Genomic DNA, 135,018 nt, shown 5'->3' on the forward strand with positions numbered 1-135,018 from the left:
TCTCTGGTTCCAAAATCTATCTGCTTCATTCTTCAATCTGTTTAAGTGGACATTGGAGGATCCTGGGCAACTTTTTGTTTCCCTCAAAGCTTTGAATCTCGTTTGTTAAATCTAGTATATTATCCAACTTGAGTGTCTCATCCATGTGTTGCAGAGAAACTTACTAAGAAAAGTTATATTTATTGATTTCTCGCATGCCAGTAATGACTGGTCTAATTTTACAGATAAAATATTCATATTAGATCTGCCTGCCTCTGCTCCTGAGTGCCGAGATTAAAGGTGTACACTACCACCACCTGGCTGTTTACATATTTGAGACAAGATCTTGCCACATGGCCCAAGATGGCCTCAAATGTACAAAGTCCCTGTCTTGTACCTGACAAAGAAAACACTTGGTAATAAAAGAGGCCTCCAGACTCAAAACATCCTTTTTGGGAAATGTAGACGATGCTCTGAGCCTCCATTAACCCTTCAAGGGCCTGGCTACTGTGAGAGGACATGACAGGAAGCAGAGGGGAAATATTGTGTTCTTACTGGTCTTAAGTTGCTGTGTCAGAAGCATCATGAACTGGAGATCCAACAGCTACTCAAGCTGGCTCTGTAGTAACCTCCCACATGGAACATCTTTATGTCCTAGAGCAGGTCGGTTTGTGAAGCCACGATCCTGGAAAGACTGGCCGGAGTTGTCTGTGCTACTGAGGGACGTACAGTCACACAGACACAGTCGAGCAGAACCAAATGTGACCGGTGAGTAAAACACCTGAGAATAGGACCTTAGCTCAAGGCTAGGTCCAAATGTGACCAGTGAGTAAAACACCTGAGAATAGGACCTTAGCCCAAGGCTAGGTCCAAATGTGACCAGTGAGTAAAACACCTGAGAATAGGACCTTAGCCCAAGGCTAGGTCCCGCCCTTCCTCCTACAGAAGAGGCAGCTTCATACTCTTGCTCTCTTCCTCATTGCAAGAAGGAGTCAGAGAAGAATGGACAGACCCTTCCATGCTGCCTTCAGGAGGTAAGTCAAAAGAATGCTCATCCTACTGCCCTAAATAATAAATAAATAAATACATACATACATACATACATAAATAAATAAATAAATAAATAAATAAATAAATAAATCCTGGCTCCATGCATCACCTACACCATCTGCTATTAGGTGAAAATAACAGAGAAAATGGCAACCACCCAACAGGCCGAGCATCCTGAAATCACGAGACTCTCTGTAGATGAAGAAGGTGGTTTGAACTGCTGACCATTAATGCGCCCACTAATTTAACCCAACAACATAATCTGCCATCACTTCCTCTGGCTGAAGTCATGACAGTTTGCTGTATTCATAAAGGGAGTTTGATCTAGATGAAACGTGGTTGGTTAGTGGGGTTTTTTTTTTTTTCCATTATGAACCTTCTGAAGGAGAAGAAGCCCCCTTCCTTCCTGTAATGTGCTCATAAGCAGGCCTGTCATCAGGGCTGAAATATGTTAATTTCCCCCATCTTGTCTCCTCCCCCTCTTTCTAAAACCTAGTCACAGGAAGCAAAAATGGCTTGTAATCTCCCCAGATGCAGCACGCAGCTTACGGGTTTGTTTTTTAAAGCCATCTTACTTAATTTCTAGAAAAGCCTAAATTCGGGGAAACAACTGAACAACTGCATTCATATTTAAGAAGAGAAAATAACGTTGGGTCTTTTGGCTATGTGAAACAATAGGCCTTGTTTGTTTGTTTGTAAGACAGGAAAGCTCAGGGCGGGAGGAAGGCTGGCGCGGCAGTTAGAAGTGCATGCTGCTTTCACAGAGGACTACAGTTCTGTTCCCAGCTCCCACTGCCAAGGACTCACAGCCATCTGTAACTCTGGCTCCAGGAGGAATCTATTGCCTCTTTCCTCCTGGGGACCTGTAGTCACAAACAACACACACACACACACACACACACACACACAGAGAGAGAGACAGAGACAGACTCTCACACTCTGATTACCGTGCAAACACAAGGGCAAACCATAACCATCCTTTTCCCAGCAGGCTTCTTGCTGGCTCGCCTGATGGTGGTCAGGATGACTGTTTCCCCAAAGACCCCTCGACAGAGCCTTTCCATCCTCTCAGAGTTCAGCACGCTTCAGTAGCAGCACCTGATTCCCGTTCTGCTCCTCCCAGAGCCAGCTCTGTTAGTCCTTCCTCATCCCCCTCAGAGGCCTGGGTCCCTGTTCCAAGCAGCCCTGCTCCTGGCTTCTCAAGGACAATGATTTCAGGTTCATCCCTGCCCTCCCCCCCAGCCATAAAGGCCAGAGCTGCTTCTCACAGTCACTGAACCCATGAGAAGGGTGTCCCCTTCTCAACTCTCCATAGTATATCTTCATATTAAATTATCTCCATTAGGACAACAGACATCGCTTTGACCTCCTGGTATGGCCTGTCATTTGTACTTCCTAGTTACACCAAAGCATAAGCAGGATAGCTGTTACAGGGGAAGGAGGCGGGACAAGCTCAGGGGTTCTGTGTTAAGAGGGCGGTGGCCTCTTCCAGTAGCTGCCGGATCACAGCTTGTGACTCCCACAAGGACCCTGATTTGCAGAAAGCCAGAAGGAACTTTCTCCAGATAATCATGAAGCCACGGAGGGACATGAAGAACCACAGCAGTGACCTGTGCTGACCAGTGGCTGAGAAGGTGGGCAGGTGTGAATGCTTCTCACTTGATTCCTCGGAATATCACACCCCAGAAGCTGCATTGGAGAACGAATATTTCAGCGTGGGTTTCCTCTGCATGTTTGAAGTTCTTGTAATGATACATTGTGCAAAGGAGTGGGCAGAATAAGAGAAATACTTCAGATAGCTCAGTTTTTATTTTGTCAATGGACAGGGTCTTACTGCGCATCTATAGAAAAGGTCTCTGCTGTCAAAACAGAAGAGGAAAACTGGCTATAATAAGAACCAGTTTGAAAGGTGGTAACATTAGGTATGGGGTTGTTTTCCAATTCCCTGTCTTCTGAGTGAAGCAACCGTCTTGCTATTTGGAAGGTAGTTAGTTATTTAGATCTACTTACATCTTTAATGTGAAGATAATTTCCAGCATGTCCTTTCTTTGTCTTTGAAAATATGTTTTTTGACAGTGAGGCATCCTATACACTATAAATGTTTGTCTTAAAGAAGTATTTAAAAGGAGCATCAACCACTAAAGTCAATAAATACCGCGTCAAAATAACTCTTCCCCACACCTTCTGGAGCTGATCAGAGTCTTTTTTTTTTTTTTTTTTTTTAAGGTTTGGCTTTGCTGTGTGTATGCCTACACACCCAGGAGCATTTTAGTAAACTTGTCTTTAATTCTTACGTTCCCACATTCTCCAGCTTGGATGCCATATAAGATACTCTCCTCTTTCCTCGTAGCTGTGACAAAATGCCCAACAGCAAGAAGAGACAATCATTTCATTTCAGCTGAAGGTTTCAGTCCATCAAGGTGGAAGCAAGTCTAAGGGGCCAGTGTTGGCACAAGCTCTTTATATCCTGGATCTCTGGAAGGAGAACTCAGCAACAGGCTCTAACTCTCAAAGGCCAGGCCCAGAGGCCTACCTGCAAACTAGACCCCCCCAACCACACCAAAACCAACACCAGGTTGGGAGCCAGGTGTTCAAATCCAAGAGCCCAAATGGGGACATTTCAGATTTACGCTGTCAAGATGAATAAAAGCACACGCTTCCTTCCTTCGGGTAAATGCCTAAAGATGAGGTTGCTGGGACCTAAGGCGTGCCCCCAATGCTGCCAGTTCACACTCCTGAGAGTCCTTCATCTATAGGTCTTTTATACTTGGCCCTTCTCTGCTCGCTGTTCCTTCTGGTGTTTTGGCTTTTTCAGCCTAGATCTCACGGTATAGATCCTCCGGCCACTCCCTCTGAGTGCTGAGACACCTAGGTGGCATCACCAACACATGGCCAACACATGGCCAACTTTTCGCCCTAAGATGCCTGTATGGTGAGTGTGCTCGCCTGCGTGGCTTTAATTTTCCCCTCTTCTGATTATTAATGAATAAAGTCCCTTTCCAATAAAGGGCAAATGCTTATTGGCCACTTGTTTTCTTCCCTCCGGCCTCTCCCTTTCTCTTCTTGCCTCCCTTCCATTCACTAACTGGCTCCTTTCTCCTTGGGGGTGTAGGTTTTCGCCAACCACCCCCCTCGCGCAGCATCACCGAGGCAGGGATCTCTCCCTGCTTTTCCTCCTCCACGGAATTGGGGTGGCTAGACCTGAGCATCCCGAGCCTGGGGTCCCCCGCGCCGCCGACCTGCAGGAGCGCTGGGCCCGCGGCCCGGAGCGAGCTAGCGAGCGAGCGGTGTTGGCCCGCGGTCTCCAGGCAGCGGCGGGCGGGCGGGGCGGGAGCCGCCGCGGGAGCCAGGGCGGAGGAGGTTGCTGGGCCAGGGGCGCGGCTGCCCAGCAGCGCCGGCAGGTGACGGGCGGTTCCCGGCGGGTGGGAAGGGGCCGCGCGGGAGGGCTGGACCGAGAACTCCGGGGTGGGCGCGAGGGAGCGGGCACAGTCTGTGGTCTGGGAGGAAGGACCGCGCCCAGGCAGGGCTGCGTCCCCCAGGCCGGGCAGCCCTGTCCCCAGCCCCTTGTCCGGGTCTCTGACCTGCCGCCTCTGGACCTTCAAACGCCCCCCTGCAGCCTGTCCTGACCCTTAGAAAGAGACAACAGTGAAAACCCTGAGATTCCCCATGGGGCGGCACCCGCCAGTTCCAAACAGGGCAGCTTCAGATCCACTGTTCATCCTAAGTGTTCCCTGCCCTAGCGGATTTGACCCCAAGGAGTGGCAGAAACAGAAAATCTTAGCAGGATCCAGGCGAATTGGTGGTTTCTCAGTCCCTAGAGGACGTGCCCCATGCCTTCCTTGTTTACTCTGAAGTGGATTGGTCAGGAATCGCTGAGGTCCAACCGTTTTCTTTTCTCGTTGGCTTTTTGTTTGTTTGTTTGTTGATACGGAGCATCACTAGAGAGTTACTCGTGAAATACAGCCCACTTACTAAGTTTGTTCGAATGATCAGCTCTTTTTCTATAATTCTCCTTCTTCCCCTAACACCCTTAAGATCAGGCCTCCATAGAAAACCCAATTTGGGGAATATTTCCCTCTGTTCTTTCACAGTTTTCCCAGATTCCACTATATATAGCCACTTTGTATATATACAAAGAAATCCTGGGTTCTCATTTAAGAAAAGATGGAATGAAGGATTTTAATTATTGTATGGGAAACAGTTCTGAAATGAACAGAGATTTCCCCCCTTGCTGAAGTTGTAGATCAAACCCCATTCATCACGCATGCCTAGCAGTGAGCTACATCCCCTACCCTGTTTTTCAGGTTGTTTTTTTTTTCCAGCTTGTTTTTCAAGACTCCAAGTACAGTGAGCTTTTAAATAACAAAGCCGGTGTTTATAGAGACTTAGATTTAAAATGTTTTCATGCTTGCTGCTTTCTGAAAAGCATCCTGCAAAAGGAAGTGGCAAAATCAAAGAATATAGAAAATAAAAATATTAAAAAAACAAAGATTATAGAAAATAAAAAATTTTTTTTAAAAGTGGCAGAATGCAATACTAAACCAGATTCTGACTGTAGGCAAACTAATCTAAAATTCGGCAATGCTATATAGGTCTACCAAGGGAGCTTGGGATTCAGTAGAGAACTGCTCCGTGTTTGTTTAAGTATGAGCACTACCTTTTGTCTGCCGTTGTTTGTAAAGGTGCTTTCATCCAAGGAGCAGACCGTGTCCTTGGAAACCCTGGCAACAAGGTCAATATAATAATAATTCAAGGAGCAGGAATCGGGTCAAGGTATTTTTAATTAAAAACTGGATTTGCCAAAAGAACATGAGCAGATCAGTCAAAACAAATTTGAGCATAGCCTCCAATGGTAAGCACTCTCCCTCTCCTCTGCCTCTCTCTCTCCCTTTCCCTTTCCCTCTCCCTCCCCTCCCCCCCCCTCTCTCTCTCTCTCACACACACACACACACACACACACACAGCACAGCACAGCACAGCACAAAGGCAGTGAGAGAGAAAACAAACCAAAAGAGAAACCCAGAATCCTGTACTGACTCAGACCTGGTCTGTCAACCATCTCTTGGGTCACTAGAGGAGCCCTTGGAGACCGTGAGGGTTCCCTTGGAATCACACTCAGGCATACATTACAAGGGACTCCATGACTCCTTAGCTGTAATGCAGGCCAGCCTCCCCTACTCGGGAGCAGCACCTATTCCAGGTAGGTGACATCTAGCCTCTGCTTCAAGTCACTCTGAGACAGGATTCACGGACCTTTTGTTAAACAGTTTGGGATTTTTTTTTTCCTTGTTAGATAGGGTCTCATGCAGCCTCCCTCCAGTGCCTGCTCTTCCTCCTTCCCCCTCTGAAGTGCTTAGCTTACCAACATTCACCAATTGGACATTTGGTGAATATTGGACATTTTAAAGCGTTATTATTACATTGTTGTTGTTTAACGCTGAGCTCAAGTCGATCTCCATATAATGGCCACCCAATCCTGCAGCCCTCTCTAGCAGCATCCTGGATAGCAAAAGCCTTTTCTAAATGCTGGAGCCTGCTTACACTGGTCTAGGGAAGACACAGTCTGTGTATTACACTTCCCCTTGGGGAAGCCATGCTTTTCTCTCCTTTACTTTGTAAACGGTAAGCCACGAACCTGTCTGAGTGCATCTGAGGTTGTTACTGAACAAGATGTGTACACACACACACACACACACACACACACACACACACTCTTGCCCTGAGCATTTGAAATAAAGCCACCAAAAAGCACTGCTCACAATTAACCATTTGGCTTTGTTCCCGCTTGTTTGTAAGAAGCCCTTGGAAGCTGGAAACAGAATCCGCTTTCAAGCGGCCATTTGATTTCCTCAATAAAACCTCATTCGATTGCTCGGGCTGCTTACGAGCCCTAAATCAGATGTGTTTCTGCAGAGAGAAAAACAATCATCTTCCCAATAGGCCTCCCTTGCTCATACACTCAAAAGGGTGCATTCAAAAGCCTGCAGATAATATAACAAGGTTCTCTTGCTCATTGACATTTTTGACAAACCTCGCCATTATGATTTCTGTAGCCGCAGAGTAACATAAATTTTTCTAAGCAATGCTTTTGAGAGCCACAAGTATAAATATCAGCTAACTGCTTCTGTTAACAAGAGCGTTCCTGTTCCTGTTTCTATTTTTCAGGATGAATAAATATAAACCAGTTCCCAAGCTCTCTAGCCAGTCTCCCGTCCATCACGCCAACCCGAGGACCTTCCCTTCAGGCAGACCCTTTAAGAAAGGAGACTTAAACCTGATTTCAAAAGACTCCTTAGAATCGGATTCAGAAAGCCTCCCTCAAGAGGCTAAGTCCTGGTCTCACATTAAGGACCAAATCCAGAGGAAAGACATGGAGCCTGACAGCTTGGAGGAGGACAGCCAAAGTGAGACAGAAGAGGTGGTGAACAGAAAAGCAGCCCACAGCACTAACAGGGACAACCTGGGAGCTCAGAGTACGGGTGCGCATCCCAGGTAAGGAACTGGCTTGTGAAAGGCAGTAATGTTGACTGCTTCCTGCCTAGGTGAGGAAGGATGGACTGTCCCAATGAGCACTGTGCAAAAGCAGGTCTCCCGGCAACCAAGGGCAGTGTGGCTACCTGACTCACCACACTGTCCTCTCTTCTTCCTCCCCCTCCCCCTCCTCTTCCTCCTCCTCTTTTCTAATGTACCAATGCAGTCATTATTGGCTGGGTATAGGAGTGTCATGAACATGCCTTAAGAATCAGGAAACACGTTGGTAGGTCATCAGGTATAAGCACCTGTCTTAGTCTTCTTGTCGCTGTGACGAGACAGAGGTAGGGGCGGTGTAGTTATTCCCATGGTTCAGAGGGCACAGTCTTCCTCAGTGCAGAAGTCTTGGAAGCTTCCACTTCCTGCACAGCACAAACAGGAAGCGGAGTCCAACGGACCCTGAAGTGGTCCAGCTTGCAAAGGCCCGCTTCTCCTCACTAGACCACATTTGCAAAGGCTCCCAAAAGAGAACTACAAGCCTACAGGGGGCACATTTCACATATTATAGAACTTGTCCAGAGAGTCATGGTGAAGCCTCTAAGAGTTGAGATTAGCACCCCGTCTGAGGTCTCTTCCTTCTTCCTCTCCTCCATTTCACTGGAGATATCCAGGTAAATGAAACTTGTCTTCACACTGAGGAGTCTCAAAAATTCAGTAAAAATGATAAATTGTTTTCATTGTCGTTGGAAGGCTGAAGGCAGAGGAGAGTTTAGGATGGCTTTAGGTAAACAGACTGGGTAAGTCAACTGGAGATGGGCAGAGGGGACAGCGTGACAAAGCAATGTTTCTGGAATCTGGTGCCCTTAAGTTAGAGACTGAATATTACCAACTATGGATAAAGAAACCACTGGCCAGCAATGATTACTGCAACACTATCAATACTGTGGACATTTTTAAAGGCCCCTTTCTTTTTTCTTTTTTCTTTTTCTAAGTTCTTCATTGTAATTCTACAGGGAACACATTGTGGTTCCTACATTAAAGTTGGTGGAAATGAGGCTAACATAGAAGGAATCATTTGTCGCAGGTCATAGTGGCTTGAAGGCTTGTTTTCCTTTTGTTATTAATGTCATGTTTCATTGTTTTTACTTGTTTTCTGGTACTGTGGATCAAACAGAGAGCCTTGGGCACACCAGGCAAGCACTCTGCCATGGAGCTAGATGTACGCCTATATGCTTTTTAACTTTGAAAAAATGTCTATCTTATAAAAAAAATAGAAGAAAATAATGACACAAATCATATTTATATTGGGTTATTTTAAAGTCAAAGTCATAAATACCATTTAACCATTTCTTTGTTGGGCTAGAGGGATGGCTCAAGAGTCAGTACTGCTTACTCCTTCAGAGGACTCAAATTTGGTTCCCAGCAGTCACAACCGACAGCTCCCAGCTGCCTATAACTCTAGCTCCAGGACATCTGACACCTCTGGCCTCTGCAGGCACCTGCCCTCAACTGCACGCACCTATACAGAGACACACAGATATACACATAATTAAAAAGAAAAAAAACTAGCTTCCTTGTACCCTTTTCTTATCATTTCTCTGTGTTCCTCCTCAGAAATGATGGAAACATAGCACTATGGGCACACACCCTTTTTTACCATGCGTTTACTGGTTCATGGGTGTGTATAATCACTGATGATATACACACATACATATACAACATCTCTATTTTGTTCAGTCAACGTTAAGTTTTTGACATTTTCCTGTTATGTCTTGGCTTGTCTTACAAATAGGTTACATTGTGTGGAAGGGCAGCTTAACCACTTCCTACTGTAACCGACTTCTCTCAGTGCTGGGATCAAACACTGGACAAGACATACTCTAAGGAAGGAAGGGTGTGCCCTTCTGGTTCATGGTCCCAAAGACACAGTCCATCATAGCAGGACGGTCATGGTAGCAGGAGCTTCGGCCGCTGGTCTCAGAGCCTCGTGGTCAGGTAGGGTTGAGACTACCCTCAGCTTGCTCTCATTTGTCCAGTGGATAGGGTGGGTCTTCTCACGTCAGTCTTGGGTACGCCCAGAGGCATGTCTCCTGCTTGATCCTAGTTCCTATCAAACTGACAAGCGGCATTAGCCATCCTGTCTACTGAGGAATACATTTAGGCTGCCCCAGTCTTGTTTCCCGCTAAGTGTCTGTGTGCGTCCTTTTGTGGCTCCTCGGAGATGTGAGTTCCATCAGGGTATATGTGTGCAGAAGTACAGAATCTTAGGAGGAACCTGTGTCCAGTGCCTGCAGCTTTGCAGACCTCACGATTGCCAAGACCCTTTAAACTTCTGAGAAAAATTCTACTTTTGGTAAATTTTAATTGCCCCCTGTGACTTGTATGTTTTTAGCCAAAAGAGATCAATTTAGACATACTCTTCAATGAATGAATAACTTCATTTAAAAAATATATTTTTGTACTTGTGATTATGGCCTTGCCTCCTGCCATGCAGTATCTCAGTGCCTAGAAGTGATATTGTATGGTTATCTAACACCCTGGGTAGACACTAGTGTCCTGGCTGACTTTTTTTTCAATATTTTAACTGAAATATATGTGTGTGTGTGTGTGTGTGTGTGTGTGTGTGTGTGTGTATTCTTTCATTTACATATATACATACATATATATGTATATGAAATAATTGACAGGGCTTGGTGACAGATTAGCTACAGAGGTTGAAGAACAAAAGAAGTTACTAATGATGGGTAATAACAGTTACGATGTATAGAACTTCTCTTGTGAGTCCATAATTATGCTACCTACTCTATATGTGCTACCATGTTTAGTCCAATGGTAGTCCTGGGAGGTAGATACTATAGTCAGCCCATCCCAAAGGTTGCCAGGGCGGGCTTCATGAAGTTACCTCAATACCCACTTGTATCTAGTGAGTACCAGAGCAGACTGTCCATGCAGTCTGTCTTGATGCTCTGTGTTTTTTTTTATCCTGGCTCTGATGTGGGAGATCTGTTCTCTTCAAGAACAGGAAATGGTAATAGTTTCACTTATAGAAATAAAGGCATCATTGCTGGGCAGTGGTGGCACATGCCTTTAATCCCAACACTTGAGAGGTAGAGGCAGGTGGATTTCTGAGTTCGAGGCCAGCCTGGTCTATAGAGTGAGTTCCAGGACAGCCAGGGCTATACAGAGAGACCCTGTATTAAAAAAAAGAAAGAAAGAAAGAAAGAGAGAGAGAAAGAAAGAAAGGAAGGAAGGAAGGAAGGAAGGAAGGAAGGAAGGAAGGAAGAGAGAGAAAGAAGAGAAGAGAAATAAGGGCATCATAAAGGGAGTCTTTGTTGTTGTTGTTGTTGTTGTTGTTTTCATTTTTTATGTGTATGTTTTGCCTGCATGTGTGCAGTGCCCACAGAGGCCAGAAGATGATGTCAAATCGCTTGAAACTAGACTTAGAGATGGTTGTGAACTACCATGTGACTGCAGGGACTCTAACATGGGTTCTGTGGAAGAGCAGCCAGTGCTCTTACCCACTGAGTCATCTCTCCAGCCCCGAAAAGTCTTCTGTATTGTGCAAAGTTTTCTTGTCTGACTATTAAGATGAAAACAACAAAGACAAGACTCTCCTGATTTCCCTAGTTGTTTGCTGTTTCTTCCTTTGCTACCATGCTTAGCAGTCACCAGGCTTTAACCTTGTTCAAACTGTCAAGGGATCATTCAATGATGACATAGTAAATCTCAAAATAAAGGATTGTACTTCCAGAAGTCAAAGTTATCGACAGGTTCTTCACCTTCTGGCACAGAAGCCCTTAAATAATTCTATTTCTCTCTGATTGTCCTGCTGTGGTAATTTTTAATGATAGGTTGTAAACAGCAGGACAGGATTAGAATGGACTGCATCCTTAGTACTTATTAGAACATAGTGCTCCTTTCACTGGGTGTAAAAGGACCAGTTTCTCACTACAAAGAAAAACCAAACTGAAGAGCTCTTCCAAATAATGTCTCAAAAATGTGATTCGAGTATGGTTGGATATTGATCCTTTCTCTGCCTTGCGTTAGTTACTTTCCTAGGTGTTCTGTCCCTTGAATCTAAGTAGCTATGAGCCATGATACAAATAAATTGATCTCAGGCTCTCAACATAAAATTGAAGCAGGCTTTCATTTCCCGAAGGTAAACGGCATTCTGGGGATTGTAGTTCAAAAAAAAAAAATTAGTTCAAGCCTTGCTCTTCAACCAAGACAAACCTTTCTTCTCACTTTTTTAAGCAATCGTTTTAAAAGCTGCCTGACAAATCACTTAGCCCCACAGCTGTGTTTTGATGTTACTAGAACCTCCAGAAGTCAAAGCCACAGTTCAGTGTCTATGGATTAGAGAAAACCCTTTACTTGATGGAAATGGGGGCAGCGTTGACAGTGCTGAATGAATCATGAGTGGAGACAGTATCACCGTGTGATAACCCTTAAGCCCCACTCCAGAACGAGCCTTGTGACACTCAGCACTCACGAAGAAGCAGATCAATGTAATGCCCAGGGCGTCAGAAATAACGTCTTCAGTCCTGGAGCCTTCTGAAGTCTTGCGCATTAAAAAAAAAAAAAAAAAAAAAAAAAGATCAGAAAGCAGCCATCCAGTACCTAGCATGTGTGCTTAATAAGGTCTTGTTTACAAGAATACTTACACACTTCTTTCCATTTGCAGAACTACTAGCTTCATATGTTATTTCCTTTATCTTAGTTGAAGCCCTTGGGTAAGCATAATTTAATTTAAAAAATTAGTTTTTATTACAGTTCTAGGGAGTGAACTCAGGACTTCACACACATGAGCCTCACATGTGAGCCTCTGCCTTGAAGCACTTCGGTTATTTGACAGATAAGGAATTGTGCCTCTAGGGCATGTGCAGAGACCATAAGTGGCTCCCTGACTCCCTCCAAGGCTCTCACTGTGAATATCTAAGTATGTAATCATGGGTCTATACCATCAAGTACTTACCACCAAGCTTGATGACCTGGGTTTGATCCCCAAGACCCGTCTAGGAGAAGGAAAGACCTGACTCTCACAAGTGGTCCTCTGACCTCCCCGTGTGCACTGGGGTGTGCACCCACACACACATAAAATAAAGGAATGAAGTAAAATGAAATAGTAAAATGAAATAGTCAATTGTGGAATGATCTGAGAAAGGATAGCATTTTACTGAGCAGTAGAAAATTAAAGAGGGGAAAAAAAAGAAAAGAAAAGCTGTTGAGCCGGCTTAGCAGGTGGAAGCACCTGCTACCAAGCCTGAGGGTCTGAGTTTGATTCCTCTGGAGCCACATGGTGGAAACAGAGAACCAACCAACTCCTCCAAGTTGTCCTCTGACCTCCAAACCGGCACCGACTGACATGTGCGCACTCATACACAGGGACGCGCGAGTGCAGAACATAAACATAAACATAAAGACTGATGTAGAACACTCTTGGGGTGAGCTAAACTGAAGCCAGAGTAAATGTACATTCAGAATTATACATTTTTGTAGTAACCCATTTGTCTAAAGGACGCTGAGTCTTCAGAGTACGTGTATTATTGTATTTCTCTTTGGGTGGTAAGGTCAAAGGTCACAATAGCCTTTATTCTTGACCACGTCCCTTAGGACACAGCCATGTTTCTTCCAGAGTGTTCTGGCAGTTCCTCTCGTATCTCCTGGAAACCCCAGTACTAGTATCCAAAGCAGGGGTTGGATCCTATCTAAGGATGCCCTGGGAACTATTAATGGGAAGCAGATTGCCTGGTCAGGCACTAATAGATCAGTTAACTAGTTGTTAGTAAACTGACACTCCAGAACTGTTGGAAATGGATGGATGAATGACTTGTAATAATCATCTATTTACTGCATTATAGGATACAGTCTCTCCCCCTCCCCCCACACATGGTACTTTAAAACATGTTGCTTCTGGTAATTATACAAGAATCAGGAAAAGTATTGAATGATGGATTCTAGCACTTGAAGAGGGGCATTGAAGAGTCTAAACAAACACAGAGTGGGGGTGGGGGTAAAAAAAAGCCTTAGTGATGATCATATGTCTGGAGTTTCCTTTTCCCCCAAATTTCTCCCGCTGTTTTCCTTTCATTTTCTCTTCCAGTTGCCTTCTAGAATACTTGAAAAATATTTAAGCTGAGACTAGACTATTGTCCATTATAATGGTTGTGGATGTTATTTTCAGCAGTTGGGAAAATAAGAAAGATATTCAAGACTGGTTCTAAAGTTCTAGGACTATACAGACCATTCCAGAAGGTTCTAAGAATTTACTTTCATTCTTGTTCATTTCTAATGTTACTCATATATGTTGATTTCTACTGACTGCTAATAATGGCCGACTTCTTTAAATACATACTGTGTACCATGGGCTTTAGGACTCCTAAACAATTTGGGGAGGGGAGGATAGTAGCTAAAATCTTCTTGGGGAAAATGGTTATATCAAAGTGGTGCTTTTTGTTGTAGGTACTGGTTGTTGTAGGTTCTGGCTGTTGTATACTGTCTGTTGTAGGTACTGGTTGTTATAGGTATTTGCTGTTGTAGGTACTGGCTGTTATAGGTACTGTCTGTTGTAGATACTAACTGTTGTAGGTACTAGCTGTTGTAGGTATTTGCTGTTATAGATACTAGCTGTTGTAGGTACTGGCTGTTGTAGGTACTGGTTGTTGTAGGTACTAGCTGTTGTAGGTACTGGTTGTTGTAGGTACTGGTTGTTGTAGGTACTAGCTGTTGTAGGTACTGGCTGTTGTAGGTATTTGCTATTGTAGGTACTAGCTGTTGTAGGTACTGGCTGTTGTAGGTATTTGCTATTGTAGGTACTAGCTGTTGTAGGTACTGTCTGTTGTAGGTATTTGCTATTGTAGGTACTGGCTGCTGTAGGTATTGGCTGTTGTAGACACTGGCTGTTGTAGGTATTGGCTGTTGTAGGTATTGGCTGTTGTAGACACTGGCTGTTGTAAGTACTGGCTGTTGTAGGTACTGGCTGTTGTAGGTAATAGCTATTGTAGGTATTTGCTATTGTAGGTACTGGCTGTTGTAGGTATTGGCTGTTGTAGACACTGGCTGTTGTAGGTACTGGCTGCTGTAGATACTGGCTGTTGTAGGTACTGGCTGTTGTAGGTATTGGCTGTTGTAGATACTGGCTGTTGTAGGTACTGGCTGTTATAGGTACTAGCTGTTTCTGCTTTATATTTATTTATTTGCTCACTATGTCTTAGTTAAACTCTGATGCTCTCCTCGTAGCAGGATTGGGACCACCATGGCAGGTAGACTATCATAGAAAAGTATGTGGGAACATGGACTGTGTCTATGAAAGGCCAAGCTCCTGCCAGAAATGCTAAAGCCATGAAGGCTCATGGGGGCTCTCTACTGTTGCCCTAGAGATAAATGCTAGTTCATTCCTCATTTATTTCAAAACTTGGGTGTGTTTTTGTGTAAGTAACAGCCAGTTTAAAAAAACACTTAGAAAGTACAATTTATTACGCACAATCCGTGAGTTTATCAAGAAGATGATAACAAGTACAAACTTATTAGTTCTGTTTGTGGCCTGTGCCTCATCTCTTTCCACTTTCTAGCAAGTTGGAAAATATAGAAAACTTTGATAACTATATTTTTTCAACTTCCTTTCTTCGAAGAAAATTAATGTGTATAGGGGAGCACAGATGTTATGGTGTAGTCATGGAAATCAAAGGACAACTTTGGGGGATTGGTTCGCTCCTTCTACCACATGGGTCAGGAGGACAGAGCACCCTTATCTGAGGCACCATCTGGCCATTTGAGACAGGGTCTCACTGTGTAACTTAGTCTGGCTTTGAACTCACGGAGTCCTTCGTAAGTGCATTCCCACTGTGATCCATCAAGCCCAGTTCAATGCAGTTTTAGTTTGACTATTACAATCTGATTTGCATAATTTTTAGTGTATTTGTGTTGTGAATTTAAATGAAGTGATTTTTTTTCCCCAATATGTACTAACATTGAGAAGTTTTACACAGTAAACCCACCCTAACTCAAACAGTGACAGATTCTTAGAACCTTCAGAGTCTAGCAGGTCAGCCAGTTTCCTGTCATATGTAAGGGGAGCCACAACCTGGGAAAATGAAGAGACTTGCTCAAGCTCACACCACGGATCAGGAGCAGGACCTAGTGTCTGAGTTACTTTTATGTTGCTATGAGGAGACACTGTGATCAAGGGAACTTATAAAAGAAGTAATTTAATTGGGGATTTCCTTACAGTTTCAGAGGTTGAGTCCATGATCATCAGAGTGGGACCTGTGCTGTCATAGAGGAGCAGTACATCTCCTGATGAGAAGCCTGCATCTCACAACTTTATAACAGAGGGGGGAGGGGAGGGGGAGAGAGAGGTAGAGAGAGGGAAGGAGGGAGGGAGAGAGAGAGAGAGAGACTGGGGCCTGACATGAGATTTTGAAACCTCAAAGCCCACCCCAGCAGCATACTTCCCCCAACAAGGCTATGTACTTCCTAATCCTTCCCCAACTAGGAAGCAAGCATCCAAATACATGAGCCTGTTGTGGTCACGCTATTCAAACCACCACACAGACATATAAGGCAGGTCCATTGTTTTTTTCCAATGATATCAAATATAAATTTCAATACCATTAATCTCATATTTAAAATCTAACATGTACACTTGTAAAGAAGGTATAGGAAACAGAATATCTTAAAAGTTGAGGTCTTAGGCCAGGACTTCGGCTCCATTGATAGAATGCTTGCTCGGCATGCACAAAGCCCTGGGTTCAATCTCAGCGCTGCGTAAACAGGGCGTGGTGGTGTATACCTGTCATCCCAGCATTAAGGAGTAGGAGTAAGGATTTTTCAAAGTTCATCTTTAGCTACATAAGAAGTTCAAGGCTAATGAGCCCCATCTCAAAACAAAAACTCTCTCCTCATCACCACTGTTGCAGTATATAAGGAGAACACCCGAAACTTGCATGGACAGTGTCTGCAAGTCATGTCTTCAACTCTTACAGAGAGAGAAAAACTGTGGCTCCAAGTGCTGTGTCCTAATTCCTGGAAATCTGGGGGAGCCACATCTTACTAACCAATATGGAGAGAGGGCCTGGAGAGATAGCTCAGTGATTAAGAGCACTTACTGTTGTTGCAGAGGACCTGAGGTTTGGTTCATAGAGGACGTGGTACCTCACTGATCCTCTGTAACTCCAGCTCCAAGGGATCCAATGTCCCCTTCTGACCTCCAAAGGCCCCGCATGGAAGTCTCACGTGTACATTTATACAGGCAGAAAACACCCATACACGGGAAATAAAAATGCATAAACAAAACTAATAAGAGAAAAAGACTGCACCTTTTTGAGTTAGACATAGAGGTTCAGGGAGCAGCTATCGGGCAAAGGGAGGGAACTTCAGAGAGAAGGAGGGAAGCCCAAAGTGCCAGAGAAAAAGTACTTGTCCTCTGGCCAACATGTGAAAAAAAATGGGAAAAAAATCAACAAAACAAAAAACAAAAAACAGAAGGGATAGGAATTATACCTTTCTGAGTCAGGGCTCAGAAATGCAAACAGACTTAACAGAGTGGCCTGGCAGACCTGTAGCTATTGCACTGATGTGGAGATTTCTGGGAAGGAAAGGTATATTATCTCAATAAGGCAATAATTGTTCTAAGGGACCCCACCTCCCTGAGGGGTGGTTCCTTAGCTAGATGGTTGACTGACCTAATTGGATTGACTCTTGCGGTTTGAGTAACCTTTGTCCTGCATAACTGCCACCTCAATAGAACGGAGAAACTACACTGTCACCATGTGATCTGTAGTGTGAGTACTTTAGATAGTTTACTTCCCTTTACTCCCAGATTATCCTTGAAGTGGGGTCTAAACAACAACTTGGGACAAATACCTGGTTATAACAGACACAGATGTGTTGAAGTCCAGTGCACACCTTTAATCCCAGCACCCAGGAGGCAGAAGCAGGCGGATCTCTGTTAGCTCGAGGCCACCTTGGTCTACAGAGTGAGTGCTTGGATGACAGCTAGGGCTATGTGGAGAGTCCCTGTCTCCACAAAACAACAACAACAACAACAACAACAACAAGCTTCAAATCTATTGTTGAAAGAAAGGAAGGGATTTGAGTCAGAATTATCCAAGTGATGTAATTGCTATAAACAAAGTTCACTACATAACAATTAACCCCCTTCATTTCAGTGTGTTTCTATAGACAGGTTTTACCTTCAGTTCATTAAGCTATTGTTTTTCTATTAAAACCTTTAATTATTTAAGTAAACTAAATGCCTCCATTAAATGAAAATTTATGGGCTACCAGTAATCGCCACAAAGTGTGTCTATGGAAACATTTTACTTCATACCTGCAAAAGTGAATTTCTAATCTTTTGGACTTGTTGCATTTTATTTCCTTAAAAGCCATTGATCAGAAGAACAAGATGCAATAGGATGCAGGAACCCTCAGAAACAATTGTCAGTGCTGAGGCCCCTTTAGAGAGCGTCACAAACTCTACACTTAAGCAGAAATTGAATTTGCTGCTCGTGTGCATAAAAGATTTAATGGCATATAAATTGGGAATAATTATTCTGTTTCAAAGGATTAAATGAAACCTAAATCAGTAATAATATGTGTGGTTTCAATCTAACTGCCTGGTTAACATAAAGAGGCAAATAAATAACAGCTAACGGGCGGTGGGCTTGCTTTTATTCCCCTCCTCAACAGGCAAAATGGCCAGTTATTGAATATTTTATTGTGAGTGCAGAGGATGTTAATTGAACTAGAAACATGCTCTAATTTTAGTAATTTTTTGATTGAATACAAACTGAGTATGAGGCTCTTCATTAAATGGAGATTTGATTTTATTTTGTTTGAAGTTATCACAGCACGGACTCAAACATGGTCCATTAAAGGCAGCAAATACCCCACTGAACGCATTCGAGACGCGCGCGCCCCCCTCTCCCACTCCCTCTCCTCTCCGCATCCATTTCTAACCCGGGGCCTCTGAAGAGGAGCCCCGACATCTGTTGTCTGAAGGGTAACAAAGGAGTTGTGTTCTCATTGTCCGCGTGACCTTCCTGTCGGATGATGGGGAGAAGAGGTGTGTGTTTTGTGTGCAGAAGATCGCCTGTGAAAGAGCACTTCACACTCATTTTGTCCCCGTGTGTTGACCCAGACTGCAAAACACAATTGGGCTCCTTAGCGCACGAGCTCGGTACAATAGAGCCCTTTAGTATCATGTTCTGTTTCAACAACTCGATTTATTTCTGGGAAGCATTACAATTTTCCATGCACATGATTTTGAAAGGGAAAGAAAAAGCCCCTCATTAGTTTCATCATGTCTTCCATTTGGAGTTGGTGAAGGGGACATTTGGAGGCAGCCGTTGCCAGCGTAGATGGCCTCGCGTTCTTCATGCTCTTGCGGGGACCGTGATTGTCTCGGTTTTACTTTCGGATAATGCTCCTTCTCTGGTGTTCCTCTCCGACCACCGTCTCAGAAACGTTCCTCGGCAGCTTGTCTCTTCTCATTTGTTCCCAGCCCCTTTCGTTTGGTATGGTGTCTGCTTAGAACAGCGTTATAATCTTTTAAGCGGCCATTTCTTAAAGAAAGGGAATCCACTAGGGCCTTGACTTTATGGGTTTTCTGGAAGGCACAAAATAATTTGTTAATGCTCTTACTTGTATCTCCCTTATCACAGTTTAGTGGTGGCTAAAATATTTTATCATAGCCAGCAGTGGTGTCACACACCTTTAATCCCAGCACTTGGGAGGCAGAGGCAGATGGATTTCTAAGTTTGAGGCCAGCCTGGTCTACTGAGTGAGTTCCAGGATAGCCAGGGCTACACAGAGAAACCCTGTCTCGAAAAACAGACCAACAACAAAAAATATTTTATCACGTGAATTAACTGATATTTCTTAATCCCATTTCCTAAATTATGATTTCAGTCATTTTTCACGGAACCCAACTCATGATTAAAAACTGGATTTTTTTTTTTAATGGTTGTTATATCTTTCAGGCCACTAGGGTACCACTTAGAGCCTGATGCTCTTGAAATACCTTAAGGCCTGCAGGGAGAAGAATCCCTTGAGCTTCATCAGCAGGAAGCATAGTTCACAACAACTGTGTTATATCCTAGAGACTGAGTGCTATAGGCAGTGAGCAAAACCTGATTAACCTGATTATAGGGCTCACTGACACTCTCTTCTAGCTAGTGTTTACACCATTCTTTTCTTTTCTTTTTAGCCTTCTGTCTTTAGAAGTCTTGATGATTTTATTGTTTAAAAAATTATTATTATTATTATTATTATTATTATTGAAAAAGTAAAGAATAGAGTGGGAAACCCAAGCAAAGGCTTCACATTATGGGAGGTCCAGCTGTCAGGAGGTCACCACCACCTGTACCCTCTGCCATCCTGTCTGAGATGTGATGAGACTGTGGTTCCCAAAGGATGACCTAGTTTAAAGACACCCAAGACGTTCAGCACTGGAGTCTAAGCAGCACATGTGACCTGGCCCATTCAGGTTTCAGGTTCAAACGCATCAGGCCAGTCCTGTGGGTTAGAAGCTAACATGTCTGTCAAGAGCTGTTTGACCCCCTCAGACATGGAAGTCCTATGTTTCTAGGGGTGCAACTCCATCTTTGGGTTTTCTAGCACCGCCTCACCAACAGGGACCATCTCAGTCCCTTGTTTAATGTAGGTCCCTGGTGGGGAGCTCCTGCTTGGTTTCAGAGTCAATAAAAGTTAATTCTAAGCCGGGCGGTGGTGGCTCACACCTTTAATCCCAGCCCTTGGGAGGCAGAGGCAAGCGGATTTCTGAGTTCAAGGCCAGCCTGGTCTAGAGAGTGAGTTCCAGAACAGCCAGGGCTACACAGAGAAACCCTGTCCGGAAAAACCAAAAAATAAAAAAAAAAAAAGTTACTTCTATCATTGCCTAGATGACAATGGCCAGAGCAGAGCAAAGATGTCAGCCTTGGATGTTTACGCTATTCTTCCTCTGTGCCAGGCACAGACATAAAATAATCTGCCCCTTTTGCACAAAGTATTCAGTGGCACCAGAAAGTATGCAGAGAAACAACACGTCTTGAATGGATAGCTGTCAGCCATCACTATTTGAAGCTAGTTAAATGCAGTGTGACCTGTCATGTGCTCCAGTGTTTCTAATGTAATCGCAGGGATAAGAACAGGTGCATACTCCTTCAAATATCAGAGGTCCCTGTGCTCTCTTTCCAAGACTGTGATGAGATGCTTGAGATAAACACCTTAAAAGGAATAAGAATCTCTCTGGACTCACACTTCCAGGGACACTTGACCCTGTTTCCTTTAGGCCTGTGGCAATATGGAGGCAAGAGCATCTGTGAGAGGAGGCCTGTTCACCCCATGAAGGCCAAGAAACACATTGCGAGCAAAGCTCCGCTGGCCCAAAGGGCATGGCTTTGAAGGACGCTAAGTCACTTAGCTTCCTTCCATAGGCCCCATGTTCTAAAGCTTCTACCTCCTCTCAGTATTGTCACAAGCTGGGGGCCAAATCTTCAACACATGGGCCTCTACCTAGGGTTTTTTGTTTGGTTGGTTTTCTTTAATTCCTTTTTTTTGGGGGGGGCGGGGCTTTTTCAAGACAGGGTTTCTCTGTATAGCCCTGGCTGTCCTGAAACTCACTCTGTAGACCAGGCTGGCCTCGAACTCAGAAATTCACCTGCCTCTGCCTCCCAAGTGCTGGGATTAAAAGTGTGTGCCACCACCGCCCGGCTTTTTTTTTTTTTTTTAAATTCCTGATGTTACTTAGTTACACTAGGAACTGAGTTATCTTAGGCTAACAAGATGACAGGGTTGGGGTGGTGGATGGATTTTGAGATATTGTGGAACAATTAAACATGGATCCCCTGGAACTGGAGTTTCGGGCAGTTATGAGCAACCATGCAGCTCCTGGGAACCCAACTCCAGGTCCTCTGTAAGAGCAGCGAGTGCTCTTCATGACTGAGTCATCCCTCCAGCCCAGTGGTGCTCAGTTTGGTCACCAAGAAGATTCTTCTAAATGTCTTCAAAAGAACATGTGTGTGTGTGTGTGTGTGTGTGTGTGTGTGTGTGAGAGAGAGAGAGAGAGAGAGAGAGAGTGAGTGTGCGTATGTGAGTGTGTGTGTGAGTGTGTGTGTGAGTGTGTGTGTGAGTGTGTGTGTGTTTGTTTATGTGTGTGTGTGTGTGTGTGTGTGTGTGTGTGTGTGTGTACAAGGCTACCCTGAGGCTCATCCCTTTGGCTATCCTTAATTAGTGACCAGTCTTCTCTCTGAAATTAAGTACTCATATAACGTAGCTAAGCCCAAACTCTTCCGGAGTTTAATGAGGCCCTTGCATATCTGAGCTCTGGTTAATTTTGAGCTCTGGGCCTCAGCTTTCTTTGTCCCAGCCTCCATTATCTGCAGAGCATTTGCTCTTGGGAGGCGAGGCCGCTCTGTCCCTTTAACGCACCTTTCCTGCTGGTCTCTCCTCCTGGACCTGTTTCCTCCGCCTTGGGTCATGGCCACGACTTCCCTCCTGAGACACACTCGAGGTCCCCTGCGGTCCCCACCAGCACAGGCATCACTCCAAGGTGTTAACTGTGGGTTTTCTTTGTCTCCCCACCAGTTTGTGAAGGCAGCACGGTGCTGAGTAAGTGCTCAGCAAACACTTCTCAAAACAACCGTGAACTACTGAATAAAAGGATAAAGTTAAATTCAGTTTTTCCTTCCAGTAAACTATGGACATGGGAAGACAGCCTTTGTTTGTTTGTTTGTTTGTTTGTTTGTTTTAAAGTCATATTTGCTTAAAGATAATAACTGAACTTCCTTCTCCACATCAACAACTGCATTTAAACCTTAGGTCACTTAGTATAACAAGATAAACCCTAAAATCAGTCACTAATTTATCCCGGTGCAAAAAAACATCTTCATGCATCTTCCTGATAAGATTCTGATTATGTAGCTACTTCTTAAAATAAATATCAACTGCTGTATTTGCATTGGAGTATTTATGGAGATCCAGTTATTTATTCTAGAAGCAGCTAACTTGTCTGCCCATAGAGCACTGCAGCGTACTAAGGTAGAAATTAGGGAAGGAAGGCACACTGCAGCCCCGGCAGCCCGTGACCTTAGTTAAGTGAGAACACAATCCTAGTAAAAAGCTAATGAGTGCACGTGCAGAGCGCTGTAAGATAACACGGCTTCTTGTCAGCCGTGAGAAATGGGCCAAGTACAAAATCCCCATCTGAGACAAACAGCCTCAAAAATAAAAGGTGAAAGGTGAAAGGTACACACTGAAGTGTGTAAGACAGATAACCCACAGGAAGCACTTGCCCGTCGAGGCCCTGAAGATAGGCCATCTTGTGGTATCTGTGTGGGAGGCACCGTGATGTCCCATTTCCTGACAGTTTTGCTGGGGACATCCCATCCAGGAAAGGGAAGAGCCTCCTCCATCTGAAGGTTCGCAACCCTCCTCAGAGAGCTGAAAAACTCACAATGACAACTTAGAACAGCAGATGAGGTTTTTGTTTTGTTTTGTTTTGTTTTTCTGTTTTCTTTCCTCGCTTGCTTTATATTGAATCAAAGAAATCCAGGTCCACGTTAAGAAGGGTAAATTGGCATCACAGGGACCATTAGTTTGTTTACCCAGCATAAAATTATGCCCTCTGTAAGCGGGAATATCAAATAGCATAAAAAGCTGGGTGATTTACATTTTCTTTTTGATTAGAGGATTGCGTCCACTGTCCTCAACAAGGAAAAATCTCTCCCATTTAGCTTTTGAAGATCAAAGAGGCCATTAAATATGCCATATTACCAGCTTTTTCCCCCCAGTTAAGACTGCAGCTACTTTATGAATTGAGACCTTCATGGCAGACGGGAGGACTTTATTTGGGGTCCAGTTTACTTCCTTTGGACGACGTGCTTAACGGTAATTCAGAGAGACTGTCCTAGAACTTGAGGCCCACGATGACCTGTCTACTGAGCCTCACATGCATGACTCTGACAGCCAAGCCACTCGGAGCCACAGTCCGCTCTAAGCCTCATGCATCCCCCTGTAACGTGTTTGATAAACATCTATAGAGAGAGGACTGGAACCCAAAATTCCTGGAAAGACAGAAGAGTTTATGTATGTAGGTATTCAGCTGGGATAAAAATGGCTCTTCTCCCAAGAGGAGAAATTCAAAGTGACAACTATATACTTCCCTTCCTAGAAATAAATATTCAAAAATGCATTTAGCCAGCTAAGGGAACCAGCTAAAGTATCCCTTTTCCCTTTTTTTTTTTTCATATTGTCATCCAGGCCGACAGTCAACGCATCTTGTAGTCAAGGATAACCTTGAACTTCTGAACCCGCCACCTCCACCTCCCTAGTGCTGGGACCACAAGGGTGCACCACCACCCCTAATGCTGGTGATAAAATACAGGGCTTCATGTGTGCCAGGCAAGCCACTCTGACAACTGAGCTACAAGCCTGCTGCCCAGTGTGAATCATAACTTTTAAATCCCAGATCGCCATCTTTACTTGGAAGCAATAGGAATCTCTCTCGGAACCACGAGGACAGGCCGCTTTCACATCGCAGACATTTCGTCTTTGTTTTCTTGCTTTTAGAAGTTAGTTGGCAAACATTTTGGCTACAGATGTCAGTGAACTTGGGTAATTAGATCTTTTCTGTGGTTCTAATTTGAGACTTAGATGCACCCACACCATCTAGATAGTGAAGGGAAATTAGAGGAAGGGCTCTGAGATTGAATTTAAATAAAACAGTGAAGTGAATGGAATGAGGGAGTTTAGTGTGTGTGTGTGTGTGTGTGTGTGAACTTTGTATTGGGTCTGTCACAGCTGGGGGCTATCATTTGAAGGCAGCAACCTCCCCAGGAATTTATGCTAATTAAGGACTTCTCTTTCTTTTTTTCTTTTTTTTCCTTTCTTTCTTTCTTTCTTTCTTTCTTTCTTTCTTTCTTTCTTTCTTTCTTTTTTTTTTTTTTTTTTTTTTTGCTTCGGACAGCCAACATCAGGTAGAAGACAAGTATTCAGACCTCCGATATGATCCCAATTGGAAGAAAAAAAGAGAGGAGGGTCAGCCATTGGCCGGGGAAGCATTGCCAGGGTCTGCAGATAGCTCTTCAGAAAACCTGCCCTTGGCTCCGCTCTACCCTTCCAGGGAGCCGTCCATGGGACTCACAGCGGGGAAAGGCAAAGAGAAGAGGAGTCCTCAGAGCGAAGCCTCCTTACTTGGAAGCGAATTTCTAAGCCCAAAGTACGAGTGTGGCGCCCGTCAAAATGAGTTCTTCTCAGAACTAAGCGACAGTGACCAGGAGGAGAAATCCAGCGACCTGTCTCAGTACCTGAAGAGTTCAAGCTCGCACAACGAGGTCTTCCTGCCAGGATCACGTGGCCTGCGCAGAAGGAAGTACAAACAATATTTTGTGGAAAAAAACAAGCTGACTTTGGGATTACCTGCACCTAAAACGGACTCTTATCTTCAACTTCACAATAAAAAGAGAGGAGAGACTCGCCTCGAACAGGTGCGTAGCCGCTGCTTAAACAAGCTCTTCTGAAGCCGCCCTGGGATTCCTGGGTGTTTGAATGCCGATGTCTCTTCCTTCCGGTTGATGAAGCCATAGTACACTAGCCCGGGTAGAGCAAATGCTTCCATAGTGTCGCATGCTGTCCCCTGGCTGCTGCCACCTTTCTCTTTCCTCTTCCTCTTCCTTCCTCCTGTTCTTCTTCTTCTTCTTTCATTTTATTTAGTCTGTGGGGGTAGAGCAGGATGAGAGTAGAGCATGGTGGGGGCATGCGTGTGTGTGTGTGTGTGTGTGTGTGTGTGTGTGTGTGTGTGTGTGTGTATGTGTGTATGTGTGTATGTGTGCATTTGTGTGTGTGCATTTGTGTGTGAGATAAGCTTCTTGGAGGAGTTGTTTCTTTTCTTCTATCTTGTGTTTCCTGAGGATCTACCTTGGGTCACCAGGCTTGGTGGTATCTATCATCTTGCTAGACCAGATGCTTCTTTTAAAACGAAGGTGATAATGCTGCGGTTAAGTCCTTAAGCGCAAAATCACAATGCCGTAACTGCTACAGTTCAACCACTATATCTAAAGTGTCTCCATTCAAAGACCTATAGAATTTTTAAAATGTTTACTTCATATGCATGAGTGTTTTGCCTGCGTGTGTGTCTGCACACCAAGTGTGTGCCCTGGAATTTATTTATGCTGTGTGTTCCAGCAGATGAAATGCATGATTCTTTGTTCTCACCTTACCATTGGTTACAACCTTACTAAGCACCTCAGTCCATTGGAGATAGTGTGACACATTCACCCCCAAGAACCACAGCTTGCATAGGAAGTGACTCTATATCCAGATTCTGTATAGGTGCTGGGTGCTGGGTACTGGATGCTGGGTGCTGGGTGCTGAGCTGGGGGTAAACATGGCGTAGTGTTATGAAGCAGAGCCCAGCATGAAAGATTTTTCTTTTTAATTCTTCAAATGGCTCTATCTTACCAATTCCCATTGCTAATCATTGCACTGTCCCTCATCGTCCTGCATAAGCAATATGAAATGATTATAGCGTAGACACTCCATTATGTAAAATCAGAAAACTAATAAATGCCCTCTTTTCCTCATCCGATCATTCTGAGAATAAGTTATTACCCAGATGATGGGCCTGTTGGACACTGGGCACAGCCGTGCCCACTTGTAATCTCTTCACTTGAGGAGTTGAGACTGGAGGATGGCAAATGTGACACTAATCTGGACTGTGTAGCAAACCCTTGTCAGAAGCAGGAACACACAAACAGATTCACACACCACACACACACAGTCACACACATTCACACACATATACACATTCGCACACACATACACATACAATTCACACACATTCACATTCACACACACATACACATTCACATACAAATACACATTCACACACATATCACACACATACACTATACTATATACACTACACTATATATACACTATATACACATACACACTCAAATACACATCACATACATACACACAATTCACACACGCGTGCATACACACATTTACATACACAATAACAAGAAAAAATGCTATTACAACACGTAAATATAGCTTTATTTCATGAACACAAATAAGGATGTCCCTGTCAGCTCACCTCCTAGTGAATATGTCATATATACTATGGGCAGCAAGGAAGGAGCTTGGCTGACCTGCAGTTCCACAGCCTGCTGGAGAACACCTGTGAAGGTGGAGTCCCATTCAAGGATTAGCAATAGGTGACATCTTTGCCTTTGTAGCTAACAATAAAAGACAGGAATGGGTACAGAATATTTAACTAAATTCTCAAGATGGCTGTCTTAGTTAGGGTTTCACTGCTGTGAACAGACACCATGACCAATTCAAGTTTTATAAAAGACAACATTTAATTGGGGCTGGCTTACAGGCTCAGAGGTTCAGTCCATTGTCGTCAAGGCAGAAACATGGCAGCATCCAGGCAGACATGGTGCATAAGGAGCTGAGAGTTCTACATCTTCATCTGAAGACTACTAGTAGAAGACTGACTTCCAGACAACTAGGGTGAGGGTCTTAAGCCCACACCCACAGTGACACACCTACTCCAACAAGGCCACACCTCCTAATAGGGTCACTCCCTGGGCCAATCACAAACAAACCACCACAACGGCTAAACATCATTAGTTCTCAACATTATTTTTTACTGTTTTGAATGTAAACATATTTTGTTGTTGTTTCATAAAACTTTTGTCAAATGTCAGCCAGGCAGTGGTGGCACATGCCTTTAATGCCAGCACTCAGGTAGCAGAGGGAGGCAAATCCTTGAGTTAAGGCCAGACTGGTCTACTGAGTGAGTTCCAGGATAACCAGGACTACACAAAGAAACTCTATCTCAAAACAATCAAACAAACAAACAAAAATGTGAAATTTGAAATTTCACTTGATTGCTTACTTAAGATATAAATGAATTCAAGAGTGACAATATCTATTGATGGTCATCTCCCCCAGCTTAGGCTAACACTGTTCATTACCGTTTTGTTTCCCGTTTTGAGTCGGTGTCTTGCTTGGTAGCTCAGGCTACCCCAGACTAGCCTCACATTCTCAGCAATCCTCCTGCTTCAGCCTCTTGGGTGATGAGATGACTTCCTGCTCTTGTCACTACTTATGAAAGTTTTCCTAAACAAACTGCTCATAAAGGAAGGGCAATAGTGAGTCAGAAATAAGGAATTATCTTTTCAGTATGGGGGGGGGGACTTACCACGAACTCTGTGGCTAACCCCTGAATTGCTAATTTTCGTAGTAGTTACACAGGGTGTTTTGGTTGTCGGTGTTCTCATAGATTGTTTTTTTCTTGTGTTTTCTCCCAGAGGAAACTTTAAATCCGCGTTAGATTTCCTGCCTTTAAGCTCTTGACTTTCTGTGTGAATGAGATATTGACATTGCTCCCCCATGTTCTGGGTTCAAATGTCTTAATTCTCACTGCTTATACCATTGGGAACCATTTCTTCACCATTCTCCAAGTTGGATGTTTTCTTATCCTTCTTATTCTTTTTTAAAGCATGGGAATACGTTTGACCTAGCAATACCATAATGCTATGTTATCATTTGTTTTATTGAATACAGTCAGTAATACAAAACTGTGTGTTCTTTCTGAATTGTTATATATAAACATGTATTGTCTTCCCCCATTGATGTGTGGCTGGGTTTTTGCTTGCTTGTTTGTCTTGTGTCGGGTTTTGAGATGCAAATTTGGTGTCCTGAGCTCTCATTGTAACTGAGGATGGCCTTGAACTTCTGATCTTGGTTGGTTGGTCGTATTTTTAATCAAAGCTAAAAGGTTGATTATTAAGTTCATAATAAGCAGGCATAACAAAGCAAGCTATGGAAGCTGAGAGGATGACTGAGCCTGGGGAGAGGCAAATGGCTCAGTGGGTACAAGCACTGCTTTGTGAGCTTGAAGACCTGAGTTCAAATCCCTAGGACCTACATAAAAAGCCCAGCATAGCTGTGTGCTCCTGTGACCCAGCATGTGAAGCAGTAAGGACAGACAGACCCCAGGAGCTCCCGGTAGGCCAACCAGCCTAGTCAAGACAGCAAGCTCTGTGTTCAACAAGAGACCCTGCCTCAAGGCAGTAAGGATGGAAATAACATAGAAAAACACTCTAAGTCACGTTCTGACAACTGCACGGACACACACTGGTACGGACACACAGCCACATACGACACAATGAATGGTGAGGCCCTACTGGATGTTATGTTACAGGGCTTCAACTCATAGGGTAATATTTAATACATATTCAGACCAGAAAATTGGAACACAATAGAGTGGGAAGTCTATAAAGGGAATCTAATTGCACATGTGGCACAATAAGAAACACTGCCCTTCTCAAAACAGCAGCCTGGGCAACCCAAGGAAAACAGCAACCTGGAGTCATGCTCATCATAAAATAAATTCCAAATGGGTCTGATGTTTAATTATTAAACTTCAACCATCAGAGCACTAGAAGAAAAAACATAGGAAGATACTCTTCAGAGCCTTAATTATTTTAAAAAAATCGTGAATCCCTAGGAGATTAATAATTTGGTCATATAAATCTACCAGAGAAAAGTATAAACAATATAAAATATAAGAAACAAACTAGGAAATTTTTTTCTAATTTATACCACAAGTGGAACTCTGTCTCTAATACATAAAGATATCCTTCTCCAGGTCAGTTAAGAGGGAGACTGGAGTCACCATAGAAACATACATAAAAGCTCAGATGGAGAGTCACACAGACGCTAAAACGTGGCTACCGAGCACGTGCAAACATACTCAGCATATGTCACTATAAGAGAAGAACAAGTTAATACTGCATCGAGAGTCTTTTCCACCTAAAATTAATAAGCAGAGGATCTCTTGATCAAATTGCACAACAATGCCAGGAAGAGAAGAAATCAGCAGAGCCAGAATAAAGGATGATTTATGTCTACGTAAAATACAATTACATTCCCAGGGAAAGTAGAACATGATGGCTAAAAACAGCCACGTTGCTTGCCTCTACCCTGTGCTAGTTCTGTGACCTTGTGCAGGCTATTAAACCTCTTTGTGCCACAGCATTCTCATCTATAAAGGAGATAATAACAGTCTTTTCCTCATAGGGTGGTTAAGAATATGAAATAAGTAGGCTGGCATACAGAGAGGGCTTTCCTTAGTGCCTGACTCACAGCAAGGACTCCATATGATTTTGTAATCAGTATTGTTATTTGGCCCAACATATTCCAGTCCTAGGTATTTGTCCTGGATAGATGTGTGCAGTCTTGAAAAAAAAAAAACACCTATACAAGATGATTCAGTTCAGCTTTGTTCGTGATATAAAAAAGATCAGAAGCCACCCAAATAGCCATCCTTTTGGAGGGAGTAGTTACGGAAGTTACAGTAGATCTGCACAATAGAGCAATCAGTGGCTGTTTAAGAAATGAAAACTCGCTCTGAAATGCTTTGGTCAATTTAACAGGATTTTATCAGGAAGAGAAATTCAAGGGGCAAAACAGGTAGATATAAAGAAAAACACAAAACAAAACAGAAGGAATAAAGATGCATGTCAAGTTGATGTGTCACACACACCTGTAACCTCTGCACTGGGGATGCTGATGCAGGAAGATTGTAAGTCTTAGGTCTAGACTGTAAGGTGAGACACTGTGGACCACGGCATAGATGATGAAGAGAAAGGGGTGGGGGATGGGCTTGCAGAGCTTTTCGCCTTCTGCCTCTTTATGCTGGTGGGTCTTTTCTTATCCTTTCTCTTGCTGTTCCTTTATTTTGAGGTAAGGTCTCACAACATGGCCCCAGCTGTCCTGGAACTCACAGAGATCTGCTTGCCTCTGCCTCTGGAGTACTGGAATTAAAATCATGGACCGCCATGCCTGGCTGTGCCTATTAGTTTTAATCCCTACCTATGTACTATAAACATCATTTAAAAAGGAAACAAAATAGAAAATTACCAACAAATGAGAGCTGTGGATCAGCTGATCAAGAGCTAGCCTGGCATGCACAAATCCCTGGGTTTTATCCCTGGCACCATACTGACCAGGCATGATGGCACATATTGTTATCCTAGTATTTGGACAGTGGAGACAGGAATACCAGAAGTTCAAGGTCTTTGTTAGTCACATAGCAACTGGAGGTCAACATGGGATACATGTGATCTATTCTCAAAAAAAAAAAAATGGTGGTGGTGGTGGTGGTGGTGGTATATGTGTGTGTGTGTGTGTGTGTGTGTGTGCGCGCGCGCGCGTGCGCGCGCGCGCGTGTGTGTAAAGTAAGGGTCATTTATAATATCAACTTTGAAACAGCCCACATTAAGTTCTCACCCCGTAGCTGCATGTAGTCACCTAAGTTGTTTTTTGTTGTTTTTCTGCCTGCACATGATTCAGAATGGAGCCACAAGCCTTAACTTCAGTTTTCCCACGGTCTTTCCCACTGTTCTTTTCATAGAACTGTTGGTATGCATTCCCACTGTCTTAGGGTTGTACTGCTGGGAACAGACACCATGACCAAGGCAAGTCTTATAAGGACAACATTTACTTGGGGCTGGCTTACAGGTTCAGAGGTTGAGTCCATTATCATCAAGGTGGGAACATGGCAGTATCCAGGCAGGCATGGTGAAGGAGGAGCTGAGAGTTCTACATCTTCAACTGAAGACTGCTAGTGGAAGACTGACTTCCAGGCAGCTAGGATGAGGGTCTTAAAGCCCACACCCATAGTGACACACCTACTCCAACAAGACCACACCTCCAAATAGTGCCACTCCCCTGTGCCGGGAGCCATCCTCAGGACTCAATGCCAAGAACTCTCCATACCAGGAGCCATCCCCACCTGGCTCTCAATGCCAGGAGACCTCGATACCAGGAGTCATTCTCACTTAGATCTCCATGCCAGGAGCTATTCCTACGTAAATCTTAAAACCCCCTCCTTTTGAAGTTCATCTGTAGACACGTTACTATAGCAACCCCTTTCCATTTCACCGCCTCATGACCCCTCTTTTATCATGCCAACATTCCAACAGCAATAACTAGCTTTACCAGAAATTATGAGAAACTGTTTCTTAGAAATGATGCCCACCCCCTGAGATTGTTCCCCCCTTTACCCCTCCCAAACCTTGTATGCTTCCCTTTATATTGACTTGTCTGAAAATTAAAGTTTGACAGCTTGATCAGAACTAGACAGGCTGTCCGGCCTCTCTCTCTTGTGTCTTGTCGCCCCATCGCCTTTCCTCTAGGTGGCTTAAAGGAACCCTGTTGACTGTCCTGCGGGTCGGGACACCCCTGGGCCTGGGCCAGGCATATACAAACCATCATACCCACATACTTTTTTCCTCCCTTATTTCTTTTTTGAGACAGGGTTTTCCTATTGTTATATACCCTTGACTGTCCTAGAACTTGATCTATAGAGCAGGCTGGCCTTGAACTGAGAGATCCCCCTGCCTCTGCCTCCTGAGTGCTTGCATTAAAGGCGTGCACACACCTTTCCATGTGGATTTAGGCACGTGGTGTGCAGTGCCAGGAACTGATGTGAGAAGCAGCACACACTAGAGGGCACCTGAGCATCACCACCCGGCCACTGCTCTGTGGTACCCACCGCACTTATTCAGGAGCCTGGAGTATTTGAAACTCATTAGCATCTGAGTCGAATTTATGACCCACCATTAGCAGGAATTGTGTCCAGAAACGGTCCTTCTATCTTGATTTCAATAGACTTTGAAGATGAAGGTGAGGTTTAGACTGAGTTCAGAAGAGCTCTAAGTGCCTTATCCATGTGATTTGGTCCTTTCCTACTAACATCATGAAAAGAAATTACAGGTAATTTACAATTGTAAATACAGAAGGGTTATCAATTGTCTGAGGTCCTCAGGACCATGCAAAACCTTAAACTGAAGCCACTGTCCAGATTTTCGGACCAACAGCAGGCCAATCATTCTGAGAGTATTACTGGGCACCAACTGTGCCCTAGATTTTCTTTCCTTTATTAAGGATGCAGCAGAAAATAAGGCATTCAGAGGTCCCCATCTATCTAGGAGCCTGCTTTCCAGCCATGTGACCCAGACCAGAAACAGGTGGCATCTCACAGAAAACCAAACAAGCTGTATGTGCGAAAGCAGCGTCGAGTAGAGGCATCATTTGAGCTGAGCCTGAAGGGATGGATCCAAAAGACAAACACATCGGAGATCCTCCAAGAGTGTTGACGACTTGCCCCACCTTGTAACAGCACCCTTGCAGGAGGAACAAGATGGTTTGGGGTGGGGGTCAAATAGAATCATAAAACTGACTATTGGGGAAGTCAGAGAATTGTGGGCTACACCCTGGATCTCAGCATAAGTCCTTGCCAGATGTAACCTTATCTTGCTTATGGGGTCAAACACTTCTACATTGGAAGACTCCTTGATCACTTTCTACAAAGCTCCTGACTTATGGTGGACCAGCAGTAAAGGAAAGATATTAAAGCTGGGGGGAGGGGAGAGGCCAGGGAGATGACTCAACCAGCAAGTACAAGGACCAAGTTTGATCCCCAGAACCCCTGTTGTGGGTGGGGAGGACTGGTGATGGTAGTGTGGGCTGAGAAAGAGAAGATAGGGTCACTGAAGCTCATTGGCCTGTCAGCTTAGGCTAACTGGTGACCGACCTTCCAGACCAATGAGAGATCCTGTTTGAGGAAGGAAGGAAGGAAGGAAGGAAGGAAGGAAGGAAGGAAGGAAGGAAGGAAGGAAGGAAGGAAGGAAGGAGGGAGGGAGGGAGGGAGGGAGGGAGGGAGGGAGGGAGGGAGAGAGGGAGGGAGGGAGGGAGGGAGGGGGGAGGGAGGGAGGGAGGGAGGGAGGGAGGGAGGGAGGGAGGAAGGAAGGAAGGGAGGGAGGGAGGGAGGAAGGAAGGAAAACAAAAGAGCTGGGTGGTGGTGGCATATGCTTTTAATCCCAGCACTTTGGGGGGCAGAGGCAGGTGTATCTCTTAGAGTTCGAGGTCAACCTGGTCTTTTGAGAAAGTTCCAGGCCTATACAGAGAAACCCTGTCTCAAAACAAAAACAGTCAAAGGGCAGAGCTGAGAAAGGACACATCCAAGGCTACCCTCTGGCCTTCAGCATATACATGTGCACAAATGTGTGTGCATGTGTGTACATGTGTTCACAGTCTTTTCGATATTGGAAAGGAAACTACTTACGGCATAGGCTCTCCTAAAGGGTCTTTTCTTCTCTCCAGTAACAATACCCAAAAATCAAAATAGAATCTCAGGTGGAAGAAGGACACAATACGACATACCTAGTGTGTTTGGGTATGACATGAGGTCTATTGTGTATAATTTAACATCTGTGGTGTTGCTACTTAAAGACTATCCATAAAGGCATTTTTGCTGTTGGTGGTGGTAGGTCAAGATATCCAAGAGAAAAATAGCTTGAAGGAGGAGAGGCTTCTATGAAACCAGTTTCTGTCTGTTTTGTTGGAGAGGATGTGGCAGATCAGAGAAGCTCATTTTATGATGGCCAGGAAGAGGGGGAAAGGATATAACTCAGCCCCCCCCCCATTTTATTTCCCCCAGACAACCAGCCTATGGGATCAAGACATTCATATTCCAGGCCAGTCTGTCTGTCACTCTTAGTTGATCTTCTTGGAAAATGCTGTCTCCTAATTATCCCTAGTCAATCATACTCTGCCCATGCATTGCAGAACCCTACCATTTTATTGTGTTTGTCATTGATTGATTGATTGATTGATTGATTGATTGATTTGGCACATGCTTGCCACTGCATCATATGGAAGTCAGAGGACAATTTGTGGAATTTGATTCTCTCCTTCCACCATGTGGGTCCCAGGAATCAAACTCAAGTTGTCAGGCTTGGCCACAAGCACCCTTACCACCAAACCATCTCACTGGCCTTTGAAACTTTACAATGATATATCCACCTAGTTGGAACATTTCTTTAATATTTGAGCTTTAAATTTAAGATTAGAAACTTATGAATAACTTTGGGTCATATGCACAGTATTTAATGCTTTCTTTGTGTCATAATCCTTTCAACATTTCCCCTCCTCAAATCTGATCTCTCAAAAGTTCTGCTTGGTTACAATTCCGATTATTTCTCTATTATCTTTTTGTTAATTTGAGGTCTCACTGTATTACCCTGACTGGTCTTGAATTTACAGAGATCCACCTACTTCTGTATAAACCCAGTATGGTGGTACACACTTGTTAACCCAACACTTGGGAGGTAGAAACAGTCAAGAGTTCAAGGCCATTCTCAGATACCCTGAGCTCTCACGTCCAACCTGGGCTACATGAGACGACGTCTCAAAAAAGCAAAAACAGAAAAAACCCACAAATGTTGGCCTTCTGCAGCAGATTAAGGGTTGGCATGTTCAAATGACATTCCATGTGTGGAAGTTTTTAATGTCACATAGGCCCTGTGTACTGGCTGGTTTTGCATGTCAACTTGACACAGGATGGAGTTACCACAGAGAAAGGAGCTTCAGTTGGGGAAGTGCCTCCATGAGATCCAGTTGTGGGGCATTTTCTCAATTGGTGATAAGGCTGTGAGGGCCCATGGTGAGTGGTGCCATCCCTGGGCTGGTCAAGTCCTAGATTCTAGAAGTAAGCAAGTCAGGGGAAGCAAACCTGTAAGAAACATCCCTCCATGGCCTCTACATTACCTGCTTGAGTTCTAGTCCTGACTTCCTTTGGTGATGAACAGCAATGTGGAAGTGAAACCTTAAAAACCCTTTTGCTTCTTGGTCATGATGTTTGTGCATGAATAGAAACCCTGACTAAGACACCCTACAAGATGTATTTGTTACTGAAAGATGAACTTACAGTTTCCTTTTGAGAAGGAATTCCTTTTGATGAATGGATGAACCTACAGTTTCCTTTTGAGAAGACCACTATTCACGTACTAAATTGCTCTTCTTTGCATGGCTGCTAATTAAGAGAAGCTTTGCATTGTCTGTAAGCTGTAGCTTTCTCTTATTTAAGTTATGATCATCTGTTTATAACTATACTTGCTTGGAAGCACGGACTCTGCTCTTACAGAATGGTTCGGTTTAGCGCACTGCTTTTGAGATCCGGCTCCACGGCACTTGCAGAAGTTATTCTTCCACCCAGCAGGGACTTCAGGGCTGTTCATTGATTGATAGATTTTCTTATTTTGCTCTATACCAACACAAGAGCACTTACTTATGACTGTGTAATTCCAATTGAACTTTATGGTTTTTTCAATATGAGACATTTCTGAGGCATCCTTCTGTTGGGCCCTACTCAGCACTCTAGAGCGACACTTCATTAAATCCACGGGACTGAAGACAGGTCCATGCAGAAGGAGGGAAACTTCCCATGTAGCTCAGGCATGCCCGTTTGAAAACTGGAAATTGCACACAATTTATCATTTTTAAGGATTAGTCACTTCTAAGCTTTCAAAAATGTACCCAACACTTTGGGTAATTCTGTGATATCTTACATCACGTGTATTCGAATCAAAGTCAGAAGCAATGCACATGACATTTTTGTCATTTGTATTAAATGATCCAGGCTGCTGTGAGTCTGTGGACATGTCACGCTACTGTGTGCGTGCCTCCTCCTGAGATCTTATGGAAGAGCGGGAGTGAGATATGTAAAGAACCTGAACTTCCTAAAACTGCTTTACAGACGGAGAGTCACTAATCCCAGACACCAAATCTGAACCGCTCCCAAATGCAAAAACGTTTGAGCTGCCAGAAAATTCTACACCTAATCTCTTATGGTGATAAGAGGAGAAAAGATAAAAGAGGGGACAGAGGGAAGGAGACAGAGACTGTGTATGTAGAAGGGGTGGACAATAGACACAACACATCAGCAGTCAGGGAGAAATGAGGCAGAAAAGATATGGAAAAGCTTTGAGAAAACATGCCATGAATATTTGGGGAAGATGATACATGGGAAGGGATAACCATGAGGGGCTGAGGGGCTTGGGGACCTAGGGACCCAGGGCCCAGTGAGCAAGAGTGGGAGGGAAGACAGAGGCCTACTCTCCACCCCATTTTATTGGCAGTTCACTGCCTAGGTTTGGTACAAACCACAAACCTGCCAGGACAGTTAAAGTTACTTTTAACTGTCCCTCGATATCCATGGAGGACCTTTGTCAGACACTAAAATCTGATGAGTTTAAGTCCCTCTATTAAATGGTGTGGCATTTATGTGAGCTCCATGCACGTCCCCGTGTGAACTGTCAGACAGCTCTAGCTTATGCTTCACACCTCACAACAGCTATTACGCCATATCACCTGGGGCTGATGGGGTTCGGGCTTGAGCCTGGACATGCTCAGTGCTGGTGTACTTTTTTTTACTTTTAACAGAAACAAAAAACATGATCAGTTGAATATACTTGTTTGGTTTTGTTTGTTGTTGGGTTTTCTTTTTTTTTTTTTCTTTGAGGTACTGGGGATTAATCTCATGTTAGGAAGTGCTGAGCCAAGCCCCAGTCCATGATTAAAGCCATGGATATGGAATCGGTGTGAACAGCTAACTATATCCATTCCAATGAAGCCGGGAGAGCTCAGGGAACAGCATGGGTCGAGTTTGTCACTGGTTCTGTTTGTTGTTGGCCATCTCCATGCCAGGTGCACTCAGAGCCACTAGGAAGTACAAATGCACAGTGCCCTGGTCTGTACACCAGGGCAGCTCTGCCGTAGCCCCTCTGCACTGCCACCTCATGGGACTTCAGTAAAGAAGGGTGTGGTGATTAGTTTTATATCAACTTGACACAAGCTAGGGTCATTTGAAAGGAGGGGATCCCAATTGAGAAAATGCCTCCATAAGATCCAGCTGTAAGGTATTTTCTCATTTAGTGATTGATGGAGGAGGGCCCAGCCCACAGTGGGTGGTGCCATCCCCTAGGCTTGTGGTCCTGGATTCTGTAAGAAAGTAGGCTGAGCAAGCCAGGGGAAGCAAGCCAGTAAGCAGCCCCCCTCCATGACCTTTGCATCAGCTCTTGCCTCCAGGTTCGCGCCCTGTTTGAATCCCTGTCCTAACTTCCTTCAGTGATGAACATCCGTGGAAGTGTGTGTGTGTGTGTGTGTGTGTGTGTGTGTGTGTACATATCCATCCACAGGATTCAACATCAAATTCATATTGAGCACACATGTTCCTGGGTGTTCGATAGGAATGGAGACAGGCTGGCAACAGAGTCCAAATATTTCATGTGTGTTGTCTCTAAGAGGCTGAAAAACACAAAACCCTTTGATAATTTAAGCAGCCATGCTGGGTGTCAGCAAAGTCACCTCATAGCAGTAGAATCTGAATCAGTCTCTCTCTTTTTTTTCTGGCCATGGAAACAAGAACAGGTGTAAAACAACACAGGGCAAACGTATCAGGAATATGAGAGGAGTAAGTGCTTCCAAGCACTCATCAGCCAAGCAAAAAATGAAACCCTCACTAGATCCAGGAATTATGCCCAAAGTGGAAGTGTAAGTGACTGATATACCAGAGCATTTAAAAAAGTAATTAAAAACAGAACAAAACAAAACACCCTGACTCTGGGTTGGCAAGATGGTTCAGCAGGTCAAGAGGCCTGCAGCCAGGCCTGACAACCTGAGTTTGATACTCAGGGGCTATGTGGTGAACGGAAAGAATGAAATCCTCAAGTTGTTCTCTACCCTTGGCATGTGCACTGTAGTATACATATCGCACATGTATGCATGCACACACATCGCACATGTATGCATGCACACACACATGCGTGCACACACGTTTACATACAATAATATAATATTTCTTTAGTCTGACACCTTGGCTGATTTAATTTGGGTGTGTGGTTAATTGTCAGTACCTTAGTACTAGAAACATGCTTAGCAAAGCCTTCTCAACTAAATGTGAGGCTCCCCATGGAGGATAACACACAGACAGTAGGAAGGCAGGACGTAAGGAGAGAAAGGGCAGAGCCCGCAGTGGTAACTTTCTAATATTCATGTGTTTGTGAAGCATGTGTTGATGGCATTATGCAGATCTGCTGTGTCACCCGGCTCTGGGCCAAGCCTTGGCTCTGCTCTCTGCGGTGCCATCTGATTCTCTAAGAACCCGGTGTGTTTCTTTGAGAGAGAAACTGCAGCCCAGTCTAGCTCAGCTGTCCTCAATCCGAGTTGCTTTCCTCCCTACAAACCTTCACTTCAAAGCAAGGAACATAATGTACAATTTTTTAATGGCTCTAGACCCAAGCACTCAGACTCTCTGCTCTTCGCCTTACCTCAGTGTAAACACCTAATCAAGATTGCCTGCGCTCCAACAATAGCAGCCAAATGCAATTTGAGAACCACAAGCCTTTGAAGTCCTCCCTGCAAAGGCCGGTTTTCTAGTCTGGGATAATGACATGCCATGATTGCTGTCTTTGTTGTATCTTTTCAGTACAGAAGCAATTATAGGCCCCAATTTAACAGAATAGACATTACACAGCTTACGATGCTCAAAATGCAATTTCATTTGATCATTTTCTCGATTTGATTGGTATTAATAGAATGGTTCACAAAAAAAAAAAAAGGAAAGAAAGAAAGAGAAAAAATAGATGGCAGAGGTTGTGTCCCACTCCACTTTCAAAGAGCTAATGTAGAAGTATGTTTTACCTGCCCAGCAAGCTCAGTGGGGTGATTCAGCCAAGCTTCACCAAAATATTGTGCACAGAAACAGTGTGCTTCCTTCACTCCCTGGCAAAGGGAGCAGCTGATGCTTGATTATCAATGTGTGAAGTTTTTGACAGAACTATGCAAGCATGGTCGTTGTCTTACTGCTGTGAACAGACACCATGACCAAGGCATCTCTTATAAGGACAACATTTAATTGGGGCTGGCTTACAGGTTCAGAGGTTCAGTCTAGTATCAGCAAGGCAGGAGCATGGCAGCATCCAGGCAGGCATGATGCAGGAGGAGCTGAGAGTTCTACAGCTTCATCTAAGGCTGCCAGCAGAATACTGACTTCCAGGCAGCTAGGACTAGAGTATTAAAGCCCACACCCACAGTGACACACCTACTCCAACAGGGCCACACCTCCTGATTGTGCCACTCCCTGGCCCAAGCATACACAAACAGTCACAGTTGTCAATAGAAAATTAATGTCACTGATGATAAACCCCATTACCTAAAACACATCTTATGTTTCTCTTTGCCTTTGCAAAAGCTGGAGAATCTACATCCCATTGTCATCTCTCCTGTTCCCTCCAGAAGACATGTTAAGCCTCTTCAGGATTAAGAGCATCCTTGCAAAAGGCGCCCTCTATGCCAGCGGTTCTCAACCTGTGTGAGAAGACCCCTTGACCAAGCCTCCATCTCCAAAACTATTTTATCATTATTAATAACTAGCAAAATTACAGTTATGAAGTAGCAATGACAACCATTTTATGGCTGGGGAGGTCACCACAACATGAGGAACTATATTAAAGGGTCACAGCATTAGGAAGGTTGAGAGTCACTGCATCTAAGCCATCTCGCCAGCCCCAGGTCAACATTCAGGTATCTAAGCTTCCATATTGTCTATCTTCCTTTACTGCTGAGTGTGTGTGTGTGTGTGTGTGTGTCTGTGTCTATGTGTGTGTATGCCTGTGTGTGTCTGTGTCTGTGTCTATGTGTGTGTGTATATGTGTCTATGTCTGTGTCTGTATCTGTATCTCTGTGTGTGTGTGTCTGTGTGTGTCTGTGTGTGTGTCTGTGTGTGTGTGTCTGTGTCTATGTGTGTGTATACCTGTGTGTGTCTGTGTGTCTATGTGTGTGTGTGTGTCTGTGTTTGTGTCTATGTGTGTGTCTGTGTCTGTGTGTGTGTGTGTGTGGTAATTCTGATACTATTTCATGGACTTACTAGAGACAGATGAAGAGGTGAACCAGTATTTACCTTTCTTGAACTAAATGTCATCCTAAATGGAAAGGGATGAGACTGTCTTCATTGTCCAATGATTACTTAGCACATAAGAGTCAACAAACACATTTCCCTCTTGGTATCCAGTGAACATTAGACCCCACTGGTAAACATAAGCCTGTCAGATCCGGTCCCTCCCGTCCCGCATTCTTGCACGTGGCCACCCCTCCCAGCCCACTACAGGAAATGTAACAAGATAAGGAAGTGCAAAGCCTTAAAGCTACATTCAAAAGCTGAATTGCATCCATTCAGAAGGGAAGAGACCAGAACCTAACTGAATCAGCATGTCACAGTTGGAATGGATAAGGAGTCTTGTGATAGAAACATTAGGAAGAATGTATGAGAGAGACTTCTGAGTCAGTGGGACACTGCCAGCCAGGAGATGCAGACAGACTGGATGAATGTCTGTTAGAGCAGGTGTGGATGTCCTGGGGCTCGAAATGTCTTCTCTCCAGGTTCTCTTCCTACACTGATACAGATGCCAGAGCTCTAAGTCTGATTCTGCTGGATGTTCTAACAGGTTCTGTATAGCTCAGACACGTTTTTTTATTTTATCTTCTATTCTTTATATACATTATATCCCAACCATAGTTTTCCCCTACCTCCACGCCTACCAGTCCCCCACCTACTTCCCCTGTCTCATAGATACACTTCTCTATTTTCCTTTTTAAAAAAAAGGGAAGAGGCCTTCCAGCAAACTGAACATAGCATAACATATTACAATAAGACTAGGCACAAACCCTATTTTATCAAGGCTGGATGAGGCAATCCAGTAGAAGGGAAAAGGTCCCACCCATAGGTAAAAGAGTCAGAGACACCCGACTCACACTAACTGTTAGGAGTCCTACAAAAATGCCAAGCTAAATAGCCATACCATACATGCAGAGGACCTAGGTCAGGCCCATGCAGGTCCCGTGATTGCCACTTCAGTCTCTGTGAGCCCCTAGAGCCCTGTTTAATGGATCTGTGGGCTGTGTTCTCCTGGTGTCCTTGGCCCCTTGGGCTCCTAGACTCCTTCTTTGGTGTTTCCCTGGCTTCATCTAGTATTTAGCTGTGGGTCATCTGCCCCTATCAGTTGCAGGACGATGTCCCTCCAGTGACAACTGGGCTGGTACCCATCTGTGAGTATAGCAGAGCACCATTAGGGATCATTTTGGTGACATTTCTTTTAGCCAGTCATATTTGGTTCTATCTTGAGTCTCTGGGCTGACCAGCTTCTGGTTCTTGTTCATCTACACAATGTCAGGGGTGGGCTCCCCTCTCTTGGTGTGGGCCTCAAGTTGGACCAGTCATTGGTTGGCCACTCCCACAAGTTCTGCTCCACTGTTAGCCCAGCACAGCTTGCAGGCAGGACATGTTGTAGGTGGAAGGGTTTATGGCTGGGTTGTTGTCCTAGGTCCCACTGCTGGGAGCCTTACCTGATTATAAAAGATGACTGGTTCTTGATATGAAACAAAGACCTGAAGTACTTGAGAAAACAGATAGAAAAGGAAAGATCTGTTTTGCTTTATGGTTTCGTAGGTTCATTATATAATATTTGGGTTAATTTGGTTCCACTGATGCTGGGCTGGGGTTCCATTGATGGCCCAGGATATCATGGTTTCTGCACACAGAGAAAAATGCTATTTGCACTGGGTAATCAGGAAACAGACCCAGAGTGGCCTTCAAAGGCAAACTCCCAGTGGCTTGAGTTCTCCAACTAGGACCCCACCTCCTAAAGTCTCCACCACCTCCCACCATCTCTCCAATCCCCTGCTTCAGCTTCCCAAGCAGGGAATGACAGGTGTGCACCACTGCACTTGCTCAGCTGTGTGGGCACAATTAAGGTAAGCTAAGCTAAGCTGTGGTGTTTGGTTGACTAGGCCTGTGTCTTGGTTAGGATGTACGCCACTGTGATAGAAACACCATGACCAGCTTAGGAGGGAAAGAGGTAAGCATATCTTACAACTCTCGGGTCACACTCTGTTAGTGAAGGAAGTCAGGACAGGAACTCAAGACAGGAAGCTGAAGGCAGGACTGAAGCACAGGCCACAGCATAATCCTGCTTACCGGTGTGCTCAGTCAATTTGTTTTCCTTTACAACCCAAGACTCTCAGCACAAAGGTGGCACTACACACAGTGAGCTGGACCCTCCCACATCAATCATCAAGCAAGAAAATGCCCCACAGGCCAATCTGGTGGAAACATTTTCTCAATTGAGGTTCCCTCTTTCCAAAAGGCTCTAGCTTGTATGTAAAGTTGATAAAAACTAGTCAGCATGGGTATTAAATACATTTTTAAAATTTATGATGGGTTTATCAAGACATAGTCCCCACTGAAGGTAAAGGGTAGTCAACATGTGTAAAGGGTAGTCAATATCATGTGTCTGTTGATGGGGTCAATTGTTACTTGCAGTATTCTGTTCTAATCTACCCTAAGGTTGTTTACTGACAAAGTATGCGACATTTCAACAAGGAGTATTTGGACCTCAAAACACCCTTTCTCTCTGCATGTCTTCAAGAGAAAACACTTTATTTCCATTTTCCCTGAGAGAAACCCAGTTTCTTCTAATGACTTTTATCTCAAGTGGCCCTCAAAATCTCAGATATTGAAGGCTTGGCCCCCATGTGATGGTGGTACTGGGAGATGGTAAAAATTTTAGGAGCTAGGGATCAGCTGGAGGAGGTAAGTCATAGGTTGTACCCTTGAAGAGTACACTAAGATATCAGCCCCTTCCCCTGTATCTCCTGCTTCCTGGCTGCCATATGCTAGACCACTCCCCACCATGATATTCTGCCTTACACCGGGCCCCAAAACAACAGAGCTAAGTGACCATGGGCTGAACCCTCTGCAATCATCCATTCAATACACAAGATATTCTCTCTATAACCATGCCCAAAAATAAGTGCTTCCACCTTTGAAACTGTTTATCTTGTGATTTGTTTTTTTTTTTTTATCACAGAGATGAAAAGTTGACTGACATAAGTGCCTGAGAACTGAAATTGACCCTTGCAATAAACCAAACATAAAGCCCGTCTCCGCGGGGCCTCTCCCAAGAGTACAGAGACTGGGGCCCGTGGACTGCAAGACTGAAATGAACCCACTTAGGATGCAGTATATGCCACTTACTGTTCCTGTGTGTTTTATCCTCTCAGATTTCCTACCCCATCAGAGATGCTGGCAAGATGACTGTCCAGAACGACAAAGAACTCGAAAACACTTTCATGGATCCTGAGGACAAATGGCATGAGAGAGCCAAACAGCTCAAGGTCACCCGCTAGATTGTGTGTTAAGTGTGCTTCAAGTGATACTGCTGGATATGAGTAATGTTTGCCACTGAGTTCTTGTCATTTAAGGGTTATTTTAAGCCTAGAATGCCTACCTGTCCATGCCGCAGACTGACTTCTGTCATGTCTGCTTGCTCTGCCAGCAACCCCAACTGCTTTTGAAAGATTCCCCCGTCCCAGAACACCGTCAGACAAAAACCTCTCACAGAAGGAAGGGATGGGGATGTGCAGAAGAAAAATAATATGTTTCCTTTGGGCATTAATAGCTACCCAGTAGACTCAGGAGACAATGTCCCTGAAGCTGGATGGGACCCCTCAGAACCCTACCAAGCCTTGCTTCCAGAATGTGCAAGCTAGCTTACCAACTGGTATCTTAGTAAGATGGCATCCTTCTTGTCCATGGACACTCATAAGTGTAGTTGGGGCGTGGGTAATTGTCCCACTATCCCTAGAAGAAATAGAAAGGTCATCTGTAGCTGATCGTTTCCCGGGTCAGTGCATGGAATTAGGTGGAGTCATTCTTAACAAGGATGAGCATGGTGGCGCATCTCTAATTCCAATGTTCCAGCACTCAAAGGCAGGCACATGGCTGTTAGTCAGAAGTCAACCTGGTCTACACTTCAAGTTCCAGGCCTGCCAATGCTACACGGCGAGACCTTGTCTCAAGGGGTGGGGTAGTGAGCCTTTCAAAATCCCCAAGATTAAGGAACATGTTGGCATCACCAATTAAAGCCATACATGAAGCAACTGTAAAGTTCAAAGCATTAAAGTTCCTCCAAGCATCGGAGAAGTTAGAAAAGGCAGACATCTTAAACCCTCTCTTGTTTTCACCGGGTCTCCAGGCTGCTGATAGAATTGAAATAAGTAAATCAATCAAGTCACTTACTCAGAGTTTCCTGAAAACTGATGTGGGGGTGGAGGGGGCACATCAAAACGTTAAAAAGATGAGGACATAAGTGCCTCCTGGCAATGGGGTGTGGAGGACAGGAACCACTAGTCGATCTGATAGAGAGCCTTGGGTCATCATAATTTTCATGTCAGATCCCTGTGCCCACATAATATCTTTGCATCCTGCTTAGGACTTCCTCATGGACCTTTCCTGGGGCTGTATCATCCTGCAACACTCTGTGCTCTCCTGTGGGTCTCCACGGGTATCAGAGGTTCCATTTCATTTGTGTGTCCAAACTGAACACATCAGGTCCTCAGAGGCCATGCCGAGATATGTCCTTAGCCAGAAGACCCTTCCAGGTGTCCTAAGCGTGAAGGATCTTCCCAGACCCAGAACAAAAGCAGCAGTGGTAGCATCATGAAATAGCACGGAGTCCTTCACTAATCACCATCAAGTCCCTGTGACTAGCCCTTTCCCCTGTCTTTCTAAAGAGTCATGCCTTTGGTCTGGTCAACACAGGCTTCTGTTTATCCGAAGTTCTTCCTTGCTGACAGTGAGGAACTTAGCTAATAATTCATGCTGGGTGTTTCTTTTTTTAAGAATTATATATTTATTTCATGTACATGAGTATACTGTAGCTGTCATCAGACACACCAGAAGAGGTCCTCAGATCCCATCATTCCCCTGGATGTTTCTTAATAATATTAGATAGGGACTGGAGAGATGGCTCAGTGGTTAAGAGCCATGGCTGCTCTTCTAGAGGACCTGGGTTCAATTCCCAGCACCCACAAGGCAGCTCACGACTATCTCTAATTCCAGTCCCAGGGGATCTGACATCCTCTTCTGGCCTCCACAGACAGCACACATACACACACACACACACACACATGCACACGCATGCACACACACACATGGTTCACAGACATATATACAGACAAAATTTACATATACATAAAATAATATTAGATGAAATTTGTAACCTATGGTCACATTTTTTAAAAACATATTTACTTTATTCATATGAGTACACTGTCGCTGTCTTCAGACACACCAGAAGAGGACATCGGATCCCATTACAGATGGTTGTGAGCCACTATGTCTTTGCTGGGAATTGAACTCAGGACCTCTGAAAGAGCAGTCAATGTTCTTAAGCGCTGAGCCATCTCTCCAGCCCTCGCATTTTATTTTTAACAAACAGAAGATAAACCGAGTACAACAAAGCTTTCTGAGCCAGAGGTGATCCTGGAGCCTGGGTAGAACTCTCAGGATCCCAGGGCCCAGCTAGGGCAGCTGAGAGCAACAGCGGTCTTTCTGTTAGAGGAGATGGGGGTAAGCATTCTGCTTTCTGCTTTCTGCTTATGACACCTGAGCAGGAGAGCCATCAGACAGAAGGGGGCGGGCAGTGCCTTTCACAGGGCTGGAGTGGTGACCGCACACTGGGTGGACACCGGTGACTAAGGATGAGTCTCACCGTACCACTCTCATCTCAGCTCTGGGCATTGAGAGTCCCCAACACCGTCACTCCACATGTGATATGAAATCCCACTGCCATTAAGCCGTTAGTCTGAGTGCATGGAGGGTATACCGATTGCCAGCGTGGGTAACAAAAGAATCCTAGTGAGAACAGAATGGAATCGCGGATTTCCACGCTGATGGGGATTAAATAGCCTGAGAATGGCTTTGTATATTAACTTCAGGGGCCTCAGGTCTCACCACCTAAAGAGTGACACCTGATGCCTCAATTGTAGGGTAATAAATCTCCAGCCAGCGGCAGAACTCAAGGAGGCTACTTGGAAGGCGAGAGAAATCCTATCAAGTCGGGAAATGTCTTGCTTTCTGAGGACTGAAATGACATCTCCCGGGCACTTATGTCTATGTGAATAGAGGATTTAACACTCGAGACAATTCAGGTTTGGTAAAATGATGAGTCTTTGGCCTTGGTTGACAAAGCACCCTAGGAAGAGGGCTGCTGTGCTCTGAATCCTCCGCAACAAAAGAGACAACCTGGCGAGAGTCAAGCAATAGCCACGACTTTCCAGAAGAGGAATTTCTCCTGGGGTTGTTTGTTTGTTTGTTTTTGTTGGAATAAAAGGAGAAAACAGAGGGCTGGAGAGATGGCTCAGTGGTTAAGAGCACTGACTGCTCTTCCGAAGGTCCTGAGTTCAAATCCCAGGAACCACATGGTGGCTCACAACCATCTGTAATGGGATCCGATGCCCTCTTCTGTGTGTCTGAAGACAGCTACAGTGTACTTATAAGAATAAATAAATAAATCTTAAGAAAATAAAATAAAATAAAATGTACAGCCAGGATGGCTTGGCTTTAAAAAAAAAAAGAAGAAAGAAAGAGAAAGCAGGGAAATGTAAGCCAGGTGATGACAGAAAGCATGCCTAGCTACTCCATTATTGCTCCACTATTCAGCAAAAGGCTGAACACACGCTGCAAAGAATGCCATGATTGGTCAGTCTGGGTTAAAGTTTCCAATCGTAGCCAAGAGAGCCTGTTCCCCCTTTACTGACATGCTGACAGCATGAAGAGAGCCACTGTGTTTTAGATAGCGATTTCTGGAGCAGCAAGATGGCTCAGCAAGCAAAGGCGCTTGCAACCAAGCCTGAGAATGTGAGTTCTATCCCCGGGGCCCGCTCGGTGGAAGGGGAGAACTGATACCTGCACACACGCACAAACAAGTAAATGGAATAAAAATAAAATCCAGGTAACACATTTGGGGCCACGTCTTGAGCAAGTCTTTCTACCCATGTTCTGCCCCATGCAGCTTGATAAACCAAGAAAACCTTTTTCTTAACTGGATGCCCAGGAGAGGGTTTTGTTTATTTATTTATTTTTGTCAGTTTTTTAAGGAGGAGAGCTCTGCAGGTGAACCCTTTAAAAGAGCCAGTGAGAGCCTGGTCAGCTCTCAAATGGCTCACATCCCAAAGAAAACATGTTATATTTCAAATAGAAGTCATTCTTTACAAACACTGATATTACAAGCAATACCATATATTACTGTTGTAAATGTAACAGTCTTGTGTAGCCGCCAGCAGCTACATGTAAACCGGGTTACCTGTTGAGAGAATTTTGGGGTCATAGGGAAGAGCGGCGAAAAGAAAGTACGGCTAAGTCAATGTTCACTGATCAAAGCCGTAAACTTTAATGGCGCCAGACCTTATAACAGTTCGGGCAAACCCTTCCCCCCAGACTCCAGGCTGAGTTCCGGTGGAAGTTGTCTAGCTTCTCTTGGAGGTCTTCGTCTTGACTGCTCCGGCAGCTGGGTGGGTCACCTGTTTAATTCAGGACTCCCTATACCTGGAGGAACAATGAACTTGACCTTTACTACGTGCACTCCACCCTAGGTGGAGCAGGATCCTGGCTAACTGGGAGAAGTTAACCTTGACCAAAGTCAAACTCTGACCAAGTGCAAGACTGCCCCAATATGGCTCTGTACATGTCCTCCCTTTTTTTATTAATTTGAACAGGAGGAGGTAGAAAACAAGTGGATAAATATCCTTCATAAGAAGGCGGGCCTTAACCAGGAGGGGAAGCATTGACCGTAATTCCTCTTAAATATTGTATAACGTCTTTTTCAGAGGAGGGGTAATAGGCTCCCTTATTATTTTAAGGACAGCCTCTCGACGTTAACCCCTATGCAATTAGGTGTACTTCCTGGGGACTCAGAAGCAGAAATTCACCTCCCCATGCAGTGCTTTGCCTCGCACGTCTCGCTGGTACCCATGTTTGTTCATAAACAAACACACATAGATCTGAGTTCTATGTGGCTCCCTCTTTGGAGATCCACTTGTGTAAGTTTTGAAGCCAGGGGGGTCTGCAAGTGTCTTTAACAGACATGTAATCTCTCCATCCAGGTGAGCCTGGGTGGAGACAGCCAGTCTGCTTAACAGACAAGGTCAAGAGTTAAAGGTGGAATAGGATTAACTTGTCCCAGAAGTATCCAATTCAGTTGTAAATTAACAACTTTAAGGATCCAAAGCTTGGCCTCTGAGGTGGGAGAGGTAGCCTTGTGAATCAAGAATTAAGCTGTTACTTCTCAGGAAAAGTGGAGACTATATGTTAAATTAACACAGCTGGCTGAAGATTGTTAGCCATCTTCAAAATTGGAATCTTCAATATTGGAATTATTTCTAGACCAGTCTATGGTTGAGTCAGCTGAGCACAATAAGGAGAAGAGTCATTTTAACTCTTCTAATTAATTTTTCCTAAGCTAGCTTAACAGTCTCCATGTTCTGTCCCACAAAGTCTAAAAGCTTGAAGCTAGGCAATTTATCTAACCTGGGACATTTAACAATTGAGGTAAGTCAAGAACATATACCCAATATAGCTCTTATGTTACCATGGTCTGGGCATTCAGCAAGCACAATCAGCATATCTTCTGCAGCATTCTGTGGAAAAAACAGAGGACATGCCTTCTCCCCCAATATTAAATCAGGATCATGGCATATGTTAATAAGTGAATTTCTTCATTTCACCTAGACATCAATATGTCTAATTACAAGATGTCATATACATTTAGCAAGGAGTTTCTTGGCATCCAATTTTAAAATTTTAAAATTTTCTTAAAAACATGTAAGCATAATTTAAATTATATGTACAGGGACACGATTTCCCCTCTCTTCTTTCTTCCAAGAAGATATTGTTTTATTAATTTAAGTTGGAACACAAAGTATAAACCATAACATAGGCAATAACTATGTAATTATATAAAATATAGTTGCTTTTTCTGTTAGAGCAGTTGCAACTAGACAGCCTAAAAATGAATCATTAGTCACATGTACATATTTTTTAATCTTTTAAATTAGAAATATGAATATCATTTATCTGTAATAACTAAGTCCTCTAGGATTAACACCATTACGTGGTAGAGGTAGAAATTGAGGACATCAAGAACAAATCTTTATAATTTGATGTGCACAAAATATAAAATTATTTCAAATACCTAAAGGACAGTCATTTAGAGAATATATCCTTTATTCTTAGAAATTTGAATCACATTTGTATAAACTGTAGAAATTAAGAATTAGCAGTATTAAAAATGGACCAATTTTAAGCAATTATAAACCATGAGCTATGTATATCTACTATTATTAAAAGCTTGACCTTTAACACCTTAAAAATAGCTGCTATAGCACCCAATTCAGGTATCTGTGTTGAAGCAGGGAGAAACTTAAAGGAATAAACATGTGATCTGATAGTACAAATTATCTTTTGGATAACAGTTATTAATTTTGCCTAAAAATGCTTGCCATGTAATAGATCAACCATTAATAATAAATTTGATTGTTGCTTAAAGCAAGGAACAAACGTTTCCTACCTTGAAAACAGAGGTTTAAGACCTTCTGTGGCAAGCTTAAAATGAGGTAAATATAAGATAAAGCCAATTAATATATCCTAACAACCTTTGAAAGCCATTTACCTAAAAATTCTAAAAGTCTATAGGAGCAAGGGCCTGTAACAAACATTCTATGAACATTATACACTGAAAATTTTAAGATCTTAACTTCTAGTATTGAAACAGAGACAAAACACTTTTTCTCACAAGACATAAGGCTGTTAGCCATTCCTTGAGGCAAAACTTTCTAATGAAATTGTTTTGTTGTCTCTTTAAAATTAGAAGCAAATGCTTTTATAATTATCAGAATGTAAAGCAAAAAACCAACCCTTTAAATTTACAATAATTTTATAGGGAGTAGACAGGCCAAATGTTAATGCTTTTATAGCCTCCTTGACCTTTCATAGATTTGAACTGCATTTTAACCCACACCTGGATAAGTCAAAAACTTTTTTTTTTTTTTTTTTTTTTTTTTAAAACCAAACACTCCCTAGGTGGGGCCTGTAAGGCAGAAACAATTTCTCAAAACTTCCTCACTAGCTTCCCCTGAGGCAGCTCTAAGCTTTGCATTAACTCAAATGTAAATTTTTTTATCTGCCCTAGGATCCACCTTGAGTCCTTGGCAAGGACATTGTATGAGATTCCTCAAATGTAAATATCTTCTAATCTGAGCCTTTTAACTAAGACAGGATTAAACAAAAGAAACCTGTAATTTCATGGTCAAAGGAACCTACTTGATATCAAATACATTTCTACAGAGATCTCCTTTTTAATCTTGGAGGGTTAAATTTTGCTCCTACCATTGTAGCCTATAAACTTGTGGAAAAGAGGCAATGGGCCTCTAAAACCCATAGCTGCATCACTCTCAAAATTTATCTTAATTACAAAATGTTAACAATTACGAGCCTGCAAACTGAAAACTGTAGCCAATGACACACTGATTTTTATTGTAACTCAATGTTTTCTTGCAATATTAGAGCACAATTGTAATTTTGGAAGCAAATCTCAATTTTAAACAATCTATTTTCTTTAAAATTAATGGCAAACACATATTTACAGCACAAGGTTTGTATGCCAGTTCTTATGTTCAAGTGTATAACAGTGTAACTTATTAAAGAGACAATATTTTAGATCTTAATCTTCATTAAGTCTAATCTCCAGGCCAAGATTCACATGAAACACCATGCCAATTTAGGAGCGTCCCAAAGGCCTGTATTTCCTGGATTGCGTCATGCCACGTGGTGTTCAAAATGGCGACTACCCTAAACTACCAGCCTTAATCGTCATGCCACGTGTTCAAAATGGCGACTACCCTAAACTACCAGCCTTAACCTAACTTTTGTTAATAACATTATACCTTTTAAATCATGTGCAGTGACTTAAGCCAATACTCTATAGTCAAGACATGTAAAATATACCTTTAAATCCAATTATAAACAAGAACAAAGCATGAGTGGCGTTAGGCCACGTGTAGTTAGTTAAGATAGCTCTAACACTGAATCACCAGTTTTAAACTAACCTTTTCTTAATAACACTATACCTTTTACATAATAACCAATTAATTTATAACTCTTTAGTCAAGAAATGTAAAGCCTTATATCATTAAAACCAATTAGAAACAAGTATAAAGCGACTAGATGAATTTCACAAGCCAAACCAAGGTCTTCCCAAATCTTGAGGTTTCTGGGCTTTTAAGAGCGGCTTTTTCCCCAGCCATGTTTCTGTCTTGGGTGAGTGAGCTACGCTGCTGCAGCGTGGCTTTGAATCAATCCCCACACAAACTGTGGCTAGCTCAAAAGGTTACCAGCAGATGTAATCTTTACCAATTTTTTCTTTTTAACATGAAACAGTCATTCACACAAAGACACAGAGAGGACATAAACATACACATAGACAGTCGGTGCACCGGGACAAACACGGAAAGATACACAGAAAGTTAAGCGTGCTTGTTAAGCAATTGCATCCATTTTCCTCTTTAAACAGCTCTTAGAAGCTGTGGACATATGCCTATTTTTAAAAACCCCTTTCTTTTCGCCGAAATCAGCTCTTACGAGCTTTGGGCAAATGCCTACCAAATTCCTTCCCCATATTTCCCTATCTTATCAACCCAAGCAGTCCTGCGCTGGGTCCACGCAGTATGCTTGAAAAACTGTATCCATTCCTGCACTCACAACCATAGACACGAATTCACTAGCGCTAGTTTTGCCCTCTATGTTGCTTACCGTGCGGACACCATTAATTTTCACCTTTTTCTGCGAAGCTTCGCTGGATAGGGCTACCTCAAGAAATTCTCTCGTGCCAGGTCTTCCCACGTTCAGGCGCCACTATGTAGCCGCCAGCAGCTACATGTAAACCGGGTTACCTGTTGAGAGAATTTTGGGGTCATAGGGAAGAGCGGCGAAAAGAAAGTACGGCTAAGTCAATGTTCACTGATCAAAGCCGTAAACTTTAATGGCGCCAGACCTTATAACAGTTCGGGCAAACCCTTCCCCCCAGACTCCAGGCTGAGTTCCGGTGGAAGTTGTCTAGCTTCTCTTGGAGGTCTTCGTCTTGACTGCTCCGGCAGCTGGGTGGGTCACCTGTTTAATTCAGGACTCCCTATACCTGGAGGAACAATGAACTTGACCTTTACTACGTGCACTCCACCCTAGGTGGAGCAGGATCCTGGCTAACTGGGAGAAGTTAACCTTGACCAAAGTCAAACTCTGACCAAGTGCAAGACTGCCCCAATATGGCTCTGTACAGTCTTGTCCTTAGCATTTTAATATGATTTTATTAGAAACGGGGAGTGTGGCTATCACTTGGGAACATGCAGAGGCTCATGCTGTCAGCCTTGCAGATTGTATCGGGGAAGCGAAAGAAAACCTAAATCTGCATCCTCATGATACGATCTTTCTTCCCCACCAACTAAAACAAATCTGAACAGGAAAAAGCATGCTTTGCCCAGTCTGACTGGCCTCCAACAAGCTACCTAATGGCTGCCTTTTCCAATTATCCCTGCACAGATGTGAGTCGTGAAGGGTTCTTTTTTACATGTGAGCCCTGGAAGGGAAAAAAAAAAGACGTTGCAGTTACATAACACATCGGCGCACATGGTCATCTTACTGTCTCAATAAGCAGTTAATCATTCGTTCCAAAGGCCTCTTTACCCCGCTCATTTCCCACAAAGTAATGAGTGTGCCGTTCCTCGGGAAATAACTCTTAAATGGCTGCACAGCACAATTTAGTTACACAGTGTATCTATTGTTCTGGGAGTACATTTTGTTGTTACCAGACTTCGAAAAGACTAGAGACTGCTCTGAGATTGACGTCCCCTCCCCAGATGTTCCATTGCCTAAGCGCAGGCTATATTAGGCAACAGAAAGCAAAAACAACTCTTGTGGTTTCACGGATGCCCCCACCACAGCTCTGACTCTCTCATGATCCTCTGAACGAGATCCAATTTGTTTCATCTGGTGAGGAAGTCACTTCTAGCTGCTGGCCCGCGTGCTGACCTGACGCCGAGCTGACTGTGTGAACCGTGTGTTAGGTGGCGCTTGTACTTGGTTGGCACAGGCAAACCTCTGGTGTCTTGTGGGTAGAATTCTGGAAATACTCATTTAGTTGGCATAAGCCTGCACCTGTTGGCACGGATCTCTATCCTTCCTCTGTGTATCTCTTTGAGGTGAAGTTTCTCTCCATCCAATTCCCCATTTGGTGATCCCTCCCTATATAGCTTGTCAGTCAGAGACCTAATAGAGAGCTGTTTCAAGCTCTGTCTGAGCTCACAGGCTAACATTTCCTTGGCCACTCACCCTCCAATCACCCCATACTCTCTCCTCTTCCATCCATGGTCACGGTCCTAGACGTTTTGACCCCATTTTAAAAAAATTAATTGAAAATTTATGAAGAGTACTCATCTTCTGATTTTGCCTTAACTATAATATCTTTTTTAGAATTACCAAGAACATCTGTCTCAGTATGAAGACACAAAATCAGGCAACGTCCCAAGAGGTCAGTCCTCCGATGCAGCCAATGGCCAGCAACCTCCGGGAAGAACAGCCAAGGTCAGGGGTCGGAAACAGAGGAGACACCAGAATAGGCTGAAATCTCTGGAGACAAAAGAGCTTGTTGTCCATCAAAATAATCAGAATAACCCTCTCCAACAACCACAAAGCCAAAGACAGCCTATGGATGACGCCTCGGCGAAGCATGAGCCAGCCGCACAAATGAACACTTCTGATCCCAATTTACAGGACTCCAGAACGCTCGCCCACAATCCCAAAGCCACCTCCGACCCCTTCATTCCACCCAAGCAGGTTTTTGACAGAGTATTATATAAAAACTCTGTCTCGGGACTGAACACTAATAAAAGACAAGGACACAGACGTGAGGAAGAGAAGAGAATTTTGTATCAGCCGCAGCCCATCTACATGTTTTCTGACATCGATCTGCAGGACTTTAATGAACTTTCTCATAGACATGAGTCCCTGAGCCAGCGAGCCCCTCAGTCCGATTATCACGTGAACACACACAGGTCAACGAAGACAAAGAAGCCAGCCAAAACACCGCCGGCAGAGACCAAATACAAGAACATAGAGATGCTCTGGTGAGAAGTCTCTTGAAAATTTTCAAACTTTTATATGTATTTTTATTAATGGACATAGGTTTGTGTGTGTGTGTGTGTGTGTGCATAATGTGAGCACATGTATGCATGTGAATGGCGCACACACACATGAGAGGGAGAGAAAGAGAGGAGGGAAGGAGAGAGAGAGAGAGAGAGAGAGAGAGAGAGAGAGAGAGAGAGAGAGAGAGAGAATGCATGATGCATTATGGAGTATGTGTAGAGGTCAGAGATAATGTCCGTATCTGGGGATTAACTCAGGGACATTAGGGCTTACATAAGTGATTTTACACAGAGCCATTACAACTGCCTGGAATTTCCTTATGTTGAGTGGTTTTCTAGAGGAGAAATAAGAGGCTTGTAGAAAAAGAGAAGAGAAGAAGAAGAGGACAGTGGTGTCCCTGGGCAGGTGAGGTCATAAGAAAAAGTCAACTAAACCCTCCCCTGCCTCAGATTCCTACCTGACTTCTGGCCTTCTTCCTTCTCTTCCCAATCTCCTCTACTGTTTCCATGGTAATGAAACTAGAAGTTGGAGCAAGGGAAGGGCCCAGGGACCCAGGCAGAGTAAATTAACAAGCGTAGAAAGACTTGAATAATAATGGCTGGAGAAACGGTTATCTCCAGCCTGGAGTGGCACAGCCTAGAAAGGAGTGTGTAGGCACAGAAATGCCATCTCTTACAGAAATTACCTAAAAATCCAACAGGAGGGAAAGGTTTAGGGAAATTGTGCTATTTAGTCCCCTGTGACCACTTAACAAATATGCCTCTGAGGAAATGCTCTTGTAAGAAGGAAATGAGGTGCAGGGTTACACCCAAGGACCATGAACTCCACTGTCCTAGTATGCACACGGAAAGAAAGTCCACCCAATGGTGAGTGATGGCTATTTCTGGCTCAACAGTCCTCTTCCAGAGGACCTGGGCTTGATTTCCAACACCCACATAGTGGCTCACAACTATCTGTAACTCCAGTTCCAGAGAATCTGATGCCATCTTCTGGTCTCTGAAGGCACCAAGCATCCATGTGGTACAAGACAGACATGTAACCAAATCATCCAGACACATAAAAGTTGCTAGATATGATGGTGCACAACTTTAATTCCAACACTCGGGAGGCAGAGGCAGGTACATCTTTATGAGTTCAAGGCCAGTCTGCTCTACATAACGGACTCCAAGCCAGCCAAGGCTATACAGTAAGACCCTGTCATAAATGAATAAATGGATAAGTAAATAAATAAGACCTAAATTAAAAAAAATCTTGAAAAGAAATAGTGGTTATCTCCAGCAAGAGAAATCAAGGTTATTTTTCATTCTTTCTTTAGAGTTAAAATTGTTCGAGTTCCCTATGGTGTGGATCCGTTACTTCTATAAACAAGAAAAAAATCGATTTTTAAAAGTAATTTCAGGACACCATCCCTGACGCTCCTTAACCAAATGCATTTTCTGGACACTTGACATGCAATGGCTTTGACATTAAAGTACACGGAAGACACACGCAGTCTGATACCACGGGGCACCTTCAAGGGACTTGTTTTCAAAAGTAGAATGGAGCACAACTTTACACATAAATTAGAAGGGAGACAAGTTCTATACCAGACAGTCTGGGATATACATTTAGTAAGGCTCAGAGTCTGCTTCCTGGAGAGACAGCGATGGTTGGCAAGCACTTTCATCGTCTTCTCTCTGACTTCTGACCTTTTTATCATTACAAATAATAAGTTGGGTGTGGTTGTGTGCACCCCTGTCATCTTACCTCTCCAGAGGCCTAGGAATGAGGACACTGAGTTCAAGGACAGCCTAGGCTGTGTAGTGTTAACCTGACAGCAAACAACAGGTACATCTGTAGGCCTGATGCCTCGAGTTCAAGCCCCAACCTTTACCCTCTGACCTCCACATACACACTGGAACACGTGTGAATGTCATCAATCACACAACATTCATTCACACAACATGAACACACGTGTGCATGCATGCACACACACTACACCCACATACACAAAATAAAAATAAAGAATTTTTAGTTTTTATTAGGTAGGTATAGAAAATTCCTTCCTGTTACTATTTCCCTTAGCAAAGCACTTTTGTTATGAATAAGCTTATAACTTAATCAAATATGTAATGAAATACATTCCCAGGCTTTTACTGTGGTGCTGTCCTTTTGTCCCTAAGATTAGCCCACCTCCTCATATTGGTCTTCTGTTTTTTCCTGGTGCCGTTGATGGAACTCAGAGCCTTGTACATTTTAGGCAGGGACTCTTACCACATGCTATATCCCCCAGCCCAACATGCTGGATTAGATTGCTCAGTTCATTTACCTAGGATTTAATGACCTTCATATACATGAAGAAAGACAGGCTTACATCTCTCCTGCTTCCCACCAGGCTTGTCTAGATGTGTTATCCACGTGCTATCAAACCAGGTCGGGTGGCACAGGCCTGCAGTCCCAGCACTGGGAAATAGAGGCCAAAGAATTAGGAGTTCAAGGTCATGTCAAGGTGAGGAGTTCAGTCACAGTTTGAGTTCCTGGTCAGACTCGTCTATATGAGGAGGCGTGACCTGAACATGAGGCGCGTCTATGAATACACTGAAGACTGAGCTCTCTTTCACTCTTTTATAGGCTGTATGCACATGTTACATAAAAGTACACTAGATTTTTCCTTGGATCAGAGTTGTTTTTGTCTAGTTTCTCTTTGCTCCTGGTTTCTATTGGTGCTGGTAGGTTGTGTTTGGTTGGTTGGTTGGTTGGTTGGTTGGTTGGTTGGTTGGTTGGTTTTTTTCTCTCTCTCCACCTGTTTTGCATCTGCGTTAGGACTGATCTCACTTGTCTTGCAATCTGAACATCTTAGAGAAAGCTGAGAGAAGCCCTCCTGACATTGGAGTTCTGTGGGATGGTCAGTAGACCGCCTGAAGGCTCCTCCTGCCAGTTCTGAGTCCTTTTATTAGGCAGCCCAATTAATTTCTGTCCCTGATACTTCATAGGTATAAGAACATTTTTCTGTCTTCAGAAATGCAAATCTCAAAGGCGTGCAGCTTCAGAAAGGACAGCTGCCTCCCAGCGTGGAGAAGAAAATCCCAAGATTTGCTTGCTGGCCTGCCCACCAAGTGAGCCACGTTCCCAGACTGCTAGTATTAACTCTTAAAACTTGAATTTTCTACCCAAAGGTCCCTCACAAAAGCCATGCCTTTAGCTGATCCAGAACCTGCTTTGACTTTAATTCCATTTTTTTCCACCCCTGGAGATTCCCAGTTTCTCTAGCACATTCAACTATGTATTTAAAGAATGCTTATTCAATTTAATACATCATATCTAGCTGCTGTGTAATGGTAAGCTCTTTGGTTTTCAAAATGATGTGTCAGGTTTTGTTGCAGTGGTTTGGACTGGTTTGGTTGGTTGCTTGCTTGCTTGCTTGCCTGCTTGTTTTCCTATGCTTCCTGCATTAGCTGAAAGTCCTCAACAAGACTTTCCCATTAGTGGCTGGAGAGATGGTTTGGCGGGTTAGAGCAGAATAGAATTTTAGAGGCCCTGAGTTCAGTTCCTAGCACTCACTCACGACACCTATAACTCCAGGTGTAGGGATCTGACATCCTTTTCTAGACTCTAAGGGCACCTGCACATACATGTACACATAGAGAGAAACACTTAAATAAATGAAATAAATGTTTTTAAAAAGGAATTAGAATGTCCCAAAGAAAAAGAGGAGGATTTGAAGACAAGAAATCAATGTATTGCCAAGCAGTGGTGGCACATGCCTTTAATCCCAGCACCTGGGAGGCAGAGGCAAGCGGATTTCTGAGTTCGAGGCCAGCCTGGTCTACAGAGTGAGTTTCAGGACAGCCAGGGCTACACAGAGAAACCCTGTCTCAAAAAAAAAACAAAAACAAAAAAAACAAACAAACAAACAAACAAAAACGAAAAAAAAGAAATCAATGTATTCCTGAAAAGATTAATGGTTCCTAAAGAAAGCGGTGTTATGGATTCAAGTTTTATTTAAAAACAAAAACAAAAACGTGTGTTTTCTCCAAAGGAAATTCCACTCTTCCTTAGACGCGGAGCCGGCTAGTGCCTCTCCAGACTCCCGGCTGGCCCAGATCATGGAGCAGCACCAGCAAGCCTTGATGCAGCTGGCAGAGGTGCAGCCCAGCGAGGGCTCCTTGTCCAGCATCGTACTCCCGCCGATCCTGTCCAGGGTGGAAAGCGAATCGCAGCTCAGTTCAGAGAGAAGCCACAGACAGCAGCTGAAGATGGCCCGCAGTAACTCGGAAGGCTACCTGCTTCAGCTGGAGAGAGGGAAGAGGCACAGGAAGCGAAGCGGCACGAAGGTGAGGAGAGCATGCTCGCTCGAAGGGAGGAGAGCATGCTCGCTCGAAGGGAGGAGAGCATGCTCGCTCTTGAAATTCGATGACGCAGAGCGCAGAGTGGCCTGGAATAAAGCTGGTCGTTACTTAGCTTCTCATACAGCAAGGCAGTCCAAGGAACGAGAACCCTCCCTCCCCTTCCGGGCTGAACTACTCCCTGAGTTTCCCTCCCTGCCTTTCCAGAAGTTTCCTTTGCCAAGAATATCTACTCCCACTTCCTTTTCAGGTCCTCTCTTGCAAGAGTCTACATTGCAGGTAGGCAACAATAATCCTGCCTTTATCCTCAGTTCAACCGTCACTTTCCCTCACCTCACCCCTCTCCTAAACTGAGTCTTTATATCTAGAGAGATAGTAGGGCTGAGTGAGTGTAAATCACATTGCCGGAGGTCCCCTGCCCTCCGCCACGGGTTCCTTGGCATCAAACAGGCCTCTTGGTGCAGGGTCAACTTAGCTTCAATGGCAAAACATCCAGGCCACTCGCTTTTCACTGAATTCTTATCTAGAGTTTGGGTCAAAAAGTACTGAGTACTTTCGCATGGTTCAGTCTCTTCCTATCTTGTTAAAAGCTATCTTTTTTAATTCCCAGGAAGACCGATTGCTTCCAGGGCGGAATAATGTATTTTTGGTTTTTGCTACTATAATAAAATACCCAAGGCAGGTTCTTTTATGAACAAGTTTATTTAGCTCATGATTCTGGGGCATGGAAAGAGCTCCTATTAGCCTTGGCACCGGAAGACCTCACTTCCAGTGTAGACATGGAGACCCGAGTTCTGGGACTCACGGGTCACTTCTTTTCCCAGAGAAGCATCCTTGCATGGCTGTTGGGTTCTACAGTACTGCTTGTACCACTTTCAAGTGTTTCTCAGATAAACCAAGACTTATAGACCAGATGGGGAAGCAGGCGTCATTTGCATCATCTCCATGGAGACATGCAATCAGCCTCTGCAACCCATCCTTCCGTCAGCATAGCGATTGCCTGATCACTCCAGAGCTTAGAGATCACCAGGGCCTAAGATGCACAGCCTCTCAGAGGAGAACGTTCCTGTGGTTGAAAACAGCAGTTTTTGAACTGAATTTCCAGCTGCAATCCTTAGTCTAACCCCGTCTCATAGCAACTTGAGAGGGTGCGGCTCACTGGCTCGCTTCTCAATGATTACTCAGCCTGCTTTCTTACAGAGCCCAAGACCACCAGCCTAGGGGACAGCACCACCCACAATGGGCTGAGCCCTTCCCTCATCAATCACTAAGAAAATGCCTTGCCTACAGCTCCATCTCATGGAGGGATTTTCTCAGTTAAAGAGTTACTGACTTAGCACAGTCCCTGATTCCTCATAGGATCAAAATTACTCTTACTTTTTTTTAGGTGTGGTGTAAGGGTAATATCACCTCGACTTATTCCCTAGCAAAGGTTACATATCAATTAAATGCCGTTTCCCTTTCCTGCCTCTTCACAAATTGAATCTGTGTTGTGCTGAGAAAGAATAGAGGAAAATGCCCTGGTAGAAGTGTTTAATACCAGGATGCTACGGCCATGGAAAGATGAGGAGGCAGGGGTAATTTCCTGCTCCTGACCACCCCTCCCCTGACCATTCTGCTAGGATGCCTTCAATCCATACACATCCATTTTCCCAGCCCAGTACCTCGGAGTCTACATGTCTCACACATACACACACACACACACACACACACACACAGGAGTGCTCTTTGTCTTTTAAGCCCTTCCAGAAGCTGAAGTGACTTAGAACCGGGTGATTTGTATAGGACAGCGGGTAGTCTGGGCACCAGACAGAGGGAGTCATTATCCACATCAGGCCCATTTGCTGACCACATCAAATCTCTTGGTTTCCAAGGGAATTGCCCCGAATCACAGTAAAAATTTTGAGGATTTGTAAAGATAATAGGCCTGAGGCCCCCTTCTTCTCCTGGCAGTGCAGTTTGAGAGTGATTTCAGAATGCAAGGCATCACCCACGTCATCAAATCCAGGCTTAAGACTAAGAAATTAACACAGCACAGGGGACGCCAAACTATCACAATATACTTCTGCTGTCTCTGACCACCACTAAATAAGGGCTGGGTAAAGAGTTCCCTAGCAGATGAGGGCTGAGTCTCTGTAATTAACTGGTGTTCCTTGTCACAGACAATCCGGAGCTTGCTGCTCGGCTGCACCTGAGAAGAGGTTTATTTGGATTAACTTTAGTGACTGCAGAGCGCATATCCTCTGCGGGCTGCTCTCTGGCATCCAAGGCGTTGTTTTTTATCTTGTTTTCAGTAACTTTCAGTCTTCCGAATCCGAGGAATTTTCTAGAGAACAGATCTGCAGTCATTTTCCCCACCCCCCAGCAGGCTTCAACATTTCTGAACTGAAACAAACACTTCCAGGCCTGCCAGTGTCCCTTCAATTCAGCCATACTCATTGGAGTACACAGCAACAGTCGTAAGAAAATCATGAATGGTCAGTAGGGACCTCTCCCCCAGGAATGTCCCATGGAGCCTCATTTGAGGGGGCAACACCAGTAGATGTCATCTAGAGTATGGCTTTACTCTAGAGTTTGTTTTCATTGGGTTTTGGTGGTGGTGGTGGTTTTGGGGTTTTGGTTTGGGACATTTTTTAAGACAGGGTGTCACTCACCCTCTAGCCCCAGTTGACCTGACTCTTGGTGGTCCTCCTGCCTCAACCTTCCATGTGTTAGTATTACAGGTGAAAGCTACCAAGCCTGAGTTCCTGTGAGCTTTATGCAGAAATAAATGAAGACTGTTCTTAGGCATTCACCTAGAACATGTCTCTATGTTCATTTGTCTGATCCCTGTAGTCAGAGACTCAGTAGGACTGTCAGTGTTGATTTCTTAGAATTGTCAGTGTCACCGACATCATCACCAATGTCATCAGCGCCTTTGATTTGGCTTCATGCTGCTTTTTAGTCTTTCGAAAATCAAGAAGTAAATAAAAAATAACGTCTGAGGATTGCTTGGCTGTAAAAAAAAAAAAATATTGAAGGAGCTTGAAGTAGCTTATCTGCCTAGGGCTGGACACGTAGGGACTGGGCAAGGCAAGTGAGGGTTTCTGGGTCGTGGAGGATTTTTGTTTTATTTCTTTCAGCATGACGAAAATGTTGTACAATTAGATTGGGTGATGCTTACACAATTCGGTGACTAACCTAAAAAAAAAAAAAAAAGCCATTGAGTTGAACAGCTTTAAACAAGTGAATTTTGTGGTATGAGAATTACATCTCAACAGTGCTGTTAAGGCTTTAGACAGAGAGAGATCAAACAGAATCACAGCGCTGAGCTCTTCCTGATTACTTGCGCCAAACTTAAGCAGATCCAAGATTCTCACAGCCAGTCACCCGGAACAAACTCCCCTAGGAGCCACCCGCTTCCCCTGAGAACTGTCGCAGTGCTGCGGGCAGCTCATCCTGTAAAGGGATCAGCAGCCATGGGGATGGCCCACTTGGGCCACATGCTCTCCCTTTGAGTCTGTATGGAATGCTAGACCCTTGGCTCTGTGGCTCTTCCCCCCCACACACTAACCTCGATGCTCACTGAAGTCGCTAGCGAGGAGCACGGCTGAAGATCGACACGCAATTATTCATGCTTCCTGGCACAGCCTTTGTGAGTTGGTAGCTTGATTAAAAGTTAAGCTGCACCAGGCTAAGGATGAGGTTTCTGCCCACTGATCATTTCTCTCTCATCATCTCTGAGCAAATTGGATTTATGGCTTGGGTATGAGTGGTGGTTTATTTGTTGTTGGTATTTTTTTAACCTATTTTTGTTTTTGTTTTTGTTTTTTTTACTTTGGCAAATAGATCCTAATTTAGTGATTCCAAGACAGTGACACAGAGGGCACGTGTGAGAAGACTGGACTTGTAGTCATAAGCATAGGTTGTCTGAGTTCAGCCAACTATTTAAAACAACTGAAGTTTTTAAGGAGTGTTAATGCCCAACTTTGTAACCAAGGTTTGGAAAAAAGAACCATCTTACCACTCCTGTGGTGGCAGAAATGCTGACTGGAGACCGTAACTGTTCATTAGATCTTAATAGCCATACTTCAATCAATTTATTTGAAAGAATTAAAGTAACATATAGTGTTTACCTCAGAATATCTTCAACGGTCAGCATTTAAAGAAACACCTGCATTATTTAATGATACTAAATGATAAAATACTTGCCTAAAATTCACATTTTTGAAATCCACTTGGTGTCAGGTAAGTAAAGTATAATACCAAAATGGTTTAGTAAAATTATTAAAATAATTGCAGTATATGAATGCTTTTATAAATATAAGAACACAAGCACTGATAAATAAATGTTTTAAACTAAAAATTCTTTCGTATTAAAAACAAGAGTATGGAGAAGCCAAACACAGTGGCATGTGATTGTAACCCCAACACTTGGGCTGAAGAACTGCAGCCAAGGTCACAATGCCAGTCCAACCCTCCCAAAAGAAAGACGCACACAAACATACAGTGGACAGGAAGCAGATATGAAGAGATCTGGTGCTTTTTTTGGTCAAGACTGTTTTCCTAAAGATTTACACCTTTGGAATGTCCTTCGATGAACAATGGTTCCCTTGCCTATTTTAATGTTAGTTTTAACGATTTCAGACCAAAGGCTTCCTTAAAACAAAGTCGTGCCTTCTCTCATTCTTTAGACTTTGATGCACTGAGAGAGTGTTGAGCATAAAGGTATAACATATGACAGGGCCAGCTCTGCTTACAGAGCCTTTAATCCTTGAAGTGCAGAGGTGTTGCACCTGAGTAGTACATTATTTCGCTCCTTCTGAATAGTGACACTGAATAGTGACACTGAATATAGTGACATCCCCTGGTGTGCTGGGGATATTGCCTTCCACAGTGGTGTCAGGCTGCCCAGCAATTTCAAGATGGTGGGTTCATTCTTCTTTCATACAGTTAACTCAGAGGTGTGCAGTTACTAGCACTAGAATGTCTACAGCTCAAAACATCAGAACCAAGAACTCTGCGATTCTTCTGTTTCTCCCCCTTCCTGAAGAAAAGCTGTTTCAGCTCCAGGAATCCCATCCACTTTAGGGGTGGAGATAAAAAAAAAATAAAAATGAGAAGGGAGGGGCCGTGCCAGCCTGAAGGGAAGTTTCCAAAATCCTGAGTGCTCCCCACAAACTCAAGTATAGTTCACAGGGCCAGAGCTCTGTGCTTTCCCTGAGATTTCAGGGAAAGATTGGCCCATATCCAGTGCACCTTTAATGAATGTAACTGACTTTTCCATGTCATTATAACATCAGAACAACTCTCCAAGTGGTGCTCACATCATGCCAGGTATTAGTAATCCAGAGAGGAAGCACACACATGGGGGATGTGCACAGGTTAAAGACTGACACTGCTCATTGTATAAGGACTTGGGCATCTTAGGGTGCCGTATCCACAGCATGCCCTGGAAACCAAGTACCCACAGGTGATAAAGACAACTAAGTGTAGTGGATTTCCCAGCTTCTGCAGTGGCCAGGGGCCAGGGAGAAGCCAGTGTAGCTCTAAGTAAAAACCACCCAGGGACCGCGGGTCTGATACAATGTATGCCTCGTTCATTCTTAGGATCATGGAGTTACATGAGGTAATTCTAACTGACCTGATACAAATGTTTTCATTCACCTGATAATCATTGCCAAACTGTGTCTCAGAAAAGGCTCACCAGATATACAACCCATCAGGATGGCACGATGGCTTCTTGGTGAAGGGCACTTGCTGTTCTTGCAGAGGACCCAGGTTTAGTTCCCAGCACCCATAGGGTGGCTCACAACCGTCTATAACTCCAGCTCTGGGAGATCCAACATGCTCTTCTGACTTCTGGGTGCCCATCACATTTTCCAAGGTCACACTAACTAACAGAACAAAATGAATTTCTCCGTGGGTCTTACCAAGACTCAACTGCTCTCGTTTGAGTCTTGTCAATGAATGGCAGTTGACTTTCGTCCTCAGAATTATCTATTCTACCAATGAACTGTAGTTTCATTGTCTTCTGAGGTGTCTCTGGAAGGCAGGATTCACTTCAGTGGGCAGGGACTTTCTGAATCAGTGTACTGGCTGCCTGTGGTTGGTGAGGGCTCTTTTCATTTTGCAAACTGCTCATAGTAACAGCTGCATGGAGAGAATTTTATTATATATGCTTCAGCTAAAAATGTTAACCAAAGAGTGAATTATTTCCTTGAAATTACTTAGTATTTCAGAATTCCAATTTCTTTTATCTCAGAAGTGAAAAGCTCAGAACACATTAGCTAACCAGCTACAAATGCCCAAATAGACTACGATCAGTAACGGCCATGACATAGCACCATTGCCAAGAAATGTGCTCATTCTCCTGGCTCCCACCAGAGCTTCTCCTGGTCTTCACTGTACTTCCTTCCTATGCCCCGATGACTTCTTTAAGGGACACCAATTCTTGGAAAGAACCATTTCTGTGGTTGTATTTTCAGAGTTCCAAACTGAAAGCTTATCAGAAAAGAGACATGAAGCTCGGCGGCCTGGGACCTGACTTTGCATCCATCAGAGACAAAGTAAGCAGCGTGCACAATTTCAGCCTCAAGAGTCTCTACCTGTCCTTGGCAATGTGGTTAAAAACGCACCCCAGCATCAAACGCCAGTACAAACCTCTGGCCCTGAGTAGACACCCCTCAGAAACAGCCATGCAGACATAATAGGGTCCTAGATTCTCCTGCTGAAAAAAAAAAAGTCTTAGCCTGTGTTATTGTATGCACTGCCTTTCCGTTAGATTTGAAAGCCTCCCAGAAGAGCGGGGCGTGTGAGTGTGGAAAGGGATGCGTGTGCTGTGCGACTGTTGGTCTCCCTGATAGAGTTGTCTTGATAACTTTGAAGTGGCTACAGAGAAGACACTTAGGATCCGAGTTCCCCAACCCCTAGGAAGTGCATCCACTTTATTCTCTTTCCTCTGGTGAAAGGAGATCTTCATTTAATGTGTTTGAACTACAGTTGCACTCAGGCATAAAAAGAGTCTAGTTCAAAGTTGGAAGCAAAAATGAAAATAAATTGGGTAAATGCAACAAAGAAGAGGCTGAATAGGATTCAGCCTCTGTTAAGAGAACACCGGGGGTGCGGCTGCACTCAGCAGATTCTCCAGGGAAACGTTAACCAGTTCACTGCTGCCACTGTACACGGGTCACCCTCCTGAGCCGCCCACCCCCATAAAACCAATGTCACTGAGAGAATTAGCAGAGATTCGCTCACTCTCCTCCATTTCCCCCCGCCCTGAGCAGATGCAAACGTTAATGCTGCAAAAAGAATATGCAAAGCAAGTCAAGGAATACAACATGAAGACACTGTCCGTTCTGTCCAAACCACAGACATCAAAAACTGAGAGTAAATCCGCGATTTCTCGGAAGAAGGTGAGAAGCTCGCCTGGGGCATTTATTGCTTCAGTCAGAATTAAAGGCACACTCTGGTCACCTCTTCACCTCAAAAGATGAGCTTGGATGTTCAGAAACGGCCATTCTTACACATACAGGTTATCCACAAATACTGATGTAAACACACACACACACACACACACACACCGTGCAGGTCACTATATTGTCTTAATTTTGTCACACGTAGAAATAACAAAGTGATTTCTCGGCATGAGCCTGCAGTCAAATTAATTATCAGTTTCATTCTCTATCATTAAGTAACTTTCAAGGGAATAGAGCTCTCTTGCTCTTCATATCAGACAAACAAACAAACAGAGCCTTGGTTGTTTAAGTTCATTCCTCTGTGCTTGTCCAGAGGGATTGTATAGGTTCCTCCGGTGGTGGTAGGGAATTATTTTAATAAGTAAAGAGCATCCGTCCTCTGTAATGCCACCTAACAGAGTTGGGAGGTGAGTGAAATGTGTACTGTGGTGACACACTGCAACCCCCCTGCCTCCGTAGATTTACTCCTCGAAAGAGGAACCTGCGTTCCTTTGCTACCCTTAGGGACGTGGGCGTGTTCTCCATTGCCCATTGTCTTATCAGTTCATCCTCAGACCTTGCCGACCTCGCCTTCTTCACCAAATGTCCAGGGCACTGTTTCTTTCTTTCTCCAACCATTTACAGTTCCATAAAGATGTTCACAGTGACAAAACTATGGGAATTCCCGTAGCTGTCTCATTCACAGTGCAGAAGGTGAACTTTTTATGATATGAGGGCTTTTTTCCCCTTTCTGATACTTGAAACTACTGTCCATTCCCATATTAGCTTTCAATAAATTCTTCTTAAAATACAAAGTTTAAGCAGGTAGTGGTGGTGAATGCCTTTAATTCCAGCAGTCTGGAGGCAGAGGCAGGCAGATCTCTCTAAAGTCAAGGCCAGCCTGGCCAACAGAGGGAGTTCTGGGACAGCCAAGGATACACAGAGAAAGTCTGTCTCAAACAAAATAAAACAAAACAAACAAAGCTCAGGGCTTTAAAACACCCACTGATTTCCAGAGGTCCCAGATTTCATTTCCAGGCACCCATATAATGGCTTGCAACCATCCGTAACTTCAGTTCCAGAGGATCTAAGGTAGTGAACAAAGTTCAGTTTTCATCAACTACAAGTGATATCTTCACTCTGCAGCTACAAGTCTTTGATGGGTAGAAAGGCTTAATTGAAGAAGGTTTAATTCTATTAGAAGTTTGGTGTGTTAGCAAGACTTTCAGAAAGTTGGCAGATTAAACACTTGAGAAATCAGTTTGCCATCACTTAGAAGAATCTTTCACTATAAAAACATCCGAATGACACAGCAGCTGTCCCCATCCCTCTCCAGCTCCGTTTCGCTCCACGACACGCCGCCAGTGACTGACTTATTTTGTTCAGCCTATGCGTTATAATACGTCATCTGCATTTTCTAGCTGATCACTGTTTCTCCCGTATTACAGCAACTATCTCCATCTAGATCATGAACCTCTCCTAAGACTAACTTCCCACTTTAAATGAAGTTTTTTCTTCTTGTTTGGCCCCCCACCCCAGGCTTTGGACTATGCTAAGACCATCCCCAAACCCAAACCACCAAGTCTGCCTGATCAAACCGCAAAGAAAACCAAGAACTCAAGGCACAGCGAGAAAGAAGGAAGCTTACCAGAAATTTCCCTACTGGAGATCTTGCAAAGCAGACACGAGCGGGAAAAGCAGGCCGTGGCTGCTTTCAAAGTCCTTCACATCGTCTAGACGGCGTTCAGTGGGGCTCAAAGGTGCTGTGCAGGGCACATGAAGCAAAGAAAGCAAACGTTCCACACCAAGGGGTGAGCTCGCACTGCCGCCTGCCCACCACCCCTGCCTGCTCTGTGCAGAAGTTAGTGGTGGCATGTTTAACCTTCTGGGAAGAAAAATACATGTAATTATTTATTTTCAAATCTGTTAAAATTTGGGCCAGTAGGTGGCTAGACAATAAAGCCTTTGGTTTTATACTGGATCTTCTGATTTGTTAAACTAACTCTGCCCTTCTTCATAACATAACATAACATAACATAACCTGTGTACATACTTAAGTTTTTCCTAAAATGAGTTTGGCTGACCTAATCACCAAGGTAATATGTCCAAAAGTAATACTTCCACTTTCAAGTCTCAAAAAAAGTCTTATATATAAAGTTGACAATTTGAAGATACATCTAGATATGCATATTGAATTAGGAAAAAAAATCCTAATTCAATTCTAACACAGCACTAAGACATTAATCATAAATCCCACAAGTGTAGGGAAATCCACCTCTGAACACCTCTGAACACTATGGTCAAAGCCACTGAGTCCACATATAAATTCGTGGGGTATCTTGTTATCATTGTGGTTATCTTCAAATATTATCAAATGCGTGCACTTCAGAGTTTATTATGAATGTAAATATTCATATTCATTTTATTTTTCTCTTTTGAAGCATTATGAAGATTTGTAGTCTTAGAATTACTGAAGAGTCAGGAGTGTCAGTATATGTTTTCACTCTCAGCACATGGAAAGTTGAGGAAGTGGGTGTGGAGGGCTGGGGTTTCAAGGTGGAGGATATATAGTAACAAATAGTGATAGTCTGTCTCAAAACAATAAGAACTTTACTAAAAGATTTACTTCTTACCTTCTTGCTGAACCTTGCATCCTTTGATGAGTATGTCCAGAAATGGGTCATTTTAACAACCTAAGGTAAATCTCTGCGTGTGGTGTAAGGATTAGCTTTAGAAATTCACTCTAAATGTGCCAGGCAGTGGTGGCACACGCCTTTAATCCCAGCACTCAGGAGGCAGAGATAGGCCGGTCTCTTCAGTCTTAGACAGCCACGGCTACGGAGAGAAACCCTGTCTCAGAAAACAAAACAAGCAAGGAAAAGAAAAAAAAACCAACAACAGCAACAACAACAAAAGAAATTCACTTTGGAGTTGTATTCTTGCTATGTGTGTCTGATAGGTACGAATGCTGCCCGTGTGAAGACTCTGCTTACAACAGCAAGCAGAGCTGACGGCCAAGAAGTTCATTTACTTGTGGCCAAAAGATGTTTTGAATTTCACTTCCTCCCACTGCCCCCACACTCACCTTCAAGAGCCAATGCTTAGCTGAAGGAGGCAGACTGCAAACACTGTTACATAGGATGTTCCCCCCAGAACAGTGGTTCTCAACCCCCAGGGTCGTTTATCAGATATCGTACATATCAGACACTTACATTACAATTCATAACAGTAGCAAAATTACAGTTATGAAGTAGCAACAAAATAATTTTATGGTTGAGGGTCACCACAACATGAGGAACTGCATTAGGGGGTTGAAGCAATAGGAAGGCTGAGAACTAGTGCCCAAGGACACCGAAATCCTTTACTCAGAGCCAAATGGTGTTTAAAATACTTCATTCAGCTAAAGAAATACAAGAGTTGCTTAAAGTTTGGGGTTGAAGCCAAAGAACTAACCCAGTGGGACTTCCTGTACCCTCACTATACTCTCATAACGTTACGGTTCAGTGGAATGTCACTAAGCTACCGTCATCCAGACACAGACAGGAGTCAGAACAGGGAAGGATGAATGCTTTGTCTCTCTTTCTTTACATTGCTTAATATTGATTTCAAAAGCCTAAGTGATTAATTTTATAGAATTTGTTTCAGAAACTAAAAATAAAAAAGAACCCACCTATTGGAAGGCAGCCATGTACACCCCCACATCGATCAACACGGCATCAGAATCTTCTATTAAAACACATGGAGGGGCCGGGCGGTGGTGGCACACACCTGTAATCCCAGCACTCTGGGAGGCAGAGGCAGGCGGATTTCTGAGTTCGAGGCCAGCCTGGTATACAGAGTGAGCTCCAGGACAGCCAGGGCTATACAGAGAAACCCTGTCTCGAAAAAACCAAATCCAAAAAAAAAAAAAAAAAAAAAAACCACACATGGAGGGCTATCGAGAGGTCAGCAGGTAACACGCCTGGCAACCTGGGTTCAACCCCTGGGGCCCATAGTGGAAGGAGAGGACTGATTCCTACATGTTGTCCTCTGACCACATGAGTATGTGTGTGTGTGTATGTGTGTGTGTGAACACACACACACTAGATAGATAGATAGATAGATAGATAGATAGATAGATAGATAGATAGATGGATGGATGGAAGGATGGGTGGGCGAGCAGGCAGGCAGACGGAAGGGCGGGACAGACAGACAGACAGACAGATAGATAGACAGATAGACAGATAGATAGTAGATAGTAGATAATGGATGGGTGGATGGATGGATTGACAGATGGATGGGTGGATGGATGGATAGATGATAGATAGATAGATACATACATACATACATACATACATATATAGATAGATACATACATAGATACATACATACATAATAGATTTGGTTACTAGAATGAAAAAGCAGAGGTGTGTAAGTAGGAAAGAAGCAAGAAGTTCAGGCTTGAGTGGTATCCTGAGGAAGGTGGCAGGGGGCTGGGGAGGAGGATGTATTTATTCGACCAGATGTTACATGAGCCATTGGAAGGCCTAGGACAGTTCTGCACAGTCTCTGTGAGATGGTCCAGATAAAGGCTCTTTCAGCTGTGCATTCTCCTTATTACAGCCTTCTTTTCACAGTGCTTTGTTCATCTTAAGTTTCAACAAGAGCATCCTCTTACACGGAGCCTTGGTTTTTGCTTTGTTTTGTTTTGTTTTTTACAAGTAGCTGAATTTAATGACAGCTGTCTTCTTGATATTGTTTTGTGTAGTAAGGAGTCTCTTGGGACGTATCCAGAAACCAAGTCAAGAAAAGACAATATTGAGGAACAAAATGAAAGGTAAGCCTGGCAAAGGCGATGAGGCCTAATGGGTCCAATTGGGCCTTATTATTGGTTAATGAATCATTGTCAAAACATCACAGCAAGCACGAGCGTGCACAGTCGCATCTACAGTGAGAAAATGGCTCTTCATCCCAACAGTTATTAACTGGGAGTTGTTTGAAAACACGTCCAGTAATTACACCAACACTGGAGCTAATTGAGAACTTTGAGTTGACAGCAAACAGCCTACAACAGCAGACTCGGTCAACTCAGACGGGGTTTCTTTTCTAATTACTTATTGAAAAATAGCACGGAAGGAAATTGAATTTGGCAGTCAGTCTGCAGATACCAAGTTTAGTTAAATTTCCCTTAGATGTTATTGGTATAAATACATATCATATACATAATCACGGCATATATATATTGTGGCATTAGAAGTAACATCTGGAAACAGGAATTTCTTAAGAAAAAAATTACAATTGCTCTCCCCAGTATGGTCTTACTGTTACCTAATGCAGCGAACCATGGATAATACAAATTTCAGTGACTCTCAAGTATTCATAGGCATCGAGAATCTCATCCCTACGGCTCAGTATGGTTCCATAGTTTCCGTTCCCAATGGGTGGAAACAGACACGGCTACCAAAATGCTCCATCTGCCTCTTTTGTTATTTTCCCAGGGAGGAAAGGACTGAAAACTTGAGCAAAAGAGTGAATCTCTGCTTTGGGACAGATTTTGTTAGTCCACAGTGCTCGCTCTACACTGGTGATTTTAAGAAACTGTCATGTCAAGGAAAACAATACTATTTCTGTACTATAAAGGAAGAAAATAAGGTGATACATGCACTCTTTGAAAAGTTACATCTAGAGGAGGGGAAGTTACATTTAAGACCAGGGGAGATGGCTTAGTCCTAACAGGAGGGTCTGAGGTGGTTCCCACACATCTGTAATCCTAGCACTGCTGGGTGGGAGAGGTGGAGAACGGCTGAACCCTGGAGCTCACTGGACAGTCAGTCCAGCAGACTCAGTGAGCCAGAGATCAGTGAGCAACCAGAGCAACTGAGGAAGATACCCAACATCCACGCTTGACCTTCCCTTGGAAACACACACACACACACACATACACACATAGACACATGCACATACACACATAGACACACACATATACACACAGACACAGACACACACATGCACATACACACACATGCACATAAACACACACATACACACACAGACATACACATGCACATATACACACACACATGCACACACACACACACACACACACGCACACATACACACACACATGCACATACGCACATACACACACAGACAGACACACACAGACACATACATGCACATACACAAACACACATGCACGCACATACACAGACACACACATGCACATACACAGACACACACACATACACATGAACATACACAAACACACACACATGCACACACGCGCACACACACACACACACACACGCACACATACACAGACACACACATGCACATACACACATACACACACATACACACACAGACACATACATGCACATACACAAACACACATGCACGCACATATACAGACACACACATGCACACACACACACAGACACACACATATGCACATACACAAACACACACGCACATACACAGACACAGACACACACACACACACCTGCAAGCACACTCAATGTTTAGTCTATTTCGCTTTTTAAACTGCCCTGAGCAAGGTTGAAAGCCATTGGCATTCAGAACTGCCCTGCCCACTGCTTCCACACGGAACCACATGTCCATTCCCACTCAGTGGCTTCCTTAAGTAGCACACACCGTCTCCTCGTAAGGGGCCTGAGAAAGCACAGATAGTGACTTCTCGAGCTAACAGCTTTCAATGGCGGATTGTTTGCATCCACTTATCTCACGCCCTAAATCACGTCGCAGCTGGAGACATCCACAGATTTTACTGCTGATGACTTAATTTTGTACAGTAAGATAACTGGAAAGCTGGGGCTTCCCAAAAATGTTATAAAGACAATACATTGTGAAAACTCAGTAAGATGTAAAATAAATGGGTAATTTTTTCAGCTCTCTATTGAGCAGTGCTTTTAGAAAATGTGAAGAGAGAGAGAGAAGAATTTGGACCGGTTTATATCTCTTGTTGCCTCTCCATTACCTTTTTATTTCCCCCTTGCAAACGCGGGTCACATAAGTAATTAATTTTCAATAAGCTGGATAAATGGTCTTTGCTATTACATTGCTCTAACAGGTTGGGGGTGGTGGAGACAGCAATGTGAATATTCTAGGCAAATTTAGTTAGTAAGGCCTTGGCAGTCCTCCGAAGACTTTGTACAGACACTTTTATTGAAATGCCATCAGTTCATAGAGGTCAGACATGAGCAGGACCTCTAACCTGCTTTTTAGATGGTCATCCTCGTTGTAGTCCCAAACTCTGTGTAAACAAACGTATGTATCTACAGCCTTGCTCAATGGAAGAGGCTAGAACAAAACACCAGGTATCTTTCTTTGCTGTTTTTCACTTTATTGCTTTGAGACGGGGTCTCTCACTGAACCAGAAACTCACAGACATTTTGGCTAAGGTGCCCAGTCAGCTACCGGTCTCTGCTTCCTAGTGCTGAGGTCACAGGCATATGCAGCCATGTTGGGGATTCAAAATCAGGTCTTCATGTTTGCAGACCAAGCACTCTTGTCCACCAGGCTGTCTCCCCAGCCCTGGGTCCCAAGTCTACACACCCACACTCTGAATATGACAGAAAAGAAACTCAAAAAATTAGTCTTTTGAAAAACTGACAAGGCAGAAAATACTCTGAATAAATTACAATGAATAATTTGAGCCCCCCCTTTTTCCCCTTATGGCCACCCCTTCTCCGGTTTAATATCTCACTATAGTCTTTCACGTCCAAGCAGTGGTGAAAATTAGTGTCATAAAGCCTGGCTGTCCCTGCCTCTCACTGCTGTATTGTCACCTGGCAGGGAGGGCCCTCCCTGTTTTCCCTGCCCCCACACAGTGGTGACACTTTGAAGTGGTACAGATGAGGTCCCTAAATTTGTTGTCCCTACTTAAAATTGATAATCTCCTATGTTACAAACCTCAAGCACCTATTTTTAATGAAAGCTTTAGATGAATATCAAAGAACTATTTAGCCGTGTCTAATATTTTAATTAGATTATAGTCTCAATTTAACCCATTAAATCTCCTTTGATGATCCCCATATTTAGTGTTTAGCCTCAGATGCATGAGGTAATGAATGCTGGACCTTTTGATTTAATGAGAATTTCGGCTCTTCCAGCCTGCACCTCTTTTCTGTGTACCCTTTATTTTGCCGGCTATAGAATTCAGTTAATTGAAGGGGTCTCTCACCGTCACACATTAAGGAGTATAAATTAGCATCCCCATTCTGCCTGAAAAATGCAGGCGGACAGTCCCGCTTTGATCTGAGAACTGAGCTGAAGCCGGCAGCAGCCCCCTGAAAATGAGCTGATGGCCTTGTTATCAGCGTCCAATACAGACGCATCCGTGTGTCACAAAACACTTAATGTCTTAATTGGTCACCTTCCAATTCTGCCCATCCTGTTCATCTTATTCTCCTGAGAGCCTGCTTATGCAATTGTGTCTGTCTGTCTGTCTGTCCATCTGTCTGTGTCCTGTCTGGCCTTCTCTTTTCTCCTGCTTCTCCCCTCTCTTCACTCAGCTACATACCTATATTTTTTAAATTAAGCTCAATTCAAGAAAATGGCAATACAGCCATCTTCAAAATTTGACCCAGGACTCCCCACAGCTAGGAAAACTCTATGACTATTCAAGGTCCTTTATTAAAATGGTGGTGGTGGTGGTAGTGGCGGTGGTGGTGTGTATGTGTGTGTGCAACTTCTGCATATCCTCCCACGTACTTTAAATCAGCTCTAGGTTATTTACGACACTTAGCATAGCACAAGGTAAATGCTCTAAACATGGCTGCCAGATTGCATTGTTCAGGGAATGGTGACAAGAAGACAGACTGAACGTGTTCCCACAGGAAACATACCTTTTCAAATATGTTCAATGGGTGATTGGTTCCACAGTTGTGGACTCTGTCATACAAATGCAGAGAACCATGTTTAGGAATGTTTACCTGTTTTTGCATGTACATATGTGCATGAATCTGTTCTCTCCTTCCACCGTGTGAATCCTGGGCTTGGGGCTTAGTTCATCAGGAACAGCCACAAATGCCCTTATCCACTGAGCTGTGTCTCCGGCTCACTCTTTGTATTTCCACACACATGTAGAGCGATTCAGAGCCTTCCGTAGACACAGTGCTTAGGTTCTATGCTCTTATCCTCACAACTCCCAAGCCATGGTTATGCGACCCTTACTCTGATGTCAGAAGGGCTATTCTGTGTTTTCTTCCTTCTACACAAAAGGGGGAATTTACTGAATGAAAGTATATGCTAAAAATTCTTTGGGCCCTTTATATACTTGTTTTTTGGTGACAAATTTATCCCTCGTCTTAATTTTGTACTTTTTCTTGGCCATCTAGAGCACTATCAAAATCACCTTGATGAGTCCGGCTAGCCTGTCCCCACCTTGTTACTGGGATGTGAGCTTCCCTGTGTCCCCAGCTTTAAATCTGTTCTAGTTGATATAGCAATTCCCCCATAATCTCAGCAAATTTAGTTCATTCTTGAGAAATAAAGATGAAGAATCAATTCAATTCCTGTGTTGTGACAAATAAAGGCCAAAAGTAACAAAGAGTTGCAGACTTTTGGATAAATATGGCAGACTGAAAACACACACACACACTCAATTCATTTTCAAAAGGAACCCTAGGAATCAGTTGTGTAACACTATTCCTGGGGAAATAGGAACAAAGTCACTAATCCCAGATAGGGAACCAACAGCAGATCAAAGTACAGATACTACCGAACTCAGTGTGCCAAAGAATTTTATTGGGGTTATTATAGAAATATGGGTGAGGGGTTATGTACAGGAGCAGAAATGACTCAAAGACAGCTGTGTCACCAAAGCCCACCCACCCTAGCATGGGTGACAGCTCGCAAAGCTGGGAACCTGAAGCACACTGCAGATCCTGCAGGCAGCTCAACAGGTTTGAGGGTGTCCTTTCCCGATAGCACAGCTGGTCTGAGCCTTTTCCAGCCAGATCAGCTGGTCTCTGCTTTTGTGTTTTGTTTTGTTTGGAGCAGTTCCACCAATTGTCTTGTCTTTGTTTCCTCCAGGTTGCTCAGTACGAGCCTCATCTAAGCAGCACAGCTTGTCTCAGAGAGAATCTCAGCTGTCTTTACAGCCTATGCATATGCTTGCAAAGGAGAAGACTAGTGAATCTGATCAGTTTCAGGGACTTCCTGCATGTCTTTTGAGGTGTTTGTGTCTTTAGGAGCTTCCCTGCAGGATGGAATGTTTCACCTCATTAGAATATAGAGTAAGTTTACCTCCTTGTCTTGATGAGCTTTCCCTTCAAGATGGAAGGTTTTAATCTTAGAAGAAAATGCTACACAACAATAATTCTAACATGTCCCAAGGAGGGGTATCAACATTGGTGATAACATTTTGAAAGCAGGGAAAACAGATGAGTGCCACACTTCAGAAAAATTAACAAACTCCAAAAGCAGCATATTCGAAGCTAGCACAGGGGGAAAGCCTTGAGTCATTCTGCCTCACTTCAGTAAACAGCAAAGATGCTCAAGAGCTGATCGTGTCGATCATCTCTAGAACAAGGGCCAAGGAGCTAGAGAGATGGCTCAAGGATTTAAGAATACTTGCTATTCTTGCAAAGACTTGATTTGGTTCCCAGCACCCACATAGCAGTTCATAACCACCTGTGACTCCTGCTCTAGGAATTTCAGTGCCCTCTCCCCACCTTCAGGGGCACTATGTGCATGTGGTACACACATATACATGCAGGCAAAACACCCATACACATAAACTAAAATTAAATATTTTAAGAGAATAATAATATTTTTGAAGAAGAAGAAGAAGAAGAGGAGGAGGAGGAGGAGGAGGAGGAGGAGGAGGAGGAGGAGGAGGAGGAGGGAATAGATATGAAGACTGGGTAAAAAAGTCTTCAAAAGCAGGTAGACCTGTGTCATCCTTCACTCTCCATGTCGCTAAGCCACAGCTTTCCCCTGCCCCAGGAATGGTCCACCTTCTGAAGATGCCAGAAGAGGGCCTCTGGAAACAGAGACAACTGTCTCTGCTGAGGTGGCACAGACTATATCAGCAGGAATTCGTGTGCAAACATGGAGTGCCTAGTCCTTTTACACTTGGCTCTCAGAAAGATGAGACTTCATCCCACAAGGAAGAGTTTAGAAAATTCCTGTTTAGGGAGTCTGGCTAGCTTACAGGAGAAGCCCTGGGGCTGGAGCTCAATGACAGCGCGACCCTGTAGCATGCAGGAGGCCCTGGGTTCAATCCCTAGAACCTGGGAGGGCTGGGGGGAGGAAACTATTAACTTGAGGTTGATTTAACCATACTTTAGGGGGCATGTATCTCATGTTGGTAGAGTGACTTCCAAACCTGCATAGTGTCCTTAGTTAGATCTCCAGGACTACAGAATCTGGAAGTGCCGTACATGCCTGTAATCTCAGCACCATAGAGGTAGAGGCAAAGGCCAGAAATTCAAATTCATCTTCATTCAAATACATATTCCACTTGTTGTACAAGACTCTTCTGTCAAGTAAATAAATAAATATAAAAAGAAAAGACCTAAAAATCCTGGCCTCAAAGGTTCTTCAGCTGCCTGTGATAGAGCTCCGGTCTCACCCCAGCCCAGAACTCTTAGATTCTCACCAACATGTCCATCTTTCATCTCATTAGGGTGGAATGTTGGGATTTCCAAGTGTCTGAGCAGATTACACAGGACACCTTTAAAAAGGAGAACAGGGTGGGTAATGGTGGCGCACGCCTTTAATCCCAGCACTTGGGAGGCAGAAGCAGGTAGATTTCTGAGTTCTAAGCTAGCCTTGTGTACAGAGTGAGTTCCAGGACAGCCAGGGCTTTACAGGGAAACCCTGTCTCAAAAAACCAAAACAAAATGAATAAATAAATAAAAATTAAAAAATAAAAATAAAAAAGAGAGCAAGGGCCCTTTTGGGGTTTTTTTGTTTGTTTTGCTTTTCGTTTTTTGAGACAGGGTTTCTCTGTATAGCCTTGGCTATCCTGGAACTCACTCTGTAGCCCAGGCTAGCCTCGAACTCAGAAATCCGCCTGCCTCTGCCTCCCAAGTGCTGGGATTACAGGTGTGCACCACTGCCGCCCGGCTAGAGAGAGCAAGGGCCCTCAAAAGAGACCATAAGAGTTAGAGCTAAGGGACAGAGTAACAGCAGAAACCAACACAAACACAGGGTTAGAAAATAACAGAAAAGAATTTCCCCCACAATCGCAGTGAAAATGCAAAGGGATGAGAATAAAACAAAAAAGATTAAGAAGCGTAGGGACTGAATCTGGGGGGGGGGGTAAAAATCTAAAGCACAAGCATCAGATAAAGAACAACAGGGGGAAAAGAGAGAGGGTCATCAAAGAAACAACTCAAGAAAACTGCTTCTCACTGAAAGGCGGAATGGACGTTCAGACTGTCTGTGCCCATTGAGCGCGGAGAAGAAGCGGTGAAGAAGCAGTGAAGAGAGAGGCAACCAGAAAGGACGAAGAGACATCCCAACACCGGCCAGGAATGAAGGTGGGTTTGGATCAGCACTTGCAATTGGCAGCTGAACCAATGGAGTCTAGCACTCAGAATCACTCATGAATTATCTCTACTATAAACACTAAGAGCCATGAGATCAGGATAACGATTTATTTTTAGATAAGGAGGACTTCAATATTTTTACCCATCAGGCACCCGTTTTCAGAAAGCACAGTGGATGTGTCTCCCAAAGCATGGAATGTAGCTCCGTTATAGAGTTCTTGACTGCCGTTTGGTCCTTAGTCCCTAGCGTGAAACAAAACCCAAACCCAAGAAAGAAGATAGCATGAAAAAGAACAGAAGAAAATGAGAGGAATCCCCCAGGGTGACAGAGAAGGAAGGTGCTTTGACCCTGAGAATAGAGTAGACTGCATCCCAGAAGGGTCTCAGAGAGAGATTTTTCAGGGAAGTGAAATGTTAGAAATCTGTGACTATCTCAGGAGTGGGAGACAACAGACAGGAGAGCTTAAAAGTAAATGAGTCACAAACACATTTTTAAAACAATGCAATAAAAAAAAGAAAAGAAAAAAACAATGAGATAATTCAGTCAAAGAAAAATAAACCCTACAGTAAGTCACTGGCAAGCTGGATATTGCATATGTATATCATCATAGTGACATATCGAATGCTACATTACTGAAAAGAGAAATGGAGAGAGTACGCATGTGTACCAGAGGCAGAGAAGATAGAAAACTATTTCCATCTTTTTCTGGGCCTGATGCTATAGAAAGTTCTTAAACTAGAAATACTATAAAAAGCAACAATTTAGTGGCATCTCTTAGATACAAGAGGACCCACCAAAATCATCAGCCCAAGATGGAAAATGGTTCGTTGTCTCTGCAGTAAAGAAAATGGAAAGATTTGGTCAGTGAGATAGAGGGCTCAGTGGACCAACGGGTTTGCTGTCAACCCTAAGAATCCATACGGTAGGAAGAGAAAACCACTCCCACAAGTTATCCTTTGATGTCCACACGCATGCTATGATACACACATTCATCATACACATATGGTTTAGGTTTGGTTTTTTTTTTTTTTTTTGCTTGTTTCTTTTTGTTTTGTTTGTCCTTAAAATTCCCATTTGAAATTCTAAGTCAAGCACTGAGGTGGCAATCAAGCACTGAGTAGCCAGCAGTGTAGCTCAATCAGTACAGAGCTTATCTAGTGTGCATGCGACCTTGGGTTCAGTCTCCAGCACGGCATAAATTGGGTATGGTGGGGGCACACTCGTAGCCCCAGCACTGAGGAAAGAGAGATTGGAGGATTACAAGTTCAAAGTCATCCTGAGCTATATAGCAAGTTCATGATCATCAGCCTGAGCTACACAAAACCCTGTCTCCAAGAAACATACTATGGGACTGGAGAGATGGCTCGTTGGTTTAGAATGCATATTGCGCTACAAGAGACCAGAGCTTGGTTCCCAGCACCATGTTGAGTAGGTCATAATCACCTGTAATTCTAGCTCTGGAAGATCCCACATCCTTTGTGCAAGCACCTGCCCTTACACGTGCCCATAACTACACATGTGTACACAATTTTAAAATAATAAAAATAAATCTAAAACATGATAAAATGTCAGTGGGTTAGTCTTTCACTTGCACTGAGTCGAGTATAATGTGGACTCTAGATAGACAAGGAATAAAGGTAATTCAGTTGCTCATTAAAGGATATATTCATCAATATTTCAACTAAATTTTAAAATGAATTCTTTTTTTAAAAATCACAGTGTGTGTGTGTGTGTGTGTGTGTGTGTGTGTGTGTTACTTTAAAATATATTATTCGTATGTGTGTAGGGGAGGCAGGTAGTACAAGCCACGGTGGCTATGTGGAGGTCAGAGGATAACTTTGTGCTGCTGTTTCTCTCCTTCCACAGTTACCTGGGTCCCCGAATGGAACTCAGGTCTCTGGACTTGCATGGTACACACTTCTCCTGCAGAGCCACCTCTCTAGGCCCCACAGATTGGACTCAGCCCTTCTCCATCCACATTTTTTAAAGATGTATTTATTTATTATATGTAAGTACACTATAGCTGTCTTTAGACACACCAGAAGAGGGTGTCAGATCTTGTTACGCTTGGTTGTGAGCCACCATGTGGTTGCTGGGATTTGAACTCAGGACCTTCGGAAGAACAGTCAGTGCTCTTACCTCTCCAGCCCAACTTTTTTTACTTTTGTGTGTGTGTGTGTGTGTGTGTCCCACTCTGGCCCCCCTTATTCATACATCAAGTCAACAATGGGCTTGAGTTTCTTTCCCATCTTCTTGCCCCCACCTCCCAATGCTACCATGGCAGATGTGGTCCATTTTTGCCCAATTTTGTTTCTGCTTTTGGAGGGAATTGTTTTTGCTTTTGTGCTCCTAGGAGATACCTTAAAGATTTGGCTGGAACCTAAATTCTGGCTTTCCCTTCATAGGTTGAAGACTGTAGGCAATTCTGTGTCACTTAAAAAGGTCCCTATGGATTTGAACCTCCCCTTTCTATATGCTCTGTCACCAAACCAGATGGCAGAAACCCTAGGGCAGAGTGGGGCATGGATGGTAAAGCAAGGGAAGGCACAATGTCAGGAAGCCATTGTCATGAATGCCTTCTGGGCTATGGAAATAAAAATCCTCTCTGAGAACAAAAAGCAGGACAAAATGTAAAAGGACCCCACAGGCAGTTCCTTTGGGTCACGCTGAGCCCTTTGTAAAGAAGTGGTGAGGCTTAGGTACCTGCTTAACCATGTGACTCACATGAACGGGTCGAGATCCTATGTAGTCTGATGTCAGGAACTTTATAACTGATCTGTTCTGACCCACATTGTAATCTGTCACATTCTCCTAGCTGAGCCGACACAGTCGCTCCTTGCACAGCCCTTCCCCCACTCTCTCCTCCACTCTTGACTCCTTTATGGAGTACATCCAGCCAGTGACTCCCACGGTGACTCCCCAACACCACAAGAAGAGCACAAGATAAAGAGGAAGGGGTAACTACAAATGAAATCACAGAGATGTGGCCATCTGAGGTGTCCTCTAGAAACTCTAAGAGATATGAGGGGAGGGGCAACAAAATCAAAACTGCCCTGGGATGGGGGGCAAGCTTGTAATTCTAACACTTGAGAGGCTAACTCAGAAGAATCGTGAGTTCAAGGCCAGCCTGCACTACAAAGGGAGACTTAACTACAACATACACTGGAGAGAGATGTGAGCACCACTTGGAATATTCTTCCCACTCATAAATATTTACTAGAATTTTCTCTGACCAACTATATGTACTGACTCTACTCCCCAAACAAGCTGTATGACTGAGCATATTTCTGCGTGTGTGTGTGTGTGTGTGTGTGTGTGTGTGTGTGTGTGTGTGTGTCTGGGATAACTGACTCATTTGTTTTTTTGGTTTTTTTTTGTTTTGTTTTTTTTTGGTTTTTTTTAGAAGAGAGGTGTAAACACGAGGCTTTTTCAGGAAGATCTATCTTATCCTTTTAAGGATGAAATGCCTCGGTAAGAGGTTGCCCAACCTTGGCAAGTCATTCCAGCCTCAGATTGCTCTGGGCTTGAAGAGTTTTCAAAAGTTGACCTGAGATTTTTTTTTTGGGGGGGGGGTTGAAATCTGCCTGCCTCTGCCTCCCAAGTGCTGGGATTAAAGGCATGCACCACCACTGTGGCAACCTGAGATTTTAATAGACAATTGCCTGCTACAACTTCTTTTTAAGGCTTACATCCAAAATTTCTACAACAATTCTTTCCTTCTCATGCTACAGTAACATAGACCAGCCATCCCCATAATAAGCTGAGTGGCTTGTGAGGTATTACTGAAACCAGTTTCTAGTCTAAGCCTGTCACTCTGTTTTTGTGGTCATCTGAGACTTGGTTTCTCCCACATCTATTAAAATGAAGGGCTTAGACTTACTAGCAGTGTCTTCAAATACCGGTAACTTCTTGGGAGTAGCTTTGTCCTTTACTTAGTAAAATACTAGTTTGTTTTCGTTCACATTCTAGAATGAAGTCCTGGAACCTGATGGATTAAAATATGCACTTTCCTCCTGTTCCACATCTCCTACATCTTCTAATTGCTATGGATCTATTTAATTAAATTAGTATGCATAAGCCTAAGTCTTTGAGAAATGCCGGATCATCTAAATAATGCGAAACCTGCACTTTCTTTCTTGAAGAAAGAGGACATATAACTTCAGAGCCTAAAGATTCAGAACCACCTACGGGCCGGAGAGACAGCCAGCATTCAGTGGCACTGCCCTGCCTGAAATGCATGAGGCTGTGAGTTCAATTCCCAGGAGGAGGTATCTAGCCCAACTTCTCACTGAAAATGCTGTGGACTTGTCTTACTATTGCTACTAAATCTCCCTAATGAGAATGTGCTTAGTGGCTTGTGGACTTCCTCAGTTATTCCTGGAGTCAGCCTTATCTACAGCATGGCAGGAAAGCTGTCCCTGCAGCTACAGCTACCACAGCTGGCCTCCTCCTCTGCTCCTCCCTAAAGCCTTCCTCTGACAAGCCAAAAAGCTAATAATGGTCCTTTATTTGTGGGGTTTTTTTTTTGGAGGAGATTACTTTGGTTTTTTGTTTTGTTACAGCAGCAACAAATATCCAGGCTTCTGCATGCTCAACAAGGTTTAACTTGTCAATGTTCTCTTTGAAGCATGGTGGCAGGAACACATAAACATATGAAGCCGAGGACGGCCTTGTCAGGCATCAATGGGAGGAGAGGTCCTTGGTCCTATGAAGGTTTGATAGATGCCCCAAGGTAGGGGAATCGATGGCGGGGAGGCAGGAGTGGGTGGGAGGGTGGAGGAACACCCTCATAGAAGTAGCCGGGGATGGGATAAAGGGTTTCCAGGAGGGGGGAAACCGGGCAAGGGGATAACACTTGACATGTAAATAAATTAAAATAAATATTTTTTAAAGCTATATAGGTATGTCAATTAATTCATTAGTTTGTAGACTGAGTCAAATTCAGGAAGGGCCAGGGAGTTACTGATTCAGTGTTTGTTGCATGAGTTCCTCAGTTCCAGGAAGTCCCATTAGGTGTACTTCTCTACACTGATGCTTTTCAGAGAATCAGTCCTCTCTAAGTACTGTCATGCATTCATTTTAAGCATGTCTTAGTGTGACGGTCAGCCAACACTAAGCTGAGAAATATTACTGGAAGTCTTTCTCAGAAGCTTTGAAGTCAAGTCCTTCAACATCAGAGTCTTGGGGACAAAAATGGGGAGTGGGGAATCCCATTTGGGATTAGATGAGCAAGTATTTGCTACTCAAAAATATTGGTTTCTTCAAAATCAGGTCCATGTTGTCTTTCTATGATATAATGAACATGGTTTTGTTGCATCTTTACTAACAAGTGGAACTGGCTTGAGACAACAGCCTGGACCATTTCCACAAAATACATTTTCAGACTGTTGAAGACTCAATTCCGCTCAAAGGTCAAAAGCAAAACTTGCAGCTACATTACATTCTGTTGAGGCTAAATTGCATCTGTCTTTTAATGTCATCTCTGATCTGGAAGAAAGGAAGGAATGGGGTGGGGAGAAGAGCAGAGAAGAGGAGAGGACAGGACAGGACTTAGCTATTATTTTATTTACCATAATTCCAAGGTAGGGGTGGGGCTGATAAGAAAGCTGTGTCTTAGTCATTCATCTGGTTCTGCATTCAGAATCCTCCCCCGACCCCCACCCCAACCTTTCCAGTAGTAAAGACCAGGGTGACCAGGAGGGATATCTTCCCAAGTAGGCAATGCTCCTAAGTCAGGCTGGAGTTGCCAGGGCTTCAGACTCACTGCGCCCCATCAGGAAGAGCTGTTCTTAAACTAGAAGCTTCTCTGTTTACCTGATTCTTCAAGACAAAAACTCATGAGCTGCCCCTACTCCGTTCCTCACAGAGTAAGTCAACTTTATCTTCTGAGGGCACAAGGGATAAATGCCCAGTGCTTTAGAATTTGTGTTCTGTGTTCTGTGTTCACCCTCTAATTTAAAATCTCCCTCTCCCTCTCCCTCTCCCCTCTCCCTCTCCCCTCTCCCCCCCTCCTCTCTCTCTCTCTCTCATATATTTTTTACTTAAAGATTCTTTTCAAACCTGTTAGCAGTTATCTGCAGGACTGGACCAATTTGTTTTTTCCCTTGACTCCATGTTCTTGTGTGAGAGACTCTTTTTCTTATTAATAAATCATTCTCCTTTAACCCAAGGGCTTTTATTTTGCTGTTTGGTGGTGGTGGTGGTGGTGGTGGTGGTGGTGGTGGTGGTGGTGATGGTGGTGGTGGTGTTTCGGTGTGTGTGTGTCTGTTGCATTTTCTGAAAATCCAAGCCTACAATTTTCTGTAAACTACTTCCTTTTAAAAGGCTCTGTGCGGCTGGAGGTATGGTTTGGAAGTAGAGAGCTTGCCTGAAGAAACTCTGGGTTTGAAAAAAAATACTATCATTATGTAAACAGAAGAGGAAAAATCTGAGCCTAGATTTGCAGCTTTAGCCACAACTACACAAACCAAAGAAATGAGGATAGTGTTCTAATAAAGCCACAGGTGCACACGGAAAGCCAAGGCACTGGAACCAGAAAGTAAACAAAAGGGGAGAGCTGACAGAAAGAGGCGAACAGAGTTAGGAGCTCAAGTTGTCTCCACCTCCACTGTTAGCTAGGCAGGATTTCATGGTTCCGCAAGCCTCAGTTTCCTGATCTGTGGTTCACACCCGCTGTGATTACAGAGCAGACACTCTGGGCAGTCCAAAAGCGACACAATGTTTCTGTTTTAAAGGTGGTGCTTTTGCCTCCAAACTGATACAGACTAGATAAAGCTCTCTTTCTGCGGCTTGAGTGTTTGTTTTATCATCACTCCATTTGCTACAGTATAGACACAACGTTTGCTTAGAGGAATCTTGAGAATTCGGCCCCTCGTTGGGGGAAAAAAAAAAGAAAACAAAAGAATAAAATGTAACGGAAACTCACACCATTGCAGTCCTGTAATGATTTATCTCTGTTCCCTAGGCGGGAGGAACACGCCTGTTAAATTCACTCCTTTCCAGTCTTCCAGGGCTCACTGACCTAAAGACAGCCATAAGCCAAGGCAAGTCGGAAGCCAAAGTCTCCTCTCGCAGGAGTCTCTGCTCTCTAGGAGAGCCTCTCACATAGTTCATTAGCATAGTACACATTCCAAATACCTAAGGCCCGGGTCCCTTCGGCTTTTTTTTTTTTTTTTTTTTTTTTTTTTTTTTGCGGTGAAAAGGTACTGTTTGCGGTGACCTTTTTCACGTGGATGAGATTCATTAATCTCCATTAACTAAATGATTGAAAACAGGAAAGTCAGGGTCAGGGAGACTGAATCTGTTAAGTAAAGGTCATTAGCCAAATTCATTTCTACTGGGAATAACAAACTGTCTGAGACGGGGGAGACGACGACGAGCTAGCAGCGGGACGCGACGACAGAGAACAAACGATTCCCGGAAACCTGTGCTCCTTCCCATTTTTGCCCCGCAAGTCCTTTATTATCTAAATAGACTGCAGACCTGGTAAGAGAATAGAAGACCTTCCAGGGGCAAAGGATAGGAGGTACACGACGAGTGACAGCTTCGATGGCCCCCCAACAGGTGCGCTCCCACATCCCCTTTTGCCTTCCTTCGAAAGACAGTTGAGTGCGAGCTTTTTGAGTGTTACAGCCTTGCGGTTGAGTGAGAGCCTAAGCCTTGCTAAAACGTGACGTGAGCGCGCCCACAAACAACCCGAGGACAATCACTTAAAATCTCCGTAGTCTTTGGGACACGGAAGGGTTGCGGGACAAGAGTGCAACAAGTTCAGGAAGCAGAAGTTGCTCTGGAGATTTTCTCTGCCCTGGGTTCGGAGGGGAGCGGGGTTGTGGGAGCCCTCCGGGCCACCAGCGCTACAAGCGCCCTGGGGACGCTGAGCGCACCGATGACTTTTGGGACACCGGAGGATGGAAGCGCAGTCAGTAGAAGGGGTTCGCCTAAGGATTTGAATTAGAGATGTGGGGTCCTGGTAGGGGTGTGAGTAGTCAACAGCCGCCAACGACACAGGGGCACTGAAGGTTTAAAGAATCCGATGTGGCTCTGCCTGGATCCCGGCATAGCCCCAGACACCTGGTCCCTTTTTCTGTGGTGCTTTAGGGAGAGCGACCGCCTGGGTGGAGAGGCTGCGGGGACCGAGTAACAGAGCTGGGTGACAAGTGGCTGAGAGATGAGGATGGAGGGGTTCTGCGTTGGCAGCGCGCGGGGCCGGAGGCGCTCCGTCGAATTGTACGGCCGCGAGCCCAGCTGCTAGTTTGGGCAGCGACACTGGGCAGATCCTGGGCGCTGAAGACGCGAGGCGCAGGAACCAGCGATCACTTTAAATGATCCCGAACGGGGACGCATTGGACGGGGAGGAGGCACGGGAACGAGTCGCTGGCGGCTGCAAATTGATAAGTGGACTGCGCCTGCCTTTCTTTCTTTCAGCCCAGGCCGCAGGAACAGTCTAGAGTCTCAGCGAGTCTTCCTGCCCGGGAAGAACCGGGTCTGGCCCTTCGGCCTCCTCGCCCCGGTCTCCCTTCCCAGCCTGGCCACTCAGAGCACATGTGGCCCTGAGCTGAGCTCGCCTTCGTCCCCAATGTCCACTTCGTCCTCGGGCTCGGTAAGCACGAAGGCACCGGCGGGCAGGCTCAGCCGAGCATCGGCGGGCGCGCCCTCCGGAGCACGGGGGCTGCCCTCGGGACTCTCAGGCCCTTCCGCGGCTTTGGTTTCGTCTTGACTTTTCCTCAGCTGCTTTTTATGCTTCATCCGCCGGTTCTGGAACCAGGTTTTCACCTGATTTCGGGGAGACAAACAAGATCAAGACAACAAACACTTCATACAAACGGTGACGGGAGGCTCTGGGTGATTGGTGGAGCTAGGGGCATGGGGTGGGCGGGGGAGGCTCTCTGTCTCCTGAATTGAATTCGGTCCTACCGCCATGGTCGCCTCGCGTTTTGATTAAGTCACACATTATCCTTTTAGACTGAATTCTAGGAGAGCTTGCTCCCTAGAAGAGCGACGAGGTTCAATGGCAATTAATAGGGACAGGCGCTGGGTGCTTGGGGTCTCCCTGCACTCAACTTATGATCCTGTGGTGAAGACAGCTGAATCCCGGGTCCAACGGGACTCGTGGATTGGTTTTCTTTCGAGAGAATTTTAGTCTTAGCTCTGAATGGCTAATGATTTCACAGCAAGATCGTGGGGTGAAATAAAGGAAGAGGTGAGGGGTGGACAAAAGATTAAAAAAAAAGAAAGGAGAGAGAGAGAGAGAGAGAGAGAGAGAGAGAGAGAGAGAGAGAGAGAACGGAAAAAAGGAGAGAGGCTTAACCTACGGTGTGTGGAGCCCTGGGGTACCTGTGCAGACTCGCTGTCGCTGTCGCTGTCGCTGCTGCCGGGGACACTGACTGAAATAAGCCAGGGGGTGGTGCAGTGAGGAGGGGTAAGAGGAGCACCCAGTGGTGGTGTGAACTAGCAGCCCACACACAGAGATCGAGGCAGGAAGATTGGGTTCTGAGCCAGCCTGGGCTACACAGTGAAAGCCTCTCCAAAACAAAACAAAGAATAAACTGTTTAAGCTTCTCCACAAACAAGAACCTCTCTAACCCAGCTTGTCACACCCTTAGGAGGAAGGGCAGAAAGGAAATAAACGGAACCCGTGGTGTGACTTGGAGGTGAGAGCCGAATCCAAGTGGTCCCCTCTCCCGCCCCCAGGAGAGCCGGGTAGATAAATCTAATGTGAACATTGGGTATAAATTCTGTCGAATCTTGGGACCATCCTGAAAGGCGAGGAGCGAGGATCATTTTTACTTGGTTCCTTCTGGAACTATTTCAGAATTGAGGGGAGAAAAGCCGAATCCGGGGGGGGGGCGCTCCTCCCAACTCCTGCTCACCTGAGTCTCAGAGAGGCTGAGGGCAGTGGCCAGTTCCACACGCTCCGGGGTCGATAGGTAGCGCTGGATTTCAAACCTTTTCTCCAGGCCAGAGAGCTGCGAGTCAGAAAACACCGTGCGAGCTTTGCGGCGGCGGCAGTGCTTCCCGGGCAGCTCTGCGTGCTGCGGGTGCGGGAACAGGGCCGGGACGGGCATCCCTACAGAGACAAGAGCAGTCTGATGGACAGATCCCGCATTCGGAGGAAGTGACCTCCATCATTCCCTTTCCACCGTTCCGGTGCTCAGCGCTCCCTCTCTCTTACTTGCTCCAAAGCTATGGAACCCATCTCTCAATAAACCTAGGACAGCGGGGAGAGGAACTGCAAAATAGCGCTTGGAGATCTATTCCTAGAAGGCCATCCCAAAATACAAATAATAAACAGCAAATAGAACAGAAAAGAAAAATAGATCGAAGATCTAGAAGCCCTTTTTAAAAAAAAAAACAAACAACAACTCTTCCTTGGGCAATTTCCTCAGAGCCTGCGCACACTCCCAGTTATCTGTTGGGCCTCGCAAAGTTTGCTTACAGAAGTCCGAAGCTGGACCAGGGTTGTCCATCGACAACTATCCAGACCCCTACCAACACTGAGTGCTGTGCTTTGGGGTAAATAACTCAACTCTAACAAGCACCTTTTCCAGGTCGCTCTTACCCTTCCAGCAACAACGGGAAAAACAAAAGCAAAAACACAAAAACAAAAAACAAAAAAGCAAAACAAACAAACAAACAAACAAACAAAAAACCCGAATAGCCAAAGAAACTGTGGCCCTGGCCCATTTCCTTGTCAGTAGCAGGCTCGCCCTGGAGACCCTGCTCCCTAGTCTGATCCTAAATCCTTTCTCTCTGACTCCAAGCCTCAAGAATCAGGAGAGCTGGAGCCCCTTTCTCTGGCCTTCAGAGGAGGATGCTTCCCTATCGGGACCCTCGCAGTTTTACCTGGTGTATTAGACACCCCAAGCATCCAGGCCTCAGATACCAGTATCTGCCAATGCCCAGGAAAGAAAAACAAAAATCAAACTGTTTCAGCACCCTGGATTTTACCCAACACCAGTCCTGGGCCAAGAGTCGGTTTTCAGCCTTGTGTCAAAGACAGGGAGCAATGTGATCTCACCCAGGGTCTTAAGACCTTCTCTCTAACCGAGCGCTTTTCAGTGAGTTTTACCGACCTGCTCTTTCGTCGGCATTTTTTTTCTGAGTTTGAGTGCCTATATTTCATACATTGCCTGCTCCCTTCTCTCAGCCCCCACTGGAACCAATTTACTACTGTGCACAGCAACTGGCCTAGAAGAATTTCTCTATATGGCTGGACTGGAAATGCACGGGAAGAAAAGTGTTGGTGCAGAGTGAGCGAAACAACTAAAGGAACACAATCCAGACACTCCCCCAGCATTTCCAGGCCCGGTCTTACTGTACCTATCCCCGCTCCTTGCCAAACAGTAAATACGAAATATTTCAGTACCTGGCTCCAGCGACTCCAGCAACTGGGCCAGAACAAGGAAGCCCAGCAGACTGACCATGAATTAAATGTTAAACACTGGAAGTGAAGGTCATTAGAGAACTGAGAACTGCAGCTCTCTTATGCCCTGAACCCTTCCTGCCAGCAGCAGACTATTCCCGGGCCTTCCCTCACGTCTATGTCTGCTGCAGAATCTGAAAATGTTCTTGACCCAACCTAGCAGCAGAGAGCTGGCCAGGCGAAGCTTTTTCATTTTCCCTGCACTGGAAAGTTCAGTGCCATTTCCCTGGGACAAGATGGTTGAAGACCTCCTGACGTGGGGGAAGTTTAGAAGGGGCATTAAGGGACGAGACAAAGTTTCCTGGAAGAATTGGAGTAAGACTACACATTGCCTACCAGAAATATGATCACATCTGTCCACTCCAGCTGCCTCTGACCAGACACAATCCCTGTCTAGTTATACAAACTGTGAAGTGACCAGAAATTGCTCCCCTCCACTGGCCTGCTTCAAGGGAGCTCTCAGCCATGTCCCTAACCCTCCACTGCTCCAAAGGAGAAAGGCCACCGGGACTGGATATAGTCTCTGCTCTGGGGGATGGAAGAAAAGAAAGAAAGAATCCCACTCCCTACTCCTAGAGGCCTCTGTTACTTACCTGAGGTGGTCAGGAAATAAGGATGGTGGTGGTCCCCTTTATGCAGAGGATGGTGAGCGTGAGGGGTGAGGAGGGTGGGTGTGGGCATAAGGGGGTAGCCATAGTCTAGCAAAGGCACCCTAGAGGCCAGAGAGCTGGCAAAGTGGTCAGGGGCCACTTCCCTCAGAGGCTTGGGCTTGTGCAGCAGAATGTCCTCGATGAAAAACGACGTGGGCCTCTGAGAAGATGCTGGATGAAGAGGGGAAGTGAAGTTGAGATTCATCTTGCAGAGCGCCTGTCACGGGGGCGAGAGCCCGGACAAAGTGCAGGAAGCAAAAGGCTTCCCGGCAGGCCTGCTCAAGAGCCCGCACCTGCTCCTGATCGCCCAGATCCCCGCAGCTCTACCGGCCTGGGCTATCCCCGGCGCTTGTCTTCTTGCCTTTCCAGCGCCGGGGTAGGTTGGTTCTGTGTGTTGGAGAATTGGCAGCTTGGAGAGGGGAGCCCGGAGAACCAATAGGGAGGCTGCAGAGGCAGAGGGGAGGGTGGGGTGGGCTCGGGGCGGGGCGGGGATCTGTCCGCGGTGCTGAATGCGTCTGGCCAAGCAGGGAGCGCTGAGCCCAACGGGTTGGGTTCCTATAAGGCTTCTCGACCCCAATTTCTACCCCTACCCTGCAAGAGCTGCTTCCTGTGTTCCGTCTTTTTTAAAAACCGAAAATTATTTTTTCACCGTTGTTTAATAACCCGTCTCTCAGAGAGAACACCAAAAGAGTCCCAATAGCCTAGGATTAAAGCACTTACTCGAGCATTTGAGCCAGTTGTCTTTTAAAGAGTTTCACTAATCGAAAGCAAAAGGAGAGGAGAAGAAATGAAGATACAGTCTGTCCACTACACCAAGTTGCTAGAGTTAGATTAAATGGACAGCAGGGATGATTGAATTTGGGGGGAAATAAAGATGACAGGTGGAAGATTCTTTATCTGGAATGTAAGGAATGGACAGAGGGGGTCTGTGTCTCTCACCCACATGACTCGGTCATTTTAACACTGTCCATAGCCACCTTCCCTGACACCCTCCTGGATGCTCTTCCCTTCAGTCTTATGGGGTTTTGCTATTTCTGGTACATCATCAATTCCAGCCACTGCGTCAGATTTTATTCCCCTTTTCCTCTGCCTCTTTCCTTACTCTTCCTTCCAATCTTTTTTTTTTTCCTGTTTGTCTTTTTCTAATCTGTCACATTTATTTCCCTGGAGTCAATTTGCTAAAATTAAGGTGATCATCTACAGCACAGCAGGAGTAATTTGGGCTCGCATCTCTGAAAATTGCTCTAATTATTGATGTTAAACTCGGGGAAATTAAAAGAAGCCACTTCTCTTCCATCTCCCCATTTTTAAGCTCTAATTTGTTGATATCTAGTCGTCATCACAATTCCAATCACTACTGCTAATAGCAAAAGTGTTTTAACAGAGACTGAGTCCTCACAACCCATGCTATTAGATAATTAGCGGAGGTGCTGCAGAGTCAAGTGTTAATCCTCGGGCGCGCTGCAGTAGGATTTCCATCTGATCTAGCAGGTAGAACAAATTAATTACCAGAATCAATTAGGTCCCCAAACTTCAGTGCTCCCGGAAGTGGAAGCGTCCTGTTCCACATGGACCCCCTGGAAAGCGGATAGGAGAGGAAACAGAGGACAAAAACATGGCAGCACACGGTGAGAGCGGAGCTTGATAAGCGGCCACATAGTGAATGAGGTCAGAACCGTTTCTCTTTGTCTGAGAGGGGACATGTGTTTTAAAGTTTGTAATAGTCGAAAGAGAAGGCAGGAGGGGAGATGACCACCGAAAGGAAAGACAGTAGACTTTACAGAAGTTCCCTACCCATCTTCCTGGCCAAGTCTTCCTTTCTGGGACTGAGGGAGATAGAAGAAAATGTTGAAGGGGAACTGGGGTGGTGACGGTCCACACATAAGGGAAGTCCACCCACCTCTACTCGAAACGTGGATGTAGCAAGTGGATAGCAATCATCCCTACGCAGCAAATGGAAAACAATCTACTCTATCTCCAAACACAGGTTGGCAAGCTATAGTGGGGCGGGTGTCTTACAGCCAGACTTTAGTGGGTGTCAGCTTCAGCTCTTGACCTAGGTTCCCAGCCACTGTACAGATCCTCACCCGGCCTCCGGGGGGCAGGCTTTCAACTTCCTTGAATCAGAGACTAACTTAAACCTTAGAAAACAGAAGAGACTGAATGTCACTTGGGGAACGGGTTAGTAGAAACGTTCCTTAGGTGCCAGTCATTGTGCTGTGACACAGAAAACTCTCTTTTACACACCTCAGATTGCTTGAGCAGCGAGGAGTGTCAGACTGGCTTCTTGGTCCTTTGGTCTTTGACAGCCTGTATACCCGGAAATCGACGCTGTATTCTCGGCTCAAGCCTAAGGCTCGCCCCAGGACAGAAGCGGCCGAGGATCACGCCCTGGCTAACCTCGAGCAGAGCTGCCCAAGGAGAGAAACTGGAAGGCGTTTTTCTCAGAACCCCGGCCATCCTGCCTTTGCCTCTTTAGGTCGCTATAGGAACCTAAGAAGTTAAGAGGGGAAGGAAACCGGGTTTCTGGGAAAAGAGCAGGACCTGGGGCGCAGGCGTCTTTCCCTTGCCTATTAGCGCCGCCAGCGAACAATGCTAAAAGGGTGGATGAATACGGCTGCCGGGACCAAAGCAGACCCCTGGGGACTCCTCGGCATTCTCGGTGCTGTCGCCACCCTTATCCATGACAGAAGAGAGACCCTATCTCCTCCGTCTGAGACACAGCCTAATAGGGGAACCTGTGGGGCCTGAACCCCGATACGCCAAAGGGAGAGAAGCCCGGATGAGGGCGGTGTGCATAAGGTTAGTTCTCAAAAGGTTTTTGAGCCCTGTTCTGGCCTCTGGTTCCAGGCCGGGCTATGCCCTAGACCCTTGAGGAAAGCCTGAGGCACGGAATGTTTCCCTCACTGCCTGGAATCTTGAGTGGAACCCTGTGAAAACGCTAGAGTGACCAAAACCAGTTCTGATGCAGTCCTTCTGCGCTCTGGGGTGCAAAGTGAATGCAGGGTGCAAGGTTTCCAGCCCCGCCCCCAGGGTCTCAGTCCTGGCTTGCTCTAAGGTAAGGGGATGGTGGGTGTGCAAAGTGGGCAACTCTGTGACAGTCTTTTAGCCCTCTACCTTCCAACTCTACCTCTCTCAGGTCCAAGACAGCTTGGGTAACCACGTCAGCAATCGATTTTAAATACGAAGTTAAAAAAAAAATCATGATCTGCAGGGAAACATTTTTAAAAAGAAAAAGAAAACAAAAACAGATATGTCATTGTCTGGCTTAACCCTGAAGCCTAGAACTGTGCTGTTCAGTAATAAAGCATGTGACCCGCACTGATTATTTTAAATTGAACTCGAATTTTAAAATAAGGCCTGGGCTGGTGGCACCTGCCTTTAATCTGAGCACTAAGAAAGCAAAGGTAGGTAGATAGCAGTGAGCTTAAGACCAGTCTAGCCTACATAGCTGGCTTCAGGACAGCCTCGGATACATAAAGAAATCCCATCTCAAAACAAACAAAAAAATTAAAACAGGAAAATATTTGTGTACTGTATTTAATCCGAATAATATCCCAAATATTATTATTCAACATGTGATCAATATAAACATTATTTGTGCCTTTTTTATTTTGGTTTGGCTTTTGACAAAGTCTCATATAGTCTAGATTGGTCTTAAACTTAATATGCAGTCAAGAATAACCTTGGATTCTTGATCCTCCCAAGTTCTGGGATTACAGATATGCACAGTTGAAAGCTTCAAACTAGATCTTCAAACAGAAGTGGATATTTTTTATGTACTGCAACCTGAACTCACAGTAGCTATGTTTCAAGTGCCCTGTAACCACACTAAATCCAAGGCTACTGAACTGTACAGCACCTGTGTAGTTCACCAGCACCCTCTCTTGTACTTCTTTTAAATATAGACAAACACACAGGAAGAAAAAAAAAGACAAAAAAAAAAGACGGAAAGCAGGGATAGAGAGAGGTCTTGAGTTCAATTCTCAGTAAACACATGGTGGCTCACAGCCATCTGTAATGGGATCCACTGCCCTCTTCTGGTGTGTCTGAAGAGAGTGATAGTGTACTCACATGCAAAAATAAATAAATAAATCTTTTAAGAGGAAAAGAAAACAGAAAAACAGAAAGCACTTGCTAGAACCAATCTAACGTGTTCCCAAGTCTTGTCCTTCATGCTCCTCAATTTTTAATTATTGTGAGAATTCACTGAACATCTCTCATTCAAAGCCTCCTTTCTCCAAGCATTAGGAGATTTTATAAATGCATCCACAGTACATTTCTATATTATTTTATTCTCACTCACTTAGATTAAAAAAAAAAAGTCTCTCACCTAGGACCAGCAAGCTGTAGCTGTGAGATTGACACATAAACCCAGATCCTATATGCTGCCAAGAGTAAAATAACAACAGCAACAATAATAATAATCAAGATCAAATGAGCTTCTCTCCCTCCCGTCTAGGATCCAATGTCATTACTGCTCGGGTTTTAGCTAGAGAATCATTAATTTAGAGAGGGGAAAGACGTGCTTTTCAGGGAATGGATAATTAAACAGCCCCTCTCTCTTTCATGTCAGCCTCAGCTAAAACTGCCATCTGAGATGGGACTTAGTTTCCCAAAAAGATGGCCCTATTGATGATCAAAGGAAGAACTGGTTCCATTAGCCAAGTTGCCCGCAAAATAAAGGAGCCATGTATTTTTGTGGGATCTGAGTAACACACTTCACTCCTAACAGTTTGTATTACATTGCGTGTGTGTTTCAGCCTACCTTCTATCTGAGTACTTTATTTTAAGCACTACAAGAGTGGATGACATGTCTGCAAAAAGAACGGGAGCCGCTGGCTGCTCCTAGCAAATGCATCTTCAAAACAAATGCTTTTGCACGGGAAGTTAGGACATGAACCCTCATGAGAAACACATTCAAAGATGTGATATTGAAAACCCGGCATTTCTAACGTGACAAAGACTAAATCCACCCAGTCTGATCGCTGAGGGGGGGTGGGGGACAGGCTGTAGTACTACAATCTTCTATCTCTCTCCTGGAGTTTGCTATGCTGTCTTCAGCCATCTCAAATTAAAACATGCTTCTTGATCTGTTAGAAAAGGGGGGCTTGGAAGGGAGAATTCAGTTTCAAATACTAGAGATCTGATCTCACATCTTAACTCTCTGAAAGATGCACAGTGAAACAAGAGTGCTCTTAGTCGATCTCTTATTAGTATCTCTACATTTCTCCATCAAATATTGAAAAGACTAACCAAATATACACTGGGAGGGGGGGCAGGCATTAATGAGCTAAAAAAAAAAAGGCAGGTGGTGATGGTGCACACCTTTAAGCACTCAGGAGGCAGAGGCAAGCAGATCTCTATGAGTTTAAGGCCAGCCTGGTCTACAGAGTGGGTGTCAGGGCAGCCATGACTACACAGATAAAGCCCATCTTGAAAGGAGGACTGGAGCTTTTATATACACATTATTATATATACATCATCATAGGTGTGATGGTGTATTTAGGTGGTAACAGCAGGAACACAAGGGACTTTTAAGGCCAGCCTCAGACAAATAGTGAGCTTGAGACCCAGCCTGGGTTTGATGAGACTCTGTCTCAAAAAGCAAAACTGAGTCCTGCAAACAGATTTCACAAGACAAACTGCTAACCATACTACTAAGTGATATAGGTCTTGTTCTTAAAAAAAAATTAACAAAAAGATTTCATTATTTTAATTATGCATATGTCAGTGTGTGGGTATATCTATGACAGGTGGATGACAGAGATATCAGCTCCTCCTGGGCTAGACTTACAAGCAACTGTGAGCCATGTCGTGTGGGTGCTGGGAACAGAATTCTGGCCCTCTGCAAGAACAGTGTGTGCTCTTAACGCTGAGCCGCCATTCTAACCCTAAGTTACACACGCTTTTGAAAACAAATGGCAGGGCTGACACTTCTTATTTCATTGGGTTTGTATGATATATATATATATATATATATATATATATATATATATATATATATATATATATATCATTCAATATATTGTATATATAGCATTCAATATATTGTATAGTATATATAATATCGTATTATATTATATATAAAATTCTATTATTAAGAACAGAAATGAGCTTCCCCAAATGAACATTCCCCAAATGAGAGTCATGCCTGGAGGTAGATATTTGGTACATATTTTTGAATGTTTAGTTATTAAACACTATTTATAAAGCCAAGTTGATTTTTATTCCTTCAACTCTTGTTGATACTAGATCAAGAAAGAAAATACAAGTTGTGCCATTCTAAAAGGATAATATTGGATTTGTTTTCCAGTGACCACAAATATATATACTTCTAAAATGGAGAGCAGAAGGAAAAATATTAAAAGAGCATTGTTCAAGAAAACTAACAGTTTTAAACAAAAGCAGGAGGGGTGGCATACACCCTTCGTCTCAGGATTCCAGAGATAGAAGCAAGTGGATTTCTGTGAGTCTGAGGCCAGACTGGTCTACATAGTGAATTCCAGGGCAGCCAGGGCTGCTTAGAGAGAAGTTATCTCAAAACCAATCAGCCAACCAATCAGTCAGTAGATAAATAAATACAGTTAAAACAAGAAAGGGCATTCTGTGCGTAACATAACAATTTAGAAGCCATTAAAAATCAATAAGATTAGCTGGGTTAATTTTGTTTAATTCTACATTACAAAATTAATCTGAAACAACATAAAAAAGGTAAGTCACCAACAGAAGAAAGTATTTTTAATTCATTGGGCAGCAGGGTGCTTTACTATGTATAAATTCCTATGAGCCATTAGGAATATAAAGGTGTATATGTGTTGTGTTCTTTTGTTCTTGAAACAAGGGTCCTTCTATGTATCTCAAATTGGTCTTGAACTCACTCTCAAACTCTCAGTCCCCTGCCTCAGTTCCCTAATTGCTGAGGTCACTAATGGTAACATACAGGTATGCTACCATACCTGGCTTGAGCATACTTCTGAAAGTTTTTATTTTTAATTATGTGCATATGTACATGTGAGTGCAGGCATTTCAAAGACTAGAATATGATATCAAATCCCCTGGAATAACAGTGGCCGTATGTCTCCAAGCATGGGAACTGAACTCAGGTCCTCTGGACTTATCCATCTCTGCAGACAAAGAGTATAATTTTAAAATGAAAGTTCTCTCTTTCTCTCTCTCTCTCTCTCTCTCTCTCTCTCTCTCTCTCTCTCTCTCTCTCTCTCTCCACACACACACACACACACACACTTCAAACATTTGAAAAATGTAAACAGGAATAATATTGGCCAGTTATCATGGCATATTCTTGCAAACCCAACATTTAAGAGGATAAGACAGGTAGGCTATGAATTTAAGGCTAACCTGAGCTACTTAGTAAAACTCTACCTCAAAAAAAGAAAAGAAGGAAGGAAGGTAGGAAAGAAAGAAAGAAGAAAACTTGAAAATAATAGTTTAATGATTGAGAAAAATCTTCCAACTATACTTTAAAAAAAAAATCTACCTTTAAAAAAAAAAACCAAACAAACATGCACTTACTTTGTGGAGAAGAGGCTCCTCTGTGCCATCAAATGACATCTTTCAAGAGTCAGTTTCCTCCCTGTACTGTGTGGAGACTGGGAGGAGAGCTGTGATAGTCAGGTGAGTTGGACAGCAATAGCATTTATGCACTGAGCTGTTCCGCCGGCCCTTACTTTTGAATTTGCAACAAATAAAAGCTCAAGAATTCTGTTGGCGAATCTCTGTGGAATGCTTACTTTTCTTGTATTCACGCACAAATCTTTTATGAAGAACAACTTGATAATATCAAAGTTACCGATGCCCACTGAAATTTGTTCACCGCTTGTGAAGTGTAGACCAAAGCTAAATTACAGAAGCTTGAATGAAAAAGAATTTAAGATGCATGGATGAATGAAAAAGATAAAACAAAAAAAGCACCAAATACAAACTTCCTTTTTCAAGGAGAGGTGGAGGACAAAACAAACCTGATTACCTACACTCGGAAACATGCCCAAGACACAAGACACACACATTAGCGGTCACCAGCAGCCAACCTAGGTGCTGGGGACATGGTGAGGCTTGTCCCCCTCCCCCATCCTTTTAGACCTCATAAGAACAAATGGGCGTTGGTGGTGCATGCCTGTAATCCCAGCACTCTGGGAGGCAGAGGCAGGCGGATTTCTGAGTTCGAGGCCAGCCTGGTCTACAGAGTGAGTTCCAGGACAGCCAGGGCTACACAGAAAAACCCTGTCTCGAAAAAACCAAATCCAAAAAACAAAAAAACAAAAAAACAAAAAACAAAAAAACAAAAACAAAAAAAAACAAAACAAAACAAAAAAAAGAACAAATCACACAAATGCAAATGTATTTTTATAAGAACATTGAAAGTAAAACTTGAACATTAAACATTGCAGCAAAAACTACAGAAAAAGTATTTTATTTTAACGTAAATATTCAAATCAAATGTAGTACATTTTATATTATGATTTTTATTTCAGTTATGTAACTTGTTGGTCCCCAATTAGGACACGGTCATGTTTAACCGAACTTATATTCCTTAGTAAGGATCATGCAGTTTTTGCTTTTGTATGCATTAGGTGTGATTTCAGAGAGCTAACACTGCCCTATCCCCAAATAACCCCAATTACAATGGGCATGGCAGTGTAATCCCAGCGCTTGCGCGGTAGAGGCAAGATGAATCATCTTCAGTTGCATAGCAAGTTCCAGGCCAGAATGGGCTATGTGAAACACTGTCTCAAAAAATAAAACAATAATCATTTTATTATCCTGGTAGCTCTTTGTCTATAGGATGAGTTTTTTTTTGCATTTATGTTATACAACATGTTTCTGTTCTGCCTTCTCCCTTGAATTCCATAACTCTTATTATTTTACAGGTAATGAAACATAAAAATCTCTTGGAGCCAGGCAGTGGTGGTGCCCGCCTTTAATCCCAGCACTTGGGAGGCAGAGGCAGGTGGATTTCTGAGTTCGAGGCCAGTCTGGTGAGTTTCAGGACAGCCACAGAGAAACCCTGTCTCAAAAAATCAAAAAACAAAACAAAACAAAAAAATCTATTGGGAATTGTTGTGTGTTCAAGATCACATGGCTTGTCCATTTTTAAAATGTGTAATTATCCTTTGTATGTGCACATGTGAGTGAGTGTGTATGGAGTCTGTATGTGAGGTGGGGCACCCAAGCCACAGGGAGAATGTTGAGGTCAGAGAACAGTTTAACTGTGTTGGGTCTCTCTTTCACGTTTACATGGGTTCCTGGGGCTCCAGGGACAGAATTACCTCCAGTCTTCAGGCAAGCACTCTCACCTTCTTAGACTCTCTCTAGTCAAGACCACACCTAGGCCAGAATTGAAACTCAGACTCTTAGAGTCCCTGATTCTGCTATTAATTATATTATCTTTTAAAAGTAAACACCTGAAGCAGTCACAGAGTCTGCTTGTTTCCGATCTTTGGTAAAACTGGAAACCTTGGACTTTAAGAGGCTGGTCTCCAAATTCTGCTCCTCTTTAGATTTAAGCATTCATAGCCGTGGTGGTTTCAGTAAGTATGATCTCCACAGGCTCATGGCACACAGTCTCCTGCTGCTGCCTGTAGAACTCTCAGCTCCTCCAGCACCAGGCCTGTCTGCACACTGCCGTGATGATAATGAACTGAACCTCTGAAACTGTAAGCCAGGCTCAATTAAATATCTTACTTCATATAGTTGCCTTGGTTATCGTATCTCTTTATAGCACTAAAGCCCAAACTAAGGCAATAACATAATCTGTAGTAGTTAGAAACCAAAGTAGTGGAGAGAGCATGTGGAGGTCAGAATGTATGGTGTGTGTGTGTGTGTGTGTGTGTGTGTGTGTGTGTGTGTGTGTGTGTTTGTCTTGGATGATAATGAGAGGAATGATACTGCTTAACAAACCAAGATTTGGAGTCAGACCTAGTTAGAGATTAGCTCCATCACTGTTACACACTACCAGTATGACCCAGGGAATTTTGTTTGCCCTCTAAGCCCTATTACCTTCATCTACAGAATTGAGATGATAATATTACCTACCTCAAAGGATAGACTTGAAGAGCAACCAAGTTCATGCACATAAAGCATTTTGCTCAGTGCTCAGCCAATATGCAGTAAGCGGTCTGCTCCTGTTGCTGCCAGGGCTGGGGGGTGAAGGGGCAGTCGCGTCAACTCTGACGATGGTGGGTTTGCAACTTATAAAAACAAGTCTCGTTGGACCTGTTAGCACTTGCCTACAATCCCAGCGGTAGGGGCCTGAGGTGGGAGAATAATGAGTTCGGGGCCAGCCTAGGCTACGTGACATCCTATCTCAGTAAAAAAGAGAGGAAGGGGGCAGACTATAAGGTGAGCATCAAGTCTGTTCCTTCAGGTGCGGAAGAGAGAAATCAACAAGGCAGAGAACATTTCCTGGTTGTCTTCCTCACACCATGCTCCTTGTGAAGCAGTTAAGAGACTTAAGGTGGAAAACTACAGGGAACAAAGGAATTCGGAACAAATGAAAGGCTTACCCTGCTTCAGCTTCACACACATGCACCCCAACATGCAAGAGTAATAATCAAAATAATCAAAGACCTCTCTGTGCACTTCATAAAGTGATGCAAATCCAGTTGATTTTGTGATTCAGACAGGAAAAAAAAATTGACGGGAAATAGTGACACGAATAGCCCTGTACTCTCTGCAGCAACTATCTGCAAGTGTTTGCTGAGAAGGGGTCTCAGGGAAGAGGTGGGGTGCCTGTTCCTACAAGTGCATATCCCGTCACCAATCATAGACCACGTCTATAGCCTTATGTTCTGTAAATGTAGCATCTTCCAGTCCATGGTATTGGACCTTTCCAAAATCAACACAAATGCTCCCCCCACCCCACCCCCGACTGACTGTCGGGTTCTTTGACAATCATCAGATTAAAGAACAGTTTCATGCTTGTTCCATTCCTGGAGCACACTGTACAACCTGCAAGCAGCTCACCAGGACCGGAACTGTCTGTCTCCGGCAGCCCAAGTACCCTGAGCCTCTGCTGCCCTCAGCTTCAAGGAGGCATATGCCATCTGAGCCACCTCTAGGAAGGTCAGCTAGACTTTCAGCAGTCCTTACTGCTTCTGTGTGCTTGGGTAGGGAGGGGTCTCATGTATCTGGTCAGTTTTAGGGACTTCCTTTTTTTTTCTTTCTTTTTTTTTTTTTTTTTTTTGCTTCCTGACTCTCAAAGAGCTTCCCTACAGTGGAATGTCTCAGAGGAAACTGCTACACAACAACTTATTGTAGGAAGTATTTTGGGGTGTGAGTATGTAAATCCTTAAACTGTTAGGAAATATAAAACCTGGTGAATACCAAACACAATGGCTTCTGCCAGGCATCTAGTACTTTCATATTTTCTCACTAATCCAGGCTGCAGAGTAACACAATTAATTTAGTTTCACATTTCAAGAAATTGAAAGCAGGAGAGGTGCCCTGAAAGGCCGCCAGATGGTTAGGAGTAGAAGAGGATTCAAAGAAAGGATTATATGGGTCCAGGGGCCAGGCTTTTTTTTTTTTTAAGTGAGTCATGTTTTTGTTTATATTAAGAAGTAAATTATTGGGACTGGAGAGATGGCTTAGTGGTTAAGAGCACTGACTGCCCTTCTGAAGGTCCTGAGTTCAAATCCCAGCAACCACATGGTGGCTTACAACTATCTGTAATGAGATCTGACTCCCTCTTCTGGAATGTCTGAAGACAACTACAGTGTACTTACATATATTAAATAAATAAATCTTTTTTTTTTTTAAAAAAAGAAGTAAATTATTGCCAGGCAGTGTTGGCACATGCCTGTAATCCCAGCCCTTGGGAGGCAGAGGCAGGTGAATTTCTGAGTTCCAAGTCCAGCCTGGTCTACGGAGTGAGTTCCAGGTTCCAGGACAGCCAGGGAGGGCTATACAGAGAAACCCTGTCTTGGAGGGGAAGGGGGGAAGAACTAAATTACTGTTCTTGCTTTATGTTTTGAAAAAATTATATATCAGATATAATGAGTGCGGAGAATGGACTTGGGCATTAAAGGACTGGGAAGACTGGGGATTAGGGAGTAGGGTAGGTTCTAGCACATATGAGCAACTTACACCAGTGCTCACAGGCGGATGAAAGTGCTTGCAGGATACTGAGATCAGCATAAGCACAGGGGATATTTCAGGTAGTATTTGAAGTATGCCTGTGCCTTTGAAGGATCATCAGAGGCAGATCTAATTATAAGGAGAAACGGGTATTAGGGATAATGAAGGTTATTTGAACAGATGTGTACCCATATGTGTTATTGAGCAGATATGTACCTGAATGTATTAGTCGGGGGTTCTCTGGAGTGATGAGTTCAAGGCCAGCCTCGATTACATGATCCTCAGAAATCAGAAGACTCCCATCTCAAAAACAAAACAAAACAAAAAGAGGATTTGGACTGAAATGCTTAATCTTAATTAGACTACGGTTAGACCTAAATTCAAATTATTAACGGACTCACAAAGGACAGAACAAGGTAAACTATACTGCATGGGAGCAGCCTGACAGATTCGGGAGGCCTGACACCCACTGGGGGATCCCTGTATTCCTTCAGCCAGGGATGAGGAAAACAGACACACAGCGAGGACTAGGGGCCTAAGAGCTAAAGTCAAGGGTAGCGTCTTAGTTAAGGTTTACTGCTGTGAACGGACGCCATGACCACAGCAGCTCTCCTAAAGGACAGCGTCTGACTGGGGCCGGCTTACAGTCTCAGTTCAGTCCGTTATCATGTTGGCAGGAAGCATGGCAGCGTGCATGTAGACATGGTGCTGGAGAGGTAGCTGAGAGTTCTAGCTCTCAATGGGTGGGCAGCAGGAGAATGACACTGAGCCTGGCTTGATCTTCTTAGACCTCACAGCTCATTCCCTGTGACACACGTCCTCCCACAAGGTCACAGCTAAAAGTGCCACTCCCTATGAGACTCTGGGGACCACTTTCATTGAAACCGCTACAGATGGTAAGATGACTCAGCAGGTAAAGGTGCTTGCCACCAAGTCTGAAGACCTCGGTTTAATTTTGAGGGTGGAGAACGAACACCTATAAATTATCCAGTGACCTCCACACATACAGAAGCATAAATGTGCACACACACGCTCACGCATATACACACACACACAAACAAGATTAAAATATTTTTTTGAAAAAAATAAGAGATGGGGATGCTTTTAAGAATGGGAAAATTTTAGCCAGACAATGGTGGTGAGGCAAAGGCAGGCAGATTTCTGAGTTCAAGGCCAGCCTGGTCTACAGAGTGAGTTCCAGGACAGCCAGGGCTATACAGAGAAACCCTGTCTCAAAAAAAAAAAAAAAAAAAAAACAAGACAACAACAACAACAACAAAGAATGGGAAAATTTGGAGCTGGAGAGATGGCTCAGCCATTAAAGGCTAGGTTCACAACCAAAAATATAAGAATGGGAACATTTTAATATGAATGACATATTAACTGCTACTTAGAAGTAGTCAATTTAGGAGCTGTCAATTATGTCGGATGTGGTAATAGCATGGTCCTTGGCTGAGTTTGGGTTTTATTGCTGTGAAGAGACACCATGACCAAGGCAACTCTTACAAAACCAAACATTTAATTGGGGCTGGCTTACAGGTTCAGAGGGTCAGTCCATTATCATGGTGGGAAGCATGGCAGCATCCAGGCAGGCATGGTGCTGGAGGAGCGGAGAATTCTACATCACGATCTGAAGGCAGCTTGGAGGAATCTATCTCTGGCACTGGGCAGAGCCTGAGCGCAGAAGGCCTCAAAGCCCGACACCTACACAATAACACACTTCCTCCAACAAGGCCACACCTAATAGTGCCACTCCCTATGGACCAAGCATTCAAACATATGAGTCTACGAGGGTCATACGTATCCTAACCACACAGGCCTCATATAGAAAAAAACATTGTTTTCAAAGACTTGGCCACAGCACCCTGTCAGCTTAGCTGGTAGAACATGAGACTCTTTATTTGTTTGGAAGACGAGGGGTGAGACTAGGTTTCTCTGTGTAGCCCTAGCCTGGAACTCACTCTGTAGACCGGGCTGGTCTTGAACTCAGAGATCTGCCCCTGCCTCTGTCTCCTGACTGATGGGACTAAAAGTGTGTGCCATCACACAGAGCATGTGCTCAAGGCTACATTAGGCACAGGATAAAATACGGACACCTGTGTGTGTATGTGTGTGTGTGTGTATCCTATTCATGCCTGCCCTCAGGAGTCAGAAGCAGGAAGATCTCTGTGAGTTCGAGGCCAGCCAAGGCTAAAAGAAAAAAGAAAAAATATTAAGGGGGCGGGGCTAGGAAGTCTAGCATATGAGTAGATGTCATACAGATTGTGACTTGCTTAAATGAGACCCTGGGTTAAATCCAGGACAATGTGGAAAGAAAGGAGGGAAGGGAGATGAGGAGAGTAAGGAGACAGACAGACAGACAGACAGGGCAGGCAGGCAGAGAGATTCTTTTTTTTTAAGATTTATTTATTGGGGCTGGAGAGATGACTCAGCAGTTAAGAGCACTGACTGCCCTTCTGAAGGGAAGGTCCTGAGTTCAAATCCTAGCAACCACATAATGCCTCACAACTATCCATAATGAGATCTGATGCCCTCTTCTGGTGTGTCTGAAAACAGCTACAGTATACTTACATATAATAAATAAACCTTTTTAAAAAAAGATTTATTTATATTTATTATGTATATGAGTACACTACAGCTGTACTGATGGTTGTGAGTCATCATGTGGTTGCTGGGAGTTTGAATTCAGGACCTCTGCTCTCTCCAGCTTAAAGATTTATTTATTATTATGTCTAAGTACACTGTAGATGTCTTCAGATGCACCAGAAGAGGGCATCAGTATTCATTACGGATGGTTGTGAGTCACCATGTGGTTGCTGGGATTTGAACTCAGCACCTTCGTAAGGTGAGTCATCTCTTCTTCTTAACTACTGAGTCATCTCTCCAGCCCGAAACAACGGGTCTTCACTGTGTCTACATTTAAATAAAGCTCAGGACAGAGGATTGATTACTATTGCATTTTAATGTGAAAAATAATATTCAATCACAAAAGTTAAACATTAGTAGACATTAGTATGTATTCAACAAGTAGTACTCGGGGAATGCTGCAGACCAAAACCTTTCTAGGAGCCTCGAGGTTTAAACAAAACAAAGATTTCTTGACAGGGCGTAGGCAAAGAGTACTTCTTAGACAGGTCATAGGCAAGGAGTATTTGTTGGCTGAGGTGGCGGTAGATAAAGATGCATTAGCCAAATCAGGAAAGAAGTGGGGTGAAGCAGGAGAGGGGTGTCACTGAAGAGTCAAGGCAGTTGTCAATTTAAAAGCACATGACTTCCCACTCCCAGGCCCCCCACAGTGAGGGTCTCTGGAGAATCTAACCCTCGGAGACTCTGGGCCACATCGCCTAATTTGTCATTGGAGGTCCACTCTTTGGTGTAGTGAGAGTCAGAGTCTAGCCTCGCTGTGTGTGTGTGGGGGGGGGGGGGCAGAGATAGGGGTAGGGGGTGGGGAGTGGGGGGCGGAACCCGGGGGGGTTGGTAAGCTCCTAGGCGAATAATCAAAGCTAATTACAAACACAAAAGGATGCTCATTTACAAAGAAATGACCCTGGTTACTTGTTGCACCAGCCGGAGGTCAACTGTGTCCAACCCAATTAGTACTTTCCCCAGAGGTTGCTGTGACCTCCACTAGGACCCTAGAAACCAGACAACGGACTACGCTGTCAGGCAGGGCTAAGCCACCCAGAAGCCTTTGAGAGCAGAGAGCCTGGTTTGATCTCAAGCTTAGTAATGTCCGGCCCCCCCTAACCTTTAAGCACAAACTCAGCAAGCCCACATCAAAATTTAAAAAAAAAAAAAAAACAACCAAACAACCAAATGGCTGATGTGGCCATTTATATGCTCTGACTAATGCGGCCCCTGATTTCCCTTCCAAATTAAATGCATTTCGCTTAGTACATTTTCAACAGACGTTGCTCATCTGCTGGATTAATGAGTTTGCTGTGAAAGCTACTTTGGTAGCAATTCGAAACAAAAGCGCCTTAGCGCGACTGCGGGCTCTGTGTCCCCAGCCCTCTCCATCTTCGCCCCTCTTCCTGCCTCTCCCTCCCCAGGGCAAATGCATCGCTGTTGCCAGGGTGGGGAAGCTGCCTTCGGCAGAGGCTTCTCTTCTGTGTCACTACACTACATTAGGAATAAAACCTTCCACTTAAACACTTAAATGAAAACATCGAGAAACTAATTTACTATTTGCAATCACATGATTTAAGCCGGAGCTGCCTTAATTCCCTTCCATTTTCCTTCATATTCAATGTGCGCGCTCGCTAGATTGGTCTATGAAAAGGCTGTCTCCGAATCGCAACACTTAAGACCTCTTTCATTTTCTTTTTGATTAAATAATTGAAATTCCTGTCAGGGCCTGCACTTTACTGCCGCACAGATTTGGTGTGTGAGGATAAAGACCCCCCCTTTATTTATTTATTTATTTATTTACTTACTTACTTACTTATTTGCTGTCTAAATCTTAAAAGCCAGTGGACTTTATTTAGTTCAGTGAGGACTTGGGAAAATGGACGGAAGCTATTCACCCATTTCTCGGAAATCTCCGGTGCCCATTAAGTGATTGTTTGAGACAAATTAAGAAAAGCGCGGCCTCTCATTTAGCCACCTCCATTCATCTGGAAGCTTCTACCTGCTGGAAAGGGTCCAGCTATTCCACTGTCAATACCCACCATTAGGAGAAAAAAAGTCACAAGCATACGTCCATGTGCAGGGACAAAACACACTTATCAAGTAAGCCAAAGAAAGCTTCCTGTACTGAAACAACTAAACAATCGAAGGTTGTTTATTCTGTTTGATGGGTCTTGGGCCAGAAATCCACCGCAGCCGCATGCTTTGTGTCCCTTGGAGTGAAGGCAAGTGGAACCGTAAGGGGGGGGGGGCCCTACCTCAGACAAGCAGAGCAGCCGCTCTTCCTCTTCCGTTCTCCAGCCTTATCAGCAGCAGAGGAGCGTGTGTGTGTGTGTGTGTGTGTGTGTGTGTGTGTGTGTGTGTGTCTGTGTGTGTGTCTGTGTGTGTGCCTGTATATCTGTGTGTGTGTCTATGTGTGTGTGTCTGTGTCTGTGTGTGTCTGTGTCTGTGTGTGTCTGTGTATCTGTGTGTGTCTGTGTGTGTGCCTGTGTATCTGTGTGTGTCTATGTGTGTGCCTGTGTATCTGTGTGTGTGTCTGTGTATTTGTGTATGTGCCTGTATATCTATGTGTGTGTGTGTGTATGTGTGTGTCTGTGTATCTGTGTGTGTATGTGTGTGCCTGTATATCTCTTGTGCGTGTGTGTCTGTGTATTTGTGTGTGTGCCTGTATATCTGTGTGTGTGTATGTATGTGTATGTCTGTGTATTTGTGTGTGTATGTGTGTGCCTGTATATCTGTGTGTGTGTGTATAAATGAAGCAAGTGTGTGGGCTAGAAAAGGGGAAATCATTTGAAATGTAAATAAATTATATCAAATAAAAAAAAAGACAAAAAAAAAAAAAAAGAAAGGTAAAAAAAAAAAAAAATAAATGAAGCAAGTGTGTGGACGTCAGAGGACAACATCAGATGTCACTCCTCGATTTCCGCTTTGTTTGACATATGTTGTTTTCTCTGCTCCACATACAAGGCTAGTTAGCTGGCCTTGAGCTTCTAAGGTTCTCCTGTTTCTGCCTCCTGAGTCTCTCTGTAAGAAGCACCAGAATGGCAGACACCTTGAGCTATGCATCTGGCTTTTATGCAAGTTCTGGGGGTGCAAGTTCAGGCTGTCAAGCTTGAACAGCAAGACCCATTTCCAATGCGCCATCCTCAGCCCAGATGGCCAATTGTTTAATGCAGCAGGTAAGTATCTGTCTTTGTCTTTCCATGTTGACTTCTGCGGAGCCTGTGCAGTCTCAGGTGAGTGTCTGTATTTAAACACAAGCGGCATATCCTAATTTATGAGGCTGCTCATTCAACAAGTTAGCCCAGCTTGCTCTCCTAGCTCTGTGGTTTAGGGTATGTTATCTCCCCAGAACCTCAATCTTCTCTGTGAAATAGCTTCTCCTCCCTAAAGGGTGGTTGAAAGCTTTAAATGGGACAATACACAAAAATAGTTAGTGTAGCATCTGACGTGGAGAAACTGTTGAGCGGAAATCATACCCCACTATGAATACAAACCTTTATGTGTTCTCCATCCTTCAAATAGTGTGCCCACAGAAGATGCTCTTTTCCCACATTCTTTCCACTTTAAAAAAAAATACAGGGCTGGAGAGATGGCTCAGTGGTTAAGAGCACTGACTGCTCTTCCAAAGGTCCTGAGTTCAAATCCCAGCAACCACATGGTGGCTCACAATCATCCGTAGTGATGCCCTCTTCTGGGGTGTCTGAAGACAGCTACAGTGTACTTACATATAATAAATAAATAAATCTTTAAAAGAAAATACAGAGAGGGAAAGAGGGAGGAAGAGGGAGAGAATTGAATCTCACAGAAATTATTTAATGCAGTCTTGAAGGATAATACCTAGTCTAAGCTCTGCCCACCTGAAAGACCTAACTCAGCTGAATGTCTTCCCCACAGGAGGCTTCAGTTTACTTACACAGAACCTCAACTAATGATCCATATTCTGACCTGCTGTTCTCTAGAATGCCACAGTCATCACAGAGAAACTTTGCCAGTATTAAAACCAACACAGCCGGGCGGTGGTGGTGCACACCTTTAATCTCAGCACTCTGGGAGGCAGAGGCAGAGGCAGGCAGATTTCTGAGTTGGAGGCCAGCCTGGTCTACAGAGTGAGTTCCAGGACAGCCAGGGCTGCACAGAGAAACCCTGTCTCGAGAAAAAACAAAACAAAACCGCAAACCAATCGAGGTCAGGCGTGGTACCACATGCCTGTACTTCCAGCACTGGGAAGCTGAGAGCAAGATGGTGACTTTGAACGTAGCCTGTGCTGCATGGCCAGACCTCGTCTGAGAAATGAAAGCAAAAGCAGAAACAGGAAATAAAAACATGTCTATCACCTTCTCTGAGTATTATTTTTTTCTCAAAATGTGCATGCTCTTACACTATTCCTAACACATATTTTTCAGTCTTTCGTGGATCTAAGAAGTTTAAAACTGTCCTTCCCTTGAATTGAGTGTAATATTCCATGTATGATCTGAACAATGGTGCATAGAAACACGTATTGTGTTTGCTTACTGATTAATGACTCCAGCATTTACAGATGGCAGAAACTCCACCAGACATCTAGACCACACAGACTGAGAAGCACGATAGCATCTATACAAAGATTAGCTCTCAACTATGCCTGTGGAAGATGACCTACGGCAAGCATGGATTCCAAAAACATCCGGTCCTCACAGTTGTGTTTCCCAGAATTCCCACTTCATTTTCACTCACTATGGGATTTGGGGACACTAGTTCATTTTTAACCCTAACCTAAAGAATAAAAGGAGGGCCAACAAGATGGCTCAGAAGCTAAAAGCATTTGCAGAGCAAGTTCCATGGTACTGGTTTGACCTTCAGGACACATAGAAGGGTGAAAGAAAATAACTGACTCTACAAATGTCTTAGTTAGAGTTGTACTGCTGGGAACAGATACCATGACCAAGGCAACTCTTATAAGGACGACATGTAATTGGGGCTGGCTTACAGCTTCAGAGTTTCAGTGCATTATCATCAAGGTGGGAGCATGGCAGCATCCAGGCAGGCATGGTGCAGGAGAAACTAAAAGTTCTACATCTTCATCTGAAGGCTGCTAGCAGAATACTGGCTTCCAGGCAGCTAGGATGAAGGTCTTAAAGCCCATACCCACAGTGCCACACCTACTCCAACAAGGCCATACCCACTCCAACAAGGCTTCCAAATAGTGCCATTCCCTGGGCCAAGCCTATACAAACCATCACATTCCACTCCCTGGCCCCCATAGGTTTGTTCAAACACATGAGTCTATAGGGGCCATATATAGACATAGCCTTAAAAAAGTACATTTATGGGCTGGAGAGATGGCTCAGCGGTTAAGAGCACTGAGTGCTCTTCGAGAGGTCCTGAGTTCAAATCCCAGCAACCACATGGTGACTCACAACCATCCGTAACAAGATCTGATGCCCTCTTCTGATGTGTCTGAAAAGCAGCTACAGTGTACTTACATATAATAAATAAATAAATCTTTTTTTAAAAAAAGTACATTTATACCAACTTCCAAAGTCCCCATAGTCTATAGTAGTCTCAACAATGTTAAAGGTTCAAAGTCTCTTCTGAGATCCATCCAATCACTTAACTGTAATTCCCCAATCAAGACAGGAAACCAGCTAGGCAAACTCCAAACTCTGCATCTCCATGTCTGATGTCAAGCGAACACCTAAATTTCCAGAGTTAAGAAGGTGGAAGTAGGAGAATTGACAGTTTGAGGTCTACCTGAGCTATAGAAATAGACCCCATCTGAAAGCAAAACAAATTACTTAGCAGTTCTAAATGCCAAACAGAAAGACCTTGGTACGATCCATTGCTTTTTTCTGTCACCTGTGGACCCTTCTCAGTAGCATTAGTGACTGGGAGTGTACTCCACAGTCAGTGACAACTACATGGGTCATTGAGGCCATACCTGTGCACATACCCCACTTGGCTGTGGGAGGCAGTTAGGATCAGCACGTGCATGCCAAGTCTTCAGGTGGAGGACGTGGGTTTGCACAGCCTGGGAGAAGGAAGAAGAGCCCTGTGTAATGGCTGCCATCAGGTGCTCTGTGGACATAGCCCTACTCAGAGACCAAATGGGAAACCTGATGCCTTGTAAAGATCTTAGCCAGCCAGAATTCCCTTTCTCTAGTGGTTCTTAACCCTCCTAACACTTCTAGCCTTTAATACAGTTCCTCATAATGTGGTGGCCCCCAATCATAAACTATTTTCTTGTTACTTCATAACTGTGAACTTGCTACTGTTATGTAATGTAAACATCTGTGTTTTCCAGTGGTCTTAGATGACCCCTGTGAAAGGGTCATTCCAGCCTCCAAAGGAGTCATGACCCATAGGTTGAAAACCACTACTCTAAGGCTAAACAAACTGACTCCATTCACACAGAGTAGAGCAGAGCATTTATTCCCTACCCCTTAGAGCTAGGATGAGGAGGATGCTAGCTTTTAGTCTGGGATAGCCTTAGGGGCCTGACAGAGGAGTTCTCCAGTCTTGAGCTTTCATCTATCTATCTATCTATCTATCTATCTATCTATCTATCTATCTATCTATCCATCCATCTATCCATCCATCTATCTATCCATCCATCTATCCATCCATCCATCTATCCATCCATCTATCCATCTATCTATCCATCCATCTATCCATCCATCTATCTATCCATCTATCTATCCATCCATCTATCTACCCATCCATCCATCTATCCATCCACCTATCTATCCATCCATCTAGCTATCCATCCATCTAGCTATCCATCCATCTAGCTATCTGTATATATCTATATATTTATCTGTCTATCCAGCTTCCATATGGGATTTTCACACATAATTTAGGTGATTCTCAGCAGTCCCACTCCCTGCTTGGCTCCACCTTCATCTCTCTGTCCTCCTGTCCATGCTGTCTGTTACATTTTGTCCCCACTATTATCTTCCCCAGCACTGCCCTTAAAGTCCCCCTTTGTAGTCTCCTGCACCCCTTTCCATTTCCCTGACCTTTGCATTTATTCCCTCCCACCAAGATACACAACTTAACAATTAGAAACTAAGATTGGCATATGAGAAAGAACATACAATGTTTGTCTTTCTCAGTCTATGTTACCTTACTTAATACAATATTTTCTAGCTCCATCCATTATCCTGCAAATTTCATGATTCCGTTCAACTTTTTTTTGTTGTTGTTCTTTTTGGATTTGGTTTTTTTTTTTTTTTTTTTTTTTTTTTTTTTTTGAGACAGTGTTTCTCTGTGTAGCCCTGGCTGTCCTGGAACTCACTCTGTAGACCAGGCTGGCCTCGAACTCAGAAATCCGCCTGCCTCTGCCTCCCAGAGTGCTGGGATTATAGGCTTGCACCACCACTGCACGGCAATTCCGTTCAACTTTATGATTGAATAAAATTGCACTGTGTCTATGCACATTTTTGTTATTCGTTCATCTGTTAATGAGCATCTAGGCTGATTCAGTTTCCTTTGTATTGAGAAGAGAGTGGCGATCAATATGAATGTGCAAAGAGAGTCTGGGTACATGCCAAGGTATCAACCTTAGACTGTGGAACCCCCTCTGGAGCCCCAGCCTCTCCCACCTCTCTCACAATAGACTCTTTCCATGTTTAAGACAGTCTCTTTCCTTTCCCAAGTCTAGTGGGCAGTTCTGAACGTGTGGGATATTAGCCTGTTACACTAAGCTTGCAGAAGTCCTTGCTCTGTGCTGAGGATTTGGGGAAGGATGAATTTGAAGACCCCGGCAGCTAGGGGAAAGGTGTGAACAAGGTTGTTCCTGCAGAGACTTTGGAAAGCATGCCCCTGGCCTTTTCTATTCTGAATAGCAATGATTCTAGTTTGGCCAGTGAATATATCCATACATGAAAAAGTAGAGAAGCCGGGATTTGGTTCTACAGGTGTCTGCCTTTCTAGGTGACCTATTCCTTGGCCCCCTGTGGTAGTTTAAATATGCTTGACCCAGGCAGTGGCTCTACCTAAGGCTTCTATTTATCCACTAGATACAATAGCATCCTCACACATGTGGACAAAATCTCTGAAAGGGCAGTGAGGGTGTGCACAGTTCTTTGCAGCTGAGAACTACCTGGAGGTGGGGCCTTGTTGGAGTAGGTGTGGCCTTGTTGGAGGAAGTGTGTTACTGTGGGAGTGGGTTTTAAAAGCTTCATCCTAGCTGCCTGAAAACCAGTCTTCTTCTAGCAGCCTTCTGATGAACTCTCAGCTCCTCCTGCACCATGCCTGCCTGGATGCTGCCATGTCCCTGCCTTGACGATAATGGACTGGCACTCTGAACCTGTAAGGCAGCCCCATTTAAATGTTGTCCTTATAAGAGTTGCCTTGATCATGGTGTCTGCTCACAGCAGTAAAACCCTAAGACACTCCCTTAAACTACTTTTTAAACTTACCAGTAAAACATTACTCTGGAAACTGGAGTTAAAGATGGTTGTGAGCTGCCATGTGGGTTCTGGTAATCAAACTCTGGTCCTCAGGAAGAGCAGCCAGTGCTCTTAACCACCAGGCCATCTCTCCACCCCACCCCACCCTCCACCCCCCCACCCCCCACCCCGAACCATTCTCTTTTGTGGATTGTAAGAAGTTTGGGCAACACCTAAGGCTTCTATTTATCCACTAGAGACAATAGCATCCTCACACGTGTGGACAGAATCCCTGAAAGGTCAGTGGCGGTGTGCACAGTTCTTTGCAGCTGAGAACTACTCACTCCAATGAGCCCTTTGCAAGTCAGGTTCACATCCCCTGAGGTCAGAAGATGTGCCATTCTGAACCAGATGCTCACATCTCTATAAGCTTCTTGAAACAAGACCAGGAAAAATTTTAGACTACAAGCACTGATGTGGAAGGTTTAGGATGCTGGGCATGCTCAAAGGATGCTTTCTATCCAGGCAGTGGTGGCACACGCCTTTAATCCCAGCACTTGGGAGGCAGAGGCAGGCAGATTTCTGAGTTCAAGGCCAGCCTGGTCTACAGAGTGAGTTCCAGGACAGCCAGGGCTACACAGAGAAACCCTGTCTCGAAAAACAAAAACAAAAACAAACAAAAAAAAAAAACAAAACAAAATCAACAACAAAAAAGGATGCTTTCTGTCCATTCAAGAAAGTTTCTTGATGGGGCTAGAGAGATGGCTCAACAGTTAAGAGCACTGACTGTTCTTCTGATGGTCCCAAGTTCAAATCCCAGCAACTACATGGTGGCTCACAACCATCTGTAACAAGATCTGACTCCCTCTTCTGGAGTGTCTGAAGACAGCTATAGTGTACTTACATATAATAAATAAATGAATCTTTTAAAAAGAAAGTTCCTTGTCAATATGTCTATTCAATCAGTGTACCATGAACACCATTCTATTAGCAGGAAAAAAATCTAACATCAATTGTGAATATTAATAAAAACCTCATGATAAAAAAAAATAAAGATCACCAAAGTGCAGACTTAAGCCACTCCCAGGGTAATGCACTTTTGATTAGAGATATTCAAATGTTAACTGCCCAACCCTGAGGTGTGAAATGTATAGCATACTCTTCACATAAGAGACAATTTTAAATAAGACAACACAAACCAGGTATGGTAGTACATGTGCTTAATCCCAGTGCTCGTGAGGGTGAGCAGGAGTTTGGCCAGTTTGATCAGTCTAAGCCATGTAGCATGGTCTAAGTCAGCTTGGGCTGAATAGTTAGATCCTGTATTAGAAACGAATGCTTGGGTGTGCACACCAATAATGCCAACACTTGGGAGGTAGAAGCAGGAGGATCAGATAGAAGATCAAGGTCATCTTCAGTCAGTTTGACTTAAGATAAATAGATTAAAATTAAATAAAGAAAGAAGAAAAGAAGGAAAGGAGGGAGAGAGGGAAGGAGGGAGGGAGGGAGGAAGGCAGACCAATGGCTCAAAGAACAGCAATTTCGGCATTCCAGATGTTGATGCTGCTGTTATTATTTTAGTGGTGTTATTGATTCATTAAATCCCCAAGGCTGACATCCACTGCCCCACATCAGACAGCTTGTTTATGAGCGGCTGTGAGGAGGACTCAAGCTCCTCCAGGGGGACCCTCGCGCTCAGACTGTTCTGCATGCGATTTGCTGCCTGATTTTAATGAAAACTAATGTCCCCAGCCGCTTTTCCCAACTGACAGTGAGGCTGGTGTAGAACAGAAGTCAGCGCAGAGTCCACACTGGGGGTGAGTTACATGACTGCCAACCGGAGTTTGTTCCTCAGTGAGTTTGTGTGTATAAGAATGCACAAGTTGCAATTAATTCCCAGCGAAGTCACTCCTCGAGTTAATTAGAAATGCAAAGTGTGAGTCTAAATGTTATGCGATTATAAAATGGCTTAATAATGGGAACAATGAGATTGAAGCATATGCATTCTGGCCATGTAAATATTTCCTAACAGCGCCAATCTGATTTCATTTGCCTAATCAAGCCATTGATATGCAGCCCCCAGCCTGCAAATAGAAAGGCGGAATTGCAACAGATCACCCTTCTAATGTCATAATTATTAATCTTGGAGGGAAATGGAGCTGTTACAGCCTGATGCAGGCTGCTGGGCCCTCTTGAATTGGAATGGGGGTAGCAAGGCTGGGGGGAGGAGGACGCGGAAGCACCAGCCCCAACACTCTTACTCAGCTTGCCGATCAGGAGTGTTTAGGCAATTAGGAAATGTAACAAATTAAAATGGCAAAGAATTCAGGAGAGAGACTGGGTAACAGTTCTCAAACCCTCGACAAAACACACACACACACACACACACACACACACACACAGGAGTGAAAGAGGGAACTTTGTGAAGCACGAGGAGCACCCAAGACTGATTGGGCTGAGCAGGACAGATGCATCTTCTCTTTGCTTTCTCCATTGGGCCGGTGTGTTCCACATCTGTTGCACACAAAGCCTCACCTCCTCCTTTCCAGCTGGACTCCCCAGCCTGTGAGTGCCTTGTCCCTCCACTTCAAGTATAAGGAATGTCAAGTCAGGTTGTTCTCTGTACTTCCCATGGAGAGTGCATAATGTGTGTGTATGTGGGGGGTGGGGAGCTGGTGAGATGGCTCAATGGGTAAGAGCACTGACTGCTCCCCCGAAGGTCCTGAGTTCAAATCCCAGCAACCACATGGTGGCTCACAACCATTCATAATGAGATCTGACGCCCTCTTCTGGTTATATAATAAATAAATAAATCTTTGGGCCGGAGCAGGCTAACTGGAGCCATCAGGGCTGACTGGAGCAAGCAGAGGTCCTAAATTCAATCCCCAACAACCACATGAAGGCTCACAACCATCTGTACAGCTCCAGTGTCCTCACATACATTAAATAAATAAATAAATCTTTTTTTAAAAAAAAGTGTGTGTGAGTGTGTGTGGTATGTGAATGTGTGATTGTGAGTGTGGTGTGTGTGTGTTATCAGTGTATGGTGTGTGTATTAGAGAGTGTGTTTGAGTGTGTATATATGAGTATGTGAGTGTATGTATGTGTGTGAATGTGTATATGAGTGTGTGGTGTATATGAGTATGTGTATGTGTGTTAGAGAGTGTGTGTGAGTCTGTATATGAGTGTGTTAGAGAGTGTGTGTGAGTGTGTATGAGTGTGTGAATGTATGTGTATGAGTGTATGCATGTGTTAGAGAATGTGTGTGTGTATGATTGTGTGAGTGTGTATATGTGTGTGTGAGTGTGTGTAGGATTATGTGAGTGTGTGTATTGTGTATTAGAGAGTGTTGTGAGTGTGTGTGTATGAGTGTGTGTGTGTGTATGTGTGTGGTGTGTGTATGTGAGTGTGTGGTATGTGTGTTATAGCACATGTGTGTAGGTCAGAGGACAACCTGGGCTGTTATTCTCCTTACACTTTGTCTGAGAGGTTTTTTGCTAACACCGAGCACACCAGGCCAACTGGCCCACAGGCTTCTGGGAATTCTCTTGTCTCCATCTCCCATCTTGCTACCTCCACTCTCCATCACACCCTATGAGTGTTCAGACTACAGGTGTGCAGTACTGCATCGTGGTTTACATAGGTTCCTAGGAATCTGAACTCAGACCCTCAGGCTTGCACCTGGGGAGCCCTCCCCCCAGTTTCCACCCCCCGCGGCATTTAGTGCGGTGCTATAAGCGATGGCTTGCAGATGCCACGGCTACGTGCCAGGTACCACAGTGCTAGGTACCACAGCAAGGACACAGCTGTTAGACAGGGTGTGATGATGACCTGAGTTCTGAACTCGCACTGAGCTGTGTAACTGTGGGCAAGTCATCTGACCCCTGTGAGCCTCCATTTCCCACTTATAATCCTGGGATTGTAACGCCTGCCTCACAAGATAAAGAAGGTAAAGCCAGTGCTAACTACAGCCACCTTCTTTCAAAAGCATAGCAACCAGGAAGCTCTTCATAAAACATCAAATGCTAAGCCAGGCAGTGGTGGCAACACACCTTTAGTCCCAATACTCAGGAGGCAGAGAGAGGTGGATCTCTTGAGTTTGGGGTCAGTCTGGTCTATAGAAAGAGTACCAGGAGTTGGAGGGATGTCTCAGTGGTTAAAAGCACTGACTACTCTTCCAGAGGTCCTGAGTTCAATTCCCAGAAACCACATGGTGGCTCACAACCATCTGCAATGGGATCTGATGCCCTCTTCTGGTGTGTCTACACCAGCTACAGTATGTTCATATAATTAAAATTAATAAGTTTTTTAAGAAAAGACAGACAGGGACACACAGAAAAACTCTGCCTCAAGAAAGGAAAGCTAACTAAATGACAAAAACAAAACAATATATACATACATACATATGTACATGTATATACATGTGTGTATATGTTTATGTGTGTATGTGTGTGTGTATGTGTGTGTGTGTATATATATATATATATATAGCTATGTGATCATTTAAAATGTAAATTTCCAGCCCTGGGTTTCTCTACTCCAAGCAGGCTCTCTCTAGCCAAAGAAGTTGTAACCTATAAAAAAAAAAAAAGCTACAAGAATTTGTAAAGACTACGATTTATTTCTGAAAGTTCTTGTCTCTAGGACTCACAGAATTCTATTCAATCTAGGCATATCTTTTCTGTATTATTTTTATTTAAAAAAATGAGCGATCACTTTATGTCCTTATCTTGTTGTAAAGCAGGTGTGAGTGTAAAATTTGAGACAACACAAATAAAACATTCGCCTGACTCTCAGAGAGCTCTCTCTCCAGGCTACTTGTTACTGCTATTATTACTTTATGCCTTGTGCTATTGTTAATATTATGCTAGAAATGGGGCTGTGATTTAAAATCATTATGTAGCTATTATTACTCATTGTCGAGCAGACGGCGCGGCGTGGCGCAGGCCACGGCAGGCTGCACTGTTCACTTAGACTCTTCCTCGCTTAGTTGCTTATTTCACTTGTCTGGTTCCTGCGGACATTTGAATGAGCAGCCATAGACTGTAAGAAATGGAAGAATCTCAATGCGGCATTGGGACTTGAACCTAAGCAGGTTACAAGTTGCCTATTCGGGAAAAGTGCTGTGCTCTAATCGTCGGCCTCAGATAAATGGTTGCTGCAATGTGAGAGGAAATGGCCTCTCAGCCCTCATTCAGGAAGAGTTCCTGAATTCCCACAAGGCTTTGCGGTGAGAGGTGTGGTATGTTTAAGACTGGGCTTGGGCTCAGGCCTTTCCCTCTAATGGAGGATATTAATCTGCCTTTGGCATCTCAGTTATATATATGCCCATCTTGAGTCTTTTGAGGCAGAGCTGCCTAGAGGCAGCTCCTCGTCACTAGGCACCGCCCCACTGCAGCTAAGCCCCACTCTGCATCTTCAGGACCCTCCACCTCTAGGGCACATCTAAGCTCCCTGCAGAGAGAGAGCAGGCAGACCACAGAGAAGGCTTGGGGATTATTGTCAGGAGATTTCCCACAGCAGCAGCAGCTGGATTGAACCTTCACTCCAACGGGGAAACCAACTTAGCTCTCTAAGTACAGCAAGGGGCAACAGAAGTGAGATGCAGTTGATGCTTGGTGTCCGTGAGAAATCCGTCCCTGCACACCCAGGATCTAAGGATGTTCGTGTCCAGTTCGTAGAATATTGTATAGTCTACATGCATGTGATCTGCTTGTTTGCTTGCTTGCTTTGAAACAAGCTTTCATTCTATAGACAAAGCTGGCCTGACACTCACTATATAGCCTAGGCTGGCCTCTAATGTATAAAACTTTTTTAAAAAGATTTATTTATTTATTTTATGTGAGTACACTGTGGCTGCCTTCAGACACACCAGAAGAGGACCCCTGATCTCATTACAGATGTTTGTGAGCCACCTTGTGGTTGCTGGGAATTGAACTCAGGACCTCTGGAAGAGCAGTCAGTGCTCTTAACCACTGAGTCATCTCTCCAGGCCCTGACCTCTAACTTACAATCTTTCTGCATTAGCCTCCTAAGTGCTGGGATGACAGGTCTGCACCACCTTGACCTTATCCCTAGACTACTTACAATACCTGATTTAATGTAAATGCTACCAAGCATGGTGGCAAGATGTGAAACCAGAAACGGGGCTGTGGGATGGGGGAAGGTGTCGAGGAAGGAAAGCAGAAATAGATCATTGAAATGAAGCCGGGAGGTGGTGGCGCACGCCTGTAATCCCAGCACTTGGGAGGCAGAGGCAAGCAGATTTCTGAGTTCGAGGCCAGCCAGAAGTCAGTGGCCAGAGTGAGTTCTAGAACAGCTAGGGCTATACAGAGAAACCTTGTCTAAAAACAAAACAAAACAAAAGAACATTGAAATGAAAGAAGAGAAGCCACTGGAAAGGGAGGGATACATGGAGGGGAGGGGAGAAGAGGAATGGGAGGCTCGAGACAACCAAAAGCCCTAACATCTTAGGTGCTGATTAGAGCTGTTTTTAATTTTTAAATAATCCAGACCTTGAAAGATGGCTCGGCAAGTAAAGGCACTAAGCCTGACCACCTGAGTTTGATCCCTGAGACCTGCAAGGTGAGAGCCAGCTCACACAAACTGTCTTCAGACCCCCACTGGCATGCCATGCATGTGCACTCCTCACAGTGAAGTAGGATTCACAAGTACACACACACACACACACACACACACACAGCATGGGTGGGGGGAGAAGGAGAGAAGGAGGGAGGGGGAGAGAAATGCAAAATTAAGTAGTGGTGTGGGGTAAACACAACAAAAAAATTCAAACACATTTAGTATTTAGTTCAAGTGAAAAATTTTTCAAGGATCTTTCAATCTGATTATTGGGGGTAGAGCTCAGTGGTAATATGTTTACTTGGCATGCGTAAGATCCTGGGATTCTGGGCCAACAAAATGGCATTTGCTCTCTCAGCACAAAGACTTGCGTTCAATTCCAGAATCCCATCCCGTGGTTGAAAAAGAGAACCAACTCCTCTGACTTCCATATACAAGTGCTACACATCACACACATGCATGCACACGCACACACACGCACACCTATCACAAAGACACACATGCATACCCATATGTCACACATACCCACACATCACACACACATACACACACATACACACAAACACACACACAGAAAAAGACCCTAGGTTCCATCATAAGCACTGTCAAGAAAAACTAAATATTTTCAGTCTTCACTGGGTTGAATCTACAGACACGACACCTGCCTGTGCAGCACAGTGCTTATGAGTGCAGAAGCCAAAGCAGAAAAGACCTGAGTTTGGGGCCTAAGTTTTGTTACCTCAGACAAGTCCTTAGCCTTTTAAAGCCACCACTGACCTTGTTTTGTTTTGTTTTGTTTTTTTTAATGTAACGAAATGGGATTAGTTATAGCCCCTAGCTTGGGCCACTGTAGTGATCAGGTCAGCCCATATAAATTTTTTTCACATGAAACTCAAAGTAAAAACTATTTTTGTTGTGCACAAATCAGTATCTCAGATTATATGGATGTCATGTCTGCATCTGACCCCCTGATTCCTTTGGCCATCACCCCCCATGGCCTTCCTCTGGGCCGGAGACAAAGGACGGACTCTCTTGGGGCTTTGCTGAGCAAATGATAACAGGTTGGACCCAATTAGGACAAGATCCCCAGAACAGATGCCGCTTGTATGCAGAGGAGGGGATAAAAGAATGGGCACCAGGGGCTTAGGACCTGCTTGTAGAAGATGCTAATTGATTTCTTGCTGATCATTTTTTACCCTTAAATGAACAAGAAAGAGTGTATCTCTGAGGCTCACGTGCTTCACAGGCTAATGTATATCTGTGTCCAGAGAGGGGTGAAATTTGTCTTTGTTTTTCTCTCCATAAGGCACCTCATCTCATTTGTCCCAGGCAAAGATTTAATCCCTGGCAGATCTTCAGAGCCAGAAGTGGATAAAGGTTACCCTCAGAATGACATGGGGGGCACTGCCTCTTGCACACTCTGGGGATATCCAAAGGCCTGGGAAATGGAGGTGTGTTTGACATATTCTTGTGAGAGAGGGATGAAGATGAAACACCGGGAAGCCTCAGGAACCGACAAACCCTGGTTCAGTAGAAAGACTCTGCCCCAACGATAGGCAAGGTCTCTGTAAGGATCACCCCTCCTAAGAATTCTTTCTGTCCCCTGCATCTTTGCCTCTTCTTGCGATGCCGAGCTGGACTGTAGCAATCTGGTGACATGACTGCCCTTGAGCAAGAACTTCGTCTTGAGCATAACATCAGACACTTACTTGGTGCCAGGCACTGTTCCCTTTGCATCTTCCCATTAACACATTTAATCCTCACAGAGATTCTATCATACAGGTGCAATTACTATGCCTGAGCTACATAGAAATTGAAAGGCAGAGGTCACGAGGAGACCGAACTCAAAAGGCTGACAGAGTCCCACGCTCTGCTCTCCCTGCACCTCCAAACCTTAGCACCACATAAGTTGAACGTACTGTGCTGAGTTAAGGGCACAAACTGTGTGGTGCTGATGCCATGAGCCTGGTGCTGAGACCTCCATAAAGGCTAGAGAAAGAATCAACCACCAACAAGTCACTGATTTGAAAGCTCTGACCTGGGCTGGAGAGATGGCTCACTGGCTAAGAGCGATGACTGCCCTTCCAGAAGTTCTGAGTTCAATTCCAAGCAACCACATGGTGTAATAACATCTATAATAATCTTCTGACTTGCAGACACACATGCAGCTAGAATGCTGTATACATAATTAATAAATAAAAATTTTTTAAAGTGGTGGCCTGGGGCTGGCTGGGGCTGGCTGGGCCTGGCTGGGGCTGGCTGGGGCTGGCCAGATGGCACAATGTACCCACAGCCAAGCCTGAGAACCTGAGTTCAACCCCCCAGGAACCACACATTGGAAGAAGAGAACTGAGTCCCTTAGTTTGTTCTCTGACCTCCACACTGTGACAGGTGTGCACACACTCACCCAGACATAGTGAATAAAATAAAAAATAGTGAAGCTCTGATTCTTCAATAGCAGCTATCACCCACTTGGAGGTAATTACAGGGCCAGAGAAGAAACTATTGGGGAGCTATGTCACCTGCTTGGCCCTGGTAAGAGATAGTATCTGTCATTTGGGCAATTTAGGAATACATGGCCTGCTGGGCAGTGGTGGCACACACCTTTAATCCCAGCACTTGGGAGGCAGAGGCAGGTGGATTTCTGAGTTCCAGGCCAGGCTGGTCTACAGAGTGAGTTCCAGGACAGCCAGGGCTATCCTAGCTCGGGGGGGGGGGGGAGGAATACATGGCCTTGTGCATGCAGGACAACTGTTCTACACTGAACTACATCCCCAGTTTCCTCCTTTCCATTCGTATTGTCACTTTCTGTCACCCCCTCTATTCAAAGACTGATTGCCTCTTCTTCCTTCCTTCCTTCCTTCCTTCCTTCCTTCCTTCCTTCCTTCCTTCCTTTCTTCCTTTTCCTTTTTTACACTTTGGAGTGTGTGCATGCGGTATATGAGCCTGTGTACAGGTTGTACAGGGGCCCTTACCTGGGCGCCTATGGAAGCCAGAGCCTAATGACTTCCTCAATTGCTTCGCCATTCACCAGTTTGATTAGGCTGGCTGGCCACTGAGTTCTGGGGAGCTCCTGTCTCTGCTCTGAGAACTCAGATGCATTCCTTTGTGTTCAGCTTTAACGTGAGTTCTGAGGATCCAAACTCAGGTTCTCATGCCCGTGTGGCAAACTCAGCGGGCCATCTCCCCAGATCCCAACGTGGAAGTGTAAGCTGAACAAACCCTTTCCTCTCCAACTTGCTTCTTGGTCATTATGTTTGGTGCAGGAATACAAACCCTGACTAAGACAAATTGGTACCAGCATAGTGGGGTATTCCTGTGATAACCTGACCATATTTTGGGAAAGACTGTGGGAAGATTTTGGAACTTTGAGCTAGAAGAGCCACTGGGATGTTGAGAGCTCTGTGGGATGTCCTGTAGGAGCTTGGAAGATAATGTTGAGAACAGTGCAGAAGATGGAGGCCTGGCTTGTGAAATTTCAGAGGGAAGATTAAAGACTCTTATCTGGGCCATCGTTGCTATTTTGATTGGGAAGATTCTATGATTTTGATTAGCTGGGGCTGAAGATTCAGCTGTGGTTAACAAGATACCAGAACTTCTAAAGTGAAAATTTTACATTACTGGGATTATTGATGCTGGTTAGCTGGAGCTAAGAAATTAGTGGTGATTAAGAAGAGACCAACAGCTGGTGGTGGCGCACGCCTTTAATCCCAGCACTCGGGATTCAGAGGCAGGCGGATTTCTATGTTCGAGGCCAGCCTGATCTACAAAGTGAGTTCCAGGACAACCAGGGCTACACAGAGAAACCCTGTCTCGAAAAAAGCCAGAGGAAGAAGAAGAAGAAGAAGAAGAAGAAGAAGAAGAAGAAGAAGAAGAAGAAGAAGAAGAAGAAGAAGAAGAAACCAACATCGTTGAGGTGAAATCTTCTAGGAAGTGTTTTCTGAGAGCACAAAGAGACTGTGTTCCAGAGATATTCAAGGTTGTACCTCTGAGGCTGTGGCTGGACTTGGTAATGTGTAGAGTCCCCCCAGATGGTACTGGTTTTGAAGGCATGAAAGGGTCATGAAGAGCAGCTGAGGCTTGGCATTGTGAGAGGCCATGGAAGGCCATTGGTGAAGATGCAGCCTCAGTTGCGATTGACAGCCCAGTACTGAAGGGGTCATGCATAGGAGTTGAGGCTTGACACCATGAAGAGAGCCTATGAGGGGCTATTGGTGAAGCCTAGTTACAGTGGAAGACAGCAGTGTTTTGGAGATGCCAGTACCATGAGATAACCACCAAGAACAGCAACAGCAATGGAGTACAGGCATCTGGAGCCTAGAAGACAAGGTGTATGCTACAAAGGGCAGAGCTGGAGAAGTGACCCAAGACTTTGGAGGATCCCAGAAGATTATGAGTGTTTCCCAGACATTGGAAAGTTAGTTTGCTTTTGCTTTTGATTGTGACTGCTCCCTGATATTTTTCTCTCTTGAAGGAAGAAAGTATTTTAGTGGAGTTCAGAGTTAAGAGACTTTGAATTGTAAAAAGACTTTACATTTTAGAAGATACTGGATAGTTTAAAGAAATTGAAATTTTAATGTGTAAGAATTTGTAAAGACTGTGGGCCTTTTAAAGTTATTTAAATTTTGGGGATGAATAAGAAAGTAAGGGTTGAGGCTTACTAGTGATGTGTTTGTGTATCAAGTGGACAAGGAGTCAATTGTACTAGCTGGTTTTGTGTGTGTGTGTGTGTGTGTGTGTGTCAACTTGACACAGGCTGGAGTTATCGCAGAGAAAGGAGCTTCCCTTGAGGAAATGCCCCTATGAGATCCAGCTGTAAGGCATTTTCTCAATTAGTGATCAAAGTGGGAGGGCCCTTTGTGGGTGGTGCCATCCCTGGGATGGTGATCTTGTGTCCTATAAGAAAGCAGATCGCCTCGCCTCGCCTCGCCTCGCCTCGCCTCGCCTCGCCTCGCCTCGCCTCGCCTCGCCTCGCCTCGCCTCGCCTCGCCTCGCCTCGCCTCGCCTCGCCTCGCCTCGCCTCGCCTCGCCTCGCCTCGCCTCGCCTCGCCTCGCCTCGCCTCGCGAGACAGTTTCTCTATTTTGTAGCCCTGGCTGTCCTGGAATTTGTATGCAAACCAGACTGGTCTCAAGCTCAAAAAGATCCACCTGACTCTGACTCCAGACTACTGGGATCAAAGGCATGCATGTCCACCATGCCTGACTGAGAGCCACAATTTTTAACGTCAGACGAATCTGGATTTGAACCTCTGTCCTGCCACTTAGAGTAACAAGAACTTAGGCAAGCTACTTAATCTCTCTAATTCTTTGATTCCATTTCAAAAAACTAAATAAACAACCATGCAGAATTGTCAACAAATTAGGAATGGTTTATATTATGGATCTGATACCTTCGCTGAGCATCTGCCAACCGGCATCATGGGAAGCACAAGGGACAAACCAGGGAGCTGCCACCCAGCAAAGATGGCACAAAAATTTGTAAAGCACCTGTTTGTATCTTCCACAGAGTTATCTCAATGAATGGAAAGGGTTTTTCCTTTGAAGATCTCAAAAATGCATAATAACAGATATTAATCTATTTTCTACCCAGGATAACCCTAAGCAGAGATGCCTCATTTCTTCGATTTCAGATGAAAGCTAAGGAAGTTTTTTGGTTTTCTCAAGACAGGGTTTCTCTGTGTAGCCCTGGCTGTCCTGGAACTCACTCTGTAGACCAGGCTGGCCTCGAACTCAGAAATCCGCCCGGCAGGAAGTTCCTTGAATGAGAGGCAGTATCTTTTCCGGGGATGTGCACTCTCAGGCATGGGGTTCTGACATATTCACAGCAGTCACTAAGTTCTTTCTTACTGCACAGATAGGGACTCCTTGGTAACTTTGTATATGCATGAGTTTCAGGCTTGATACTCAACATTACAAGAAAGAAAGATTGATACTCCTTACTTGTGTGTGTGTGTGTGTGTGTGTGTGTGTATGCATGTATGTATGGGTTTTGGGGGGGTGGGGTCTTAGGATTTCTATTGTTGCAACTAAACACCATGACCAAAAAGCAAGTTGGAGAGGAAAGGGCTTATTTGTCTTATACGTCCAGATCACTGTTTATCCCTGGAGGACATCAGGATAGGAACTTTGAGGCAGGAGCTGATGCAGAGGTCATGGAAGAGTGCTGCTTACTAGGCTGCTGTCCATGGCTTGCTCAGCCTACTTTCTTATAGAACCCAGGACCACCAGCCCAGGGATGGCAGCACCCACAATGGGCTAGTCCCGACTGCATTAATCACTAATTGAGAAAATAAATGCCTTACTGCTGGATCTCATGGAGATGACGCTCTGATGACTCTAGCTTGTGTCAAGCTGATGCATCAAACCAGCCCGTACATCTGGCTTGGCTTTGATGGGCAAATCTTTCTAACGTGAAGCTACTGCAGAAGAAGAGCATGTAGGATGCCCAGGCACACCTCCTGGAAAGCCCTTCTGGGCCACCTTCTTTTGATGATGTTTTCTCTCAAGACCCAGCTCAAATCCCTCCGTGTCTATAGCTTTGTGAACCATGATGGACACAACGACAAAGGTCATTGCTCCTCTTTTCCATATGAACACTTCTTAGTACAGTCACTGTGCAAGTTGGAGTTATGTCACTGCGACAACATATCTTTAAAAAAGGAAATGTTTATTTTGACTAAGGTTTCAGAGTGTGCTTGGTTGGCTCTTCCTTTGGAACCTATCCCCAGGCTCAGTGTGTGGTGGGGCAGAGCTTCTCGCCTCAGGAAAGCTGCTGGGCAGAGAGAAAGTCATAGGGTCCTGAAGTGATCTGAATGGAAATGGCCCACACACACTCAAGGAGTGGCATGATTGGAGGTGTGGCCTTGTTGGAGGAACTATGTCACAAGGCCTGTGTTTTGGGGTTTCAGAAGACCAAGCCAGGAAAGGAGAGAGACAGAGAGACAGAGAGAAAGAGAAAGAGAGAGGGAGAGAGGGAGAGAGAGAGAGAGAGAGAGAGAGAGAGAGAGAGAGAGAGAGAGAGAGAGAGAAGGGGCTGAAGAGATGACTCAGCAGTTAAAAGCACTGACTGCTCTTCTGAAGGTCCTGAGTGCAAATCCCAGCAACCACATGGTGGCTCACAACCATGAGTAAAGACATCTGACACCCTCTTCTGGTGTGTCTGAAGACACCTACATTAGACACTTACTTACTTACATATAATTAGACACTTACTTACATATAATTAATAAATAAATCTTTAAAAAAGGAAAAGAACGAATAATAATAAATAATAAAAAGACACTTACATATAATTAATAAATAAATCTTTAAAAAAGGAAAAGAACGAAAGAACGAAAAACAAAAGAGCTGGAAAAGTAGCTCAGCAGTAAAGAGCACCAACTGCTCTTCCAGAGGTCCCGAGTTCAATTCCCAGCAACCACACGGTGGCTCACAACCATCTGTAATGGGATCCAACGCCCTCTCTTCTGGTATGTTTGAAGACAGTGACAGTGGACTTATAAAAATAAACTAAATAAATCTTTAAAAAGGAAGGAGGGAGGGAGGGAAAGAAAGGAAGGAAGGAAGGAAGGAAGGAAGGAAGGAAGGAAGGAAGGAAGGAAGGAAGGAAGGAAATCAGAACTATAGAATCAAAAGTTTCCAAAGATCCTAAAATTTCCAAAGACCCAACGTTGTGCGGAAAGATGGCTCAGTAGCGCCTGCTGCACACACACACACACACACACACACACACACACACACACGAGGACCTGAGTTTGAATCTCCAGCACATGTAAAAACCTGGGTGTGGACACTTTCCCTCAGAACCAGCACTAGAGGGGGCAGAGATGGGAGGCTTGCCGGAGCTTGCCCTCCACCAACCTAGCTGCTCCCACAGCACTCACACACTGATGAGAGGCAAGCTTTTGCATGTGCATGCACACGCACACGCAAACAAAAAACAATTTTTTAAAAATTCAAAATCAAATGCCATCTATCTTCGCAAGTACCTAAATGCAACAGCCGGGAGTGCGGATCTATCACAGGTGTCATGTTGAGTTAGTTCTTTAACCTGAGACTTGATACACACCATACTGCAGGCGTTGTAGGGGCTACACATACAAAAACAATATATGCTTATGCTGGTTCCTGCTACACGGTAAGTGGGCAATACATACCAAGTTTACTGACACAGCCACTGTAGCTATATCCCATTGTGGAGGCTTTTGTCCTGTGTAGACAGAATCTATGTGCCCCATGATGAGAATAACTCTGCAGTCCCCCCATATAAGAAAAGTGTGGCAGCGATCTGAAAGCTCAGATGACTAGAGACGATTCCTGTCCTCAGGGCCATGCGACCTGGTTCACAGAAGCTAACCACATGCTGATTACAGTCTTTTCTCTGAAAACACCCTGTGTGCTCACGGCTCTGGAAGACAGATGTTATCAGCCCTGTTCGCTTAGCACACGTGACTCCCAGAGAGCACCCTGCTTGCTAGTGGGTGGCTGGGCCAGGATAAGCAGAGGGTAAGAAAAGGTGGGGTGAGGAGGCTCATGGTCCCCAGAGAAAGGGCTTTGATTAGAAGCAGGAAGAACAGAAGCGTCTCAGAGATGGAAGCGGGCAGAGTAACAAGAATAGTCGAGTTCCTCCTATCGTGCTTCCTTAAGTGCAACCTCCAGAGAGAGAGCCAGAAGTGCCTGGAACAGGAAGCTCCCTGGAGGAGAGAGGCCTTGTTTGTTTGCCTGTGGTACCGGAGGCAGAACCCAGGACCTTCAGCACACGCCAGGAAATTGCTAAGCTGCATTCCTAGCCCACCTTTTATTATGAGACAGGAGTTCACTGAGTAGTTCACACTGGCCTTGAACTTGTGATTATCCTCTTGACCCCCGGAGTCATTCGGAGTGCAGGTCACCAGACCTAGGAAGGTCACGACCTCAAGACTCCCCTTGTTCAGTTATTGGCTTCCTCCCTATCCTGTCTTGCTAACTGCTGTTTAACTGAAGAAAGCAGTTCATTTCTTCTTTTCTTTCTGCATGTGTGTATGTGTGTAGTGTGTGTGCACTGGTGTGTGCACACTCATGGAGGCTGGAAGTTGACTTCGGGCCTTTTTCTTGATCACCACACACACACACACACCCTTTATTTCCTAAAGCAGACTCTCTATTGAACCTGGAACTGGTTGAGGGCACAGCCAGTTCAATCCTGCCATCACCTGTGTCTGCTTCCCAAGACCTGGGTTTGCAAACAGGCCGCCACGTGCACCCGGCTTTTACATGGGCGTCCTCACACTCGTTCTGAGTACTTTGTTCCCCCAGCCATTTCCCCAGCCCCCAAGTTCCCTTCTCTCAAGTGTCTGAGTGCATTTGTCACTGGGGTCCTTTAATTTCAGGTCTACAATCTCCTCTTCTTTTTAATAGCTAATGAGTCCTTGGCTGATTAGAGTTTTACAGTCACCTATAATTAGGCCTATTTAGTGCCATTGAATAGGATACTTTTAACCCATTTCCGCCTCTTCTCAGCATTAGGGGCTTCTGCCCAGGTGCACACACACACACAGAGGAAGCTGGGACTGCCGAGGACTGAGGGGAAGGAGGGGGAGGTCAAAGACACTGGTGTTTGTGTGAGTGTATGTATCCATCCATACAAATTCACACACAGGGCAGCCTGCAGGTACACACACAGGAAGCAGGCACAGGTGAGGGAGAGCGTAAGAGCGGGCCAAAGGCAGGTATGTACACAGAAACATATGAATACACACATCAACATGTGGCACTACACACTTTTGAGGCGCCATCCAGGGTTCCTACAAGCCCAATTAAAGCACCATGCCTTTGTATGTATATCGCGTGGTTGTAAGGAAAGCGTTTATTTGTGCACGCATCCAGAGAGCTGAGCACTCTACCCTTACCTGTGGATTCAGTTACATGTAATTATTATGGGTCCAAAAAAATACAAAATTAAAATTTTCAGAAATAAGCAATTCATCAGTTTCAAATTGTCAGGCTATGAAACATAATACCCCTTTCATCCATTCTAGAAAGGATGTTCCTGTATCTGGTGTAACTGTGGCTTTTGTGTTGCCTGTCCATGCATTAACTGACAATCATGTTGGGCAGCAGACCAGCCTCGGCAGTACCACGGTGCGGCGCGTGTTCAAGTTTTTGCTTAATTCTAAGTATTTTACTTAATCATAGTCCCCAGTAGGGGTGCTGACAGTCTTATGACGGTATATTGTTATAACTGGAACACTTCACCTTCGTTACAGTTTTTAGTCTCTTGCTGTGACTAATTTGTAAATTAAATTGTGGAATAGACATGTACATTCTGGGGAAAACATATGTGAGATATGTGAGATTCCCAGCTATTCAGATTCCAGCACCCAGGATCATTGGGGGAGCACAGCCTCTCAGTGGGGGAGATGACTGTACTTGTGGGGGAGAAAGTATTAGTAGGGAATGTCTCAGTGTGTGGGAGAAGGGAGGAGGGAGCAGACAGCTGGTGAATTATCTTTTTCCAAAGAAGGAATTTGTTGCTGTTTTAGTTTGGTTTGGTCTTCTTTGTTTGTTTGGAGGTCTTGTTGTTGTTTTGTTTCTGGGATATTTTGTTTTGATTTTTTTTAAAGACGGGGTTTCTCTGCATAGCCCTGGCTGTCCTGGAACTCATTCTGTAGACCAGGCTGGCCTCGAACTCAGCAATCTGCCTGCCTCTGCCTCCCGAGTGCCTCCATATGCCACCACAGCCCAGCCAAGAATTTTTTTTTAATAAATAATACTTGCGCAAAGTTCCAAATTCAAACACTATCACAAAAGTCAGTGAAATTTGTCTCTATCGCATGCCTGCCCACAGCCACCATCTTGCCCTCTCAACTGGTGAATTTATTGCATGCCTAGAGAACATATACTAATAGGCATTTTTTATAATATGTTCTATACATTGTTCTAAAGCTTGATTTTTTGAAATATGTTTATCATGTGTGAGTGAGTGAGAGAGAGAGAGAGAGAGAGAGAGAGAGAGAGAGAGAGTTGTGTGTAAATACATAGGGAGGTCAGAGGACAACTTTAAGGGATTCGTTCTCTCTTTCCCTTCTCCCCCCCTCCCCGCCCGTCCCCGCCCTCCATGCGATCCCACTACTGATCAGTACAGGAGTTTAGACCTGCTCTGTTTCTGACCTGCGCCGGTTCGCCCCTCCTTAGGTAACCTGGTGGTCCCCTGCTTCCTGTAGGTGACCATATTGATGTCAAACTTAGAGCAGACACCAGATCAGCATAGCACACTACAGCCCAGAACTCCTGGCCTCAAGCCATCCTCCTGTCTCAGCCTCCGGAGTAGCTGGGACTACAGGCGTGTGCCACCGTGCCCGGTGGGATTAATCCTCTCCTTCCTCCCCGTGGTCCAGTCAGGAACTCAAGGCTTCAGGCCTGCCCCACAAGCATTTCTCATCACTGGACCATCATTCTGGCCCTGAAGCGTGCTTGTTTTTTCACTTAAAACTATTTTTGGCCGGGCGGTGGTAGCGCACGCCTTTAATCCCAACTCTCTGCGAGGCAGAGGAAGGCAGACTTCTGAGTTTGAGGCCAGCCTGGTCTACAGAGTGAGTTCCAGGACAGCCAGGGCTACACAGAGAAACCCTGCCTCGAAAAAAACCAAATCCAAAAAACAAACAAACAAGCAAACAAAAAAACAAATTATTTTTGGAGACTGGAGAGATGGCTCTGCGGTTAAGAGCTCAGGCTCATCTTTTCAGAGAATACCATTTCTATTCCTAGCACCCACATGTAGTTCACTGCCACCTGTAACTGCAGGCCAGGTGATTTGACTCCCTCTTCTGGCCTCCACAGGAACTGCATACATGTGGTGTACAAATATAAATGCAGACATCCGTACACATAAAAATAAAGATAAAATTATCTATGTGTTTAGTATTGTTGACAATGCTGACCAATCTTCCATATCTATGTGAGTATACCTTTTCCTTTTTAAGGGTATGTGTATCATACTACCATTACTTAACAACTATTGCAAATAAAGTGTTCTCTCCCGTTTTATAAAATGTGCTTTTCAAGCTGCTCAGTGGTGGCAAATGCCTTTAAACCCAGCACTCAGGAGGCAGAAGCAGGTGGATCTCTGTGAGTTCAAAGCCATCCTGGTGGACAGAGCTCATTCTGGGACAACCAGGGCTACGGAGGACAAAATAACCAAAAAAAGCTCCCCCAAAACAAAACAAAAGCAATCAACCAAACAAAAGCATTACAGAAGCAGAGGCTGGAGGATCTGAGTTTCAAGATCATTCTCGACTACAGATCCAGTTCAGGGCCATGAGACTCTGTTTTATTTTCATTTCTATTGTTGTGATAAACTCCATGACTGGAAGCAACTTGGGGAGCAAAGGGTCTGTTAGATTTGCACAGTCCTTCACTGCCCCACGCCAGAGCAGGCACTCAGCAGGCCAGGAACCTGGAGGCAAGAACTGAAGCAGAGAGCAAAGAGCCAAAGAGCAGCACTGCTTACTGGCATGCTCTCCGTAGCATTTTCACACACACACACACACACACACACACACACACACACAGAGAGAGAGAGAGAGAGAGAGAGAGAGAGAGAGAGAGAGAGAGAGTCCAGAACTATCTGCCCAGAGTGGCCCTCCCACATATCAGCCATCCATCAGGAAAATTCCCCCACATACTTACCTCAAGGCCAATCTGATGGGGCATCTTCTTAACTGGGGGTCCTTTTCCAGGTGACCTTCACTTGTGTCAAGCTGACCAAAACAAAAAACAAACAACAAACAACAACAACAACAAAAAACTAACCAGTACCAACCCTGTATCAAAAATCCCAAGGAAAAAACAGACAGGCATGGTGGCATATGCCATCTCTCCATCCTTTCTCTATCTTTGAGGAAGGATCTCAATCAGGCTTTCAACCCACTATCTGTCATAGGGCTGGCCTCAAACTCATGGCAATCCTCCTGCCTCAGCCTCTTGAGTCCTAGAACTATAGACATGTGCAAACCATTTGGCTTATCACAGTAATCATTTCTTTTTTTTCTTTAAGATTAATTTATTTATTATATGCGAGTACACTGTAGCTGTCTTCAGACCCACTAGAAAAGGGCGACAGATCTCATTACAGATGATTGTGAGCCATCATGTGGTTGCTGGGATTTCAACTGTGGACTGTCGGAAGAGCAGTCAGTGCTCTTAACCGCTGAGCCATCTCTCCAGCCCACACAGTAATCGTTTCTTATCTCTCTGTTCCATAAATAGGGAGGCCACACTGGCTCAGTGGACTCTGTATTTAGGGTCTAAACGTTGTTGGGTGTTTGGAGTTCTCATCTGGAGGCTCTGAGAAAGATCTTGCTTTCGTATTCATTCTGATGGTTTAAGAACCGTTTCCTACGTTTGCTGGAGACAAGGTTCCCTGCTTTCCTGCTGGCTTATGTCTGCTCATAGCATCCTCAGCCCCCTCCCAGGTCCTTTTACTGAGAAGTTAGCACAAGGCATCAAGTCTTGCTCCTTCCTCCTCTGCCATCAGCTGAAGAAAATGTTCAGCTTTTACGTGGCTCGTAGGACTTGACTAGGCTGATTTGGACACTTTCTCTGTCTTAAGAGCTAAGGGTTTATAACCTTAATTACACCTGCAAAATTCAGCTTGCATCCAGGCACGATGGCACAGCTGAAATCCCAGCACTTGGGAGGTGGGAGCAGGAGGATCAGAAATTCAGGATCATCTGGCTACTTAGGTTTCTGCGAAAGGAATTTACAGAAAGGAAAACAGAAATACCCTAAGATTTCCAAACAGAGGTCAGAGGATAAATGCTTCCGTTGTGATTTTGCTACTTGATCACTTAAACGGTAGGAAACTTCTTAATGAAATTAAATAGGAAGCTAGAACTCTCTCTTGTCTTTTCAAGTACAAACAGCTTCTTAAAGTCAACCTAACGCAACACAACTGAATTTTCAAGTGAGGCACCAGTAGACTCTGGAGCGCCACCTGGTGGCCTCCTCCAGCAAGTGGAAACAAAGGGATAAATGGGTTTGATAGAACTGTGGTTCACAGTTGGCATAGAAACCCCCATCTCTCCACACACCCTACCCCAGACCCAAAGGTGGCAAAAGATCTCATGTGACCTGCAGCCAACGCAGAGAAGCATTCAGTGTAGTTGAGATAGACTGAAGTTCAGGACTTGCAAGAATGTGTGCAAGTATTTTTGTAGATCTCTAAAGAAATAGGTGATGGAGAAAGGGGGAAGGGCAGCGAGAGTTGAGGGTCCCACCCTCCCCTCCCCCACCAACTCCAGCACAGTTAGTCTGGGGTTATTTCTTCAAAGCTGCTGAGAGTTGAACAAATAGAAATACTTACAGTTACATATGCATGGTAGCTCTCTCTCTCTCTCTCTCTCTCTCTCATTTTTATTGATTCTTTGAGAATTTCATGCTCATATACAATGGACTTGGAATATATCAACCCCTCCTCCCCTCTCCAACTCCTTCCTGACTGTCCCCACCATATCTCCCAGGTTCATGTCCAGTTTTTAACCTTCTGTGTCTAATGGATACTGCCTGTTCTT

At 44.3% G+C, this 135,018-nt stretch overlaps 2 protein-coding genes across 2 annotated transcripts; one reads left to right on the forward strand and one right to left on the reverse strand.

Moving 5' to 3' along the window:
* The first annotated feature begins 7,195 nt into the window (after positions 1-7,195).
* On the forward strand, positions 7,196-68,035 carry Jhy (junctional cadherin complex regulator). Its single transcript, XM_052188622.1, has 8 exons — positions 7,196-7,521; positions 24,467-24,986; positions 43,483-43,596; positions 53,783-54,435; positions 58,473-58,767; positions 65,247-65,327; positions 66,045-66,173; positions 67,755-68,035. The coding sequence occupies exons 1-8, from the start codon at positions 7,196-7,198 to the stop codon at positions 67,950-67,952; spliced, it is 2,316 nt and encodes a 771-aa protein (XP_052044582.1). The 3' UTR covers positions 67,953-68,035.
* A 19,213-nt stretch (positions 68,036-87,248) lies between these two features.
* Bsx (brain specific homeobox) lies at positions 87,249-90,993 on the reverse strand. Its single transcript, XM_052186824.1, has 3 exons — positions 90,732-90,993; positions 88,586-88,782; positions 87,249-87,488 (listed from the first exon to the last, which is right to left on the reverse strand). Exons 1-3 carry the CDS (start codon positions 90,991-90,993, stop codon positions 87,249-87,251), a joined length of 699 nt encoding a protein of 232 aa, XP_052042784.1.
* Positions 90,994-135,018: the final 44,025 nt, after the last annotated feature.

Source organism: Apodemus sylvaticus, chromosome 7 (assembly GCF_947179515.1).
Source record: "Apodemus sylvaticus chromosome 7, mApoSyl1.1, whole genome shotgun sequence".
In the NCBI taxonomy this organism is placed as follows: Eukaryota; Metazoa; Chordata; class Mammalia; order Rodentia; family Muridae; genus Apodemus; species Apodemus sylvaticus.

What these genes read in the sequence shown, in the direction of transcription:
- Jhy (XM_052188622.1), top strand. Translation starts at nt 7,196, where the DNA reads ATGAATAAATATAAACCAGTTCCCAAGCTCTCTAGCCAGTCTCCCGTC. An exon ending in GAGAGACTCGCCTCGAACAG is followed by an intron (nt 24,987 to 43,482) that starts GTGCGTAGCCGC and finishes TTATCCTCTCAG; the next exon opens with ATTTCCTACCCCATCAGAGA. An exon ending in GGAAGCGAAGCGGCACGAAG is followed by an intron (nt 58,768 to 65,246) that starts GTGAGGAGAGCA and finishes TTGTATTTTCAG; the next exon opens with AGTTCCAAACTGAAAGCTTA.
- Bsx (XM_052186824.1), bottom strand. Translation starts at nt 90,993, where the DNA reads ATGAATCTCAACTTCACTTCCCCTCTTCATCCAGCATCTTCTCAGAGG. An exon ending in TTATTTCCTGACCACCTCAG is followed by an intron (nt 88,783 to 90,731) that starts GTAAGTAACAGA and finishes TTGTCTCTGTAG; the next exon opens with GGATGCCCGTCCCGGCCCTG. An exon ending in TCAGCCTCTCTGAGACTCAG is followed by an intron (nt 87,489 to 88,585) that starts GTGAGCAGGAGT and finishes CCCCGAAATCAG; the next exon opens with GTGAAAACCTGGTTCCAGAA.